Source organism: Corvus kubaryi, unplaced genomic scaffold (genome assembly GCF_017639235.1).
Source record: "Corvus kubaryi isolate FWS band 111438036 unplaced genomic scaffold, C.kubaryi_AGA036_p1.0 37398, whole genome shotgun sequence".
Lineage (NCBI taxonomy): Eukaryota > Metazoa > Chordata > Aves > Passeriformes > Corvidae > Corvus > Corvus kubaryi.
In genome coordinates, this window is record NW_024581137.1 from 4,404,366 (window position 1) to 4,548,544 (window position 144,179).

General features: G+C 39.2%; 2 protein-coding genes and 1 long non-coding RNA gene across 11 annotated transcripts in view; 1 reads left to right on the forward strand and 2 right to left on the reverse strand.

Moving 5' to 3' along the window:
• Nucleotides 1-1,005: 1,005 nt before the first annotated feature.
• On the reverse strand, nucleotides 1,006-7,092 carry LOC121671364. Its single transcript, XR_006018492.1, has 2 exons — nucleotides 6,917-7,092; nucleotides 1,006-3,492 (listed from the first exon to the last, which is right to left on the reverse strand). It is a non-coding gene; the product is annotated as an uncharacterized LOC121671364 (long non-coding RNA).
• Nucleotides 2,542-71,626, forward strand: LOC121671363 (solute carrier family 12 member 7-like). 4 transcript variants are annotated; one of them, XM_042042855.1, is made up of 25 exons: nucleotides 2,547-2,791; nucleotides 15,202-15,296; nucleotides 17,748-17,870; nucleotides 21,861-22,007; nucleotides 22,740-22,794; nucleotides 25,750-25,880; nucleotides 27,583-27,824; nucleotides 30,471-30,682; nucleotides 34,832-34,999; nucleotides 36,393-36,491; nucleotides 37,148-37,205; nucleotides 40,443-40,617; nucleotides 42,462-42,580; nucleotides 43,272-43,370; nucleotides 45,241-45,360; nucleotides 47,021-47,125; nucleotides 49,245-49,413; nucleotides 51,906-52,101; nucleotides 56,121-56,290; nucleotides 56,441-56,572; nucleotides 58,746-58,853; nucleotides 66,658-66,839; nucleotides 68,062-68,076; nucleotides 70,073-70,206; nucleotides 70,660-71,626. In XM_042042855.1, the coding sequence occupies exons 1-25, from the start codon at nucleotides 2,686-2,688 to the stop codon at nucleotides 70,749-70,751; spliced, it is 3,252 nt and encodes a 1,083-aa protein (XP_041898789.1). In that variant the 5' UTR covers nucleotides 2,547-2,685; the 3' UTR covers nucleotides 70,752-71,626. The 4 variants fall into 4 exon arrangements, with proteins under 4 accessions (XP_041898792.1, XP_041898789.1, XP_041898790.1 ...); XM_042042857.1 differs by lacking the exon at nucleotides 2,547-2,791 and adding an exon at nucleotides 7,159-7,267; XM_042042856.1 differs by lacking the exon at nucleotides 68,062-68,076 and having other exon boundaries at nucleotides 2,548-2,791.
• Nucleotides 71,627-104,660: 33,034 nt separating this feature from the next.
• AMPH (amphiphysin) overlaps nucleotides 104,661-144,179 on the reverse strand; it is a 142,760-nt gene continuing 103,241 nt past the window's right edge. The window contains exons 10-24 of one of the 6 annotated variants that reach the window (XM_042043151.1): nucleotides 143,645-143,653; nucleotides 142,630-142,768; nucleotides 140,989-141,117; nucleotides 134,184-134,291; nucleotides 131,485-131,508; nucleotides 130,182-130,205; nucleotides 129,393-129,893; nucleotides 127,508-127,540; nucleotides 126,039-126,089; nucleotides 123,835-123,960; nucleotides 117,730-117,786; nucleotides 112,358-112,492; nucleotides 110,801-111,067; nucleotides 108,399-108,500; nucleotides 104,661-105,823 (exon numbers count right to left, since the gene is read on the reverse strand). In XM_042043151.1, coding sequence (XP_041899085.1) covers nucleotides 105,716-105,823; nucleotides 108,399-108,500; nucleotides 110,801-111,067; nucleotides 112,358-112,492; nucleotides 117,730-117,786; nucleotides 123,835-123,960; nucleotides 126,039-126,089; nucleotides 127,508-127,540; nucleotides 129,393-129,893; nucleotides 130,182-130,205; nucleotides 131,485-131,508; nucleotides 134,184-134,291; nucleotides 140,989-141,117; nucleotides 142,630-142,768; nucleotides 143,645-143,653 — 1,813 coding nt within the window. In that variant the 3' untranslated portion in view covers nucleotides 104,661-105,715. The remainder of the gene's footprint in view (nucleotides 105,824-108,398; nucleotides 108,501-110,800; nucleotides 111,068-112,357; nucleotides 112,493-117,729; nucleotides 117,787-123,834; nucleotides 123,961-126,038; nucleotides 126,090-127,507; nucleotides 127,541-129,392; nucleotides 129,894-130,181; nucleotides 130,206-131,484; nucleotides 131,509-134,183; nucleotides 134,292-140,988; nucleotides 141,118-142,629; nucleotides 142,769-143,644; nucleotides 143,654-144,179) is intronic. The other 5 variants (XM_042043152.1, XM_042043153.1, XM_042043156.1 and 2 more) reach the window with 5 other exon arrangements.

Sequence of the window (144,179 nt, forward strand, 5' to 3'; positions counted from 1 at the left end):
AGAGCTGGAAGAGGAAGTGCTGCCTCTGATCATTAAAAAGTCGTTTAGCCCAAAACTCTTTCTTTGGCTCTTAGCTATTTTAAACAAAAAAATAATTGTATCAGGTTGGAGTAAAATGAAGGCTGCAGTCCTAATTTCTCTCCACTCAACCTTTTGTGCATGCAGTATGACAGTTTTCATTTTTACGGTACATGAGTTTCCTTCAATAGACTTGTCAAGGCACCAGGTGGATGTTCCTTTAAAAATGATCAGCTATTGAAAATTTTCTTCTCAATGCTCATGTATGATCCCATACCTAATACACTGCATGCTTGTCCTGGGGTGACGTTATGAAGCCGCTTTATTCCTTAACCGTCCGCTCAATGCCCAAGGCCGCTGTGCCTTTAAGATGGACCTGGGGACGGGCCCAGAGCCACGGACCAAGGGGCCAGTTGAACGGTTCGGCCCAAGGGCTCGGGAGGGAGTGCGCCGGGAGCGCTGTGCTGCTTTTTGGTTTCCTTTGTGTTCGAGCTAGCTGGGAAAAGGTTCTGTTGGGGTTTTTTTCTTGTTCTTTTTTTCCCTTTCCTTCCGCTTGCCGCACTGCCTCCCTTCCCTCCTCGCCAGTCCGGGGAGCCTGCAGGGGCGGCCCCAGCAGGCCCGCGGGGTAGCCCCGGCTGGTCCGAGCCCACATGTTTGTTCCCTCTCTGGGAATTTGTTGTGTTTTGAGGGTTTTCCCCTGTTCTACCTTGTTTTGTTTGGTGTTAACAAACAGTTTGGGTTTTTTTCCACTCTCGCTTGCTGTGACCCACTTGTCTTATTGGTGGAGGAAAAAGAGAGGCCCTTTTCCCTTAGGAGGAGACACTTATTCTGGAGTGTTTCCTCCTGAAGTTTTGTGTCCAAAACCAAGACAATGCTGTTGTCATGGTTTAGGAATGGTATTCCAAATTTAGTAGTCCCATTAGAAAGAAAACCACAAGCTGCTCCCCTCCCTCTTCGGTGGGAGATACAAAAGGCAGAGATTGCATGTTGAGGTAAGAGCAATTTACTGGAAACAGCAAGGAGATAAGAAAATGAAGAGTAACAGGAGCAATACTAATAACAAAAATGTACAAAGAAAGAGTGATTTACATGCAAATATGCTCACTAAACCTGGGACAATGAAAACTAGTGGTGGACAGACCCTCCAGACAAGAATCCCTTGTTTTTGCCCCGGTGATGACGGTGAAGGGATAGAATAACAACCTAGACAGGCACACATAGTTCAATGGTCTGCTCCCTCACAGTCACCATTAAAAAATTAGCTCTGTCCTGGACAAAAATCAGTTCTTGTTTTGAAGAAGAAATTATTATTTTGTGTATATATTTCAAAATTACATTTACTATTCTAATTTATCATTGTATCTGATTCCTTCACACTATTAATTTTGATAATAGTATGTACCATAACAAAATGAACTTTAAAAGTGCCCCAAAACATCCTTAACTCTGCAGATAACATCATTAACATTGGAGATCTGCTATCATTAGCAAAGAAACCATTCCAGTTGCTTTCTTAAGCTTGGAAGAAGGGTGAGGGAGGATGAAGAAACTTCTTTTTCATGCAAACCACTATTCTCGTTACCACAGTGACACCATGGTTTGAATGGGAAGCCCATTTACCAAGTATCAAAATGTTACCGTGCATCTCTCCCTGTCCTTTTCTTCCTGCCCCACCATCTCCACATCTGCCATCTCACTGCCACCTTTGGTGGCCAGAATCATTTTCCCCACCCCCTTCTCTGAAGGCCTCTATGCTGTGGGACAGACTGTAGTGTTACATAGACATCTTCCATCCCAATGAAGTATGGGACCCACAAAACAACCAGAGTCCTCTTCCAAAAGACACAGATACAGACTGACATGAATAGCATTTCTGCTTTATTCTAGCACTTTGATTGAGAAGATAGGAGAGCAGGAGACAAGAAAAATGCCCTTGGCTTCTAAATCTGTTTTCTCTACTTTTGGAGTGGAGATGCTACAACTTCCTTTGAGATAGAAGTTGGAGGTAAACAAGAGCTGTATCTCATCACTAGTGCTACATCATTAATATGTAATTTGATACACTACTCATCCACTGACTCTTTGAATCTGCTTCACTTCCAGTCAGAGTTTAAATGGTGACTCCAGCCTGAATCACAGGACCTTGACTTGTCCACTGCAAACCATGTCTGCTGCACAGGAGAGCAGATTTCTGGGAGCCATCTTAATCTACTGGTAGTCCAAATGTGTGCAGTGGACTTTCTCCTCCACTTGTCCAAAAGGTGATCATAAATCTCCTGCTTGGGCGTTCTGGATGCTGTCATCTGTTCAGTGATCCGGAGGATTAAGGTCCAGCAGCCTGGCTCTAGTTTCCTTTGGAAGGCAGTTTCTGTCTGGCGGGATCAGAGGAGCAGCAGCCTGGTGGTCTTAGCGCTGTAAGGATAACTGTAAGGCAAGGTTTGAGAAAGAGAGGATGCCCCAGGGCCCGGGCCCCTGCCCGAGCCCCTCCCTTCGGAGCTACGGCCGCAGCGCCATCAGTCAGGCGCTGAGGGGGAGGTGGCGCGGTGCCGGCCACCGCCCCCCCGCTGCGTGAGGAAATGGCTCTCACGTGAGGGAGGCGGCAGCGCCCGGCTCACCCTGCCCGCTGCCCTAGGAGGAGGCGCCAGCGGGTCTGGGGCCGTCTGCACCATGCCGACGAGCTTCACGGTGGTGCCGGTGGAGGCGCAGGGCGGGGAGCGGGATGGGCAGCAGCGAGAGGAGGAAGATGAAGGCGACGAGAGGGACCGGGGCACCGGTGAGAGAGTGGGGAAGCGCCGGGGGTCAACGCCTGAAGAGCGTCGGCTCTTTGTGTGCGGAGGAGCGGGTCTGCCGCATGTGGCGGGCCGGCCGACCGCCGGAGAGCCCCTGACTCCTGTGGAGGGGCCCCATCGCCTCTCTGCAGCGGGCGATGACGGGGCTACCTGTCCAGGTGGAGAAGTGTGCTTCGGGAGAGGGCGAAAGTCTGGCGCCTGGGGTGGCTGAGAGCTTGTTTCTCTTTGTTTCCTTTAGCCAGCGCCGCTGGCCGAAAGGAGGAAGTACTCATGGGCGGCTCCGGCCGGGGGAGCGGAGCACCCCGCGGTCGGGCGCGGCGCCTGCCTGGGGGCGGTGTGGGACGGTCAGACAGCCTCCCGCCTGCGACGGGGAGCGGGCGGGAGCAGCGCCGCCCACGGCGGTTTAACAGACGGAAAAGACGTAGAGACCTTTAGGATCAGATCATCAAGTCCAGCCATTAGGCTCTCTTAAAAGGTAGTTGCTGTTGGAGCTCACTAGAGAGAGGGCTAGGAGGAAAGATTCAGACTGTAGAGAAGAGTACAGTTTTACCTGCCTTGCTCCAGGTGTTTGTACAGCCATGTGCTTTTGCATCAGAGACCGTGTCTAGGGTTAAGTAGGTGTTTGCTACGAGATGCTGTCGCGTTCGGAGCCTTGTTTCTTGCTAGGCCTCGCTCCTGAAGCCTCCTGGGGGAGTAGAATCAAGTCTGAGGTGGAGCTCGGGCATCCTGAGTAAGGGTCTGCTCAGGACAGCCCCTTTTGCAGGGGCACTAGTATTTCTCTACCAGCGTTGCTGGGGAAATGAGTGATTTTTCACTTGGATGCCAAGACTCTGCTGGGAAATCAGTAATTCTTGTGGCTCTTAACACTTCCTTTTTCTGAAGCGTGTTGTAGCAGCAATACCAAGTATGGTGTGTGAATCACTGCTAGCGCTACGCGAGCTAGTTCATATCTTGCACGTTTGGACACTGTTAGAATGGATACTTCTGTAAAGGTGTGGGGGAGGGGTTAACTTTGTTAGATGACCACAGGTGAATAGATGGGGGTTTGTAAAAGGCAGTTCTTAATGTCATCTTATTTTTGTGGTACAGATGACAGATAAAAAAGGCTAATACCGTGTGATGTGGGATGTAAATGTAAAGAGATAAAAACAGATACTTGATAAACTAAATGTGTTTACATTATTTTAGGAAGCTAATATAGTAAAACACCAAGCTGACAAAGTTGGGTCATTTTCTTCCAAAGCTTTCTCCTCTTAAACCTTACTTACTCATAAAAGATATATACTACATATAGTTGCCGTTCTCTTAGTATATTTAATGATGAGTGTTTTAATAACTGCCTCTTCTTTTTCTAAACTAAATGAAATAGAAAAACAAAAACAATATAAACTGTGGCAACAGTTTGTTTCTTGTACTAGATGGATGACTGTAGTACAGCATTAATCTGGACAAATTTTCTTTTGGTAGAAGAGCTAGTCAGAGAGGCATGGTGTATGGTGTTTACTCAGATGGAATCTCAAAATACTGAATATACATACAGGCATAGTTAGACAGGATTTGTTAGACTATATGTATATATAAAGCATCTGAAAGGCTTGGAACACTTTTAAATCCTGGCAAGATGAGAGGAAGAGTGGAACTGCTGTTTTCATAGTGGTTTATCAATCAAGTGGATGAATTTATGTATGACTCTTCCCGTGTGTCTGTAAAATTGGAAGTAGAGAGGAAAACACTGAAAAGGGAAGGCATTAATTTGTATGTAAATTATAGGCGAAGAGCTCTGACTTCAGGAAGAGATTAAATGCTATACTTGACAGAGAGTTTTGGGAAGTGAAAGATGTTCTACTTACTGTTGCTTTGGGTATTGTATGGAATTGTTAGGTTAATGCTGTGTAATCAAATAATTGTTCTTGAGTTTTTCTTCTGAAAACTAAAGAATTCTGAAATACTAGTACAGCTAAAAGCTGCTGTAGTTAAGCCCATCTAAAAGCCTGCTGCTCAGAGAAGGGCTATTTGCCCTTCTCACTTCTCCAGCCTTGAGAAAAAGGCTAAGAAGTAAATAATTTCTTTCCCTGTCCTCCTCTGGGTCATTGGGTTTGCTTCCTTTTTCCTGCATTTCACCATCAGACGTTTCACTGGCCTGGTTCAGCATGCTAAACTGTGAATAAACTAAACTGCTGCAGAGGTAAAAATCACGCTTCCCATGTTTTTGAGTTGAGGTAAATGAGGGCTGCAAAAAGTGAGAATGGCTAGGGTTGTGCCAAGGTGAGTGGTGGGTAAAGCTGAGAGCAAAGAGGAAAATAAAAAAGAGGAGAATGGGAATTTCCCATTTGACTCAGCCTATATAGGTCAGCATGTTATTTTGTTCCAGCTGTTTAGAAATCTAGCATGTTAATCGGTTTTGATTGGATTGTCTGTCTTAAAAAACAAGTAGTTCTTCCTTGACTACACTAGTACCTTTTTTTAAAAAAAAAAAAAAACCCAACCTACCACACACACAAAAACCTGACAAACCTGCCCTATCAAACTCAATGCTGTTTTTTGGAGGGAATCAGCTGTATGCTGTCTTGTCATTAGATCAACAGTTTTGATTCTTATTAGCAAAGCACTTATCAATTAATGCACAGTTTTGTGCATTTATCCCCTTTCACACATTCTCACCTGATAATCATCTGTGTGGTAACGGAGTAGCCTGGGATGTTCTTACTCTATGATCTGCACTCCTTCATAATATGAAATTCCATAGCTTTGTATTTTCTGATTATATGATACTTTCATGTATGTGAAGGAGTGGAAGACATTTGTGAATTGCTATGGGATTATAGCACTAGTCACAGTAGTACTTCAGAAGAATAAGGAGGCAGAATGGAAACTAGTACTTCAAGTGAACAACGTAGTTAAGGGTGCAGCCTGCTGACTCAAATATTCACAAAGTAGCAGAAAGCATATGTGCCTGTGTCTTTTAATGTGTTTATAATATACTACAAAGAAAGGGTAGTCAGTAAATGGTTGAAGAAGAGAAGGAAATGTGAGTCTGTAGGCAGCAATGTATGAAGTTTTATAAGAAATTCTGGGTTTGATTTTTGTTGGGTATTTTGTTTTCTTCACACATATTTGTAGAGGCTGTCTAGATAGACCTGTCAAAACTTTGTAAAGTGGATCAGCTTTCTGTTCCTTAGCAGCTGTGTGTATCAGGTGTTTCAAGGCATACTAGTATTTTTAGCATCCCATAGTATTATTTATCTTGCCACAGCAGTTTCTTATTTAGAAACTAATGTGAGAACTAACTCCTGCAAAATCTTTTAAATTTGAAAACCCTCAAATACAAGGAATAGCAATGACAAACCTGATCATCTACGAAGAAGTAATCATATAACTAATGAGGCATGGATGCTGTGAATTTCTGTAAAATGTTATTTATTGGAAAACCAGGGAATAGTCGACACACGTATGTGTGTGTGTATATATATATGTGCAATGGAGGAAGATAGGTTAATCTCACTGAGATGTCTAGCATATTTTCAGTCAACCCTTCAACCTTTATAGCCTTTCCACAGCTGACCATGCTTGCGACATAGATGTTATGATCAGCGAAAGGCAGATTTTGGATGTCATTCAAATATTTGATCATAGGAACTAGTCTGTTCCTACTACTAACATCCACTTAACAGAATTGAAACACTTTGTATGAAGTTGTTTAAGGCTGGTATAGAGTGTGTAATAAATGAATGCATAAACTGGAAAACAGTGACATTTAATTTGAAAGAGAATGAACAAATTGTGCTGCCAATCTTAAAGAGAACCCTTTATAATTGAAAAATATTTATTTTTAAAAAGAGCTTACAGAGTTACTAGGATTGTATTTTAAAGTGTTTATCTGCTACACCTTAAGTAGAATAAATGACAACTATTTCTACATAAAATCAATGTTTAAAAACTAACTTGCTTAAGTACTAATATGTACTTGGTGCATAAAAGAGGGTTTTTTAATAGTACATAGGCCTTTGGAATAGGTTAATACTACTTGTTGCTAATCTCTGCTGATCTGTTTAGTGGAGATATTTTAAAGTGAATTTATTTGATAGAAATAAAACTTTAAATGTACTTACTATTAGATGAAGATGTGGGGGTATTTCAGTGACTTGACCTTCCCATTTCACTAAGGAGGGTGTTTATTGCTGACAAAAATCCTTCAGCTTAATTCTCTTCAGAGAATTCTGTGACTATCATGTAATTTGTGTCATCTGCATGCTTCATGCTGCCTGAAACCTTCATGACTAGTTTCAGGATTAATCCAATGCTAGTAAGAGACAGGATTTGAGGTCTTACACTAAGCTGAGAGGAAGGAACTGTCAGTTTCCTGTTTCAGTTCTTGATGGGTGAAGAATCAGCAGAGGAACTGACTTAATTTTCCTTAACCATGAGTGAACAACATTATGAAGAAAACGGGCCAAATCTAAGTGAGTCTCTTTAAAGACAATACTGTGGTTCTAATATCTCTCTTACTGAAATATCAGGTTCCCATACTTCCAGCCATATTATAAAGACTTTATAAAGAGCTTTTGCAGTGTTTTCATTAGAAGTTATGCTTGATTATAATAGTAGCCTAAGTAAAGAAAAGCTAAAATTTAGCTATGTTAATAACTTAGGTGATGTATGTAGTATTAGAATTATCCATTATGTAAAGGAGTTTATTTACAAGGGGCTTAAATGCACTTTGTTCTGCATATCAAGATAACATATAAATTGTGCTAATCATTAATAAAAATACTGCAAGAATTTTGTGATATAATAAATATATTTTACATTTAGACATTTAATTACTAAAAAGAGCCCAATAACATGAAACTTTGAGTTAGGTTGCACTGAATTCTTAAACCCATGTGGCAGAAAAAATGAGGTAAGATATGTTCAAACAAGTTTATTGATGCCTTTTCCATATTTGAATTTATAGCAAGATAGTGGCTTTTAAAAACTTGACTATATTTTAGAGCTCTAAGGAGTGCTTCAATATGTGGATTTAGATTGGAAGTGTTAAGGCATTTAATTTTTAAGATTCTATGACTTCTCTTCAGTTGCCTGCCAATCAAAAACTTGAACATACAGGATGTAAATATACAGGATAGAGAAGATGGAATTAAAGGTTTTGCCACAGGCAGCTTTCTTGGATGTGACACTCATATACATCAGTTTTACTGACTTTTAAACTTTATGTACTTTTACCTTAAAAAGTTTTGTTACATTAACATTAAGTGTTTGCTGTCTCTTGCGCAGAATCTTATTTTCATATTCTCAGTTTGCAGTGGTTTCTTCTTAATGTGACCAAATACTATCTGAATGAAAATGCTACCGTAGTTTTTATTTTAAATTGTTATGTTTCACCTGTATGTTGTTAACCAGAGCCAGTACACGGACTGTGATTAAGAGTTGCCCTTTGCAAACGATGAAAAGTTAGGACTTTTCTGTGAAGGATTATTCTCCAACTGCAGTTCTGCTTTAGATAACAGCATATAAAATTAACAATTTCTAGTGGGAATCAAAGCATTTCTAGTTTTCCACAAGTACGTGTTTGGAGAACAGTTATACATTGTCATAGCTGAGCTATCTTATTTGAAGTCATGTGGTTCAAAAGTTTTAGATAATTCTCACTCCTTTGAACAACACCTGTATTCTTTTATCATAAGAAAGCAACCTACTTTTGTTTTTCAGATAGATGTTAGACTCTTACCTCATGTCAGGAGAAAAAGGTGCTTGCTTTTTTGGACAAAATGTGTTTGAATACAAAAGTAAATAGGAGCATTAGGAGCATATACTTGAATATGAATAATGATGGCAGACATAGTGTGGGACAGTGAGAAAGCAGTGAATCTGGAAAGGATTTAGGGGTCAGACTGGAATAGAATAGCATGAGCTTGGTTTAATGCTGTGGTAAAGAAGGCTAACCTGATCCTTGGAGTGGAGAGGTGACGATTATACTTCTGTAAATAGCTTTGACTGAGACTGGTGTTAGAAGGCTGTTTTTGATTTTTAAAGTTTGAATTTTTTTTGTTTTGTGTAACTTAAAACCTGTACAGAATGTTTCCACAAAAATAATTTAAAAGTTAGAAAAAAGTTTTAGGAACTTAACTTTTTTGGTTTTTCAATAGAAAGGTTGAGATTGCTTGAATGAGTATAGTTACCTTCACAGAGAGAAAATACTATGAGTGGTTACATTTGGAAGCTGTTACTAGGATGTTATTGCTAGAAGTTTGAAAGAGCCAAATTTAAATAGAAATACGGAACAATCTGAGATTTTTTCAGTATTAAAAAAACCTTATTCTTTATATAAATTAATAGGGTTTTTATTCTTATTTCAGTTCTGGAAACATCAAGAGATACACCGCTTATTCTTTTTTCAGAGTTATAGAGCTTAATGCTCAAATGAAATTCTGCAGCCTGCGGAAAGATGGGAAATCAGATTAGATAGTCAAATATTTTTGTCCTTAATCTCTTGAACAGACATCATAGTGGAAATTTAGGATCACTTAAATGATCGTTTCCTTGTCTACCTCTAGCCTTCCTCTGCCACTTTCTCTATGACAAGACACCTATAACATTTTTTTTTCACACTCTACTACTTGTGATTCAGGGGTGGGGAAGGAAGCAGATGTGGGAATTTAGTGCTATTGTCATGAATGCTAAGGAAGTTGTTTCTCTTCGAGGAATTGCTCATTCCTATGCTGATTGTCTCTGGTGACAGCATAAGCATTTATAATAAATAGTTCAATTCGTGGGAGGAACAGTGTGATATGGGGATGCAGATGGGTGAGTAGTAAGTATAAGAGGGGAATTGCAAAGTTGTTAGGGCTTGAACGGACACCTGGAGATCATCTAGTCCAACCCCCAAATGAGAGGGCCACTTCTTTGGCAAAGGTGGCTTCTGCATGTTTAACCTATACTGTTGGGTTCTGTTTTGCACTATATAAAATGCGCCAGTTTGGATCAGCTTAGAAATTTTGAACTATTAACATACCTTAAAAGTAATCTACCTGTCGATGTTTTTTAGGATCACTACTCTGAAACTTCTGGAGAATATGAATTTGGACACATTGCTGTCTTTTGCCTCTGTGACCAACACTGAATTGTGATACGCAAAAATTTTTACCTAAGTTTTGTTTGGTGTGTGGAAGTGTTAATAAGGATGACATTGTCAGCAAATTTAAGACCAGCACAGCTCTGGGATGGTTTGTGGTAATTTGTGTGGGTTTGGGGGACTAGAGAGTATGGGAGTGTGCACATTGTGATGATCTGCATGAACACACTGACTATTACCTTGAGACAGATCTCCTACCTTCTCTTCCTGCAGCTGTATGTCTTGTCTGCAAAAGAAAATGTCATTGTTGCAGCTAATTTCCATGCAGATATAACTACCCACCACAGTGCTTGAGTATCTGTAGAAATCAAGAGTAGGGCTTTTTGCTTGTCCCATCAACACAGCAAACACCACACAGGCTTTTAGGAAAGGTACATTAGTTAGGGCTTCAGTTTGTCTACTGGTCCAGCAATAAGCACAGAGTTGTGCTAGGTTATATGAACATTCTGTATCAGATTAAAAATAGTAATAATTTTTAAAGCAGATATGGGGTAGAAACATAATTTTTAAAGCTTAGGCTTTGATGACTTATACTGGGTGACATGGAGTATGACATCAACCAACAAATTTTTTTTGTGTGCCAGAAGACAGATGAAGTATACCATAACCAAACCCAAAGAAGTTTTTTGTTGTTGTTGTTATTTTGTCTTTCTTGTGGTCCAAAATTAGATACTAGTCAAGATTTAAGATTTTTGCCTATAAATCCTCATAAATTGAGTTACTTTCAGAAATCAAGCAACAGGAAGTATAGATTTTTGGAATGCTTTAGTTGCAGACACTGGTTTTCAGAAGAAATGCAGCTTAAAGACATGTCTGAAACTACACTGGAAATTATAATTTTTATTTTATGTTTAACTCAGCTCCACACTTGAGAAGAGTTTGAACAGACTCAACTTCAAAGAAACCTAAGGGAAAGGTGATTTGTTTGTCAGGCATTGGAACAGGCTGCCCAAGGAAGTGGCTGAGTCACCATCCCTGGTGGTGTTTAAAATATGTGTAGGTGTGGTGCTTAGGGACATTGTTTAGTGTTGAATTTGGCAGTGTTAGGTGAGTAGTTTGACTCAATGGTTCTTTTCCAACCTAAGTTATTCTATGATTTGACCGTTTTAAAGCTTCCTCATAGAATTCAAGGGAATCAGGTTAAGATAAACTGTAGATGGCTTGAGACTTACTAGTGAAATGAAGTACTTATTCCTTTTGTGTTCCATGTTACCTCAGTAACTGAAATAGCTTTTTCTATTGTCCACCTGATGCATGAGGGGCAAGATTTACAGCATTTGTGAAAAGTGTTAATCCTGTTAGTTCTGGTTTTCTAGCAAATAATTTCTTTTCTGTTGAATCTTCTTTTGAAGAAGGGACAAGCTAAAGATTGAGATGGTTTGTTTGGTTAACTTCACCATGGATGTTGTCTGTGTGTTGAGATCCTGAAACTAGTTCTTTCTCCTGAATGATATAATACATGTCAATTTGATTTACATGTTTATAAGGCTCACTGAATATCTAAACATATTCAATAAGCATACTTCAAAAGGTGGTGTTTTTAAATTTGAAATAAAGGTGATTTTTTTTTGACAGCAGTGATGAAAACTCAAAGGTGTTCATAGGTGTTTTTATAAATATATTAACAACAAAGAGGACCAAGGAAAACCTATCCTTTATTGGATGTGAAGGGAAACATTGTAACCAAGGATGAGGAAGTCTGAGGTGCCTTCTTTGCCTCAGTCTTCAACAGAAAGATTGGTTTTCCTCACGAGAACCAGCCCCCTGAGCTGGTAGAGAGAGACGGGGAGCAGAACTGACCCCCTGTAATCTAGAAAAAAGTAGTCAGTGATCTGTTGAGCCACTTAGACACTCACAAGTTTATGGGGCTGGATGGGACCCACCAGAGTGTACTGTGTGAGCTGGCGGATGAGCTTGCTAAGCCATTCTCTATCATTATTGTTAGTCCTGATAAACTGGGGAGGTTCCAGACAACTGGAGGTTAGCCACTGTAGCACACGTATGAGGTTCAATAAGGCAAAGCACCATGTCATGCACAACAACCCCATGCAACTCTACCGGCTGGGAGAAGAGTTACTTGACAGTGGCCCATCAAAATAGGACCTTGGAGTGCAGGACCAGCAGCTGGATGAATATGGGCCAGCAGTGTGCCCAGGTGGACAAGAAGGCCAATGGCATCCTGCCCTGTATTGAAAATAGTGTGGCTAGCAGGACTAGGGAAGTGATTGTTGCTCTGTACTTGGCACTGTTAAGGCCACACCTCGAGTTTTGTGTCCACTTTTTGGCCCCTCTCTTCAAGAAAGAGGTTGAGTTGCAGAGTGTGTCCAGAGAAGAGCAATGAAATTGGTGAAGGGTCTGGAGCACAAGTCTGGTGAGGAGTGGCTGAGGGAGCTGGGCTTGTTCAGCATAAAGAAAAGGAGGCTCTGGGGATACCGTATCACTCTCTAACTACCTGAAAGGAGTTGTAGCAAGGTGGAGGTTGGCCTCTTCTCCCAGGCAACTAGCAATATGGCTAGAGGAAATGGCCTCAAGCTGCACCCAGGGAGGCTCAGGTTGGACATCAGGAAGAATTTTTGTACTGAAAAGGTGGTTAAACATTGGAATGGACTGCCCAGGGAGGTGGTAGAGCCACCATCCCTGGGGGTGTTCAAGAAATGACTGAATGTGGCACTTAGTGCTGTGGTTATGTTGGCATGGTAGTGTTCAGTCAAAATTTGAACCTGATCGTAGAGCTCTTTTCCAACCTTAATGCTTTTATGATTCTGTGATTCTAATGACTTTATGACAATTGTAGAATTAGTCAACAAACTGCAGATGACAGAGTACTTCTCAGTTTGCTTTTGTGGTCACTTTTTCAGCATTGATTCTTTTTCAAGTGAAGCTAAAATAATATTTGACATGATCAGCAATACCTATCAAAATGCTGTGCCAAATATCCACAAATACAAAAAGAGAGCTGTATTAGAGAAACAGGACTTTTTTGCACTCTGTCACTACCAGACTGTTTTGAAGACTATTGTTAGAAAGCTTTGAAATAGGCAGAATATTGGTTGGAAACACTGAAAAAGGTTTCCTATTCTTCAGATCCTAAGTTCTGCATTTTTCCATTTGATGACTGTTAGGTGCATTTAACAAGACACGTTTCTTAGAGATATTGTGCTCTGAGCTTTTTCCTATTGGAGCAAAGCCAAGTAACTCTGTTTAGAAATACGAACATATAAAGGACAGCTTCACTATTCTTCTACCTACAATTTAAAATATTGTGTAGTGCTGAGATACTGATTTTTATGTCCAGAACTGGTTAGACAAAACCATAGTATTTAACGTCAGAATTATGAATACTGATTCACGTTATTTTTTTTGCTACCCTTTTGGTGTTTTGATTAGTCTGGTGATACCCACTGAAGGAGTAACTCCAGTGACACTACATTCTGTATGAGTTCAAAACAATAATTGAAATTTCCCTGCTCACTTTTCGAAGAGTTATCCTTTCTGAAGGGATTGGAAGTACCCTGAGAGGAATACTAATATTTAGTTAATCATTACAGGTACCAGCTGTCAGTTGGTGAGAAAGTCGATAGAAGTGTGACCTCAGCAAGACTGACATAGAACAACCTTAGTTTTATTTTAACTTGGGAATGGACCTTTTAATGAATGGTTTATAAAGCTTCACCAAAAACAATGGGGTGATTTCAAGGAATGGAGATAAAAGAAAAACAATGTTCCAAAAATCTTGGAAAGGAAATGCAATGTCTTAAGCAAGAAGTCCTAGTGCTCACATGCTTTAGCAAAATGAAAAGAGGAATCAGGATGTATTTGTTTTAGGATGGAGTTGCTTTTTGTTGTCTGTAAAAAAGCTAACTGAACCTTTCTCTAAATACAATGGAGCCCATTAAAGGATAAATGTCAATTTCTCAGATAATCTTGTGCTAAACCAACATGTTCCATATACTGTGAAAAATTTCAAGGTGTTAGTTCATGAGGGAGATTCTTTTGCGTTCACAATGCTCCTTCTGCTGGCCTTGCATTAACCGTTGTTGGACGAGGGGCACCTAACCAGGCTGTAGGACTTGAAGCAGTGGGAGACTAAATATAACCTGTAGAGAAACAGAAAAATGAAAGTTGGAGGATAAGGATAGAAGGAGGTATATTGTACAGGTGAATTCATCACCATTTCTTCTCTGGACTGGGGAACTAATTTTAGAGTCCTAATGGACAATTGCTATCTTCTGTGTCTCTTATGACAGTATGTGGTTTCTATGTCATGATACCAACAAGTTAGTGATACTGTAGAGAGTGGTAGGAAATCAGTGGTGGGAAATCCACAGTGCCTCTTCTTTTTGAGGGACTGAGATCTATTTATGTCTGGTTTACAACCAAGGTAATATGTTGTGCTGAGACTAGTGTACATGTTTGCCAGAGCTTTCTTCTGGGACTTCATGTGGAGAGAAATGTCCTGTAGGGGCAGAGGGAGGAGACAGGGAAGAAGAGTACAACTTGTTCTTCAATTGTTCTTTAATTCTGTAGTGAAGAAACTGTCGTAGGTGCTATTGCTGTAATTTGTGAATATAAGAGCAAAAAGACAGGCAAAGTGGCACAGGCAAGGACTTGAGATTATTTGGAAATGCCAATATTGTGACAGTATCAGCATGTAATAGTTTATGTAGTTTGTGGGCTGGAAGGCAGTGAAAGTAATGCTGTATTTTTTGAGAGGAGTGCCAGAGCAGATCAGTAGAGCTACAGGTTAATGAAGTTTATATTTCAATAAGGAATAGATTAAGTAAAACATGTCATGGAAGGGTCCCCACAACCTTTACAAAGTAATTCCTTTTGCATTGTTTTTCATAAATTCCTGCCTCAACTACTGGAGATTTTTTGAGGGAGTTAGTAAAGTAATGAAAAGCCAGGCTGGGGGGTTATTTTATTGTATATCCAGAACATTTATGTGAAGTTTATTGCAATTATCAAGTGTTTTTAGGTAAACTAGAAAAGGTAGGGGAGAAATCAGTGTGTGTGTTAGAGAATAATAAGTAAGAGTTAAGAGATAGAATGCTATACAAAGATTAGACTGTTAAAATAAACTTAATTTCCTTAAATGTTTAACATCTGCATGTCTGAGATGAAGAGTGGGTTTTGCAGCCACCTATGGTGTTTTTTAGAACCATTTCTTAAACCAGAGTCTTGTAACTATTCCTTTTATGGTATAATGTATCATTTCATTTTATCTTTCTCTTGTTTTTAATTCTGTTACTTTTCCACTAGGGGATGGGACTGCCAGGGAAAGTAGTCCATTTATTAACAGAGCAGAATTTGACAGAGGAAATACGTATGAAGGAAAGAATATGGCTCTCTTTGAGGTGAGTTAAATACTCCAAAAACATATTTTACCTTTCATGGAGATGCGCAAGCACCTGCTTGCTTTCTGTCTTGAAATTTAGTGGGGGGAAAATGAGTTTTAATAACTTTTTCATAGTTTGGTTCCTGCTAACATTCCATTTCAGTGGATTTGAATGATATATAGGCAAGAACAGTAAATACTGGTGTGCATTAATGGGAAGAAATAATAAGACAAAATAATTCTTGCATTTAATTTTTTTGGGCTAGAATCTAGACATTGTTAGAGGAAGTTGCTGGAAGTTAAATCTATTTGTTTTAAGAAAGCAGTATTCAGTTTTTAAAGGATTAGCAAAAGATTTTGTTCAACAGGGGAATCACAGATTTCTCGTAAAGCAGCAAAGCTATAAAACAAACTTATAAGCCATGACTTAGTTGTATTGTCCAATTATAGTATAGAGCATACCATAGCAATTTCTAATGTAAACATCTGCTTTATAATGGATGTTTCATACCTCTATAATCGACTGAATGATTATAATCAATTAGTGAAAAAAGTATATTAATTTAGTACATTTAAGGGCCACTTTTGCAATTAAGTAGTATTTCTAGTAAAAACCTTAGTTGTTCTGCTCTAGCAGCATCAACTGGCCTGGCTCTGATGCTTGCTGTTAACAAAAGCAAGGTCCTTCCAATATTGTTTAGCCACCTTGCTGTTGCATTCTTGTAAATGTTTTCTTGTTCTCTTATGCTTCTCTCTTCTTCCTTTCAAATGTCTTTGCGCAGAGGACATGATCTTTCAGTTCATTTTGTGCATGAACCAAAAAATGTGTATGTACTATTTTTCGCTGTCTTAGAGAAAATTGTGCTAAGGATCAAAATAATGTCCATAATTAATTGTCTTTTTATCATGTATGCAATATCTTAGTATTTTTTGACAGGAACAATATTTAAGTTTTGTCACTGAATTTCTCTCCTTCAGGCTCTATTCCATAAAGCCATTCCCAAAACTTTATGTGGTTCAAATTAGTTGCTGTTTTCCTTAGTGATGATAACTTGGCCGTAGCTGCTTTTTGTCCCAAATCTGTTATTTTGAATCATGACCTACCTTAAATCCTCAGCTGATATAAAACCATTACTTTTACATATCTCAAGTTATAGACAGTGCTGTTAACAGTATCATGTTGAAAGCCTTCTAGTGACTTCATCACCAATGGTGATGTTGTTGTGAATCTTTTCTCATACTATGTATGTTTCAGAGTAAGTTTCCTACAATCTTGTTTTTCTGATGTTTTCAGATGTTGGAGTTGTTGTATAAATTGTTAAAAAGAAGTTTGACTATTATGATTGTTATCATTACCTAATCTCCCAGGCAGAGATACTTCTTGTCTGTGTTTGTCACCCCAATTGTAGAGGGATTCGTTGCGGAACAGGGGCATATGATACCCCTGGAAAGATTGGACAACCCAGGGTTGCTGAGGAAAAACCCCTGAACTGGCCCCTGGCTGCAGGCAACCCTGGAAAGCACCTGGCTGCAGGCAGCCCTGAAAGCCCCTGGCAATACACTGGTTCATTCTCCCACGGATTAGAGGCCGTCTAGAGGGACTGGGTGTGAATCTTTGCAAAAGTAGATATAAGCTTGTATAGGTAAACAATAAAGGAGAGAACGATGCTCAAATCGTATTGGTGTATGTGTCGTTACTCTGGCTAGCTCTCCAGCACTCAGACCTCCCCCAAAAACCCGATCTCGTCTTCTTTCCAGTGTTCAGTTTTTGTGTATTTAATTGAATTCCCTTGGATCCATTTTTCTTGGGATTCTTGTGTTGTATATTCTTCTGGATTTTGTTATTTGTTTTAGCATGTTTTTGTTTCGTGGCAGATAATTGGCTAAAGAAAGATGGGCTGACTTCTGTGTCAGGTGGTATTACATATGTGCAATAACATGTGATATGCATATGTGTGGGTATTTTCAACACATTAACACTTTGGAAGTAGTATGCCTGGTGTAAGATAAAATATGTAAGCCTGCAGTGGTAGACTTTAGAGAGATCCTTAAGTATTTTGGTGCTTGAGAAATCATTTGAAGTCACTCTTTAAACACAAGCAAGATGCTGGAAAAACACCCTAATGACTCAGCCCTACCAGTACAATTGCTAAAGACTGTATTGTGATAGAAATATATTTTTAAAATTAACAGTGGTCCTTCTCTAGGTTTTCCTTATATTCGAGCTGCATATTTTAAGATAGTGTAAAAATATGAAAGAAATGGTGCAACACAGCCATGTAGTGTTAAACTTCTAGAAAGAATAGAACTCTCCTGTTGGTTGAAAGCTTAGTGGTATTTTGTCATGCTAATTTTTTTATTTGGCTGAATCAGGGCTGACCTGTTGAGTATGTGTTTGAAGTAGTATCATAAAATGATGACTTTAAAAAAAATCTATTTAATAAATGCAGTGTTCTTCAAAATCCAACAGGAAGAAATGGATAGTAACCCCATGGTGTCGTCTCTTCTGAATAAACTAGCAAACTACACCAATCTGACTCAAGGAGTGGTGGAACATGAAGCAGATGAAGACAGCAAACGAAAGGAAGTCAAGGTATTTAGACTTCTAATAATTTATCGAGACAAAGCTAACTACAAAGAGGAGCATTTTTCAACCTGAAAATAGAATATGTGGATACCTAAAAACAGGAGTAAGATTTGTAATACCATGTTTAGAACTGAAGCATTTGCAGAAGGACTTGTGTTAACTTGATGTTCTTGTTAGCATATTTTAGCAAGACTTTGCTGTAGAACCCCTAGGAAAAACATGTGCTAATCTAGGATCTGAAATATGGATTATACCCAGTTTCTTCTTCCTTGTGAACTTGTTTGAGCATCAGTACCTGTTACCTACCTCTAGTGAGCATACAATAGGACTTTTTGCAGGTTTATTAATATATTTTAACTGCCTAGGTTTTTAGGTAGTTATGTTAAGGCAAGTTTGAGATGAAGCAGGTCACTCTTAAATCTATAAGCATATTTGTATCTCTTAACATGGTAGTAGTTTTTTTGAGTAACTGTCTTGGTTTTGTGTGTCAGAGTAAGTATTTTTAAAACTTAGTGGATGCGTTCCAAGAAAACATTTTGTTGCAAACATCAAAAATACTATACTTGGGGGAGGGGAAGGCATATATTCTGTTTGACACATTGCTAAACACACTTGCTAGAAGTGAACTGAATTCATCAAGGGTTGTCTGTCTACTGGATACCCAAAGTGTGTGTCTCTGCCTCTGTAGAAATGGAATGTATGCAACAGTTGGAGTCTGTAGTGGCATGTTAGATTGATCCCTCTGAGAGCAAGGACTGTTTTGGAAGGAGAAAGCTTGGATCAAAACCTGATAGAGTATAAGAACTTGTAGGCAAGGAGGGATGATGAGCTGCATGGTGACTGAAACGAAGATAATTAAGGTAGAGGTTGGGAAAGGGACAGTGCTGGGAGTCATCTCTCTTTTTGTAGGAGAAGGGGTGCTGCTACTGAATTTATATGCTGAGCTATGAAGAAAAGAGGAGAAGCACATGAGAATGAGTGAAAGGAAAATGAGCACAGAGCAGAAGAGACAGAGATGAAAATAAGCTAAGAAGGGCGACTCATTTGACCGGAAGGGAGATTTTGAGTGGAAGTTGGTACCAGGACAGTGGGCAAGAGTCAGGAATAAAGTCCAGCTGTTTGTTTAACTTTTTGCTTATCCTGCATTTGTTCATGAGTGTGCTTTCTTTCTGTTTGTCTAGTTGTGCTTGATCTATATTTGTTTCATCTCATCTGAAGGTAAACTTCAGACACGGGAAAACTAACACTGATCTACTCACACTTTCCTTAGTGTGATCCCTGTTGTCCATTCAGCCGCTGTGTAGAGGTTTTTTTCAATGCAGCACCATATTACTCCCTCTGGAGCTGACTATCCAAATAAACACTTAATCTTGTTTGTGCGCCATGTGGTGGCTTGATAACATGATTTTTATGTACGTGTCTGTTGGGGTTTTAGTTTAGTCCTAGTTTTTTTCCTGTTAAAGGAATTTTTTCCCATATGCATGTTGCTAGGGGACAAATGGCTGTTGTTGGGGTCTCTCCCCCTGCCATGGAGCCCTGGGAGAGGGGCCCTGGGGGGGAGACACGGGGTTTCCCTGCCCCTGGTCAGCTTCATTTCCCATTGGTTGGTTTGGGTTCCCTGGTGTGGCCAAGGACCCTCGGGTCCCGTGACTGGGGAGTTCCTGAGCTGAGCCCCAGCCATGCGGCTGGAGAAATAAACATCTCTGAAACATCTACCACGAATCTGTCCATATATACTTCGCTTCCACGGGACTCCTGGTTTGATATATGCGTGTTGCAGTAATCCCCGCTGTAACAGACTGTACTTAAGAAAGACAAAAGAGCTGCCCATTGGGGGTGGGGTGGGCCTGGCTACTCCTTTGTTTCACCTGGGTGTGGGGTCAGTTCGCTCTTGGCGTTCGGAGAGAGAAGATGCAGAGAAAGGAGCTGCTGGTTCTTTTTCTTCGACCGTTTTTCTTTCTGCTGGAAACAATGCCGGGATCCCAAAGCCGCTTTCCCTGCCCTGCTGGAGGCCGGGCTGTGGCCGCCCTGCCCCGCTGCTGCTTCGAGCTTTCGCTGCGTTGTAGCCGTCGACCTGCCTGACTGACCTCCGGGGGGTTCCCCATTTGGATACATCTCGTCTGGCCTCTGGGATTTGTGCTCGTCCCTGCCGCTCCAGCCTGCTGTTCCTGAGAGTCCAGCCGGACACCGGGGCCAGCTGTCCAGCGGTTTGTGAAGCCCTTGTTCCATCCCTTCCCGGGATCCCAGGCCACTGGTGCCACGTGCTCCCCGAGCTCGCTCCGGAGCGCCCCCTGCAGCCGCGGGGGAACCATCGCACCTGCCCTGCTCACCGGGAGCCGCCAGCGCCCCTGCCGGCTGCGAGCGGAACTGCACCCGAGGGGAAAGGGCCCGACAGCCGAGAAGGCTGGGACTGGGTTTGTGATTGTTTGCTGTTACTGCCATAGTTATTGTTGTTTTGTTTGACTGGTTATATATATAATAGTAAAGAACTGTTATTCCTATTTTCCCACATCTTTGCCTAAAGGCCCTTGATTTCAAAATTATAATAACTCGGAGGGAAAGGGGTTACATCTGCCACTTCAAGGGAGGCTTCTGCCTTCCTTAGCAGACACCTGTCTTTCAAAACCAAGATAGTGTCTTAATTTCATTTCTGAAATTGTGGTAGTTAAGTAGCAGCCTGTCAGAGCAGCATTTTTAATGGTGTGATTGAGACAGTAGTGTTGATGTTGCACATGGGTATTGCCCAAGATGCTAAAAATAAAAAAACATAGTCCAAATGACATTCTATGATTCCTTATAAGTACTTGGAAACTTAGTATTTTCTAAATAATTTTGATAACTTCTAAAGCATCAATGCTTGCTTATTTATTTAAATTGATTGCCATTTTTCACAGCCCAAGTTGTGATTTAAGACCACCTTGTGTATCTGGAAAGCTACTGTGTATAACTGTTGATTCTAACTAGAGTATTTCAAAGCCTGATTTCTCTTCATAAATGCTGAAGACCAAAACTTTAGTGATGAAGCCTGAATTCTTTTGTGTGTGTCTTCACCTATGATGATCACTAGCAAATAAAAGGTACACATATACTATGTTGTGGCAGGTTTTACAACTTTTGAAAAAAGAAATTGTAGTCAGCTCTGCATTATTACCGCAGGCCTGGGCCCTAGGGTATATCACTGTGTCCCGCAGCCATAGGGAGGAGGAGGAGAGAAGATCCAGCAGGCAGGAATTGTGCAGCAAGATTGATTTATTTATTTATTTTACAAACTCTTTTATAGACTTTTTTCTTCATAGTCTAATTGGACAAAGGATCAGCCACCCCTTGGGGTGATTGGCTAAAATCCTAAAACATCCATTGTCAAAATATTTTCCTACTATACCATAAACAAGACTTTTCAAGGTTGCAGGTGGCTTGGTTGTTTACATACCCTGCTACCTCTCCTGTGAGAGAGAGAAGTCTCTCATGGACTTAGAAAATAGCAAGAAAATCCTTGCTAGCAGCATTTTTGTATCTACACTGCATTACTTCTTCCTCTGTCTTAATACCTTGTCTGTCGTTTTTAAAAATTGAAAATACTTTTGAATATAACTTCTTGTGCCAGCTGTGTGGCAATTTTGCAGACTATAGATGATATTTTGATTATGGCAGTAGCTTATCTTCAACATGCAACTTTACCCTGTAACTGGTATTTCAGAAGAAAGTTTGTAAAGTGTTATAATCAACAGATAAAGGACTGCCCTATCCCTATCAAGTTTTCATCCTAATTCCTGTGGAACAAGAGAGTTCACTATCACAAATAGTTTTCTCTCTTTTCAGGAATTTTTCTGCATAAATAGCATGTGAATATTTGTGAAGCTGGACACTCTGAAGCTACCATTCAGTTTCACTTGGCATTTGTTCGTGGAGCATTTGTGATAAGGGTTTGTGCCATAAAGTTCTTATGGGTTTAAATTTTTTAGTACAAAGGAATTGATGTTCTCACTTTTTTTCCAGGGTCCACAAATGGGCACTTTTATTGGTGTGTATCTTCCCTGTTTGCAAAACATCTTGGGAGTCATCCTTTTCCTGCGTTTAACATGGATTGTGGGAACAGCTGGAGTTCTTCAGTCTTTCATCATTGTGTTCATGTGTTGTGCTTGTGTAAGTTAACCATATTTTACTTTTTTTTAAACTCTTGGCCAAATCCTCTGTTGCAAGAGTACTGATACCTTCTACTATATCAGTATCAGGGTAAAGTAACCATATTTAATCATATTGGTTAAATTGTACTGATATTTAACCAATAGGGTTAAATTGAGAGAGGTGGGTTGTATATTTAAGCAGTGACTGTCACATATCAGTCTAACCTGTATGGAGATTCTTTTGAGTTGATCAAAATAAGCTTTCGTTTGAAGTATTATATGAGTTTTATTAAGTTGGCCTTTAGCAAATGTTTCATTATTTACTTTGAGATCTGAACCGTTCTCCATTTTACTACTTCAGAACAAACTGAATAATAAACTACAAATCAAACCAGAGCATTAGGTCCATAAAGTAATATTTTAGAATGTGAGACCACTACTAGATGTCATCATAACAATGTTACAATCAGTTTTCGCTACTTTTTAATTGGAATAATGAAAATACTGTTTTAAGTGTATTCAATGGTCTGTATTCTTCCAGTTCTTTTTAAAGACTGTGTCAAATATCTAAGTAAACGAAATCTTCCGCTGAAAAGTTGAGTACTTGAGTTGCATGGATATCCCAAATTAAACATCTTAGTTTAAAAAAAAAAAAATCTAGTTTCATTTGATTACTGTTTTGCCCAGTCTTTAAAAAAAAAACTTCCAGAACTCTGGTATTTTAAATTTCCTCTATTTCATCTTTCCACAGACTATGCTAACTGCAATTTCAATGAGTGCTATAGCAACAAATGGTGTAGTTCCAGGTAATGAAGAATTTTATCTTAGATGGCAAATTGTCAAATGATGGAAGTTTAAATCTGGGACAAGAAGTTCTTACAGTTCTCAAATATCAGAAGTAATGATTTTGCGTCAAATGCATATTTTCTTTTAATTGATTTTATAAATAACTTTTTAATGTGAGATGCAATCTTTTATCTGTGCTTCTGGGGGTTATATTCTGCAGCACATCTTTGTCATCAATCATTTGATCCTGTTTTAATGAAAGATAAGATGTTATAATTTGAATTAGTGGAGACTGGTCTTCACACAAAATTTCTTTACAAATACGGCTAGTACTTTTTTCTCTCCTGAATTTGCCTACATTCCATCTAAACACTGGAGTTAGTTATCTTGTTTTCTGCAAGAGTAGTAACTGGTCTGATGGTAGAAATATTTTTCTATATAAGCATTCTAGGTTCTGCACATCTCCTTAAATTTTCAGGATAGATCGATAAATTGATTCGGCTTCATAAATTAAGAGGATTTTATTTTTAGATGCAAAATCAGTTAGCTCTTGAAGCTCTTACCCTTTTCAGTTTCTCAACATTTTACATGATAGTTCTCGTGTTCAGGCATGGGTATGAACTCTGAACAGTTTACCTAATGAACTTAAAATAGTTCCTCACTTGCAGAGCTTCTGCAGCTTAGTAAGGGTTGTTGAGCTTTTGACAGGGTACCCTTCCTTCTCGGACCAGGGTAAGAGAGCAGAGGAGGCTGCTGTTCTGCTAAGTTCTTTATTTCATAGTCTCATAGCTTTCTTGAAGGCAGAGTTCGAAGGGGGTTATATGATAAGGCCAAGCAGCAACAGCAGGCAAAACCAGCTGCTTCTTCTTCTATATGCTCTATATGCTCCATATATTTTTTTGTTACAGAAGTGTGGATTATATTTCTTAATTGACCAATAAGATTAACACACGATTCTAGTTTTTCTTTTCTTAACCTATCCTGGTCTAATTCTAACAACCGTAAGTCTTACACAAGTGTTACATAGGTATTACACAGATTTACATATACAGTTTCTGTCAGTTCTTATTGTCTATGTGAACATTCTAAAAAATGTGAACAGTATAATTCTATCTATATTTTGTCTAAAGAATTCTGTGAAAAGGTAACACTGCTGCAGCAAGAACTATGTTTAAGGTCTCTGCTACAGCTTTTTAATGTTTAAGGCACTTAGCATATATTTCTACTAAAAGTTAAAAATCTGTATTTCTATTTCACTTTAGTGTGACTTCATGTATCTCAGCTTATTCAAAGGTTTTAATTCAACCCCTGTGCTTTGGTTTCCCTCTGGGCCTGAGTCCAGAGGAGCTTTCACTCTAACAAGGGTTTTCAGAGCTGTTACTGAAGTTGTTGGGCAAAAGTAAAAGATACAATTTGTGTAGGATATAGAATAATTGTATTATAATTGTATTTCATGGATACAGTACCATATATTAAATAAAAATACAATAGATAATTTTGTTTTAAATACTTGTAGTTTATTATAAAGTTGAGTTATTCAATCAATTATTGATTTTATTCAAATTAGTGTGCAGATAACTAAAATGTTCTGCTATTTTTCGCCCTCATATTTTTAAAGTTCATTGTAAAGGTTTTGTTTAACATCTGTCACAGACTTTGAAGCCTGCAGTTCTTACACGAGACAGGTCTTAATTTTCGTTGTTTTGTTGGTGGTGCCAGTTTCTTAGAGAAATGATGCTTGTGCTGGCATATATGGAGAAGGCTGAAAGCACAGATAAGAACCTAGGATGCAAAGGAGACCTGAGCAGCAGGATCCTTTCTTTTGCCTTTATATGCAACAGCATTATATTCAGCAAAAGAATTGGTGATGCATCATAATATCTTTGTTAATTTCTCATTCATTCATACTGAAAACATTGAAGCCTGTGGAACAGGCTGCCCAGGCGAATAGTGGAATTGCCATCCTTGGAAGTGTTCAAAAAACAAGTAGATGTGGTGCTTAGGGACAGGGTATAGTGATGGACCTGGTAGTGTTAGGTTAATGATAGTACTTAATGATCTTGGAGGTCTTTTCCAACCTTAATGATTCTATGAAAAACAGCTTCAGACACTGCACATTGATGTATGTTTATTTAAAATCAAACCCTTCCTTTCTCTGTCTCCTTCTTTCTCAGTTGTCACAAGTGGGACAAATATGAATTTAAGAGTAGATGGAGAGGGAACCAGAGAGAAGAGTTTGCATCGAGGGAGTTGAGTGGCATTCTAAAAAAAGAGATGAAATTCTTGACACTTAGAGCCTTATTAAAAGGCAAATAGAGCAATGGAAATAGGGTATTGGTGGTGATGTAGTTTATGGCTTAAAGAAAGATGATGCATATGTATGGGAAGTAAGAGTGAGAAGAATTGAAAAACTCAGGGTCAAAGTAAATAGCATATAAGTGGACAAGAAAAAGCAATCCCTACCTAACACTTTTAAATAGTACTAAAAAAATGTGATCTGTAGTGAAAGTGGCAATGGTTTCATATACAGATGAAATAAAGAGTGTATATCAGTAGAAAATATTCTATTTTGTCCTTGTCTCATAAAGCAATTATTTTGGAAATTTACTGTTTGATGGGGAATAGCTTGAGGTTAGAAGCTAAAAATTCATTCACATCTATTTATACCTGTATATCCTTTTCTAATTTGTTTTTGTTTAGCTTGTGGAATTTTTCTTTTTCTTTCTTTGGTCTTCATTTTCTGTTCCATAGAAAACACACGTGGGGATATTAATTTTGAAACATACATTCTAACTGCCTAGTTAGTATAGACATTGACTACAGTCTTGGCATGAGCATGTCAATGGAGGCACATGCAGTGGTTCTCGTGATTATGTTGATTGAATTATTCAGATTTTTGTTCTCTATTGCCATCCTTAATCTGAAGGCCTGGAAGTGTTTTGTGTGTTGTTGTTTTTTTTTTGTTAAATTCACAGCTGGAGGCTCTTACTACATGATTTCAAGATCTTTAGGGCCAGAGTTTGGTGGTGCAGTGGGACTTTGTTTCTACTTGGGCACAACCTTTGCAGGAGCAATGTACATTCTTGGTACCATTGAAATTTTATTGGTAAGTACTAGTTTCTCTTAAGACTAAATGTATTTGAGCTGTTTTGGAATATTGCTGATGAATGTTCTAAATGGTCTAAAATGCATTCTAGTCTGGTGATTGTTAATGTTTTGATAGTACACTTTCAGGATGTTGATATTTATTCTTACTCTACTTGTGACTATTTGAGAAAGTTAAATTCTTATCAGTAATACAAAAATAAATTAAAGGCTATTTGATGTATATTTATTCTACTTAATTTAGGAACCAAGCATAAATCTTCTTTTTCCAAATGAGAGTCTGCAAGCCTAGATCAGGCAAGCATTACCGGGGTAACTCACTGCTGCCCAATGAAAAGTTCTGAAGAACACGAAGGTCATATCTCCAATGAGGCAATAATAATCTATCCCACTTCCTCATTTCAAACTACTGGCTTTGAGTTTTCATCTATTTGCAAAGATGCTGTGGCCCAGCTACTATGGCTTTGCTTCATCTGGGGGGGGCAATAATTGGTCATCATATCAGAAACTTAAGATATGTACAGGAGATACTTCAGAATTCTTTCTTGTTACTTACAATGATCCATGTCATCAAATCCAGGCTTTTTAAAATTTGAATTAGAGATAGTCTTCACTAATGCTTGCTCGTGTGATCTGATCTATAGTAGCAACATGAGCACATGTTAAATTGTGGATTGAATTTGGTGCAGTGTTCTCCCTATTAGATAGTCATGCTGGGTTTGTGTTGTTAATAAAAATGTACAGGTTTCAGCTACAGAATTTGAAGTAAAATGCCACCCAGGATATCTGACAAAGACCTCAGAATAGACCCCTGTCATAACCACAAGGCATGAGTATTGCTTTTTTTTTTCTCCACTGGGGCATGGATTATTTTGAGAAACAGAAATCAGTTGTCTGCCTGTGTTTTTCCCTGGCAAAGGCTGTGAACAGCAGGTCAACAAAATTCACAAGAACATCTTCAGGAGTACCTCCATATAGAGCCTGAAACTTCTGCAACATCACAATCTAGGGTTTTCTAACAATATATACTCTGTCAGTAATATTTTTTTCAATTTGCTTTCTTTTTCTTCCATGATGATGTGACAATTCTCATCTTTTTCAGCATTCTAGTAAATATTAATTTGCTAAACTTAAGTTTAATCTAAAAAAATTCTGGTAAATAATTGTCTATTTTTGGTTTTTGCTTATAAATGTATCATGGTAGCCTCCTGTTCAAAGTTTCTTCCTGCCTTTAGGAATTATATTATTGAAAAATAGTCATTTTAGCAGTTTTTTGGAAGGAGTGGAGTTGCCTCAAGCCCTAATGTTCAAGCCCTAGCTGAGCAGAGAGGGTTTTTTTCAGGGGTGCTAGAAGAAGGAATATAGATATTGTTATGTAGTGTAGTGTGCTACTTCCTTTTCCACCCAAATTCCTTAGCGGTTTTTCCCATTTGGCAGACACATGAATTTAAGGAGTGGAAACTCTTTAATGGGAGAGAAGAAGCTGGAGCAAAAGCTGTATCCTATTCTCAAAATTTGTTTTTCTTCACCCTTGCCTTTCCCTTCCTTTTATCTCTACACTTTCTAAATGCCCAAATTTTCTGGCTAAAATCATTTGTGAAAGCAAAACTGGTGTAGAAGGTTAGATTTTGTAGTTCAAGTAAATGATTTTTTAATAAAATGTTCATTATTACATGTATGATAATTTGCCATATCACTTGCAGACCTATATTTCTCCAAGTGCCGCTATATTTAAAGTGGAAGATGTTGGTGAAGAAACAGAGGCTATGCTCAACAACATGAGAGTCTATGGAACATGTATTATCATTCTGATGGCTGTAGTAGTTTTTGTGGGAGTGAAATATGTCAACAAACTTGCACTGGTCTTCCTTGCCTGTGTGATTCTTTCCATCATTGCCATATATGCTGGAGCTATTAAGACTGCTTTTGACCCACCTGACTTTCCGTAAGTGCAATATCCAAGTTGTGTGGGTTATTTAAAAAAAAAAAAAGAAGCGTGGGGAGGGAATAGGTACTGCAACCATTTCATGTTTTAAGCTAAGCTTCAAAATACAACCACATTGGCTTCAGTAGTAGGTTTATGTAGTTTAAATATTGATGTGCTCATTTATTATTCTGAGTTACATATCCGAATCTTTCTCTCATTTTTCGTAAGATATGATAACTCTAGAAAATGTTCTTTGGTGCTTAAAATTACTGGCTTTTATTCCATCCACACCTAAGGAACAAGAAGGTGGGTTTTGCTGACAGTAAATATAACTGCTTTATCTAAACATTTAAACTAAAAACCTATAGAATAAAATAAAAAGGTCAAATAAAGCATTGTAGCTATGAACCATAGTTCGAAAGAAACTTTTAAACTTCTGTGTTGCGAGGAAATTTTTGAAACTTCCATTTCTCCCTACTTAAAATTGAAACATTGCGGTGTTTACATTCACTTGTGTTTGTGAAGCCTTTCCCGTTAATAAAATAAAATTGTATTGTTGTTATGCATGAGACATTGCTTCTCAACATCCTCAATGTGCATAATTCCTAGCTCAATAAGAGTTATTTCTTTACTCCAGTTATTAGGTGCATTCCACTTTACCCAGTTGTGTGAGTTGCATTTTTGTGCATCTTTTTATCTTGAAAGAGAAAACAAAATTATATTGCTTAAGACATTATCAGAACAGGCTGATAACTTCAGTCTTGCATGGTACTTCATAATAAGAGTTATCCTTTGCTGTATGATTGTTACACATTCGATATTACTTTGAGGTGTTGGTAATTGCATTACAAATTAGCATTAGACCAGTACTTGTGGACGGTTTGTAACATAATGCCAAGTCTTCTGTTGAGAAGATAAGCATGATCAAAAATGTTGACATATTCCTGAATAAAACTTTTGTTTCTTACAGCAACTTTCAGTTGCTATTATCCTGTAGCTGACTGGAAGAGAAATAGAAGCAACACCGAAGCCTTTAAAAAAAAAATCATCGTAACATATGGCTAAATATTTCAAACTCTTATTTGTTTCTGTATGAGGAGCATACAGAAGTTCTCTACAGAGAGCATACAGTCTAAGCCAGTTCTCATAGATTAGTTATGTGAAAGCTAGCAAAAGAAATTTTATATATATATATATATATATATCTAAAGAGAAAGTTTTAGTAATTTAAATATTTAGAAGTATGTTAATGAGAAGGTGCCGCAAAGATTAGTAGAATTTATGTCAAAACTAATATCAAAGATATTTTATTCCAGAGGAACAAAACACATCAAATCAAAGGAAATATCTTTCTGTCACCTGTATAGGTAAAAGAGAGTTTATGTGGATATGTAGCATATAAAACTTATTACCAACTTATTCAAGTTCCTGGAAACCTTACATGAGCTGCTACTGTAATATTATTGTACTGGGGGAAAAAATATAAAAAGAGTTTATTTTCCAGGAAATATAATGGTTTAGAGTCTGCCTCAAAATGAGAAACTCAAGTGGGGTTCTATATAATGGTAAGACTGATCTGATAGTGGTTGTTAAAAAAAAACCCAAAAAACCAGCTTCCACTTAGCTGGTTGGTTAGGTTAATATCACTGACCTCCACTAAGTTTGTCCATTGTATAGGTGGTAAAATAGTTTACCTCAGGATCTCCCAGTTGAATCAAACTGAAGGAAGTTTCCATTGTTTGTATCATTTGACCCTGCTGCTATTGAGTCATCAAATCAGTAGCAATTGAAAAGAAAAATAAGCAAGGCAAGTGGCAAGATGATCTCTTTAGCAACAATTTTCTGTTAAATTTGCTCAACTTCCATGTGATGCTATACCTTGAAGCCGCACTGGTGTATCTGCCTAACCCACGTTTTATTTTATGTACCTTCTTTTGTTTTCATAGATAGCTATCATTCCATTATTAAACAAGCCTGGAATCCTAAACATCTTTTGTGTAGTTTAGCAAAGAGATAAACCTAGATCCTTAATATTCTGTGCTGGTAGGAATTTGCTTTTGACAACTGTTCTGACTTTTCTAATTTTCTTTCATTCCTGAAAAAAATAATTTGCTTCCCAATACATGATTCTTTAATGTGTACTCCCATCACTGTTGTTAAATTTTGTTGTTTAACCTTCCTGGCTTATTTCCTACCTTTTAGATTGTAATATTTTTGAGGATGATCTAAAGTTTTTATTTGCTACAAAAGAAAGGGCATGCTTTACTTGCTTAATCTTACTTTTATATTTTCTTCATCAGACTCATCTTTTAATTAAGTTTATAAAGTATTGCTTAATTTTACTTCTTTCTTGTAGGACTGAATGCGTCATGATTGCTGTTATTTCGTAGTCAAGCTGCTTAAATTGATTGTACTTTCTAAAGAATAAATCAGAAGGCAAAATAGCTGCTAATACCATAAAGTAGAAATATTTGATCCAAGTTCTAATGACTGTTGATAATAGTTTTAGATGTAGAAGCTATATACTATTTTAGTAGATGTAGTATAGGCCTTAAGGTAGGAAGTGTAAATAATAGGTTTCTGAAGAAGTCTAATGGACAAAAAATGGCTTAATTCACATCCCTGTATTGAAGGAACGCTGATTTTTGTTCTTCTTGTTTATAGTATCTGTCTCCTTGGAAACCGTACATTGTCAAAACGCAGCTTTGATGTCTGTGCCAAATTTACTGAAAGCAATAATAAAACAAAGACTACACCTTTGTGGCGCCTGTTCTGTGATAGCTCTTTGCTTAATGCTACATGTGATGACTACTTCAGTCTCAATAATGTAACAGAAATTCAAGGGATTCCAGGAATAATGAGTGGAGTTCTAACTGGTAAGTTGGAAAGCACAGTGATTTTAAAGCTTTTGGAAATTATTAATTTGGCCAATAGCTGGTCAGTAATATAGTGGTCTAGTCTGTCACTATTTCTTTACCTCTAATCTGTGTGAAAGATTGCTATCTTGAGCATGCTTCTTCCTATAAAATTTTCATCTGGTTTTAGAATCAAGAATCTTAGTATCAAGTGCTTTAATTTGGGGGTAATTGGAGTTTTATAAGTTCTCTTTCAATGAAAAAGGTAATAAAGTGTTTATCACAGCTATTTTTTTACATGTGTATGCCAAGCACACATTTCAATATGCTATTCATTAATATGTTTTCAAACTCTTCTGGGGGAGAACTTGTTACCAGTTTATAGGTGGTGCAATGAGAATGAAGTTCTGTGGCTTATTCAATGTGTACAACAAGTTAGTGATTGAATTCAAGAAAAGCAGTCTACTAAATGTATAGATTTTTTTCTCTTTACGGATCTGTACAGTTGTGTCAGCTTGGAATTCCAATTGCATCGAGTCATAGGATTCATCTTAAATGTGTAATAATTTGCATTGTACACACACAAATAATGTTTCTGGGAATGAAATGGATGCTCTGATATCTCTCCCTTGCTTTCACTTAAAGTTTGATTTATATAAATATGCTACATAGGGACGCTAGACAATCACTGCTGCCATAGTACCCCAGTTATATATATCAAATATAAAGTGTACATTAACAGCTACTAAATGAAACATAGGCTTCTCTGAATCTAAATTTCTGTTTTAAAAAAAAATAGTTTTCTCAATGAAAAATGGAATTATTTGCTTGTTACAAGAAATGTAACTTAGGGTTTGTTCTCTGAATTTTATAATTTACCATATGCATAGCTACAATTTTTCATTAATAATTTTGCATTTCCTGCGCCAGATCACAAGTCAGCTGTATGTTCTAATTTTTTGCTACCCTGTGAGATTTAAATTGTGCTTTTACTTTTTGGAGGTTTCAGGCTGACTACTAATTTTTTCTCCTTTTGGAAAGATGTGCTTTTGTTCCATTCACTGTTTTTTGAACTAGCAATCCTGTATAAAAGTATATTTTGCTAATTTATTCTCACATAATGCTAAGATCGCTAAAGACCAGGAATCTGCTGAAAGTTCAGTGTGAGCAACACACTTTCCAGTATTCATTGCTTTTTGCTTACCTATAGTGAATTTCATCAATTCCATTATGTTTACCCACTGAACCTGTTTTTTTGTTTTGGCTTTGTTTTTTTTTTTAAGTTCTTTGCAGTTGGGTTTCCTTCTACAAATTTCAATTAACTGAGTATTGCCAGCAGGCTCTCATCTTGGTCCTAGCTCCTTTTTTCGGGCTGTTTGAGTGTACTGGATAGCACTGGTTACATCCTGATGGTGTTCTTGTAAAAGCTTACTGGTAACTCCTCTGCATTACAAAGCTGTATTTCCATTTACTTTTACCTGTTACTTTCTGTCTTTGAACTGTTTTTTTTTTTATCCATGTGAGGACATTCCCTCTTATCCAATGTCTGCTATAAATTCCTTGGGTGAGCAATATTTTAAAAACACGGGAAATACGGATGGACTGATCTAAGTGGATTGCCTTAATTTATGTTTCCCTCAAGGAATTTGAATAGTTCTGACAATTTTCTTTTACAAAAGCTGAGTTGAGGCTTCCCCAGTTTTTCAAAACTCAAGAAAAACTGTGAATAACTACTAAGTTTTGTCAGAACCCGAAGATAATTCCTATCTTTATTGCCTCTATCAACTGCTATTGTTGCTGTTGACTGTTCCTGTGCAGATGCTACTCATGAGTCTTTAATTTCTATGTCTCCCTGAAACACTTTTAAATGAAAGAAATGGCCTTCTGTTTGTCCTTGGGTGTCAATATTATTTCACCTCAGCCTCAGGTCTTTCAGTGATCTTGGAGATTTTGGGCTGAGTGCTGCTTTCCCTACTTTTGGAAGTGCGTGCTCTGCTCCTGTTCACTGATTAACATTTCTCTGAACAAGAACTACTTTGTAACAATGCATTTCACTATCCTAATTACACCAAATGCTAAAACTAGGCGTTCTACTTGCTGAGTGTGAGCACACGTTCTGATACCTAGTGTTCGCTTGAGCTCAAGTGGCACAGATTTCTCAAGGAGAGTTTTCTTCCACTTGATATATGTTCTACATTGTGTGAAGACTTTGGAGCTGCAGGCTCTGCAAATTAAAGTTTCTTGAGTTGTGACTGGGAGTATTCAGATGCCATGACTGCATGTCTTAGGAAGTGTGATAAGTCCACACCATTTATTGGGCACTCATATACAGTAAGTATTCATCTCTTATATACCTTCTGTGAATGTTGTCCTAACAATAACAAATCATTCTGCAAGTGACTGACTAAATACGCCTGTAACTCTAACAAAAAAGATACAATTCTGCAACTAGGTTTAATCAACGTTGTTCTGCTTCATGGTAGCATGTTGGTCTGATACATTGTACCAGGTCTCATGTATGTATCCTCAATGTTGCTAGAGGAGCCTTAGCAATCAAGGAATGGTCCTAGAAGGGACAAATGTCTGGACTTTTCTGGAAAGCTATTCTTTTTTCTCACCCCAACTTTCAAGTCCACTTGGATTATCACTTTTGGGAAAATGAGCATAGGAAAGCTCTGTGTGACATGCTGTGAAATAGGAAAGTGATTTCTATTTAACAAAATATCTAAGCCAATTTTATCCACTTGTGCTGGCATGCACAGTTCCACAATTAAGTTTGTATGCATTGCAGTGCTCAAGTCATTGTCACTCCATATGTCATGCTGAATAAAGGACACAAGCTGTTGAGTGCTCATTAAGAGTTTAAGTGCTTTTGATTGGCAGTTACAAACTAATTTTGGACTTTCTTCTTATGTTTCACAGGGGGTAGGTAGATGCTAATTTGGAGATCTAGTCTTATTTTACGTCACTTCTCAAATTCCTGAAATTTAAAATTCTCTTGTTTCATTAACTCTTCTTAGGCTTCAGTTTTATCTCTAGATCAGTCTGTTACTCTTCTTCATTTGATTGAATACACATAGCATTCTTTACCATATAATACTTACTTTTAATCTTTGATCTGCTTTCTCTTCTGCTTCTCATGCACACTTCCATATATGCTTACCGATTGTAAGATTTTTGTTAAAAATCTGGGTATGAGTACCCTATCTTTGGCCACTTACGGTTTAAAGTCCATCTTCTATTTTACTCAAGGTTACTTTTTGCTATTATAAAACCTTAAAATATTGTACTTGAATTCCCTAAGGTTATTCAGGATGTCTGAAAATCGGCTATTTGATCATGCTGGCAGTCCATGGGAATTGTTTATTTCTTGTAAAATCCTTTGCCTTCTTGACGGGGCAGGAGAGTATCCACTTTGTTTCCTCACATATGATAGGACAACTTGTCTCATTTTCAAATAAGAATCAGTGTGGGCTGTTCTCACAATCTTACCAAGGTACAGAACCAGTGTTTCCACAAATGTAAGCTCTCAAAAGTTTCTGGCTTTTTGACCTATCAGTCTTCAAACAAATATGCTTCATTTGCTGGGGAATTTGAGCCATATTCTGCTGGGGGTTTTTTGCTTATAAGTGATCTTCTGAAGTCTGGTTACCCTGCTTTTGTCAACATGTGGAAATCTTTAGCCATGAACAGCTGAATCCTGAACTGTTATCCAGGATTATTCTGTACAGCAGATCTCAAAGAACTCAAGTTACTGTTAAGTAGCATTTCCTTTTCATATTGCTCCTCAAAATACAAGAACAAGAACTATTAGTATATACTGAGATTCCTTGAACCTGGAAGTAAGTTTCCTTATTTTTTCACAATAGTACATCTGTGTGCGTGCGCAATGGAAATGTATGTTCTACAAATATATTAGAATTTAATTCTATAACTATATTTTCCTTTAAAAGAGGAGAAAATTTTGCAGGACGCATCTCACACTACTGCATTTTTACTGGCATGGACTGGAATGCCCACCAGTTACAATTGGTATTAATCATACTGGGAAATGTAATTATTTTTCTGTAAGAAAAAGGCATCTGATTTCTAGGATTATTGCATTCTCACTAGTCGATATCCTGAAACAGAGAGATGACACTGACTTTTGTTTTTTCCCTGACCTTGTAGATAATCTCTGGAGTGCCTATTCAGAAAAAGGATCAATAGTTGAGAAAAAAGATCAGCCCTCAGTTGCTGGATCAGAAGAGTCAAAAATGGGTGGACTTCCTTATGTTTTTACAGACATCATGACCTACTTCACAATGCTTGTAGGGATTTATTTCCCATCTGTGACAGGTAGATACAATTATTTTTCTTGCCTGAGGATGTGTACTTATACCTGGAAAAAAAAATTTCATGTGAAAATTTTTCATTTTCACCAATCTTATTGGTGACTCATTCTGTTGCTAGTTTCTGTGTCCAAGTTTATATACCTAAAACCTTCTGGTGCTAGGGAGACATGGGTCATGGCTGATGACTTTTGGAGGTTATAGGACTTAAACAGGAAATCTGTTTAAGGGCCAAATCTATGTCTGAAAAGAAGGCAAAATCCTCATGGGTTACTAAATGCTTATTCAAAATAAGATGCATACCTTTATAATACTTTAATCTTCAAAGGCATGAGAACGGTTTAATATTCAGATGATTCTGCAGGTATTCAAGATGCCCGGTTAACTGCCTGGGCTTTGTTTAAATGTCCAATATTTTTTTGCCACACTAACTACGTAGACTTTTTTGTCAAGCTTAAACTAGTTGTATTTCATTTTCTTCAGCTCATGCTTGACTGAAACAACCAGACATGTTTTTCTTCTCAAGTCCCAGCTGAAGTAATATCAAGTAACAGAATAGAACTCCAGTAAGAAGCTGCAGCACTGTTTGCTAGTATTATCAAGTGGAAGTGTCCCTTTGTATTCACTGTTTGAACCCCACTGCTCCCATTTCTTTACTGCAGATGCTTACCAACATTTCATCATATCTGAAACCATGGTTAATGTTTCATTCCATGGAGTTTGACAATGTTTTTGCACTGGAGCATCTTGATGTTAGCTTCTATGTTTTTGCTTCCAGTGGTCAGGTCAGTTCTAGGAGAGATGGCAGAAATAGTTATTGTATGGGTTTCTTTCCCTCCTATGAGAGTATGTTCTACAAAGTACTTCTGTTCTCTTTTTAGATTCACATACATGTGTACATGTGATTTTTCTAACCATTCTTTTTCTTGCCTGCTCTTTTCTTTTTTGCTTCAAAGCTTTTTTTGTTAGTTTATTGATTTGCTTGCATATGTTATTATGATGGTCTGTTTAGTAGAAAGTTAGTGCCTTAGGTCACACTGGCTAAAATTGCTAAATCCCTATTAATTTATACCATCCACCCCCAGTATTTTGCTACTCCTTGTATTTCTTCATTTCAAGAATGATTCTGAGGTTATGCTTGAAAAATAATTTTTTTTAATCAGTCTTTTTACTGACCTTTATAGGATTTGCTTATTCAAGTGGGTAGTAACACAGATTTCTGAATAAAATGAAGGTATAAATTGACGATTTGTGAAGGATTATATTATACTTTTGTAGCCTGCTTCATTGGTAATCCCTCTGTTAAATTTGGCTTAAAATTAGATGTTCATATTCTATTAGTTATTAACATGGAATTATTGTTAATTGTTTTTATGACATAAATTTTGTCCCTTTTTAAGGTATTATGGCAGGTTCAAACAGATCTGGAGATCTAAAGGATGCTCAGAAATCTATTCCTACTGGAACGATTTTGGCTATTTCGACTACATCTTTTATTTGTATCCTTTATACTATGACTTTTTTCTAGTCTACATTTTGTAGGTGTAACAGAATTTTTACTGGAAAGTCATTAGAGTTCCCCGAGTATAAAATGAATGAAATATAAACTGAAAAGAAATATTTTATATTTGTCTAAAATATCAGTATTATTTATAAATATTATTAAAATATGTCAAAATTTATTAACAATTATATACTATATTCTACTAGTGCTTCAAATTCCAATATATAATTGATGGTTTTAGTCAAGCAATCCAAAGGTTTTTAGCATTGTTTCAGTTGGCAGGTTGTTGTTATACTCAGTATAATCAGATCTTAAACCAAACAACCAGCAATTGAAGTTGTCGGTCCTTCAAAACCTAGTGTACACAAGTACTTGCTTATTTGTATGAGAAAATACCTGCTCTGTTGCATGATATATGAACTGGCTATTTCCAATACTTCACAAATCGCTATGAATCAAATACAGTCAGGAAGAACATAAACTAAAAAATTGTAGCATGGAAGAACTAAAACAAACAAACAAAAAGCAACCAGGAAATGCACATACACTTCATTGTTGTGGATGTTTTCATTTCATACCTAGGTGAAAAGTGGTGGGGTTTTTTCTATGTGATTTTTTTAGAGAGTAATCTTCCTTCAGTCTCAGTAACAGATCTCTCCTGTATAGTGTTGTTTGGTGCCTGTATAGAAGGTGTGATATTAAGAGATAAGTAAGTCGTATTCAACTTCTAATATTACAGGGAGTATAATCATAAGTTATATTAATAGGACTTATTAATGGCTCTTCTGTGAAATATGCATATGGTATATATTTCTTTTGCTTAGGTTAAAACTGGAGGGAAAGCTTGTCTGTTAAACTGAGATGGCTGCAAAAACTGGTCAGGTTACCAGACTTTATGCCTTCAAGAAGCAGAAGCAGAACCTAAGATAAATGTTTGAAGTTGAACCAGCCTAATAAAATGTTCTTGACAAAGAAAGTCATAATTAGTATTTGCAGAACTGATGCATGGGGATAAGGGGATATTACTTTGGGAGAAGTAATAGGCTTTTGAAGAACAAATTTAAAAATTTGGGGGTTACGTGACAATGGGACTTTGTAAGACTGCAGTGCACCATTATGATTTCCTCTAGACATATGACTATTTTTTGTTTTAAAATCTCAGTTTTACATCAGGAGTCATCTCGATTTTCAAGCATGTAGTTGCCTGACAAATTTAAGGCCTAATACGAAGGATGAACGGAATAAATATGATGGATATGAGCATGAAGAAAATCTCCAGATTTTGATCAATTTCTCCGTTAGGAGAAGTTGGTTAAGATGAAATTTTTGTCAGGTTTCACATTTGTTTTCTTGCTGGTGTCTGGTTCTCTTTTCTACTGAGGCCCACGTTTGCTTTTGGTTGTGGCAGTGGGCTATTGTTTAAAAGGTGGTGAAGTTGATGCTGAGACTACTTATTTCATTAGTCTAGAAGGAAAACCGGAAGTTAAAAGCTGGTTTCTAATCAAACTAATACAAGAAGCAGCAGGCTTCTTCCATGAAAGGCTTTTGACATTGTCTCTCACAGCATCCTCATAGGCAAACTCAAGAAGTGTGGAGAGTAAGGTGGATTGAGAAGTGGCTGACTGGCAAATCCCAGAGGGTCATGGTCAGTGGCAGAGTCTAGTTGGAGGCCTGTGTCCCCCAGGGTTCTATACTGGACCAGTAGTATGCCCTTGTGGCCAGGAAGACCAGTGTAATCCTGGGTTGCACTAGGAGGAAGAGCATTGCCAGCAGGTTGAGGGAGGTGATCCTGCCCCTCTACTCAGCCCTGGTGAGGCAGTATTTGGATTGCTGTGTCCATTTCTGGGCTCCTCAGTACATGAGAGACATGGAGTCCCTGGAGGTCCAGTGGAGGGCTATGAAGATAATAAAGGAATTGGAGCATCTCTCTTACGAGAAAAGGCTGAGGGAACTGGGCCTGTTCAGCCTTATGAAGACATGACTGAGAGGGGACCTCATCAATGTATTTAAGTAAGTAAAGGAGGGGTGCCGAGAAGGTGGACCTGGGCTCTTGTCAGTGGTGCCAGCCAACAGGACAAGAAGCAATGGGCAGAAACTGATGCACAGGAAGTTCGACGTGAATATGAGGATGAAATTCTTTACTGTGCGGGTGACTGAGCACTGAAACAGATTGTCCAGAGAGGTTGTGGAGTCTCCCTCATTGGAGATATTACAGAACTATCTGGATGCAATCCCATGCAATGTGCTCTGGCATGACTCTGCTTGAGCAGAGAGGTTGGATCAGGTGACCCACTGTGGTCCCTTCCAACCTTACTTGTTCTTTGATTCTGTGATTTTTACTTTAAAATTATATTGCCGCATCAGTGAAAATACCTGGTAATTGTTTCTTCAAAGTAAATATAAAAGTCAAATCAAACTGCCTAGGAAATAGTAAGTGAATTCTGAAATAAGAAATTAATGCAGAACTAATATCTATAAACTCACATTTTTTAAATTTACAGGGCAGGGGGAAGGGAATTTTCCAAGATGTTATCTATCATTAGAGCAGGTTGCATAGCAGCAAGAGCCTTGAATCCATGAACTTTCATTTACATTGCTGCCAGGTTTTATGTGGCTGAAATCCAGCAGAATAGTAAAGTGTATGGATTTTTAGTCTGGTTTAAAAACTGGGTTTTGAGGCTTTTTTCATTATGATTGTTATATCTGCAATGGGAAAAAAGTAGGTTGTACATTTTTCTGTTTCTTGCATCTCTTCAAGTTATTCCTATCCTGTGTTTAATTTAAAAAACAGGCATTAGAATTTGAACAAAGAATAAATATGTAGTTATATAAATCTTGATATAGAAGCACAATATGGGTTTTGTCCTATAGTTTTGAGGAGTGTGATTTACCTTTTTTTTTCCCCTTTGCTGAAAATATATGTAGTCATGCATCCAAACTTGGGCATAAGCAAGAATTTGAACACTGACTTATTTTATTCACTTTATTGCTGTGTTTCTTGACCCTATTTTAATAGCAGGTCTGAAAAGATAAAAAGCACTTAATTTTTCTTAGTTTTTATCTTCTTTCATTTCTGTAGACTTTTCCTTTTATTTTGGAAAACCTGAACTCATTGGGAAAAAATAACAGTGGTATCACAGTAGAGATAGCCTTAAAATAAATTTTGGCTGCTTACTAACAGCGGTAAGATGAACTACAAGAACCTTACTTGCTTTTAAAACAAAACTGTCAATTCGAAGGAGGGGTGAGCGAGGAATAACATTTTTGTAGTTTATTCAAGTCATGCCTAAATTAACATAAAATTAAGTATCTAAAAACCATAGTGGAGGTAGTATTGGATGGGACACTCAGGTCTGTGATGAAAGCGCCTCTTCCTGACTTCTACCCACTTGTTTGCTGTAGTAAATTAAAAACTGCGTCAGGTAGCAAAACAGCCAGAAGATGTGGAAAACTCAAAATCATTGTGTCTAGTAATTTCTCTGTTTACTTGTTGTATGTCAGTGTCACACTTTTAAAAGGAAAGGCTAATAATTTTTGTGAATCTCCTGCTTATGCCCCAGAGTATACTTGTATTAGTAGTGGAACAGATTTCTGCAATCTAGTTCCTAGCTGTCACAAGAATCTGTAAGATACTTATGTACATACTCCTGCTATTGCTGTTAATTCTGAAAAGTTTGCCAAGATATTTGGTAATTGCTGCATAACTGCTTAGAGGCAGCACTTAATGTGAAGCAATTTTACTATCTTCTTTAAAACAGCACGGTAAAGAGAGAGTGCTTGGTTGGGAAATCCTATAGTGCGTACTGTAACATAGTGTTTATTGTTAAAAAGTGCTGTTGTCCAAAAACATTGAAATGTGGGTGTTGAAACTATAATAAAAGTTATTTTAACGCTTACTGATTCTTTTTTGTTTTAATTATTTTTGTTTCCCCTGTTCTTTCCTAAGGTTTGGAGAAGCAGTTAATGGAAATCTGGTGGTTGGTACACTGGCCTGGCCTTCTCCATGGGTTATTGTGATTGGTTCATTCTTTTCAACATGTGGTGCTGGTCTCCAGAGTCTCACTGGTGCACCCCGGCTGTTGCAGGCCATTGCAAGAGATGGCATTGTACCGTTTATTCAAGTGAGATTTTTCATGTTCTTGTTGTTACAGTACTTCCCATGTGACTTCTATTTTGACAAAATATATGAGGCATTATTTCTGCTGTTCCTGTAGAATGTGAAGAAAAGATTTGGAACTCAGTTCTATTTGTGTAGAATAATAGATCAGGCTATTGTAGGACAAAGTTTGAGCTTCAGTACTTTTGTGCAGTGCAATTTAATTATGTTTGTTCTTACACATGAAAGTTAGTGGTTCCAAACTGAGAATATAGTATTCTATAAACGGAAATAAATGAACTAAGAAGCAACTAATAACTGAAATTCTAGACTCCAGGCTGTGTTTACTGCTTGTATTTGTGAACAGAGTTACTTAATCTCACTATGGAAATGCATAATACTTCTCATATTATGGAGATATAAACCTAATTTTTATTCATTTTTGTAAGGTAAACAAAGTCAGCAAAGCTATAACAGTAGAATTCTATCCCATTACTCCAAACATGAAGATTTGTTCCAACACCTCTGTGCATGTTTTAAGAAGAAATAAATCAGATTTTTCTCAAAGTAAGGGAGCTGGCAAACAGAAGATGATGAGAGAATTCTTGCTGGCTGCTTCTGCAAAACCCAGACAACAACACTTGAATTAAAAATTAGTAAATAAGACTCTGAAAGATAATAGTGTCTGGAGAGTAAAGCTGTGATCTCTGTGGGGAAGTTTGGAGTTTGAAAGCTTACCTCAAGACTTGCAAGAGTATCAGTATCTGTAACGGGAAGTAAATACACTAAGTATGCTAGGGTGGAGGGACTGAGTAGTGGTGGAGTTCGACTTGTCAACAGAAAGGGGTTATAATGCAATAAGTTGTGAGTGCTGGGTAGTATAGAGAAAGAGAAACAAGAAAAATTTACTTTTGCCTGAAGCAAAAATTTGGTACAGAGAGGGTGACATTATGATTACATGTCTTCAGAGTTAGACTTGAAAGGAGTGAAGAATCAAAAGGAAAAGATTTGTGGTTTGGGAAGTGAGAGAAAGGGAATTGAAGAGAAGCAGTATATTTAAAGAGGGATTTGATACTTGAGGATGCACTTGCAGTTTTGGAGTGATATGGCTACTGAATGGACAATCAAGGAAATGAAAGGAGACTATTATAGAAGCAAGAGTATGATATATTTAAGAAAAAAAAACCAAAATACTTGAAACATGAGTAGAAAAAAGGGGGATTTTAATATAATGGTAGGAAAATTGATGGAGGACAGGAAGCTAAAGAAGACAGTATGGAGAATGAATAAGGACTTAATTTCTGTAATTGAATGGAGAAATACAGAGGAGAATAAATACCACTGGAACTTCAGGCAAAGCATTTTGCCATCTGTCACCAGTATAGCTGGATAGAATTCTCCACAAAGGAAATTACCACATGCAAAATGGTTTTGGGTAGGGCTCTGTGCAGGATCATAGTCTTATCCAAGTCCTCCTTATGTTATTATGTTGATAAGGACTGAATTGACACCTCATTTCTGTGTTACAAAAAATACTGGCCTAAACTATATTAGCTTTTTACTGGGCATAAATTTCTTATGCATATGGTTTTTAATTTATTTAAGAATATTTCAACAACAGCTGCAATAGTACTTTAATGTTATGTAGTCATTGCTTACATTAGTAAGCATATTTTATATTGGAAATATGTGTTCTGCAATTTTAGTTTTGGTTTTCCACAGTATAGATAGCATCATTTTCCTTTGTAACTAATGTCTACTTTTAGTTCCAGTTAGAACTAAGTAAGTTAGTTCATGATTTGTACCATAGTTCATAATTGTATAATGAACAGCTTTCCCTAATCTTACTTTTAACTTGAATTGAAATAGATATTTGGTCATGGAAAAGCAAATGGAGAACCAACTTGGGCTCTGCTCCTCACTGCTGGTATTTGTGAAATAGGAATTTTGATAGCCTCATTGGACAGTGTAGCACCAATTCTTTCAATGTAAGTATGAGTGTGGTGTTTTGTGTTCTTAAGTTAAATAGTATTTTATTTTTAAATTAAGTAGGTAATTATTTTTCTTTTTGAAATAATACATGTTAGACTTTGTTTTCTAGCAAATTATATTTCTGTTTGATCCTACAGATAATATAAAACAACAAAATGTTTTGGTTGAACTGATTTCTAGGCCCAAAAAATTTTTTCCATGACAGAGGTCGTGAATGCTAATAAAAATATGTTCCACTTTTAAAAAAACTTGGATTTTCAAATAGCAATTTCTGCTATTTAAGTAAAGTGCATCTAACAGAGACAGAAAAAACAATTCAACGTTTTAGAATATGAATAGAATTTTATTTTATTGACGATGTCCAGAACATGATACCATCTGAGCTACTATAGAAAGAGAAGAAAATCAACTCTGTCGCAGCCAAAAATGATACACCATGATTGTCAGTTATTTGCCACATTTGTTTCCAAAATACATGTTTGAGGTTCTATATTATGGTGATACCATATTTTGAGGCCTAATAGTCTATAAGTAATCTTAATGTATGTCTTGTGTTCTCTTGGCCACTGTAAACACAGTGCACAGGAAAATGGATACATTTCTTCCCTTTTTTGGATTCTGTTTACATTTTAAAGCACATTTGTCTAGTACATTTCTTATTAGAAAATGCTCTTCCTTTCTTAACAGGTTTTTCCTTATGTGCTATATGTTTGTAAATCTGGCTTGTGCAGTTCAGACACTTTTGCAAACTCCCAACTGGAGACCTCGTTTCAAGTATTACCACTGGTAGGGAATATTTCTTCATTCAAAAGGGTTAAAACTAACTATACACCCTAAATTGTTGATTTTATTGTAATAATAAAACAAAATCTCCTTTCTGACCTAAATGAGTTAGAGCATAATTTATTTTCATGTGTTTGGAATAGCACCGTAGTAATAACATTAGCCACATGTTTTCATGATCAGTGTAGTTGGTTTGGAAAGGGGTTACAGGATGACATTTTATTCTGCTTATAAGCCAAGAGATCTTCTGAGTGAAAATGGGGATGAAAACCCATAAAATCTGAATTGTATATATACTTAAGGAGAACTGGTAAAAGTGTTCAGGAAGGTTACGACAATTTTGATTTTGGTTATGCAAAAATATACACAAACCCAAAACTTCTACAGAAAAAAAACTCATTCAATATACACCAGTTGGCTCATTGATGATGTGATGACTGGTTTTAAAATATGCTTTGGACATAACATTTGGTAACTGAAGTCAACCTTTTAAAAAGTGAGTAAAGATCAATAACACAAAAGGTGAAAGTGTGGGGTTTTTGTTTAGTCTTTTTTAAGAGGTTAAGAGTTTAAACATTTCAAACTAAGATTGGGAAACGACTTTATTTTTTTTTTTAACTGTATGTTAAAAGTACATGATTTAATTTAAAGTAATTCTATTGAGAAATTTTACTGCTAATATAAACTTAAATACTAGAGCATTTAGTAGATAAGCTGCTGTGATTTTAGGATGTAAGAGTTGCTTATGATTTTTCCTTTCCAAGAGTTGAGTGAAAATGAAATGTTGCAGTTTTAGCTTTGAAAAAACTTGTTGAATCTGCTCCGTAGTTACATACTAGTTTGACACCTAACCCTCCAGAGACATGCATTTGGCAACAATTCATTTTTATATTTTTCTCAGAGACATCAGTGAGGCAGCTGATTCACTGTGTGACTACTAGCCAAAGCAGGTGTTGGAATGTTCAGCTGCAATTGGGATGGCATTTTGTTTTTTGAGTGAAAGTAGAGTCTTAGATTAATTCAGACATAAAAGAGCAGCTATTATTTATTTAGACAAACTACAAGACTGATGTGCTCAGAACTGGTAGAAAGCATTCCCTTAGTTTAAAATTGAACTCAATGTACTAAAGAAGAAAACTAAAGGTACCAAACCAAACTTGGGTCTATTGACACTCTGTCGATATAGTCAAAGCTAACTCTAATTTGGAAATTGGGTGAAAATGAATTTGGGAGGTTGTATGTGACTAAAAGTATACACAAAACTGTCCATTTTGACATTATTTACATCTATACTTGATAATAAGTGTGGGCAAACCAGGCATATAGACTTAAGTCTGGCAATACTTCTGTAATTTTTTCAGCTTAGTCATTCTTTATTTATAACTTTTAGAAGATTGTTTTCTGTATTCTACTGATTTGTGTTATTGCCAGAGAGACAGACCACAACAGAAGTGAGGAACAGAATTGATGAGTCAAACTGAATTTAAACTAATCAACTATTTTGGTGGCAGTAACAAAGTTGTTTATTACTGTTAGAATTTTTTTAGCATAAATTCAAATCAACAGTAATAAGTAATAATATGTTTTGAAACAGACCTTACTTGGAGGTATTGATGAACTTTCAACACTGACAAATGTAGTAAATCTATTATTATATCTAATTTAGATGTATTATTTATGTCACACAAAGGTTCAGAATGCAGTTTTTTCTTATAAGCTAAAATTGGGACAATGTATTTTTGCTTTTATAGTAGCTAAAAAATAGCCTTTGAAGGAAGAAAGGCCTTTCTGGAAGTTAACTTAAATAAGAAATTATTTTTGTAGAACATTTGCATGCCTATTTAAAAAAATGGAAAAAAATGGTTTCTTTTAGGACTCTTTCATTCCTGGGGATGAGTTTATGTCTTGCCTTGATGTTCATTTGCTCTTGGTACTATGCTTTGATTGCCATGCTAATCGCAGGATGTATATACAAATACATAGAATATAGAGGGTAAGACCATATATCTTATTTATTCTATATTTAATATCTTTACCATTCAGCAAAAAGCTGTTTTATATGAAAGAGATACAACTGAAGTAATAAAGTTCTGAGTATTCTTTGAAACAAGGTAAGATCCTATCTCTGTTAAGGCTTGTAAGTTTTTAGATTTGAATTTTTCTGGAAGCTCTGTTCCAAACTTTTCAACGGCCAGAACTGACAGAAGTAAGAACCAGTAAGTCTGGGAAACTCTCATTGGAGCAGAGATGATGGTGTAAACTTTTGGTACTTCACGAACATTACCTCTCAATATCAAGCAGCAACTATTACAGAACTGTAAATTATTATTACCTTGTGAAGAAGCTCAAACTCTACTTTTTTTTGGTGTGTGGACTTGATTACTTTCTAAAATTAAGCTTTAAATTGCAACATACTTTGCACTGTATGCATTTGTCAAGAGATACCTGTAGGACATGCTGAGCAACGATGAGTCTTAAAGAGCATGCTGTGTTCATAAAAAAAACTTCAAAAAACTAAACCAGCATACAACACAAAAAAACCCCCAACTAAACAACATATACAAACACTACAGGAAATTATGATCAGTAAATGTGCATGCTATCCCTTTCTAAGGAAAGATACCCTATGCTGAAAGAAAATAGTAAGATCTTGGAGCAGGAAATTGAAGCTAGGCCACTTGTTTTGATGAGTGATTAAGCACAGTTCTTAAGTGGATCAGCCGGTATAAACTGCTTCACCCTGTGGATTCTCCATCTTTTAATATCTCCATTTCCAGATTAGATGCTTTCCTGGATTTTAACGTCTCAATTTACTGGGGTAATGATAAGGAAATTGATTTCCCAATTTTAGTGAGGAAGTCAGATTAGATGGTAACAGTTCTGCTTGCCTGTATGTATATAGGCGCATACATAAAATTATGTGTAATTCCAAATTCGTATATAGGTTCTACAAATGTTGGCACATACCAGGACATCTACCTTGTTGAAGGAGATGCTTTGCTAGAGGTAGCAAAGTTCAGAGAGAATTCATGAGGGAAAATTGGAGGGAGGGTGGGCAAGGGAGATGGACCCCTTGCCATTGTAGAATCCATTCTCCTGACCACTTTCAATCACCAATATTCTAATATTGGAATTAAAAGGACTGGGAAATGTAGGGAGATTGAAAGTGGTCAGGAGAATGGATGGAGCTTCAGACTTTCTGGGAGAGAAGCTGGGAAGGAAAGAAAGTGGAAAAGGCTGTAGTGGTGGTGCTGAGGGCAAGATAGGTTACTAATCCATGTGAAGTCAAGTTTCACTTACTAATTTTGCTGCTTTAAAATAATTCCTTTTAACTATCCTTCATTTATTCATTCTAGTGCTAAAAGGCAACTTAAGTAGCTCTCACCATTACAAAAATGCTTTTGAAGTATGAATAAACTAGACCATAGTAAATATTTATAAATACAGAAAAAATTACCTTGAAATGACCTGAAACTGCTTCATCTTGGTTAGTCTTCAGTCTTGATTTAAATCTGCAAGACAAGGTTTTTTCATGCATTCATGCAAAAAAAAAGGATCATTTTTTTCCTCCATTATCCTCCACATGAGAAAAAGTATTTGATTCGTATAAATAAGTGGGACCCTGTTAACTGAATCTCTTTTGTATCCTGAAGAGCGGAAAAAGAATGGGGTGATGGAATCCGAGGATTGTCTCTGAATGCAGCTCGCTATGCTTTGCTTCGTGTTGAAGACGGTCCTCCTCACACCAAGAACTGGAGGTAGAGTCCTATGTTTTTCAGGATCGCATAATTCTTGAAATATGTAAATATATTGGGAATACTTCTGGTAAAGCAGTGAAGTAAAGATGGAGTGAAATTCACCATTAAAATAATGTTTTAACTTGGGCATGGCAATGATGTCATTGCAATACTACTATTTTACTGAAATGGAATGTGACTTGTGGTCAGCATCTAATCAGCTTTGCTGGAAGTATGGGCAAACTAACTAGAACTGAAATCCATATGGTGTTGACATGGTTTGCAAAAGTGCAGAAGATTTGAAATGTTTGATTATTTATAGACTTTTCATATTCAAAGAAAGCGTTATCTTTGAATCTCACTGTCTCTACAGAAGAAACACTGTACTTCCATAAGTGCAATTTTTTTTTTTTTGCTTCTGTATATGTTCCCTCTGAAATACATTGTACAAATCTACAGAGGACCCTTTATTTGTTTAAATTCATTTTTGTGGTATACTTTTTATATAGCTTCATTCAATAGTAGCACTTTCTAAATTGCTTGGATACCATTAAAACAAAATCTCACGTTTTACTGTAATGGCGTTAGATATTCACTACTATTTTTGCAATATATTTTTTTTACTTGTTAAACTCAATTCTCCTCAAAGCCAACATAAAAAATTACTAAACATTTAAAAACGAAAGACATGTGCACATTGTCATTTCTGATGAATGTAATGTGATACTTTAATTCTTGTCACTGCTCAGTGATAGTATCACAGAGTGCATGCACATGCAATGTTCTGTTGTCCATCAGTATAGTGGCATTGTTTTACCATTTGTCCTGTGACTGATGAACTTGGCATCTCAGAGACACCAATGTAATGTAGTGTTGACAAGCCTGTTAAGTATTTGACTGCTTCAGTTCCAAATGACTTACCTTTCTATTGTGTCAATGTAATTGCTAGAACTGAACCATCTTGTTACAACTTAAACTGTGCTAGTTTTGAGGTAGGAAGTATGATCCAACTCTTCATCAGTCTTTTGAATTCTTAGAAATGACAGGAAATGTATAAATGTTGGTTTGGGAAAAGTAAGTAGATTGAATATTGATTAAAGGAAATAGAATGCATTCTCATCTAGTGTGCAGTTGAAACTGAACTTCAGGTCCTCTTGGTATGATTAAGGGGTTGACTGTCCTTTTGGATGGATCTATGCAGGTAGAGGAATGGGTCGTTAAGAACATCATGAAAATCCAGAAGGATAACTGCAAGTTCAGTACCCGGCACAGGCATATTCAGAGCAGTGATACAAGACTGAGAAGCTGCTCTGGTAAAAAGGACCTGTGGTTCCCAGTAGATAGAAATCCAGGAGCGTGTCTTGGCAATGACATGCTGGACAGTATTGACAGCAGGATAGATAGTCCATTGAGAAGTAAATATACTGGGAGCACTCATTAGAATACATTTAGAATATTTCTTCCATGTTTAGGTGCTGTGGTGTAGGAATGACATAAACTCCAGTAGATATGACCACAGGTCGTGGTTGGAGCACAAGAGCATGTTTCCTCTGGGGAGAGGCTGAGGGGAGCTATGCTTATTCTGCTTGGAGGAGGCTGAAGAGGAGCCTAAAAGATGTTATAACTGACTTATAAACATGTAAAACCTAAAAGAAGGTTACTAAGAAGATGGAGTCAGATTCCCTACAACAGATTAGGGTAGGAGAGTGAGAGAACATGATAAAATAATTGAGCATTGAAGAGGTGACCCAGAGGAGATATGTCTGTTTCTAGAGGTTTTCCAAATCCAACTGAATGGAGCAGTAAACAATGTGGTGTGCATTCAGTGTTTAGTCATTTCGAGCAGCAGGTTTCACCAGATGACATTGGAAGGGTAAAATAACTGTGATTTTATAATTTTCTATGTAAAGCTGGTCTTTAAGAGAGCTTTTCAAAATGACATTATGGTGGCTTATGTAGTTATTCTGTACCTGAACTGTTGTTGCTATTGAAAATTATGGCTTACCTACTTAGTAGTTGACTGTTTTCCATTGAATTAAGCAATTAATCTGCATTTTATTAATTGTTAATTTTAATTTTCCAGTTCTTCCTGATGAATGTGTGTGTGTGCACTTAACTTTTTTTTTCCTTTGTTTGGCAGACCTCAACTTTTGGTCTTGTTAAACTTGGATAATGAGCAGTTAGTGAAACACCCTAGATTGCTTTCTTTTACTTCTCAGTTGAAGGCTGGTAAAGGACTGACTATTGTGGGTTCTGTGCTTCAGGGAATCTACTTAGATAAATGTACAGAAACTCAGAAAGCTGAAGAGGTATGTGAAAGAGAGCTTGCAAATACTTGTAATTTACCTTAGTATTTAAATGTTGAATCTGGATCTGGGTAACTCATACATTGAATTAGAACAGACTGTTATAAAATATTGAATAAAACATCTATTTTTGCTATCAGTGCAATCAATGATTGTAAAAAAAGAATGGATTGGTGTATGTAGCAAAATGTTTTATAAAATTTTCCAATAGGATGAGGCAATACTGATACTTCCTAACTTTTTCTTTAATATTGAGAGCCTACAATCAAATTACATAAAATAAAAAACAAACTACTCAAGTTTTAACAAATTGCCTTATAAAGAAAACAGCACATATTTAACAAAAAAATTAATGTTTAACTGATAAATGCAAATGCTTGGCATAATATCATTCTCATGATGTGATTTTCTACAGTCTTCTAGCAAAACATAAAAGAATTAGGATTAGGCACAGACTTTGCCAGAATACTGTGAACAAGATCCTTCTTGAGATCCTTTGTTTTATCTTTCTATCTATCCCATATCTCCAGAGGAAGTAGGATGGGTAGGAAAAAATAGTAAGTTGTCATAGAATTTAAAATTATATCCAACTGTGCTTACAAACACAATTGAATTTAATTTCAATGTTTCTTTAGTAATAATAATTGTATTTACTGGCCTATGCAAACTCACCTACTCCTATCTTTTTAGAGTGGGGAAACATTTGGAGAAAGTACCATGTTTCCTGTATTGTATTGAAATGTCCAAAAGTAGGTTTTGATTGCCATTATATCTTCCAAATTGGTTAATTTCTGCAGTGTTGTTCAAAAGAGTACCAGTTGATATGTCTACCATTTTGATCCAAATAGTCTTCAAAGCTGTGTAAAAACACCTGTGATTTTTTCAGACATGGTATCTCTTAAATAGATGGGCATTTAAAATCTTGAAATGGACTAGCTAACATAAAACTGGGGGGAAATGGGCAGTTGGCTCTTTTTTTCTCTTGGTATTCAGGTTTATCCATAGTGGTTTTTAAAATAACAAAGTAAAAAGACAGATGACCTATTTGACATCACATGAAAAAGTTCTAAGACACCATTTAACTTGAAAACAAGTTGAAAAGTCTAGCAATGCTATATTGTAAAAGTAGTTGTTACTAAGCTGTTGCTGTCATCATGTGTGAGTAGAAAACAAGACGAAGAATGCAAAATCAGGCCTATGAAGTAAAACAGAAAAAACCCTTTAAACAGAAATTGTGTACTCACAAGAATTTGAAATGTTATCTGTAGATGGCCTAACTTAGCTATTTTTCTGAGAGGTGGAAAATTAATGAGTTTAAGGAAGGCCTAATCCATGGGTTCTGTAGCAAGTCAGACCTGGTGTTAAGATTCAGGAAACTACTGCTTTTAAAATGGAAATGAAGATGAATTGTAAAAGTTTTAGCATCTGGAGGCCTCATTGATTCTGGAAAATTTAAACTGGAAAGTGTTTCTAGGGGACCTGTAGGAAATAAGGGATTCTTGTGTCTGTCTTTTAAAAAAAAAAGCATCTATTTACACTGATAAACCCTCACAGATATTTGCACAGACATACTTGTTAGCTTTGCTAGCAAATTCTCTGAAGACTCTTTTTTCTCTATTAAATGGAGTTTCTGATCTGAAGCCACACTGAGGCAGTGATCCAATCTGTTCCTGATGATTTTTGACAGATTTTGGTTTTTGTAAAATTCAAAATATTGATATATTAGTTCTTCCTTCTGAAACATGTTGATCTCCCACATGAGTCACTGATAATGATGGAGGGGTTAAAAGTTATTTAATCAGAAAATAATAAATGCCAAAGCTCATGTTCCCTAGTCAAGCTTGATATTGGTTTGAATACTTCTTTTAAATTACCTGGTTATGTGTCTTCATGTTTGTCAGTGTTTAAATGGAGGAGAGCCATGTTGAAATTAAAGGGGTGCGGTATATTTAATCTGGTCTGTTTATCTTGTCATTATTTGGACAGTGCCTCCAAGTGTCTCCTGCACATCTGTTTTTCCATGTTGGGAACTGATAAATAATCAGCCTCTTAATGTCAAAGGTGTTTAAGGAACTTTGGCAGCCTCTTCTTCTTAAGTACTTGGCATCACACTTCCAAACCCTTCCAATTCCAAAAGAAAGGACCGATCATTCCAAACATATGTTGTTTTGTCAGACAGTGGTTTTGACTTTACCTGAAGCAGTGTTGCTTTATTTATCTATGTGTTTTCACTCATGTCTTGTTCATTCTTCTTTGGAAATAAAAGGCTGAATAATTAAAATAATGAAAAAACTGTGTGATGTCTTTTGGGGAGGTAGCAATTTGGACTCTAGTTCTCATAGAATCATGTTTACTCTTTTGGAATTAGTGATTTCTTCATGTTGGTTATACATTGTTGATAAATTTTTTCTATTATTTAATGCTGTTATTCCTTCTGGTGTTAATTATCAGTGTTGATGATTTGTATTTCCCTGTGTGTAATTTTCCTATTGCAGAATGTTAAGGCCTTAATGGGAGTAGAAAAGACTAAAGGATTTTGCCAGATTGTGGTGTCTCCTAACTTCAGAGATGGAATATCCTATTTGATTCAGTCAGCTGGTCTAGGAGGGATGAAGCACAACACGGTCCTGATGGCATGGCCACAGTCGTGGAAGCAGACAGAAAATCGTTTCTCGTGGAAAAATTTTGTTGGTATGTGTTTATTGACCTTCTCATTTGCATTTTTAATTCAGCTGTGTAACTAGTGTAGTTGCTGTGTGGAGGAAATGTGCTACTGAACATGTGGTGGACAATTGAATACTTCTCCATATCTGATTTCATCTGGAGTGGGTTTTCTCAGCCCTCTTCAACCATGGCATTGCTTTTTCATCTTCTAACCAGGTTGGTTACTATAATCAGTGTCATGGTTTAGGAATGCTACTCAGCAATTCAGTGCTCCCACTGAGACTTTCCAAATCACACTGCTGCTTGCTTGCCCCTCTTCCTCTTTCCCACCCCCCTTGTGCTGGGTTGGAGAGAAAAATTGGAGGCACAAAAGGTAATGATCACAGGTTGAAATAAGAACAATTTACTGGAAAAAGCAATGATATAAGAAAATGAACAGTAAGAGCAACAGTGCTAATAACAAAAAGTATACAAAAGAGAGAGTGATTCACATGCAAAAATGTCCACCGTGGAGCTTGCCTCAACCACAGCCATGCCACCCCAACCACTCCCTCTGGCTCAGAACCATGCCAGCCAGCCATTCCTTCTGGCTTTTAACCGGTGCCATGCTTATTCAACCAGAAGAAGCCCCTTTTCCTTGGAAGAGACTCCCTTACCCTGATGCCCCTGGCAATGACCTGAGGTGGTATAGACTTACCTCTGGGTCCTAGCCATGCCCCCTCCTGACAGTTGCAAAAATTAACCCTGTCCTGGCCAGAATCAAAACATTATCCACCCCTTATTCTATATCATTTATGTCATGCCCAGATCCTACACCTTCCAACTAATATATCTATATATGTATATATACACATGAACAAGTACCACTTCCACGGTCAATATCCATTCCTCCAAGATGTCTCTTGAGTTCATTTAGTCCATGACTGTGGGTTCTATCTGTCCTAGGTGTCTTCCAGGGCAGGAGGGCTGGTTACAAGCTGCATCAGGAGCTCACAACTGGTGTATCTATAGTAGTCCATACTTATTGTCCATGGTTAAGTCCACTTCTCAATCACAAGCCCACCAGTATGTTGCATCTCATTCCTGATGACCTAAGATACCATGGGCCCACTGAGCCAGAAATAATTCAGCCTATGTTGCCAGTCCGCATCCACCTGAGAGACTTCATTCTTGGCTGCCCAATGCACTTGTCTGTTGTTGTGATGTTCTTCGATAGCCTGACTTTTGGGTATGTATGCATCTACACAGCATGCTTTTACAGCCACCTTCTCTACCCAGGCAGTGATGTCTTGCTACAATTCAGCAGACCAGGTGGCTTTGCCTCTGTGCTGCCAGAAGGTCATTTTCTATAGTTCTAGCCACTGCCACAGAGCATTTACTTAAAGCCAGCTGGATGGCATTCAGCTCCACAACCTGATTTGATCCACCTTGTCCCTCAATAGCTTCTGTGACTCACCACATAGGACTCCATAGAGCAGCTTTCCATTTTCCATGTATCCCTACAATATGACAGGGACTATCAGTAAAGAGAACATAACACCTTTCATTTTCCAGTAGCTGATTATATGGTGGGGCCTCCTCAACATGTGTCATCTTTTCCTTCTCTGATGTTAGTATGAAATTTTCAACTTTGGACTAGTTTGTGATGACTTCCAAGATCCCTGTGTAATCGGGGTTTCCTGTTCAAGCTTGCTGTGTGATCAGCGTGACCCACTTACTCCATGTAACGTCAGTGGCATGATGTATGGAAAGGATTCTCCCTTTGAATATCCAGTCCAGCACTGGCATTCAGGATGCCAGGAGGAGCTGTACTTTAGTGCCAATCACTTCTGAAGAAGCTTGAATCCCTTTATAATATCCAGTTATAATGCCAGTAGCCCTTTTTCAGATGATCTTCATGTTGTTGGAGTCAGATATCTGCCTGAAGCACTGTTTGTTCTCCTTCCATTGACATCAGTGCCAATGAGTTGGCATACAATGATGGCATACACTGTACAAATTTCTGCCATGTGGATTGTGTACAATGAGCCTCATCTGGATCTACAGGGGACTGTTTGTTATTTGAATCCCTATGGATTACCTTCAGCACAGCTAATTCTTTCAGGTACTGGATACCTTTCTCCATGGTGTTCCACCTGCTTGGGTGCAGTACTAGGTCATCCTTGCAAAAATACCTTTCCTTCATGCTTGACAGCAGTTGCCTCCAGAGGCTGAGTGTTTCTGCCTTCTTCCCAATCCCCTTGCCAGTGCTGGCATCCCAAGTCTGGGATCCCAGTTGCTTGGCTTCACTACCATCTAGTTGCATATCAGCAGCAATATGCCAGCATCAGAGCAGCTAAGTCACTAGGGGCTCACCCAATTGGTGGCTGAAATTTTTTTTGCATATATCACAGCTCACCTAGAGATAGGGATTATTGGGTGATTATCTCTGGCTCTGCCTGTTCCTCCTGTTGTGAGGGCCCTCCTTCCTCTTCATACCTCACTAAGTGAACTGATTTTGTCTTGGATTTCTTTTTCTATATAGGGGCAACTGCTACTGGCACAGGTTGTTCCTCTGGTTCAGCTGCAGTATGAGTGGTTACAGTGCCTGTCAGTCTGCTTTCCTCCTCTTCCCCCTGAGACTGCTTTCTAGTATCAAGGAATGTGCAGTAAATAGTAGCCAGGGCCCAGCACGCTGCAAAACTTCACACCTCCCTGGAATTGCCGCAGCATTTTTCTTTCAAGTATTCTGTCACTTTACCAGGGTCCTGTAGTTGTTCAGGAGTGAAGTTCCAAACCATTGGAGCAGAATAATCCTTCAAAAGCCCATTTTCTCCCACCTTCCATGTCACTCATGACCCTTGGGGCAGATCTCTGAATAACGTCCCTAGAAAACTCCTTCACTCTAAACATGGTGTAGACTGAGGACACATGGCAGGCTTATCACCAAAAATATTATTTCCTTAACATCTAAACGGAATTCAGAATTCTCAAAATGTAACAGGCTGAAGGGGGTGGTAAAGGCCATGAAAAGGGGGTGAAAAGCTGGGGAAAATCATCCTCCCCTGATCTTCCCACAGAGTGTGTATGATTAATAAACATGCAAAGGTAGTGCCCGAGGTTAAGAGTAGGAGAGCAACATTCAAGATACATCCCAAATGACCCTTGACGTTATTGTGTCATAAATTGACATCCCACGGTACATCAGCAGAGAAATCCTGATCCCTCTTGCTACTCTGAAAAATATCATGAGGAGTGCAGACAGGAATATATACAGGATTAGGTAAGACTCCCACATAAACAGACCATGCAACACTGTGACTAGTGGCTCTATACCTAAAATGAAAAATGCCTGGATCAAATTTGTTTCCAACCTGCTCTGGGCAGTCTGCTGTTACCTCAACCCATTGTGCCTTACCTCAGATACCAAATAAAGACTGCTGTGGTTTAGGAGTAGTACTCCCCAATTAAGTGTTCCCACTGACACACTCCAAACCATGCTGCCACTCGCTCACTTTTCCTCTTCCCCTGTGGCTGGTTGGAGAGGAGAATTGGAGGCACAAAAGGTAAAGATCACACGTTAAGAACAACATACTGGATACAGCAACAATGCTGATAACAAAAAGCGTACGAAAGAGAGAATAATGCACATGCAAAAATGCTCACCATGGAGCTCCACCTGATTGCAGCCATGCCACCACAACCACTCCCTTTGCCTTGGACCTGCTGCCACCCAACCACTCCCTCCACCTTGGAACCGGCACCATGTTTATTTGACCAGAAGGAACCCTTTGTCTTGGGAAAATACTCCCCCCTGCTTCCAGCAATGGCGTGAAGTGGTGTAGAATAACCTCTGGGTCCTAGCCACACCTGTCTTTGCTACTGCAACAATTAACCTTGTCTTGGCTGGAACCAAGGCACCCAGGTCTTTTGCCAAGATACCTAGGATATTCCTCTTTTGCCTCAGCAGAATCTGGGAGGGTTGAAACTTTTGAATTATAAACAAAAGCAAAATCTGTGAATGAAAACTAGGAGTTCTTGATTAAATGTCTTGTTTTCCCTTACAGATACTGTACGAGAAACAACTGCAGCTCAACAAGCACTTTTGGTGGCTAAAAACATTGACTTATTTCCAACAAATCAAGAACGTTTTACTGAAGGAAATATAGATGTGTGGTGGATTGTTCATGATGGTGGTATGCTGATGTTGCTGCCTTTTCTCCTTCGACAGCACAAGGCAAGGACAACAGAAAATGGCTGGGATTTAGTTTTCTAGCACTGAATGGTTCTAAGCATATCTAATTCAATATTCCTTCACGTTGTTCAAATTATGCGTGGTAGTAGCAATCACCATGTTACAAACTGTTATAATGTATCTTTTTGGTAGGTTTGGAGAAAATGTAAAATGCGTATCTTCACCGTCGCTCAAATGGATGATAATAGTATTCAAATGAAGAAGGATCTTCAGATGTTCTTATACCATCTTAGACTGAATGCTCAAGTGGAAGTTGTTGAAATGGTTTGTTACTACATATTTTTAAGGTGCTACTGGGACTAAACTTGGGAGAACAGATTTAGATTTTTTCAAATAAAGAGACTTTAGCCCAAATACAGAAATGGAAAGATTCCAGACCCACAAAGAACAAGAAGTTAAGCATCGTTGTCTTACCATATTACAATGCTAGTATACATGGCGGCGAGTTTAATGGGTTTGTCAAGCAGAGTTTGAGATGTTTGATGTGTTAATTCTTACTTTATTTATGAGGACCAGTCCATAGAGCTGGTTCATTCAGGAAGGAAAAAGCTTGAATTTTTAGCAAGCAGTGAAATGGAAGGCTGAATGTGCTTAATCTAATAAGCTATGACATATGGTATGAGACAGGATGAACTTGTCCATGTCTCCAACTGCTGGAAGAATACCTCTCTGGAATAAGGAATCCCTAGTCTCAAATGAGAGTTGTTTTTGGCATCACCAGCCTCAGCCAGCACTGAACAGCAAGACAGTATAGCTACAGTTTCACAAGTCAAGGTAGTGACAAAATGAATTTTGTAACTTTTTCCTTTTCTAAATATGGGTCATAAACTGTTTAAGAGGAAAGGACTAAAGCTATACTCTGTCTAGGTCCACTTTTTTTGGAAACTAAGGATGTAATTTCCAGCACTAAAAGGTGACTAGCATAACGCCCAAAGTAAGGCTTATGGAAAAAAAAAAAACAACCAAAACTACTCATTCTGAAGTGGGATGAAGATGAGTAAACTGGTTCAAAACTTCTACCACCACTAGTTTCTAGAATCACCAGAACTTATTAAAAAGATTCATCATGCTAATCAATCATAAAACAATTTTAAGAATTGTTTTAATTACTTAGGAAAAAATTACATGTGAAAGATTTACTGTTCTTTGCTTAGACTACTAAATATGAAAGTCTAAAAAGCTGTGGCATGTACAGTTGAAAGAACACAGAGTGCCATAAAAAGGCTCAGCCTTGGTTGGATTTTGAGCAGAAGACAGTATAGAAAGTTGTGCTGGTATCAGCTGGGGTAGAGTTAATTTTCTTCACGGTATGGGGCTGTGTTTTGGATTTGTTCTTGATTAAATGTCAGGGTTGATAATATAGAGATGTTTTTGTTATTGTTGAGCAGGGATTACATAGAGCCAAGATCTTTTCTTCTTTTCGTACTGCCACGCTGACAAGGAAGTTAGGGGAGGTTGGGAGGAGACACAGTTGGGACAGATGACCCAAACTGACTAAAGGGATATTCCAGACCATATGACATCATGCTCAATGTATAAGGTGGGGAGAAGAGGGAGGAAGGGGCGAATGTTTGCAGTGATGCCGTTGGTCTTCCCAAGTAACCATTATCCATGATGGGGACCTGCCCATGGGAAGCATTGAATTAATTCCTTGTTTTGCTTTGCTTGTGTGCACAGTTTTTGCTTTTCCTATTAAACTGTCTTTATCTCAACCAATGAGTTCTCTAGCTTTTATCCCTCTGATTCTCTCCCAAATCCACTTGTGGGGGAGTGAGTGAGAGTCTGCATGAGCCTTGGTTGCTGGCTAGTGTTAAACCACTACAGAAATACAATTTATTCTTTTCTGCTGTGGGTAATATTTAATTCTGGGAATCTTCCAGAGGATAAGAGATACCTTACAAGTCAGTGACAACACAGGTGACTGCTGTAGATGTTTATGTTGCATTTTAGTTTTGAGCCAATGTGAGAATATATTTCAGAATTTTTTCCTAATGGCTTCTGTTTATGAACATTTCTCACTGATGCAAGGATAATGTGTTATTTGTGCCTGTGGACAGTTTTTAAGGAAACAAGTGTACACACATGCTTAGGTGGCAGCAATGCAGGCCCAGTTTAAATAACTGCTTTCAACTCTCACTTTGGCAGCCTAGTTGGAACAGAATAGTGGAAAGTCTGTTCCAAGTACCTAAAATTTAGATAAAACAACAATAATATTGTTACACTAGGATAGTTCACTGTATGAAATTGCTGTTTGAAGATTAAGTTTTAAGAATGAGGACAGAAGTGATTGATAAATTATATGCTTAGGATTACTCTACTGCCATGAAAACATCCAGGACCACTGAATGAATACAGGTATGAGAGATACACTGTCTAAATGTTGTTCTTCCAAGTAGTACTTTTCTTCTGGTGTTTCTAATGCCAATTTCTTTTGCAGTTTGAAAATGATATTTCTGCGTTCACGTATGAGAAGACACTTATGATGGAACAGCGATCTCAGATGCTAAAACAGATGCAGCTATCAAAGAATGAGAGGGAAAGGGAGGTAGGAACTTTGACTTGACAAGATGTTCTGTGAAAAATCTGAAAGTACTACCTTTGGGCTGTGGCTTCTAATCGGTTTCTAACTAGTTAAGAACTTTCATAACTGCATTCTGTGTTTCTCTACAACCAGTTTTACTTGTTCGCCGGTTTGGACAAATTTGGAAATATATCCTCTGGGAGAAGGCAGGTTACCACCACCCCTCCCCCACCAGGTTCAGGAAAAAACTAATTTTCCTCGAAGAAAGTGAAAGAGATAAAAACTATTTATTTAACAAACACACCAGAAGAGGATAATAATGCTAAATAATAAAACCTCTCACTGTGGAGAGAAAAACCTGGGAAAATTTCAGAGTCCTTCCATAGGTAACCTCTCTCTTCCTCCTCGAAGCTGGGATGGGGTGGAGCCCCCTCCTCCAGGGCCTCCACTTTTGTGGAAAAAGTCCCGATGTGTTCTGATGTTGAAACAGTCCAAAAAAGAGGGGAAAAAACCCCCAAAGTCCCAGGAAAGCAAAGTTCAACTCTCTGTCTCTCTTTCTGGAGAAAAAGTAGCTGAAAACTGGGTGAGAAAGCAAGCAGAGTGCTTCCCTCCACTCTCCCTCTGCTGCCGCAGCTGAACGCAGAGAACTGTCTCTATCTCTGCATCCTTGAAACAAACTGTAAACTGCTTTGAAGAGTTTGCTCGTTTTTTTTTTCTCTCCCCCCTCTCAGGCTCAGTTTAAAGGCATAGAAAGGCACAAAATTAATTTCTGGGCATAGGGCAGAGATATGGGATACAACATCATAAAGTCACCCCAAGACAACTTTCAACGTTAAAGTTATGTGGGAAAAGAAATAATTTTTTATTTAAACAGATTTGAAGAGTTTTCCGGTTCTTGTTGAGTGCAAGTGTTAATTAGCAAAACATTTGAGCATCAGTGTCGAATATATTCAGAGCCTTTCCAAACTTGACATCAGTAGCTAAGATTCATGATTATACAACTGGACTGATTAGCTTTGATTGTGATTTGGTTTTAGGATTATAGAATAATTTAGATTGAAAAAGACCTTTAACCTAACACTGCCACATCCACCACTAAACCATGTCCCTAAGTGCCATATCATATTGTTTAAATACCTCCGGAACCTCAACTTCAGCCACCTCCCAGGACAGCCCACTCAAATGCTTGATAACCCTATCCGTGAAGAAATTTTTCATGATGTTCTATCTAAACTTCCTCTGGTACTACTTAAGGCCATTTCCTCTTGTCCTTTTACTTATTACTGGGGAAAAGAGACCAATCCCCACCTCACTGGAACTGTCTTCCAGGTAGTTGAATAGAATGAGAAAGTCCTTCCTGAGCCTCCTTTTCTCCATGTTAGAGAAGCCTACCTCCCTCAGCCACTCCTCATATAACTTACAAATACACCATATTACACAATATAATACAAATTTGTTCAAATCACACTGAATATTTTTTTTTAGTTTCTGCATTATTTTGAATGTTTTATGAATCAACTAATTTCTTTCTGGAAGCAAACTTAGGCCAACAATCTATAATCCTATAGTATCAAGATGGAAATGCTGTTTTTGCTGCTCCCCTATCCTTACTATTTTGCATATTTATTAACAAGCTTCGTTCAGCTGTAATTTTATGAATATTTGTAACTTGTAAGTCCTTTCCTTTTGGCTTGTGCTTCTACCCCCTCATATATTCTGCTAACTCTTTCAGTATTATCAAGACTTTTTAGCGATGTAGAAGATAGTGAATTCTCTGGCTTTGCCATCACAAAAATTATTTCCATCCCGCGGCAAATAAGAGAACTCTACTGTGTTTAATTGCTCATTTGTAAAACAGCTAGATTGTTTTTCTTGTGGCTTTTCTTTTTTGCTGTTAATCGTACAAGTCCAAGCAGTTTAGGGTTTTTATGTTTTTTTTCCTTTTATTTTTCCTCTTCTCTCTATTCATTTTTCCACCTCACAGGATTTTTTTAAGGTTCCTAAAGATGCCTGCTATTGTTACAATGATGTGATACTGTAAATCCTCTTTCTTATCCATGTCATGGTAGTTTTCTTTCAATTTAAGCCTGCCTAACATCTTTTCAGTAACAAACCAAACTTTTCTGTACATCCTATTCAGTCTTATTGTTTCTTTATTGAACAGTAGTATTTTTCAAGTGGAGTTTGAGTGATTTATCTATTGGAGATTTTGGAGGATTTAACTTCCACATGAATAATAGGACCTAGTGCTCTGTAGTCTATAGCACATCAATTGCAGAGGAGATGAAAGAATTTCTCCTCAGCTCTGAGCTGGTTGGAATCTGGACTATACTTCAGAGTTGTTTGCTTGGAAGTTTTTATTTCTTTCTATTCCTTCCATATAATTTTCTTTATTACTCACTTTTGTCTGAACTTTACCATCACCATTATAGCTTCAGTTTCTTCTTTCTTATCAAGCAGGGTAAAACCTGAGTGTATTAGTTTAAAAAAACAGTCTAGTTTTTTGTGGGCGGGAGAAAGCTGCTCAAAGCTTCTACTATGTCTGGCACAGAGCCAAGTGCTGAAGACTCTGACGATGAGCAGGTGCTGTGACCAGCACTGGGAATGCCCATGCGGCCGGGGTGGCACAGCCAAAAATGTGCGGCCAGAGCCCTCCTGGGGCCAGGGGAGGCTGCATGGCCGAGGCCCTCCCGAGGCCAAACCCCTCCTGAGGGCAGGAGCAGCGTGCTCAGGGCCACCCATGTGGTGCCAGCAGGGACCAAGTGGCCAACAACAAAAACATGGCAAACAATTCCCCGACATGGAACACAGTCGAGATCAACCTTTTTGGCATAGCGAAGCTCAATAAGAACTTTTCAACTGATAAAACTTGAGAACAATAATACCTACGGACAACAATTTTCTTCTGAGTCAGAGAAGAGGAAAAGTGAGGACATGTGAGGAGAACCAACATGGTGGCACCGAGGTCAGTGAAAGGAGGGAGGGGAAGGAAGTGCTTTGGGCATTGGAGCTGAGATTCTTCTGCAAGCTGTGGTGAGGACTATGATACAACAAATTATTTCCCTGTAATTCATGAAGTGCATGGGGGGGATGCAGAGATCCACGCTCAGCCCATGAGGAAAAGTGCTCATGCTGGAGCACGTGGATGCTGAAAAGCTGTAATCTAGTGAGGAACTCGAAGAGAGAGAGCAGACCCTTTCTTCCAGAGATAGAGAGCCCTTGCTTCCGAACTAGAACAGCTTCTCCTAAAAAGACTAAACCCCATGAACTAAAATGACCCACGATGTGCAGTATTGGGAAGACTGCACCGTTTGTGGGAGGGAGTCATGTTACAACAGGTCGGATGGGCTGCTATTTGTGAATGTGAAAACCGTGCTGGAAAAGTTCACAGAGAACTATCCCCATGGGAAGGATCCCACGGCACAGCAGAAGGAGGAAACTCCTTTCCTTAAGCGTACTGAAGGAAGATTTTTAGGAAGTGACAAAGACTGACCAAAACCCCATGTTTTTGTCTCCTTGCACAGTCAGTGTGAAAGAGGGAGGGATTGGGAAGGAAAGGTGTTCTAAAGGTTTATTTTAGTTCTCATTACCCTTTTTACTTTTAATTCTGTTAACAATAAATCATCTTTATACTGTTTGAGTTTTGAACCTGTTTTGCCTTAGAGTGGTTTTTCCCCTAATCCTTATCTCACTCATGAAGTTTTTGTTTTAATTTCCCCTCCTCTGCTCAGCTATAGCAGAGGAAAATAAGTGGATAGTTTTTTGTGGGTGCCTGGCTTCTAGTCAGTGTCAAAACCCCAACGATTGTGGTGGAGACATTCAAAATACCACTGAATTTATTTCAGCGTCTGAAGTAAAACCCTTGATATTTCCAAGAACCCCTAGTATTTACTGACTTGTCCAAGATTAAAAGTCATATCTATGTATTGTTTCTGATCAGGATATCTAAATCTACCTTGTTCTTTTGTATTTTCATAAGAAAATATGGATAATTTTTGTCCTCTGGAGCTACAAGATGAGTAGATGTACTCAGTGTGCCAGGCCCATTCTTACTCTGATCATCTTTTCTTAAATGAGCTGAGCCATTCTTTTCATGTTTTTGCTGACCTCCAAAACATTTCGTTTATTAGTATCTCTAGTTCAAATTAGCATTGCTTTTCTTTTATTGTCTGTCTCCAGGCATTCAAATATAACCTGGTATTCCAGCTTTGAATGGTGAGTGTAATTTGGTTTCCTGTTACCACCAAGATTAGTACTTTAACCTCACTTTAACCTGAAGTGGATGCCTTCAAATGAAGCTAAGACCTTCTCAAAGAGGTGCATTTGGTTTTGTACAGCGTTCTTTTGCTGTTTCAGTCATAGGCCTGCTTTTGTCCCTGAGCAATCACCCTCACCCTTCCTTCTTCTGTCACTTTTTAAAACTAGAACTGATTTGATCTTGCCCTCTGGGTTTTCTTGTAGAACAGGGCATCGAGGACTCATCAGATTTTTGTTTACTTTCTTGGAAAACTTGGTCAAATTGCTTCTGCTTGGGTGTAAATATAACATGTGCCTGCAAAGCTTAAGATAGGTAACTTAAGTGTAGCTGGCAAACATTTATTTATTTGACTTTGTCAATAGCACTACTGTTGGGGTTCCTCCCCCCTGCCATGGGGTCCTGGGAGAGGGGACCCTGGGGTAGAGGTATGGCCTAGGCATGGGATCTCCCTGCTCCCTGGTCACGTGTACCCTAATCCTGTTCCCCATTGGTTATTTTGTGTTCCCCTGCCCGGGAAGGACCCTGGTTGTCCTGTGATTGCTCAGTTCTTCAGCAGTCCCCTGGCCATGTGGCTGGAGAATAAAGATCTCTGAAACTTCTATCAAGAATCGCTCCCTATTTCTTTCCACGGGCCTCACTGTCTAATGCATGTTGCAGGAGACCCCACTGCAACATGCTACAAAGGGGAAGGAAAATGTAGAGCCTCGCTCACTTTCTTGCTTCCCTTTTTGGTGGTTGTTGGCTTTTTTCTCTGGTTAACCCTCAGTAATGACTCTTGTGCCAGGCAGTGATAATGGGACCTGTGAGAAGGTAATAATCCTTTCCCCACCAAATTGTGTTGGGTTGTGCTGTTAGGTAACATTGGCAGAAATTTGGGTGCATGCACGTGAGGAGCAAAATTATAGTTTGTGAATCATTAGATTTTTAAGGTTTTAGGTTTTTAGAGTTGGAAAGTAGCTTTCTCACATGCTTTAATTTTTTTCATGCTTTTGTTTGTAATTGAGTAAAAAAATTCACCTGAATATGTATGTATACAAAAGGATGTGACCCTCACAAACAAGTGAATATTTGAGCTTCCCATAGAGACTGAAAGATTCAACTGGCTTGATGTTTTCACAAATGTCTGTAAAGGGACTTCATAACTGACTACTAAACATTTTAAAAAGAGCCGTATAAGCTGATACCACATCTCATCTACTGAAATGAAGAAGAATATGATACCTGCTTTTTTCTGTAGACTTTTTTTTTGTCATTGGTAACATTTTTGTCCCAGATTCAGAGCATCACAGATGAATCTCGAGGCTCAATTAGAAGAAAAAGCTAATCCTGTCCATTGTCCAAGATGCTCAGGCACTGCTGACTAATGATTACCAAGCGGAAGAGGTAGTTGGACATAGTGCTGACTAGACATATTTTCCATTGCAACACTTGAAGTGCCACTACTGCAAACTGAACTACACATGAACAATTTAATCATTCATTGTTATGGAGGAATTTTTAATATTTTTTTCTACATTCATTATCTTAACCCGTATTTCTTGTCTCTAGATGATGCTTCTGCGACATGAACTATATTCTCTTTCTCAAACTTACTTTCCGTAAAAGAAACACATTTCTGAGATTTCCTGTTTTCTTAAGAGCCAGAAGCAGGGTGTTACATTAATAAACATATTTCATGCTTTCACAAACCATTGACTTCCTTTATAGTTTCTCTGTTGAAATACTGAAGATTCGCAGAGACTGTATTGATATACTAGGTCTTTTAAGGAGATTTCTATGCTTATTTGCAAGCCATTATTAACCTATATATGTCACTACTGCTTTCTGCGTGGTGACAGTGAAAGGAAATGGACTGATGTAATCAATGAGTTTAGAGTGCACTTGAAGCGTTGCTCATATCTAAAATGTGTAGCCTAGTTTGTAGAAGTGCTATATACCATTGTATTTCCCTTTCAGCATGGAGTGAGAGAGCAAAGTGTTGTGTTTCATGAATTGAATTTGGTATCAAAATAGCACTAACAAGAATGTGGTTTTGTTGTGTTTGCATTTTTATAAATGTGTATTATAGGTCCAGAATTTCTCTTGGTCTCATTGTCTTTCTAAACATGGCAAATTTTCCTCCATTGAAGTATAGTTGAACTGAACTCATCTTACGGTTGTTCCTTTGAAATTTTAGTCCATCAGATATTGTTCCATGGTATTTATAATATTGGCATGTATTTGTTAGCTTCTTTCATTCTCCTCATAGAATTGTATTCACAGGAATTTCTGATTTATGGCCTTGAATCATCATTTAATCATCTGTGAACATAGGAAGACCATCAAACTAAGAGATATTTATATGAACCTCAGAAATTAACTCTAGAATTTGGGAATCCTGAAGGATAAGGACTAGGAAATAATTTAGGGAATATACAGAAGCTCAAAGGCATTTAAAACCACCTGCAATTACAATTTGTCAACCACTAGAGGAATTGCTTTTCTGAGACGAAAGTAGTATTCTCATCTGCTTGGGTTTTATTCATGCTTTTTATTGACCTGCATGAAATTCTTAATCAACATATATGTGGAGGGATCATGATGATGTCTAACATGTGAATAATTGGGGTTCCCAAACAGAACAGGAGCTTCAACTCATGATTTAACAAGTCTCTGAATAGCTTTCATAACTGTTAAACGTAAAGCAAACAAACAAACAAACAAACAATCACAGGGAAAAAAAGAAATACCTCCTCCAAAACAGAAAACTCCAAAGCATAAAAAGAATCCTGCCCCCAAATACCAATTCATTTATAATTTTCAGAGTCTAAGTTACTGTATTTGTGTTGCATTTGATGGAAATAGAGAAGTCTATGGACAAACTATTATGAGGGAAAGTAAGTAAATAATGTGCTAAATATTTAATCTTTCTTTTCTCCAAAGAAGCAAGGGGAATGGAAAATAGAAAACACAATATTCTTCCAACATGCGCTTTTGTGTTCTTGAAGTTGATTTGAGTTTCTACTGTTAAAAGGGAAGAGAAGGCCCCTTCATGGCTAGATTGGTTGGATTTGTTATGTAATATACTCTTGCAGGCATAAATAATCTAATTTAATAATCTAAATCTACAGCTAGCCTTCAATTCAGCCAGTACCATACTGGCGTCATGAGAGTGATGTGGTAGTTCAGCTAAAGGCATGTGAAATGGACAATGTTTACAACAGTATCTGTGAAATAATGTAACTCATGAACAATGAGAGTACTGGCTTTCAAGTTTTTCATTGGCAAAATGCCCTGATGTTAATAAAGTACTCTCTGGTGAAATTCAACTTCACTTGAGTTCATTACAAAAGTAATGTTCCAGGTAAGATGTAGTCTTGCAAATATAAACAATTAAGTACATTTTTACAAGCAATTTCACTTCATGCTAAAGTCACAATAGTCTCATATTTGTTCACAAAGTAAGGTGCATTTTTCTTTAACCTCTTTGGTTCTCCTGCTGTGAAATTCCTTTTCAAAATTTTAATAATGTGTAATTTGAAAATGCTAGTTTTGACTGAATCTTGGGGTGATTATTTGTTTTGTGGCCAGGCCCAGCTGATCCATGATAGAAACACTGCCTCACACTCTGCTCCAGCAGTTGAAGCAAGTGTGGCTGCTGCTGTGCCAGAGAAAGTGCAAATGACCTGGACTAAAGAAAAGTTTGTAGCGGAAAAGCATAAAAACAAGGATTCAAATGTGTCTGGCTTTAAAGATATTTTCAACATGAAGCCGTAAGTATGCATGTGGTATTTGGAGCTTTTTATTTCATTGTGCGTATTTTAATGGGGGGAGGGGTTCTAGTTGGTTGTTTTATCTGGGTTTTGTTTTTGAAGTGATTCTGCTTTATTTAAACTTGAATACAAAAATAATCTTTTCATGCACTTCACTTAAATGGCATCCTTATAAAAATAGTATGTACTTGGGTAGAACGACTGTAAAGAGAATGTTTTGAGTGAAGTTTAAATATAGCAGACTTCAAGCTGTAAACTCAACATCTGGATTGTACCAGAAAGCATATATGTTAAAAAGCTTAATGATAACTTCTTCTTTCTCCCTCTGGGTGAAAAATTAGTGTATTTTTGTTGTGTTTGGTACTAGAGGGAGTACCAAAGAAGCAGATAGTCTTTCAAGACACTTAGGTTGTGTTTTTGATTTTGGGTGCATGTTTTTTGGGTGTGGGGGGTGTTTTATTGAACAAAGGAAGAGAGGGGGAGTTGGGGTTTTTTTTTGGTTGGTTGGCTTTTTAATGGACATTCAGTGCTCATCCTGTAAATTAAAGCAATATAAAACTTGTGTAAATATGTATGTCTTGCTATATTAAATATTTCCTGTTTTAAATATTCCCTAATGTCTTCTTCTTAGATAGATAAGAGCTACTCCTTGTGTCAAACCAATGTAGTAGACACAAAAACAATGACAGAAGGAAATCAGTTTGTTTGTTTCCTCATGTTGTGATTTTAGAAGAATAGCTTAAATTATTTTCTGCACATGACCAAACCAAAACTGTGGATGTCAAGGGAAATCTTAATATCTAAAGAAAATGTATCTTAAATCTAGGACTTTTGGGCAATGCGGTTAGAAAGCATATTTAAAATCAGTACCTAAAATCCTAAGTTGGTTTGTGGATTTGCTTTGAGCTCTTTAGAAACAGTTTGCGTTCTGCAGATTCCAAAAATTATTGTGGTCATGCTCTAAAGCATTGTCCTGGGCTCCATTATACTCTAATCGTTAAAGGCTTTTAAAATTAGTATCTTTGAAATAGTTCTTATCACTACTTTAGGATTGTGCAAGACACTGATTTCAGATATTATTATTTTAAAACTACAATGTGTGGTTGGGTAGAAATTACAGTTCAAACTTGGTATGCTTGTACAGTATATTAATATCGTTGACTTAATAATGTACCTGATGGCATAATTTTTTTTTCTATGCATTTGCTTCCCTTTCACATAGAGAATGGGGAAATCTGTAAGTCTAAATTTCACTTCACTTAAACAACATAGGCTGGGTTCTCTGGTTCTTGTGATCTTTTACATTTTATGCATGTTTTTAAATCATAATTTGCAATGCATTTTTTCTTTTGTTCCTTTTTTAATATAATGTGATATAGCACGTCACTGAAAAAATATTCATCATTGTGACTTGTTAATGTTCTCTTAAGTATTATCAGATTTCTATTCAAGCTAAGTCACAAAACATGTGTTTTAGTTTCTGTAAGAATATAAATATTGACAGTACTCCTCTGCACCAGCATAGTATTTAGTGTTCTAATTAACTACATTTAAAATGGAATATATTTTTATTCTGGAAGAATAGCCTCTCATTGTGGTATAACTACTTGCATAATAAGGAATATTTGTTCCCAAAGGGAACTTTCATGTTTCATCAAAAGTCAGTTCTTGCCTGCCTTCTAGCAACCCATGCATGTGTAGAAATAACGTAAGTTCAGACATATATGACAGCACACAAAAATGGGATACTACATCTCTTGAGCAAAATTCACTTGACTGCTCTGCTTTTTTTTAGAGTTCAGCATTTTCTTAATTTTATCTGCTTAACAAATTGAGCTTCTTTTGAAAATTTTGGAAGTTTACTTTGTCTACTATGTATGATTTCAGTTCTACCAGTGTTTGAAGGATAAGTGATGTTAGTAAGCCTCAGTTCATATTTTACACAACGCAAGCCTTTATTTCAGTGCTGAATTTTTGCCCACAGCCACAAAGTTACACCCTGCATTTTGTTTTTAGTTTAACAATGTTTCAGCTTCAATATTTATACATCTAAGTTATACAATCTTGCCTTTCTTCATAGTTCTTGTTTGGTCGTCTCAAATGCAGTTCTGCTTCTAAAAGACTGAGCTTCAAGCGTTCCTTTGTTCCATATATGGTTTTTGTACAGTTGGTTCTTAGGATAGATGGGCATCGTGATAGAAGATCCCCCAGGAGGGACTGATAAACTCAGTTTTAGAAATGTCATTCTCTTGTAGGGGGAAGATTGGGGGTGGCAGAGTATAGAGAATCAATTGAATTGATAGGGCTGGTTTTCACTGGCCACTAAATTTCAGGCCAAATGCCTTTTAACTATTTATTAAAAAAAAAAAAAAATCTATTTTTGGGCAGCAGATCTTTTGGATAAATGGACTAAGTTAGAGTTTGAATATTTTGGTCACATTGTAGCATATGACTCATTTCCAGCCATGGCTAACTTTACACAGATGGCTGTTTCTCAGGAACTGTAAGGAAACTGTTCTTTTATTTTGTTCTGAAAAACAACTAAACCATACAAGAGAAAGACTAAAATTAGGACATTTTTAAAATCCTAGCTGTTTTTTCTTCCTGTGCACAAATCTACAACAATTACATTTGTAGATGCATCAAGGAAAATACTAGGTAATGTTGATAATGTAAGGGAATAGGCTCAATTTCAGTTCACTGCTTACTGCCTTACTCTTACGGCGTGAGAAGCTAGTAATTTTTTCAAAATTCTGTGGTGTTTCTGAATTTTCTTCACTGGCTTATAGAATTTTGTAATGTTTCCAAAGGAGCATGAATAAAACCTTGTACTGTACAGCATAAATACTGTGATCTTTCCATTGCATACCTGTAATTTCATTGTCTGGGCATTCTTGTATAAATCCAGTTACTTTTTTATATAACTCAAACTGGATTCTTAGTGGTTCTTGTCTGAACTTTAATTTCTATTGAAACCAAAGTTTTGATTCATCTTGGTAAAAGATAATTGGCAACTGGAAGATTTGTGCATTCTGACAAATTACTTAGAACTGCTTGAATTTCAGACTTAAATGTTCTTGTCAAAGGTATTGAATTTTCTTATTTATTTTGAATATGTACAAATACTAGTGTCCATGAAAATAGCTTGTTTTACATACTTGTAATTTCAAATAAATATGATTCAATTACATAAGTATTATGACAGTGCTTAAAAATGTTTCTTTGCATGCTAGAAATCAGTCAAATGTGAGAAGAATGCACACTGCTGTGAAGCTCAACGGAGTAGTGCTTAATAAATCACAGCATGCTCAGCTAGTTCTCCTGAATATGCCTGGACCTCCTAAAAACAGAAAAGGGGATGAAAACTGTATCCTCTACTGTATTTATTCCATATTTCTTGAAATTGAGAGTTTCATTTTTGTCATTCTGCCATTACCTGTTGGGATAACCAATAGTAAGTATGGTAAGCATAAGTCTGCCTTTAAGAAAGTGACACAAAGAGAGTTAGAAAAAAATCTTGGTAGTGGTGAGGGAGGGGGGTTTTCTATTGATATAAAGCATTTCTTAAATTTGAACTAATTTTAAAATTTCCTACTTTTATCTTTTTTTGTAGGTGATTAGGGAAAAACTAGGAATTTCTCCCAAGTTAGGCCTCACTTCCACTTGAATAACCAGTAATGGGACAGTAAAGGGTGACACATAAAAACTCTTTGATGAAATTGTTGAACTTTATTTTCGCATTATATGTCAGACTTTTTGAGAGATTACTAGCTATTTTGTTTCTCTTCTGAATAAATTCCTTGACCAGATGGTATTTCAGACATGGAATTTCTGGAAGTTCTGACAGAAGGTCTGGATAGAGTTCTCCTAGTCCGAGGCAGTGGACGTGAAGTGATCACCATTTATTCTTAATCTGTTTGCATGTGGTTTTCACACACAACACACCACCACCATAAGAAAACAAAGTTTTTTGCCATAATTTGAGCAGCTTCATTGTGTTCTAGTGCGTTGAAAATTACCTGCAAGCTGAATCTTATGATGATGTATTCTTTTTTTCCTAATAAGATGTTATATTTAAATAATATTTTAAGCAAATTTAGGTAGAAAATATTTCTATGGGGAATTGATAAATGGTGGATGGGTTAGGATATTTATGTGTAGCATATTCTGACACTTCTTAAGCTGTGGTAAAACAAAAAAATTGGTAATGCAATCGTATTTTTAAAGATATAGAAATGTAAGCAACTTTTGATTATTTTAATCTTTGTTCTGCATCATAATAAAAGGGAAGGGTTGTAGGAAAGGTTGTCTTCTTTCTTTACCAAAATGCTGCTGTGTTGCTTCTGTTGGAATTAGTCCTGGTTCAGGAACCTTCCTTCAGAGATATATATATAGCCAGTCAAATTTGTCTATGACATGCATAGAGTGTTTCCCTGAAGTTCATGATTTGCCATACCTGTTAAAAATAATATTTCTGTATTTAAAATACTTAGGTAGCTGAAACCACCAGGTGACAGCAAATAGACAAGTTGTGTGGGTTCTTTTCTATGAGGTACTGGCAGTTACCATTGTCTTGCACCATTATACCAGTGATGAAACATGAGAGCATCCACCTCATAGGAAGGCGATGGTGCAGAAACTTCACCCGGTTCCAAATATAATTTAACAGTTGATAAACCACAGCAAGGTGGTTAATGAAATGCAGTCTCTTGTTTTCAGATATGTATATTTTGAAAATGTTGTATGTATGCTGCTGTTTGAAATAAAATCTGCTTTTCTCAACTGAACTAGCTCCTAAGTGTTTTTCACTTGAAATTTTTGAACAGTTTAGCTTAGGTGTTCAATAGAAACTCTTTGCTTCTTTTATAATTCTGTTCCTTTTCAGGCACTCTTTAGCTTTGTAAATGTTGTTTAAGACCTAAAGTGTATCAGAAGATTGTCCTGCTGTAAAAAGAATGGGTCTATTTAGACATATAGACACTTATTTTGGTTTTTCTTTTTCTTATTCCTTTGTAATAGAATCAAGACATCTGTTGCTCAGACTAGAACAGCAGTGATGCAGTGCCCAAGTACCTGGCTAGGCTCAAGGCCAGGGTTTTTATCATAACACTCTCAGCTGAACTAAGACAAAGCTATAAACAGCAAAAGCTGAAAACAGCCATTACCTGTCCCTATAGTTTGATGCACAGGAACAGAGGGAACAAAAAGGTAATCAGATGACCCAGTGAATTCCTGATGACTCAAAAACACTGCTGGGTTACATCAAAAGGCATTTGGAAAGGCATGCTGCACACCAGAATGCCCCCATATACCACTGAGTGTGACTGCAGCAGTATGCCTTGAGTTAGGAATAGGTTTTTGCATAGTCACTCAGAGGTACCTTGGGGGTGCACCAAAGACACTGCAGGGGCTCTTACGTGCAATGAAAGGCACATGGAGGCCCTGTGGACAGATGAGAAGGCATCTGAAGGTTCTAGATTTGCACAGCAGATCAATTGAATTAAAAAGCATTCTCAGACCAGTGAGGAGAAGAGAAACATCAGCAGATGCCCCTACTGCACTCCAGGTGGCTCTAGGCTTTTCATGGGACATATTAAAAGGCACTCCATGGGCTGTTGTGCAGGGCCATCAGCAGGCATTTATAGACAACTGTAGATGGCTTATAGTAAAAGTAATGATAAAAATTTAGAGATAAGCTTTCAGAGCCATCAGGGACCTACCAAAGGCTCTATGAGTGCCCTTAGGTGCAAGGTGAGACTGACAGAGGTTTCTGTGGGCATAACAGAAGGTATTTGATAAACTTACAGAAGCAGTAGAGAACAAACCTTCAAGCTGGAAAGTACAAAACATCAACTTAGAAAGGAAGCTTTCAATGATCCAACAGCAGATGGGCTTCTGAGACTTTTATACATCCTTTTGTGTTACAGGGACCACCCATGCTGTGATGGAGGAGGATGTACGAACACTTCCATGTCGGCTTCATTTTTTTGAGATTTGCTTGTAGGTGCAGAATATTAAGAATTATGGGCTATAAGTTATCAAACACTATGATTTAAAGTGGTGGATAGGTGAATTCACGTGCAAGACTAGTCAGGGCAAAATGTCATTGAGGCCTTATTTCTGATGATAGTTTGTTATATTTCTTTATGACCTCATAAGAAAAAGCTACAGGACAATTTTGCACCTATTCTCACCTGCAAATTGCTGTCTCCTACAGCCTTTAAATATGTTAGGAAGTGAGGTAAAAATCCATTAACTTATGGCAGTATACATAGACCGCAGATCCAACAGCTGCTGAACTCCTGAGGCATTCATGCTTTTTGGTGTCAGGTAGTAAATGCACCCATGATGCAGGAGGAAGTGTGAATGCACTTGTCTGTTGGGTATGTAATTCTTTTGGATTTTGGTCATAGGTGCACAATATTAAACCTTACGTGTTATAAGCTATGAAATACCATTACTTGAGTGGTGAATAGTTAAATTCACATGCTAGAATGGTCTGGAGAAAGAGATTGTGCCCATCTTTGTCATTTGCTTTTTGTGGTATTTCTTAATGAGTTTGTGAAGTTAAATCATAGAGTAGGTTGTCCTGTAAATTTGAGAGATGCAAAGGACAGTGGCATAAGATTTAGGTAGTAGAGCAAGCTCAGAGTTCCTGTGATGCTAGGATTCTAAATGGGCTGCCAAGAAGCTTTTGGATCTTCAAAAATTAGAGCTAGAAACACCTTTAACTCCTGCTCACTCCTGGAGCTGATCTCTCTCAAGAGTCAGGGTTAACTGCTGGTGAAGCTTAGGTGGTAGAGCAAGTGCCGAGTTGCAGTGTTTGGTCAGCAGCTGGACTAGGCAATTGATGTAGGTTTATTCCAAAACAGCTTCCCTCTCTCTTTACCTCAGAACTCAATGACATTGAGTAACAATGAGACCATTATTTGCCTGAAATACCAGGGGGTTTTCAGTTCTAAAAACTCTTCTAAGGACACAAATCAAAAAAGGTTGCAAATGGAAACAGGATTATATTTTATGGTGGGGGGTTTGTCTTTTTTTTTTCCTTTTTTCCTTCTATCTTTTTCCTTTTTTCCTTCTGTCTTTTTCAGAACCAATGCTCACAAGCATTAACACAATGCACACAAGTAGGCAGGATCAGGCTGATGTGTTCTTCAGTTTAGCTTGAAAAAATACCCTTGCAGTCTGGCAAAGAAAAGCCACCAAGACTAGCAGCAGGAGTACAGGCCAAGCAGTCCCTGTTTCCTGAAGAGTGAGGATGTGGAGAATGAGGATCAGTATTGACCAAACACAAATGTAGAAGAGGTATGTAGTACTGTAGAATATTTTCAAAAGTATGACACGAGTCAATGACAAGCACACTTTTTACTTTTCAAAACTTGCCCAGCTGTGCTTCTTGGCCAGGGATGTATGAGAAGTGCATGCAGGGACAGCTGAGAAGCAATAGATCCAGATAGTGCAGCAAGCCTGGAGTCCTTTTAAAGCACAGGCTCTTTTGCATAAGCAAGATCCCCTGAGGAAATGGAGCTAAGGGTAGTGCAGTGCTCACTCCCTCTCCAAACTTCCACTCAACAAGAGGAACAGGACATAAGTGGTGCCTTGATAGTGCAAGAGCAGCAGGCATGCACTTGCCTAGCCACAGTGGGATTGGTGCTGTTGAAAGCCTGCAAGAGCAAGGTGAGGTCTGCCCTGGCACTTTCTGTATGGGAGAAAGTGCTGGACTCTGGAGAGAGTGAGAGAATGCACTGGCACAGTTCATTGGTAAGACAAGCACGTAGCCCCAGGGTTGGTGGTTCTGTTGAAAGGCTGGCAGGAGAAGATAAGGGTCAGCTTTCTGTCCTGACTCCTTTTGTGTGAGAACAGTTGCTGGACGTTTTCAATTTTGGAGTTGCACTTGAAATGAGTTTGAGTGTGTGATGGTACCTTTAGCTGGCAAGGCAAGGACATAGCTCTATCTAGTGGTGCTGTTGAACAGTGACAGGGAGGAAGGAGGCAAAAGCCAGCAACAGCTTTTTGTCCTGGCTCCTTTTGTGTAGGGCCCATTGCTGGATATTTTCAATTTTGCAGCTGGGCACTGTGGAGACTGAGATAGTGATGGTGCCTTTAGTTTGCAAGAGAAGTGAATAGCAGTAGTGTTGGTTATGCTATGGAAAACCCTGCCAGAGGAACATCAACAGCTCTCTATCCTGGCACATTTTGTGTGGGAGGAGTTACTGGCCATTTTCAGTTTTGGAGCTGGACTCCCCCAAGAATGCAAGAATCTGATGGTACCTTTAGTTGACAAGGTAAGTGTACAGCACCAGTGTTGGTGGTGCTATTGAAAGGCTGCCAAGGGAAAGTGAATGCTCTTCAGAAAGCTCTTTTACGTTTTTTACAAAGGGTGTTTAAAAATTTGCTGGTGTCTACTAACATTTGTGTATGTCAAGTTTGGGGGTTTACCTGTGATACTACCACTGTTTATCCTGAATGACACACTTTTCTTATTGCTGCTTAATTTTGTGCTGTTAACAGATAAATAAAATGCTTGGATCCCAATTTGCTTTAAGATGCATGGAGTGGGTTTTCCTGGCAACACTCAAGCAAAATGACAAAATTGTTTAGATCAGTTGAAGAAAAACCAGCTCCATTAAATATCGCTGAAGGAAAGGGTAATGTATTGAGGGTAGAGATTGACAATAGATCACTCCAGCAAGTTTGTTTGCATCCTTGGAATGCCAAAGGCTTACTCTCTCCCGTAAGATTTATTTCTGGAATTATCTATGAGGGTGAAAGGGAAAACCACAGTTTGTTATTGGAGATATTGCTGTAGGCTGAAGTAGACAGCCCTGGCTGTGTTCCTCACTGAAATGAAGAAAATTTTATGTCTATCTGAATGAATTGTCTTTTTTGCCAAAACTATTATTCACATTAGACACAGCAGTACAAAACGCCACTACCTCTGTCCTCTGTTACTAAGTGAACATAATCACCTCTTAGAAACAACTGGGAAAAAATAATATGCACACATATCTATACCACTACCTATATGTATGCCTGTAGGCCTGTATTTATTCCTAGCTCTTTATGTATCTCTATACCCACCTCCTGGGTTAGTGCAAACAAACCTCACATCACAGCTGACAGATCCGTGCTGTAAATCAAATCTCTCCTGATGGGAGAGAGTTTTTAAAGTCCTTGCCAGGAGTTAGTTCGAGAGACAAACAGAGACTTTGAGCCTTCACTGCTGCTAGATAGTTGTTTATTAAGTCTTATCAGAGAAACAGAGTCACTAGCATGACCCAGATGTAGCACAGAGCAGAGAATGCAGGAGAAAGCCTAATTATCAAGATTTACACAGCCTTTTAAAGATAATTTAACCCATAGTTACTGAAAACATATATTATTTTCACTTTCCTACCAATTATTCAGTAACACAGCCAGGAACTGCGGAATTTTTTGTCCAATCATCCCAAATTACTTTTACTGCAGAATATGGAGAAGTAGAAAAGGAAGGTTTGGAGAACAACAACAATCCTCCATTTTGATGTTTTTTGCTCTTATCTATTTACTACAAAGAGAAGCCCAAAACCTCTAAGTTTTTCACCCTGTGACAATCTTACATAGTAGTCTATCACCTAATTCACACCACTGTATTTTCTAGTTCTTGTCCAATAGTTGGCAATTTTTTCCATGGTCGAAGGTCAAAACAGTGTTGTTCAGGGGGGTAAAAACCCTTCAAAACAGGCAGAGAAATATTCTCTGCACTCTGGGTTCCTACAACAGCAGTACTTTTAAGTCCAGTGGAGGGCCTGTACAGAAGGTAGCAGTTGGAAACAGCAGAGCTGCATCCAGGGCAAATGGACTCAAGCTGGAGGGAACTGCAGCACCAATGCTCTTGCAAGAGCTGCTCATAAGCTGAGGCAGGAAACTGTGAAGGGACAACTTGTTGCTGATTCATGGAATGACCTGAGTTGGTACTGAAAGGGAAGGATCCGTTCTAGAAGTAAAAGCTCAAGAAATAGTGTCCTCCTTACTCAGGAAAAGAGGCAGGTCATGAGGAAGAAGAGGCGTCTCTTTTCTGTGTTAGAGAAACTTGTGGTGTGTGGCATAGGCTGCCTTTCAGAGAACTTTTCAGGCATCATCTCTTTTCTTGACCATGTAAACCACCTCTCTTCTTGCTATGCCTCCCAACATCTCTGTTAACACTGATGCCACACACTGATATATGCTGATAATGCGTTGAATTGCTACAAATCATTCCCATTATGATTGACTGTAAATCACTGGTTTTACCTGTCAAGCTAGTGAGAAGTTTGGATACAAATATTTTCTCTGCCTATGTTCTTCCACCAAAAAACCTCTCCAGCAAGACCTGAACCATAAGCTTTAAGCATATAAATGCTGAAGGAAAATCACAAGCTTGTCAGTATTTGAGCATATTAAGAACAATCGGCTCTCTTGCTCCTTAATAGACTTCGTACTTGGAGAAATTCTGTGTACAGTGGCCAAACCCAATTCTGATGAGAGAGAAACTAATTTTCCTGCAAGATAATATGTCCTGTGAAGCATCTAAAAAGGATCAAATGAAGGAAAGTGAGCCTTGAAAGGTCTGCAATTTCAGCCTGAGAAAGCTTGCAGGAAGAAAAACTTTAGTTTTGAATCTGCTGAGTGTGAAAAATAGAGCTGTGACTCACAGAAGCGTGCTCCTGTGAGACTTCCCTTCCTTATTCTCCCCCCTTCAGGTAGAAATATTGTGAGAGAAAATTTCACAAGATAAGGTAGAGAAGCAGTGTTCCTATATGAAAAATACTCATTCAGCACATCAGTTTGTTTCAATAGACATGCTGTGGACTCTATCAACCTCATCACATAATCTCAGAGCACTGAAGAAAACTACAACAAAAGGATTACACTTCTACTAAGCATCCATGAAGCTTATAGTTCTGTTTCATTAGGAGCAGGTTAGCTGGTGCTCAAAATGAAAATGGAAATAATAAGGAGCATAACCAAGGTTGTCTTTCAGCCTGTGAAAATCCCAACAAAGAAAGAGCTCTAAGTAAAGCTGAGGCTGTGTGATGGATCTCAGGCTCAAGAGAAACCTTCAGTCCAATGAAGCAGAGGATGGAAAAAGACAAGTCAGTGGCTCTATGCATAATTTCCCACAATACACAGCAGAAACATTAGCAGAAAGCAGAAAGAAACCATTTCTGACTGAAAGCATTTATTCTAGAAATGATGGAGAAGGAAGAAAAAAGATCATCACCATCATCTTTTCATTACAACTTCACAGAACAGATGGGCCTTTAAAAGTGTAAACAAATATTCTCAGTTTTGGAATTGGGAAGAAGGTGGAGATTTGGTCATCTACAGAGAGGCATAATTCATCTTTCTAGGGTCAGTTCCATTTAATACTTTTAATCAATGATCTGGACTCTTTCCCAAGATTGCAAAATCAGGTGACTTCAGCAGCCACAGCCCAAAGGAAGGCTAAAGTGTAACCAGAGCCACAGACTAGGAAGGACAGTGACAATAGATCACTATGGAAATAACATCAGCTTTGAAAAACAAGGGGACATAGTTTACGCTGATGAAATGGAACGGCTAGTCATTTTCAGATCCGGTGTGGGATAGTAATGGGAGATTGATGTGGAGGATTATAGACATGCTCCAGTGACATGCAGCTGGGGTGTAGAAAAAGATGTGTATCATATAAATCTTTCTTTAGCTTCCTATATTTGACAAGTAGAACATCTCTGTTTAGATAACACAGGCCTTTGGTAGATTCAGTGGTGCCCTGCTGCACATGATTGAGATTACTGTATTACTGCAGGCCTAGGCCCTAGGGTATATCACCGTGTCCCGCAGCCATAGGGAGGAGGAGGAGAGAAGATCCAGCAGGCAGGAATTGTGCAGCAAGATTGATTTATTTAATTATTTTACAAACTCTTTTATAGACTTTTTTCTTCATAGTCTAATTGGACAAAGGATCAGCCACCCCTTGGGGTGATTGGCTAAAATCCTAAAACATCCATTGTCAAAATATTTTTCTACTATACCATAAACAAGACTTTTCAAGGTTGCAGATGGCTTGGTTGTTTACACAACTCTGCTACCTCTCCTGTGAGAGAGAAAAGTCTCTCACGGACTTAGAAAATAGCAAGAAAATCCTTGCTAGCAGCATTTTTGTATCTACATTACTGCTCCTGCACTTTCACTGCCCTCAAACTGCTTTCTTTATCATCAATGCAGGGATGTTTGACATTCTTAGAAAGAGAAAATAAACAAATTTCCTCAAAAAAAAAAAAAAAAATAGCCAGGTGAAACAAGTTGTTAATTGCATTAATTTATTCAGGTGGAGTTTTAGTTTTTATTCTATGAAGTGCTTGTTGCACCACTTTTGTTGTTTCCCACAGATTTGGAGTGGGATTTCCTCCAGTTGATTGTTCAGCAGAGGGAGTGAGACTGCCTTCAAAAGTTTTGCAAGAGTTGCATCTGTGAATCGGGCACGTGAGTTGCCTTTTTTTTTTCCCCAGATTTTTGTAGGCTTCTGTTTTTCTCCATGGATCAGTTCACCTTGGATCAGTTTGCTCTTTTTGTTCCAGTGATTTTTTTCTTTTGGACATGTGTCACGATCCATTAATACAAGTGAGGGTCGGGATGGTTTGTTTACAGATCTCAGAGTGCAAAAGGACACAAGGGATTTCAGTTTTAATCAAAACAGTGCACCTTTTTTAAGTACGCACAACATGGTAATGTGATAGAGGAGAGAAAGAGAGAGAGAGATAAAGAAAAACAAAGTGAAAGAGTAGAGAGGAAGAAAGGGGGGGGCAATAGCTACCAATGGATGAGACAAAGTCCTCGTGGTCTGCTGCCAATAGATTTGTCTTCTTTCCGTGGGGAGATCTCATCTCAGTTATTTCAGAAAGTCCCTTTACAGCCCTTTTTAGAAACGAGGGGCAACTGGCCAAGACCATATCTATGTTTCGTAATAACATTGCAAAACTAAAAGCTAGCACTAACATACCATAGCTAGGTATGTACCAAGCATGCCTTTCTCCTATGCTAACTATACTGCCTGCCATGGTTCACGGCCTAGCAGCGTTAGCGCATCTACTTCTGGCATGAGTTTAGCAGTGCTCTCGCTTCTGCTTTCTAGCTGTATCCCCACATCTCCCCCTTTTCCCCAAGAGGTGGGGCAAATCTACAGCCGTTGTTATGAGGCCCGTTGCTTTGGGAAACAGGAACAGGACAGGTCATTCCTTTCCACTTCAGCGCAGTCCTTCCCGCCTGGGCAGCAAGAACGGCACAGTCCACTGTGTCCTGCACAAATTTCCTCAGGAATGCGTACCAGTTCCCAGCGGGCACACCTTCAGGCAACAGTTGGCAGACATCCCACCTTAGGCAGGTCGGAACTCCTGTGTTCAATCTCTGTCCTTGGCGATGATCGTGAGGCAGATGAGGGATCTTTGGACCATCTCTTACACCACCCCGTGACTCACGATTGTCATCAAGAGAGCTCCATCAGCACGATTTCGTAGTGTTGTTGCGAAGTCTTCAGGACGCGTCAATGTTGGTAGCATATCCCAGAAAAGGGTAGAGAAAATAAGAAAAGAGAAAGAAAAGAAAAGGAAAAAGAAGGAATAAGTAATTTTTAATCAAAATACACATGTAATTTTTAATCATGTCTTATTTTAATACTCGTGTAGTTCGTCTTGTGTCAACAACCTTAGGGGTGTCCACAGTGGATGGGATATTGTCCAAATTGTGCACATCTATTACAGATGTCAATTGTGTTAACCGTTTCATCATTCTGCAATTCATGATGTGTAAGATTGCTGATAAAACAAAACCAATCAAAATTAAATCAAGAGAACAAGGATGGGACGACACAATTTGTTCAGGACACCTGTAGCAGTAGGTGACCACCCAAAAGAAGTATCCCACCAGCTGTGTCCAGCATCTTTCTTTCCTCTTTCTAGAACATGATGTATTTCTTTCACATTTTGATGAACAGTTACCAAGGCTTTCTGTCCGTTTTTCTTGATCTTTTCCAAAATTTCAATGAAATCTTGGTGAAGCAACAAGTGCTTTACCTAAGTAAGGTTCATCCCAGTGGGGGTAGGCAATAATTGGTGGATCAGTGTGTAATTGGACTGTAAAAGACAATAAGAAGTAAGTGGGGCTAAATAAGAGAAATCACATCCTGTGATTTTAGTAAAGTTACAAACTCAAAAATTTTAATGATTTTTAGTATCTACTACTAAATTTTCTCTAACTACCTTATCACATGCAGTTCTTAAGCATGCACATCCATTGCCAATATACACAAGCACTGTTTCAGGAATCTTGTTAGGATGAATTTCAAAATGACAGATATTTTGTTCTGTGTCCAAACAAATGTCTTGAGGTCTAATTGCATTACTTTCACAGATGAACCCTTGTTGTTCTCGGACAATACAAGTTTCCAAATTAACAGTTTGCCACTTCTTACCAATTTGACGGGCCCATTCTCTATGCTGGAAAGGGTAGAGAATAGCTGCATCATGGTTCAGCCCTAATGCAATGATAGGGAATATCGAATGCACTGAAGCATTACGAATGGTTAGTACAAAGGCTGTGGCTGTGTTTGTGATGGGATTGTAGGTAAAATTCACTAAGTTCCATCAGGATTGGAATTCTCTTTCAAAATCAGTGGCACCGTCCCAGATTATTTTCCGAATTTCAGTAGGAAAAGTGCCTTCTTTGCCTTCTCTTATAATTGAGGCAGCAACTGACTGCATCCACAATTGAGCCTGGACACAGCTGAGAGCCAAAGAAATGTTGTTTTGTGTAGCACCGAGCATGCCAATTATCAATTTGTGGTCATTCACATTTACCTTTTCTCAATTTGGTAATATGTTTGATAACAACCACTGATGGGTTGTTGTATTTTAGTCAAATCTGTAGTTGTGGCAGCCAATTTATTCATTAGTACTTCTGAATCACTACTATTTAAGATTCCCAATCCTGTTCCCACAACACCAGTTATGTCTCTTTGCGTTCGTTTCTTAGAAGGGTTCCACTTTCACAACCAGGTTGTCCACCCCTTGAAGGAAGTTTGCAGAAAAGGTGAACGAGCTGGCTGAATTTCTGAGATATTGTTTTGCATCAGCAACTTGACTTGTTTAAGGGACCATGCCGGATTGAACAATATTTGTTGTTGGCCTGTTTTTGTGATTATACATGGTCCAATTTCAAAAATTCTTGGGTTTAGCATAACCGGTGGTTGGGTGGTATGTATTGCAACATCGACTTTGAGTTCCCCCCCAGTATTTTGTATTGTTTTTACCACACATGACTTTATGGGGAAACTGTACAGCAATTAAGGTTTAGCCAACAATCTTGATTTGAATTTTGAAAACAAAACATGACCATGAGGTCCAATGCTATAACTGTGTATAGGTTCGGTAAAAAATTCAGCAATTAATCCACATCGTATTGTAACATCGTCACCTCGGGTTACCATAAAGGGTGGAAAAAAATTTATTCTTGTCATCTAACACAAGGAGGGTACTTATACCATGGTATGTGATTACTGCACTCAGTATGGGCTTTGCTACGGCATTTATTTTGAATTTATAAGTTAAACCTTTCAGACTTGGCTGATCTGCCGGGTTATTTTGCCAATTGCATGTTGCATAGGTTGGTTTGGTTAGAGGAAAGTTATACCAGCAGTCAGTTAGTTTGTTTCTGCAAAGCTTTGTGATTTCAACATTGTTGGTACTGGGGTCTAAAGGTGTAGTTACCGACATTCTTCTGACAACAACACAGGATGAAGGGGGTTTGTTTGTCACACACCCACTCTGTTGTAGGGCAGAGTTTGGCCGTAATGTTGGGGTGCAAATCACTTTTCCCATCTGGTTTTAGAAAATTTCCAGAGATTGCAATGGTGGAAGCTTTCTCGTAAAGAGATCCTTCTACTTTTCTGCATCCTACCTTAATTTTTTCACCTATTGTTCCTTTTAGGATTCTAGTCCAATCCTTCAAGTCCCATCCCCATTCACTTGGACGGTATACCTCAGAGTCGTGCAGTACTACAGTGGCTAGGTTCAGGCAATGATCTCTGGGATAGGATCCTAGAGCACTAGTGTACCTAATGGTAGCTTCAGACCATGGCCACTCAGCTGGCTTTTGGCCCTGGCGTTGTGGTAGGATGCAGAAAAGTATCACTAGTCTTATCATGGTTTATGTGGTCTTCTTCATGTCCCTCGGAGTTCTTCTGTGAAAAGTAAACACAACAGAGTCTGCCACCAAAAGGCAGAAAATTAGAATGATGGAATTATGTAGCGTGTATGTATCCGATGCTCTCTCCCTAGGGCATCAGAGGCTACCCATGCATATTTATTCAAAGGGTTTTTAGCACTAGTGGTACTTCTCCTACAGTAGGGAGGTCTACCAAAACAGGTTGTCCAGGGTAGTGTGCAAGATTCTCAGGATCATTTGGTCCCTGTAGTGAGAGAATTATGCTTGGAGCTGTTGGGCAAAAGGCAGTGATTTTGGGACACCCATTTACCCCCCCCCATCTATCATTCACACCTTTCATAGCTTCCCATAGCCAAACATCCCAATTTCTCTCCTGTGGTTTCAAAAGTCGTTTCAAGACACCATTGGTCCTTTCTACAATGCCGTTAGCTTGAGGGTAGTAAGGGGTGTGAAAAGTTCATTTAATCCCTTCACCTTTTGTCCAGTCCTGTACAACTTTGGCAGTAAAGTGAGACCCATTATCAGATTGAATTTCTTGTGGTTTTGGGAAAGTTCCAAACCATCCCTGCAATGCTTTAACAGTATTATCTCCTGTAGCTCTTTTAAAGGCATCGGCCTGGACTAACCCAGCTATTATCTCTACTCTTACCAGTGCAAAGTGTTTACCTCCTGACTTTTTAAAGGGGCCCATATAATCTACCTGCCACGCGTCCCGTAAACCTTTACCCTTTCTTAAATGCAGAGGGTCATCTTCCAAAGGGTGTCTTTCTAGCCATCTGTGGCATTGTTCACAGGCTGATATGCCTGTTTTACACATTTCTCTGGTAACAGACCAACCGCGAGCAAGGGCTTCTTTGTACAAATCTTTTGCACCTGTGTGTTGTCTTTTTACATGCAACCATTCTAAGAAGTGCTCCCAGTCCTCTGTAATTTGATCTTTTTTCACAGGACTTAGTCTTGCTAATTCGTCAGCTTTATTGTTCCACTCTCCTGCTGGATTTCCATCTGTCTGGTGAGAGGCTACCCACTCCATGGCAAAATTCCCTTGACTTGCATTACTTAGAATTTCTTGCTACTTTTCCTTTTGCCATACTGGGATTCTGTTAACTTCACAATCATTTTGCTGCCAAAAAGGAAGCCACTCAGTCCATCCTTTAAACAGCATAGGTATCGGTGTAGATACAGACAGGAGAAGTATTCTGTGCCTCACCTTGGAAAACACTCCAAACAGCTATCAGCTCGCCAACTTGGGCGCTGCCTTCCCCCTCTGTGATAATTCGTTCACCTGAGGAAGTGTGGAGGGCTACAGCCTTATATTTCCACACCTTTCCTTCTTGCTTGGCAGAAGCATCCGTAAACCAAGAATTTGCTGACCGTTTGGGAGAAAAAGGAGGGGCTACTTTAATGACTGAGGCAGGTTTGTCTTGGCTGCTATCCAAGTTTTCAGTTTCTTGGATTGCCAGATTTTTAACAGCTCCTTCAGTTATTGAGAAGACGCTACAATCATGTTCAATCTGAGCATACCACTTCCTTACTGAGGCCCTCTGGGCCACCCCGTCAGGTGGGGGTGGTGCCAGTAGAGACTGCCTTAATAACTTTGAAAAGGCCTCTCAAAACAATTGGTTGTTGTCATGCAATCTTCTCCACTTCTAGGAGAGCTAAGCTAACCACAAACAATCCTTTCTCCCAGGTAGTGTACCTTTTTTCAGCATCTTTAAAGCCATGGGAGTAAAAACCAACAGTCTTCGTCGGACCCTAAGGACTCCGCTGCCATATGTGTACTGACAACCCTGAGGAGACCTGAAAAGCATCTGTAGGATGAATAGGGCCCAGGGCTTGGTGAGCTGTTGCTTCAAAAACCAACAATTGCAATGCTTCTTCTTGAGAAGCAGTCCATTCTCATTTTGTCCCTTTTCTTAACAAGTTATGAAGAGGTCTGGCAATTATGGAAAATCTGGGATGTGTTTTCTCCAGAACACTAATAATCCTAAAGCATGTTGGAGATCTTTTTTGGATTCAGGCATTTTAATCTGATCTAAAGAGGTTAGGGTATCAGGTGGGATACATGTCATACCTTCTTTCCACCAAATTCCCAAAAATTTCACTTCATGTGAAGGGTTTTGGGTTTTTCTGAGGGAATTTGCAAATCAAGGCTTTCTAAGTGGGAGATTATTTTCTGTTGGGTATCTCTCACTTCTTCTATTTCATCTCCTCCCACAAGGATATCATCAATGTATTGACAAACAGCTAGATTGTCCGCTTTGGGAACTTTTTCTAACTCTTGGGCTAAAGCGTGATGAGCCAGGATAGGAGAATGTTTGTACCCTTGGGCAAGCTTAGTGAAAGTGTGTTGCTGTCCTTCCCATGTGAAAGCAAAATGGTCCATATCTTCTGGCTGTAAATGTGTCATAAAAAACATGTCTTTGACATCTATAGTTGCCATGATTGAATGAGCCTTTTCTTGAATCAATGTTATTAATTCTGCTAGATTTGGGACTGCTGCTGTAAGAGGGTCTGCGTTAGCATTTAGCCTACGAAAATCTATTGTCAGCCTCCACTGACATTAGGATCCATTAGGATTTCGCACTGGCCACACCGGAGAATTGAAAGGAGAATGGGTATTAAGTATTACTCCTTGTTCTTGTAGCTCCTGTATCACTGGCTTGATACCCTCTTTGGCACCCAGGGGAAGGAGGTATTGTTTCACATTAGTTACTTTGCTGAATGGTAGGGAGGCTGCAGCTTGGAGCAGTCTGATGTTAAAATATGGTGTGCCAAAAGACCACAGAAGACCCTCTGAGTCCTCCCACTGCCTCCTAGCAAGGGCATTCATCCCTAATAAATTGGTTGGAATATCTCCAATCACCACATTGATAGAGAGTTGATTTTCCTCTCCAGGCAAAGTGAGCTTGACTAAGGCCACATTCATAGATTCTGTTGTTCCCAAGGCACTTAAAACACAATATTGGTTCTTTGTTGGAACAATTCCACACCTCTGGGCATCTTTCTTTGTCAGAGCAGAAATTTGTGCCCCAGTGTCAATCAGAAAAGTTACAGGTGCCCGTTTAGAACTTGTAATAGCTCTGATCATTATATCTCCTGTTTTATTTTTAGCGAGCATTCTCAGGTATACCTATGCTCCGTTTCTTTGCCCACTGACAAGAAACAGAGGGTCTAGTTTCCCTGGTTTTGAGGAAGAATCTGTTTTGGCTCATTGGCCGGACTTTGAGGGAGAAGTGGCTTTGACTCACTGCCCAGATTCTGAGGGAGGAGGGGTGCACTGGGTTGAAGTGACGGATTCGGTAGAATGGGTTTTTGGCAGTGCCAGTTAGACACTACCTTACTCAATTGATCAAGGGGTAAGCCATCCATCACATCTCTGGGGACTCCCTTTTTGATACCTAATAACCACCAATGCTGACGGTTAGGGATCTGTTTTACATTCTCTGGTTTTTCACTATGAGGAGCCCTAATGTACCTGACACCTTTCGTTTTTTCTGATTTTTCCTCTGGGATTTTTATAGATCCATATTTCCTACTGTAATTAATCAGATCTTCTTCAACCTCACTCCATGTCCAAACTTTGCAATCACCGGCAGATGAATTTGATTGTGAACCTGGCGGCTGAGAGGGGGTTGAATATGGAGTAAACCCAGGATCGGTAGATGCAGTTTGGTCGCTCACGTTTCCAAGGAATCTATCCAACCTCTCTACAGGACCTACAGCAGCTATGGTTTTTTGAAGGACAATTGCTGTAGGTTTGAGTGATTCTGGAAGGCCTCGAATTAAAGGGGTCATCAGTTCAGGTTTAACAGGTAATTGCGTGGGGGATTCATATCCAGGAGTTAATTTCCTTTCATGGATCATTTGCAGACATGTGGCTTTGTGGACACTTTCTAGAAGTTGATCGGGGGTACCAACTATAGCGAAAGGGTCTCTCCTTTCTAAAGGATTAAGTCCCTCAGCCCAGAAAGCTGCATGCTGAGTCAGCGACCATGTGTTACGTTTGTCTTCTGTTGTTAAGAAAACTCCACATCCCCAGTATCCACTGGCCTCCTGTTCAGTTAATTGAATTTGGTCTCCTCCGGTGAGAGACACTTGGAAGACATATTCCGTCTCAGATTCATACTCCTTTTTTAACTTAGCCAATTCAGTAGCAGTGTATGGTATTTGTTTAGTGGTGATATGAGGTTCAAAATCTTCATCATTGATATATTTATATTCTGTTTTAATTAGAGGTCTCATAGGAGGGCAGCAGTCTTCCCCACAATTTTTCACTAGCACTAGTTCCTCCTGGGGGTATATTTGGTTAATGTTAGGAGTTTTCTTTTCCTCTTTCTCTTTTGGTGAGTCAGCATTCATTGAATTCTTAAAATATTCCTCCCTCAAAGCAGCCTGCAGCAAATGATTTTCATTCCTTTCTTCATCTGATTGTTCCTGTAAAATTTCCACAGGTTTTGAAGGGAATCTATGATTGCTTTCTCTTCACTACATCGCTTAAAGCGGTGATCTATAGCTGCTGTAAGGCATGCTCCTAAAATGGAGCAGATTATGGTTTTATTTTGGCCAAATTTAAAGTTTGTCTTATGTTGTAATGAACAGATTCTATCAGTCACACTCTCCAAATTAAACCAGTTATTTTGAGCCCATTCTTCCCCTCCTGGAGAGGGCCGGGCATTATGTTTTGCTAGCAGAGCATAAAATGCAGCTTTATCTTTTGCATTAGGGTTTTCAGTCATTTTATGAAGGGATCAAAACCACTACAGGGAGGTAAAACTTAATTACACACTGCGACACAAACAGCTTCGCCGTGTCTCCCTTCTCTTCCCTGGGTGGGTGAAGAGACCAAAATCTGCCTGGGAGGTACTCCTTAAGTTACTTATGGCTGTCTCTTCACTACACCAAGCAGTCCAAATACACACACGCCCACCAAAACAGTTCCCCCTTTTACACTAAGAGATCTTTTTGTGAAAAATCTGAAGACAGAGCCCTCAGCTGAGTATGGGGTGCTTTTCACCTAGGCGTGTGCAGTTTGCGGGAAATTTGAGTCACCCCCCTTGCTTTCTAGTCACCGCTCACCCTTTTCGGGGTGTCAGGCTAGGTGCAGCAGGAGTGAAACGTCCTTCCCCTATTACAGACTACAAACAACCTTGCAACCCCTTCTGTCTGTCAGAAATCCTGTCCGTGATGCCAGTTTAATGTCACGATCCATTAATACAAGTGAGGGTCGGGATGGTTTGTTTACAGATCTCAGAGTGCAAAAGGACACAAGGGATTTCAGTTTTAATCAAAACAGTGCACCTTTTTTAAGTACGCACAACATGGTAATGTGATAGAGGAGAGAAAGAGAGAGAGAGAGAGAGAGAGATAAAAAAAACAAAGTGAAAGAGTAGAGAGGAAGAAAGGGGGGGGGGGGTAATAGCTACCAATGGATGAGACGAAGTCCTCGTGGTCTGCTGCCAATAGATTTGTCTTCTTTCCGTGGGGAGATCTCATCTCAGTTATTTCAGAAAGTCCCTTTACAGCCCTTTTTAGAAACGAGGGGCAACTGGCCAAGACCATATCTATGTTTCATAATAACATTGCAAAACTAAAAGCTAGCACTAACTATCACAGGTACATACCAAGCATGCCTTTCTCCTATGCTAACTATGATTTACCAAAATATGAATATCAATCTAATATCGATATCCAACTGAGATGGACAAAAACTCTTAACAGTTTAGAGTTAGAAAGTGTATGTTTTATTTTTGCGTGGGATAGCTCCCTAAGTCGCAGGCCCCGATACAAGCAAACATGAGACCTTTTATTTCCACATATTATGAATATCCAAAATACAAAATGCATATTCATAGTGTTGACACCTCCCATTCTCCGCTTTGTATAGAAATGAGCTTACATGTCATTAAGCATGCATAGTGTGTGATCTGAATTGAGTCGGTGGTCTTGAATTGGGTCAGTGGTCCTAAGGAAGATGAAGTAACTCATCTTCCTCACTTTGACCTTTATGCCTTTCTGAGTTTTAACAATTCTAATTACTTTAGTGACCTCTAAGTTTCTTCTTGTGTGACTTTTGGATGGGCTCCCACAAAGGAAGAAATTGGTAATTGTCTTTATTCTATACATCAACTTATCAATGTTTCTGCTCATTATTCTAAGCACAGCTAAACAAACATGCAAATAACAGATCATCAGTTATTTGGTAATCAGTTACTAACATCTAAAACTCTATTTCAGGTCCAGCTCTCCTAACTATTTTAATTAACTCTCACTGGGCCCAAGCCTACAACTGAAATCCCAAGCCTATGACTAAAATCTTTATGTTTCCTCTAAATCTGTTTCATTCCCACCATGGGAGGAAATTGGTAATTGTCCTTGTTCCCTACACCAACTTATCAAAGTTTCTATTCCTCGTTCTAAGCACAGCTAAGCAAACATGCAAATGACAGATCATCAGTTATTTGGCAATCAGTTACTAACATCTTAAAACCCATTTCAGGTCCAGCTCTCCTAACTATTTTAATTAACTCTCACTGGGCCCAAGTTCTTCCTATTCCAACTAATCTCAACATAGCTAGCCTATAACTAAAATCTTTGTATTTCTTCTAAATCTATGTTTCATTCCCCACTTCTCTTTTAACAGTGAGTAAATTCTTCTACTCAGTACACAGATTTCCTCTTCATTTATCCAAGCGGCATGGTCCGCCTTTTTCTCATTCAAGACTAAACCATACGCTTTGGATAGTGATGTCAAGGCTGCTATTCTCCACAGCATCTTCCAATACCAAACAAGCATCACCACGGATAAAATCCAACTTGCACTAACTAAAATGAGCAATACAATAATAGGATGAATCAAGGCATTGAGTATACCAGTTGCTGTCGGTGACCATCCGAAAAGCACATCCCACCAATGATGAGACAAATGTCAGATTCATTCCCATAGGGACAGGCAAGACTTCTTGGACAGTAATCATGCTTGTCTTTATATACTGATGTGATTCTCCAATTTTCGTAAAATTCCAAATACACAAATTAAGTTGGGTTATCATTTACGATTAAATTGTCTATTGTTATGGTGGGACGTGCCATCCTGAGGCAGATGCAACCTCTTCCGTATACACTAGCCACGTTGTTTGGTTAATGGAATGCACCTCAAAGTGGCAAATGCTTTGGTCTGTGTCCAAACAAATGTCTTTACCTAAAATCCTTCCACATATGTACCCTAACTGCTCCCTCATAGAGCAGGGCTCTAGGTTAATGGTTTGCCACTGGCTTTTAATTTCTCGTGCCCACATTCTATGTTCAGAGGGGTATAATACAGTTCAATTCATGGTCTTGTTCTTCTGTATCTTCCCAATCTGGTAATATTTTGGACAGTTTCCAATGCTTATCACCCAGGACCAGCAAGGAGGATTGCAATGGTTGCTGCAATTTAATTAAGTCACTCCTTACTGCGGTCAATTTGTTCATCATATGCTTTTGTTGCGCACCCCTCTATTTTCAGTCTAAACTTAATTGCTCAAGCATTTGTCACAGCATTCAGGGCCAAACGGATAAGCCTCATGAAACCCATCCTGCACAAATGCATATTTACATCTTCAAACATCCCTTCCTTGCCACAGGCTTGCGTTTGTGACTTTGAGCATTTTGTTCAAAGCCTTCCGAAAGTGAGGATCATATGCCTTCCCCTGGCATGGGTATATTTCAGTTGCGTTAGACTGGAGTAGTACTACTTTAACTCTTGTTACGATTGTAAGAATAATTAGTAAAGTCCCAACTTTCCACATAATGTCCATCATAACTGAATTCATCTGTTGCCTTTTTGGGTCAGCTTCCGCTTCAGTTTGTTGTCGCCTGGCGTTACCTCCCAAACACCCTCAGGGGCTTTCTTCACCCAGGAGTGATGAATCCAGGCCTTCTGCTCTTTGATCTTGATTGCAGTGAAGGTGGTGAGGATCACCTGGAACAGTCATTCCCACTGCGGTTCCAGAATCTCCTCTGCAAGAGACTTAACATACACATAATCTCCAGGTTGTACATCATGTACTGGCCCATCTAATTCTCTGCTTTGGGCCCCAGCCACATATTTTTCAATTTCTCTCAGTTGTTTCCTCTATTCGAAGACATAGTGGCTGGAACTCCAAAGTGGGATATTATTTCTTGCAACAACGCTTTGGTCACCTCTCATGCTTTAGCCATCCTAGTGGGAAAGTTTAGCATGGTGGGGTCCCGGGTGCAGGGGAATCCAGCCAGAGACACGATACGGACACCGATACGATTTTAGCATTGTGCTCCAGTTTTATTGTTTACTTACACCAAGTCATACTTTGCCAAGTTCATGCCCCATTCCCACGAGAAAGCCTCTAAGCAGCGGGGGAGCTGACCAGTGTATACCTTTTCCCAAGGCTGTTCAAGGCTGCTGGCTAGCAGGTGCCTTGCAAGCCTATCTTCAGCCTGAGGCCCCGTCAGGGGTACTTCTGCAACAGCCCTGGGATGCCCAAGCTCTCCTGGGGTATCCTATGCCCCCGCTCCACAAGGAATTCCTCTACAGGAAAGGCCTCTGGCCATCCTGAAAAGGTATCTGTTAATACCAATAGGTATCGATACCCCCCTTTTCAGGGTAATTCAATTTGCCACTGTTGCCCAGGTCCGCAGCCTTTCCCAATTTGTCCAACTTTAGGTTTTGGAATATTCTTAGGATTAGTTCGGAGGCAAAGACCACACTGGTGAGTTACTTGTATCACTGCACCTTGCAATCTCCTAGCCATAATCCTATCTTTCAAATAATTGGACAAAGCATCCATTCCCCAGTGTGTTTTCTCATGTTATTTCTGCACCAGTGACCACAACAAATAAGAAGGTACTATGAGCTTGTTATTCTTAGTTAAAGCCCATCCCTCTGATTATAACTTGCATTTTCCTTTTTTTAATAAGTTTCTTATCTTTCTTCTTGAATTCTGGCCTACCTTCAAGGCAAATCTTTCCATCTGGTATTAATGTTGCCTCTACCTTTTCATTGGCTACTTCACCTTTGGCTGCATCTTTTGCCTCTCTGTCCACCAGCATATTTCCCTCTTCCAATTCAGAACTCACTTTTTGGTGCGCTTTAATGTGCACGATAGCTACCTTCTCAGGTAGCTGAACCGTGTCCAATAACTTCAGTATTTCTGGTGCATGCTTGATACTCTTCCCTTGTGAGTTTAACAGTCCCCTCTCCTTCCAAATGGCTCCGTGTGCATGAACCACCTCAAATGCATACCTTGAGTCTGTATAAATATTCTTTCTTTTTGCCAATTCTAAGGCTTGGGTTAGAGCAATTATTTCAGCCTTTTGTGCAGAGGTGTTTGTTGGCAATGGTCCAGACTCTATTACCACAGGCCTGGGCCCTAGGGTATATCACTGTGTCCTGCAGCCATAGGGAGGAGGAGGAGGAGAGAAGATACAGCAGGCAGGAATTGTGCAGCAAGATTTATTCATTTAATTATTTTACAAACTCTTTTATAGACTTTTTTCTTCGTAATCTATTTGGACAAAGGATCAGCCACCCCTTGGGGTGATTGGCTAAAATGCTAAAACATCCATTGTCAAAATATTTTTCTACTGTACCATAAACAAGACTTTTCAAGGTTGCAGGTGGCTTGGTTGTTTACACAACTCTGCTACCTCTTCTGTGAGAGAGAAAAGTCTCTCACGGACTTAGAAAATAGCAAGAAAATCCTCTCTAGCAGCATTTTTGTATCTACACTGGTCCTTCTCATTTCCTTTTTACTAGAAAACATTTCTCAGGCTTAGTGAGCAGATGTGCGTGCAAGAGGTTCAGTGTGTCCTTGTAATTCAAATAGTCAGGATCAGATGGGTTTCTGCAAGTGAAAGGATACAATGAAACGGGTATATAGCCTACAGTGGGAACTCATGTGATTTTGCTCCTCTCCAAACATTTCTCCTCTCAAAATGGATCTCTGTAGGAAACATGACACATTCTTCTACTCCTGAGAGTCATTAATAAAGAAACCTGGGGTGTTTATTAGGTGACAGTGCTGTTCCTGCTGTGCACCTTTGCACCTGGCTCACAGATCATTTTCACACAGCTGTGGTCCAGAATGCGGGCAGACAAAAACCCAGCAGTTTTCTCTTGCCTACTTGACTTTTCAAATTCTTATTATGTGATTATTGCATCATTTTGTCCATAATATCTGAAATAATTTGCCATGCAGTTTTGAATACAGTGCAAATACGTATTTTACTCTTAGAAATTTGAAAGTGAGTTACATTTAATAGTAGTTTGTGAGTTGTATGGCAATCAGGCCTTAAATACTCCAATCAGGCTTGTAAATAAACCCATATTATCAGTCAATCTCTTCAATCTATTCATGTGTTTATATGTGATTTTATTCCTATAGAATAGAAAACTCGGAGCAGTGGCAAAGAAGGGGGGGGTGGGGCAGCAGTGGCCCGGCTCTGAGCAGGGCAGGGAAAGGCAGGCTCGGGATCCTGGGGTTTCTCACCTGAGGCACCCGAGCAGATGGTGAAGAGTCCCTCTTTTAGTGAAGGTAGACTGTTTAAGAAGGTTCCAATGCAACGGCCGTTCTTACGGACAAAGCTGCACTCACGGTAGAAGAAGGGCAGCAGGAGACGGAATCCTGCAGTGGTGACAAATTCTCCCCACAGCCACCGCAGCCTCTCTCCCCTCCGAATGCTGAGAGCACAAGAGCTGGGGGCTGCACGCAACCCCGTTTTCCCAGTCCTAACTTTGCTGTATCTCTGCCCTCCGTGAGAAACCTCAGCTAAAGAGAGAGTAACCAGCTGCACCCCTCCCCTGAGCGGTGACAACTTCTTTTGTCTCTCTTAAGTGTCCAGTCATTATTGTCTCCTAGTGTATGGGGGAAAGCTCCTTAAGAGAAAAAAACCCCCAAAAAACCAAAAGGAGAACTACTAAAACCCCAACATACGGGTGCTTCTCACTTTCCTTCTGTTGTGTGGTGGTTGGCGATGGAATAGATGGGGCAGATGGCTCGGATGCAAGAAGCCGATTTTATTGATACAGAGCTGAGTATTTATACCTTTTCAGCAGTAACTAAAAATGGATTCTTATATAAGCAGCAATCACTATAACAACCATATCTATGTTTCTTAATAACATTGCAAAGCTACAAGCTAGCATTAACCGACACAGGTACATACCAAGCATGCCGTTCCCTTATACTAGCTATTTCCTGGTAGGCCGTACTGCCTGCCATGGTTTGCGGCCTAGCAGCGTTAGCGTGTCCACTTCTGACATGAGTTTAGCAGTGCTCTCACTTCTGCTTTCTAGTTGTATCTCCACACTTCTCAGCTACATGTAAAAGCACATGCTCTCAGTGTCGTAGAGTCCTTAGGGAAAGCAAACAGCGGTTCCGCTTCACACCGCTAAATATGCCAGGACAGAAAGCTTTCACTGACCTTGCCTTGCCTTTTCCTTGCAGCCTTTCCTCTTCAGAGTGAAACATAGATTTAGAAGAAATACAAAGATTTTAGTTATAGGCTAGCTGTGTTGAAATTACTTAGAATAGGAAGGAATTTGGGCCCAGCTAGAGTTAATTAAAATAGTTGAGAGAGCTGGACCTGAAATGGGTTTTAAGATGTTAGTAACTGATTACCAAATAACTGATGATCTGTCATTTGTATGTTTGCTTAGCTGTGCTTAGAATGAGGAATAGAAACTTTGATAAGTTGGTGTAGGGAACAAGGACAATTACCAATTTCCTCCCTTGGTGGGAACCCGTTCAAAAGTCACACAAGAGGAAACTTAGAGGTCACTAAAGTAATTAGGATTGTTCAAAAAGTCATAAAGGTCAAAATGAGGAAGATGAGTTACTTCATCTTTCTTGGGACCACTGACCCAATTCAAGACCACCAACTCCATTCAGGACACACACTATGCATGCTTAATGACATGTAAGCTCATTTCCATATGAAGCGGAGAATGGGAGGTGTTAATGTTATGAATATGCATTTGTATTTTGGATATTCATAATATTTGGAAATAAAAAGTGTCGTGTTTGCTTGGATCGGGGCCCTGCGTCTTAGGGAGCTATCCCACGCAGTACCTGGAGCCAAATAAAACATGCACTTTCTAACTCCAAACTGTTAGAGAGTTTTTGTCCGTCTCAGTTGAATATTGACATTAGATCGATATTCATATTTTGGTAAACCATTTTGGCGACTCTGGTGGGGCCCTGCTCTATCTGGCCGAGGGGCCAGGGGTCCAGGGACCCCCCTTAGGCGCTCGCCCCACATTTTTGGGGAGCGGGGGCTCCTTGATCCTCTGACAACCCAGGGAGAGACCAGGACCTGCTGGAACCACGGACAAAGAGGTATGTTTTAAAATTAAAGGGGTACCTTAAAGAAGGCAGCTTGTAAGACACAGCGGGACACCCTGTGTGAAGCAGAAGCCTGGGAGAGTTTGGTTGTAAGTGTCCGCAGAAAGCATAGTAATTTTTTAACGGAGCGGGTAACGGCTCCAAAGATTCATCTCCCGTAAGGGGAGTAGAGCTGCTTCTGTTTCCCAGGGAGGGGAACGAGGTACCTTGGTCTCTCATGGAGCAGAGACGGGTGCGCAGCGTGGGTGGCCGTGCGGCGTGTGTTGAGGGGCACTGCCTTTGGTGTCTCGTGGAGGAGAGCCGGGAGCACAGAGCGGGTGGCGGGGCGGTGCACGTGGCTGCGGAGTTTGAATGGCTGCAAGAACTCCAGCTTGGTTCGTTCTCGTAGAGGGGAGTGAGGACCGTGGGGTTGCACACCGGAGGAGTATGGGTGGCATCGGCGGGAGTGCCGTCGGCTCCGGTCCGGTCGGTGGCTTAAAAGCAGTATTGGCTTGTAGTTTGGGATACGAGTGGTGAACAGAGAGAGAGACTAACTTTATTTTGAGTGATGTGCACATGCATTAGGGACGCGCTGCAGGTCTACAGGGACCGCTTTGGGTTAAAGAGTACAGACCCCCTAGGCTGTGCAAGCGCTGTAAGGGTATGATGGCTGGGTTATGCCAAAAGGGCTTGTTGGAACTGTGAATTAGCAGTGTGTTGTGTATGTGTGTGTTTACTTTGTGAGAGTTTGTATTGTGGGTGTTTTGATTTGTGTGTATTTGGCACGGATCAGCCACGTATTTGTATGAAAAAGTTATAAAAGTTTGTGTTTAGTGGAGTTGAGGAAGGATTTTTGTGCTTGAGAGAGTGGAGAGATTTTTTTGTGTCTAGAGAGTGGCTTGCAAGAAAAGAGTTAAGTAGAGTGCGTGAGCTTTAAGTTGTGTGAATGGTGGTGGTGAAATTTGGTTAAGGTATTAGTGAGAAAGCGGTAATTGTGTGTTTAGAAATTGTTAAATTTGTGTTTAAAGGAGCAAGCGGAGCTAGTTTGAAACTATGTCTGGTGTCACTTTGGCGACCGGTGGGGTGATTTGAGTTTGTAGCTTCAGATTTTTGTTTTGTAAGTTTGTTGTATATTTTGAAAAGTTTGATTGTAAGTGAGTTTAAATTTGGTTGTTTGGTTCAGGGTGACATCCAGACCAAGGGCTAATAATTTTAACCTTAGTGGCGAGGCAGAGCAGCGTAGCATGTAGCTCGGTTTCAAGACTAAACCCCCCTCCCCACTCAGCAGTGCAAACGAAGCGGTAGGGGCTAACCCCCCCGCTCAGCAGAGTGAGTGAGGCGGCAGCACAAGCTGTAACTTGCTAGCTTACCAGATTTTAGCAGAGCCTTGCAAAACCCCAGCAAAATTTTTGCTCGGGGTTGCGAAAGGCTTGCTGTGGGTTTTATAAGTTTAAAATTGTTGGTAGAAGTGCTTTAAGTGAATTGTTTCAAGCATTTGAATGTGTGGAGTGAGTTTAATGTGCTGTGTGAATTTTTTTTAGATTTGAATAAAAAGGAGGGGGGGTTTTGAGTGGTGGAGTATGTGAGTGTGTTGTGAAACAAGCTTTTTTGTGAACTTTAAAAATGGTGGCAAACAAAAGCATAGAGGTTCCTAAGAGTATCCCTCTGGGATGTGTTTTGACACACTGGAAAAAGATGGTGAATCATAGTGGTGCAGAGACCAAGAGGGAGCTTATTAAATTATGCACCTAATGGTGGCCACTTTATAAACTGGAAGGGGATATGAAGTGGCCACCTTTTGGTACACTGGATTGTGAAACATTACTGCAACTAATGCTTTTTCTCAGACGTGAGCAAAAATGGCCAGAGATTGTTTATGCTGAATTATTTTTCACTCTTCAAAATCAACCTGAGTGACAAAAAGAGTTTGGGTCAGACCACCCTCTGATCCCTTAGTATTGGCTTTTGAAAAGGATAACAAAGTTAATAATGAAAAACCTAAGTGATGTTGCGGTGCATGTTCAATAAACCAGAGATGTACCCATCCTGACAAGGTATATCAGGTAGAAGCCCAAGAACAAGAAGTGGCAGATCTACTTAAGTCACCCCCTAAAAAGGGAGATGGGGGACGGGTAGCAAATGATACAGAATCAGAGTTACCATCATCTCCATCCCCAAACCCCGCTCCACTTTCTAGTTCATCTCCCTCTGGGAAATCAATAACAACTAACCTCTACCCACCTTTACCAAGCAGTGACAGCGAAGAGGATGAACCACCCTCCCCACAGGGTCCTATAACATTAAGGACCTGGGGGTGAACTAAAAGAAATATACAAGCACCTTTAAGGGAAGCAGTAAATCATGAAGGGATTCCTGTATTAGTTAAAATCCCCTTTTCTATTATAGACATAGAAGCCTGGGGAAAAGTGGCCAGAAATTACCAGAGTGACCCAATATTGGGGTTGCTAAGAAATTTAAATTTATGGTGAACAAACACAATCCTGATTGGGCTGATATTCAGTTACTGCTTGATGCTCTAACTGAATCAGAAAAGCAATTAGTTATAAAGACAGCTGTGAATATGGCTGAAGATGATTGCAGGATAACACAGGAGGATGTTAAAAAGGTACTTCCTCTTCAGGATCCAGAGTGGGGCCCTAATGAGCCAGATGAAATGGCACTGTTAAAAAGGTAGTGGGGATTCATAACAAAAGGGCTAGAAAGAGCAATCCCTAAAGCCATAGATTGGTCAGCCCTGTATGCTACTAAGCTGGGTCCCTCTCAAACACCTTCTGAATTTTTAGACAACTTGCGAGATGCGATGTGTCGCCATGCCACCTTGGATCCTGGATCAGAAGAAGGAGTGCAGCAATTGGTAAATTTATTTTTAGGACAATCCACAGGAGACATCCGGCAGAAGCTTCAGAAGATGCAAGGTCCAACAATCTGGAGAGAAATGCAAAAACCTTTCTCCACCTTTTGGCTTACATTGCACATATTTCTCAACCATCACACAGGGAAATCAAGGTATTTGTGCACAAGTTATCTGCTAAGTGTCATTTGAACTTCAGACTTGGGTAATAGGACATTGCAGATATTAAAATGTACAAGTAGGCTGGGTGACAATGGAAGTGTGATATAACCCCAAAAAGAAACATATTCTGACTAGCTAATAAAGAATAGCTAATAAATACCATATACTTACAAGGTGAGAGACAAGATTGGAAGGTTTTAAAGAAGCCCGTAATTTTATCTAGTTCTGCTGTGGCTCCTCAGCAAAGGAAGTTCAGAGATTCTGGGATCAGCATGTCTGGGTCAAACTCTAATGAGAAAAAAACCCCCCAGATACATACCTTGCCCCCTCAAAAAACGCAAATGAATTGGTGAAGAGATGTGATATTTTTTATCATGTTAGCTTAATTTCCTGTTAAAAAAGAGGCAGAGAGGCATGTGTTGATGTGAAACCTTGGTGATGTCATTCACAAGTGCTGCCTGTGCAGACTCTAACCAGACCAGGTCACTATGCTGTTGTTCTGCCTCGCTGCTTTGCCTCCCTGTGCCAGTGTATGGCTATTTCTGAGCCCCCTCATGACTCCTCTGGATAGTAACAGAGAAGTGACTGAGGGACAAGTTTTGAGAGCTGGGGAGCACCCACACAGGTCTTACTGGGCAGAGATGTACTTTACTCTCCTGGCATCCAGCCACCAAACCTTCCGAAAACCAAACCAGCTACACGTACTTTTGTTTGAGCACCACCCTCCTCCCTGTCCTCTGGCCTTTGCTCGTTGTACTGCCTGAGATTTTGAGTGCTTAGACATCTATGTGTTTAGACAGCTAGCCTAGCCATTTTCTAACACACTTAACATAGTTAACATGCTTGCAGGTTAGTCTGATATTGTGTGACAATGTAAGAGTGGTAAGGCATTCAGTGTACATATGACTGTAGTTCAGTCATAAATAAAAATAGGAACAATGTCCTTATACCCTGGGAGAAATATCTTGTGCCCAGGGTCTTCTCTTTTTCCACAATACCATTCCACTTCTTCCTGTGCATACTGCCTCTCATCATGGGCAGGGAGAACACAGCTCCAGGTGGCTAATATTCCTCCCATCTTATCATATAAAGCATAACACATTAAGCACACATACCTTCACCCCACCCCAAAAAAACTCCTGCACCACCCAGTGTCTGGGACATCAATCAGTGAAGACATCAGTCATGTTTTAGTGAGCAGTGATACAGTTTTGACAGGTCAGGGTTTTTTTACAATTTTACAGTAAAACAATGGTGGAGGAGGGTCATACACACTGTGTAGCTACGGTCTCATCAGTCCTTGTGTTGAGTAGAGATGTTTCTCCAGACATCTCCCTCCTCCTGAGGCAGGGCTTCATGATCTGTCTGTTTCCTCCTTGCTGGCACAGGAATGCCCATGAACAGCCTGGTGAAAGAGCACTGCTGGAGCCTGACCTCAGCCCCTTCTCCCTCTCTGCCTACTCTCAGGTCAGTCACAAAATCTCGGACTTGCAGCAGTGGAGAATGCTGCAGTGAGCTCAGCTGGGCTTGATGATGCCCAGCCAGAAACTTCTCTGTGTTGAAGTGACTGACTTGAAAAACAGAGTAATTCTCCACCCTTTCCCTAAGTCTTCATCTGTTTTGCTTATTGACTGGGAGCATAACTCCCCAGAGGATGGGATGGTTTCACAGAGATTACTTCTGAAGCACCAAACACAGCAATAGGTCACTCACAGACAGACGTAACAGTGACAGCAATCACAATAACTGAATTAATTTCCTGCCAAATGTTCCTTTTATGACATGGCGGATTTTGTTTAAGATAGTTGGTCCTCTGTTTTGTTTGGAGAACAGTGTGGTACCTACCTGGAGTACTACTAATGAGATTGTATCTAGTAGGCTAATGAGAAAGGGTCAGATTGAACATAAAGAAAACCCTATTTTCATTGAATGATAAAATCATTAGGAGAGCAACATTTGGACCGTTTCAGGACTAAAGCAAAATACCTGATGGGTGCAGGCACTCACTTTGATGTAGGAAAAATATTATTACACCTTAAAGCATATAAAAGGGTGTACCAAAAGCTTATGCACATATCTCCAGTCACACTCATAGTTACGGGGAAAGACAGCAGCATCCTGTGTTAACCTGGGCTCATTAACAGCATGAGCAATCACGACTATAACATCACTGCCAGCTTCTCCATCAGTACTGAAAGCAAATATTTAACTCTAGCCTCTTCAAAGTGAGCACAAACTTCTGCAGTCTTCAAGCATTCAAATTGCATGAAAGAAAATACTCAGTTTGGAAATCTGTCATGTTAATGAGAAACTACCACAGCATCAACTGGGTGTCAGCCCCTGAATCTACCTCTAGAGTCATTGCATATTGTGACCATTTGGTAATAGACTCAAAGCAACTGACTACACAAATAAATCTTTCAGTAGTTTCACAGAGTGTGAGGGTTTGCTCAAAAGAAGGTAATTTCTAAAGAGTAAAATCTTTGAGTAGATGAAGAAAAGTTATGTAAAACAGATGTTGTTTTCATCTGCTCATTCATGATGAAAACATAATTACACTAAACTTCAAACTCATTCCCCTGCCTTTTTTATTAGGGAGAGTTTTAAATCTGTCAAAAAATGGTATGAAGTTGCAAACCACTAAACCTGCTAAGCTCTGCCCAGAGTGTTTAACCCTGGAAACCAAGTTACTTAATCAGTCCATTCTTTCCTATGCTGGTAGAACTTGCTGCCCACTGTCTACCAATGTTTCCAGGGTTGATACAGAGCAAAGAAAGCTGCTGCCAGGCCTGACAACACTAAGGGAAGCCATCTGGAAATACGTTTTTAGAATTCCATCTTCCGACCAGTCTCAGCATCATTGCTTTTGTTAGCTTGGAGAGGCCAGGATGGCTGGGATGGCTGTCAGGACAGCAGCACTGAGGCTCCAGCATGGAGGTTGTGAGCTAGGAGGAAATGGGGGTACATGGCCGTGGAGCTGCCACAATGAGACTAAGGATGATGATAGGCTTTGCTGAGCAGGAGAAGACTTGCACAGGCGTCCAGAGAGGCATCCCTTTGCGAACCAGCCCGTAAGGAGATCTTTGGGGTGTCTCTCCTGGCTCATGTGCCCCTTCTTGGTCTCTCTGTCCTCTGTATAAAATGCTGAGTAATGCAGCCCTTGGGCACTTTATCATATTTTAAATATTCCTAGGACCTTTTGTAATGGCAGGGCATGTTACATAATCCTGAAGGATAACTTTTTTTGGTTGTTTTAAAATATTTTCCCACAGTTAACAATTTAGCTATTTACTTAACCACTAGACTATAAAATTATTTTAGGCAGAAGTAGCACATAAAAATATTTTTCCTCTTAAACCAACATTGTCACTTTGAATTGAATCAGCTGAATAACTTATTATTTGGTGCAGATTTACCATGTTTGGTATACAACGTAAGTTTTAACATGTATGAGATACAAGGATATGTTGCTCTAATGACTTGAGCTGCAGCTTGATAAAGTAGTTTTCTGTCTTTGCCTACAGACTGAAGTAGCTAGTTACTGTATGCATAAAACTGGTTTTGTTTCTGGTATTGCACTGAATTTGCTGTGTGTGGCTGCAGACATTAGCCAACTTCAGATAATGAGAGATATTAATGACACAAACTCATAGTTGAATATTGAGCCAAATGACCGTTAATTTGGCAAATGCAAATTCTAGCATCTATCACCCTCTGCTGGGTATAAAGGAGTAAAACTCTCAGAAGCCCTTTGTGAGCAGCTGTGTGATCCATAGGCATGGATGGATGCCAAGAATTCCTACTCTGAGATTTTTAAGCAAAACTGTTCAACATCTGTCTTTTAAATTTTCATGAGTTCTTTTAAGGTGGACAGTAGTGTGATAGTCTTTCTTGGGCTAGGAGATACCTGAAGATCCTCAGCATTTGCACAGCCTCTTGTGAAACATGAGACATCTTACAGGCTTAAAATGCAGGGTTCTGAATTCTATGGACAACTTCCACTTTAGTGGAATATCTCTATAATACCTTGGGAATTACAGAACCATGACAAGTCTGTCAGATTTTAGCCACTCAGAGAATTTTGCATGACCCTGTGTAGTGGCGGCTGGCTGGATGCCAGGCACCCACCAAAGCCACTCTCTCACTCCCCTCCACAAACTGGACAGGGGAGAGAAAATTTAACAAAAAAATTTAACAAAATTTAACAAATTTATCTCATATTGCGATAATGACCAGGGAGAGATCACTCACTAAATATGGCCATGGACAAAGCAGGTTCAACTTAGACATCTGAATTAAATTTATTACTAAATAAAATCAGAGCGTGATAATGAGAAGAAAAATAAAACCTTAACAATACCTTCCCCCTACCCTCCCTCGTTCTCCACTCTACGTCCTTCCCCAGTGGGGCAGGGAGACAGGGAATGGGGGTTATGGTCAGTTCATCACCTGTGGTTTCTCCTGCTACACAGGGAGTAGTTCCCCTGCTCCTCCATGGGATCCCTCCTACAGGAGACACTTCTCCATGAACTTCTCCAGTGAGAGTCCGTCTCATGAGCAGCAACTCCCTGAGAACTGCTGCCATGTGAGCCCATCCCACAGGGAGCAGTCCTCCCTGAACTGCTGCAGCATGCGTCACTCTTCCATGGGGTGCAGTCCTTTAAGGACAGGCTGCTCCAGGGTGGGCTCCTCTCTCCATGGGCAAAGAATTTTAAAGACAATAATTTTCCTCATCCTTTCTGTGAGATACTTGCTTTGTGGCTCTGGGGTGTGTGTGTGAAATGTGAAGACATACCTGATGTCAGAATGGTATGCCTTATACACATTAACCTGCAGCATTTAAATGACACATCATGAGCAATTGCATGGCTTTTGGGAAATTACCAGCACATCTTGTTGCCAACAAATAATAACAGTAACATGAAAGCTCTTTGCTGCAGACCAGAGACCTTTCCTATCTATGTACAACCTCAAGTGTACTTCAAAACCCTCTGCGAATCTGGCACATTGCACTGTACCAAGGAGATTAGAAGAATCAAGACCAAGGGTGTTTGACTTTGATGTGGATACTTCTAAAACCAAGAGGGCCGAATAATAGTAACTGCACACAATTGACACCTGGTGAAAGAATACTTTTGGCTGATCATAGTAATGCTTTGGGCTGATCATAGTGTCCTTAGGGTTAGGACTGTCACACATAATGGTCTCACTTAATAGCAGGTCCCTTTCAAAAAGGTGCCACAGGGAAACTGAAGTGCCATTGTCCAGTGCTGGGCTTTTCCAGTGATATGTAGAGCAGGTATTAGTGAAATGCAAGTGTTGAGATTCAGTTAAGCAAGAAACTGGCCTGAAGGTTATCACGAGTATCACTGTAAACCAAGTGTAATAGGTTATTATGATCACCTCAAAATGGTGTACTGGAGTCTGGAATTTATTGTAACAAGAAAACCAAACGCAAGTTTTGACCTTGGAGACATTCTTGGCCCTTAGATCAAACCTGTTGAAGGAATGAACAGAAAACCAGAGAGCTTTCCTGTAACCTGCTTAGACTCACTGGATATTTCAAATCCAAATTCCCAGTTATCACAGTTGAGCTTCTTCACAAAACATAGCTATCATTGGACTTGCCTTTGAAACCTACTGAGAGAGAGCCTGAAAAACAGAAAAATCAACTCTCCTCTTCTTCAAGAGGCATAAATCCCCTATTTCTTCAACTGAAATTTAGCAAAATAAAAATAGAGGGGAAACAGATATTGTTTGCATAGAAGGTGACCAACATATAATGAAAAATAACTGAATTCCTAGGAAAAGATAGATGTTCCTAAATATTTGCAGCTCCCATGCCTCAGCAAACACAATGGAGCAGATCTGTGGAGAACTTATTTTCTACACGAAATAAGTGTACAAGTGAAATATTACTAAGAGGTAGAGATCTTCAGCTGAGTGGTGCTTAAAGACAAACAAGCTCCCTTCCTCAGTGGACAGATATTAGCTGGAGGTCAGTCGGGAACAGGAAGAGCAGCAGAGAGACATGATGAGCTGGGGTTCAGACCTTTTGGAATTCTGGCCACAACTAGGGTTGAAAGCAAGAATTTAGATGTTGCACCTGGTTATGCTTTACTCCTTTGGAAAAAGAGGTATTAAATTAAGATTAGATTATATAATACAATGTATAAATTAAATGGACTTCTTACAAAACTTCAAAAGCACCACAGAAGAAACTTCTTTGGACCAAAGGTTTATTTTTAATGACACAGCACTGGAAAACATAAGTTACAGATGACTTTTTGATACAGGATACATTCTATATCTTACTTTAAAAGGTTCTGTGAAGGTATGCTGCATAAATACATATAGTGAAAATATATTGTGTTTATTTATTCTCAGAGATCAGTTCTGTTTCTTTTTGAAAATGTATTCAGCCAATTAAATAAAAAAGTGAAGATTAGCATCATAACAACTCTGCCTCCAGGTTATCTCATTGTAACTACTGCAGCTGGAAGAGGAGACCGAGCCATGCCTTCTCAAAGGTTAGCGGCTTTGAACATGATGTTATTCATAATCTAAGAATGAAAATTTCACATTACAAACACAGATACTGTATCATGTTTTGGCAATGGAGCAGCTAGTTTTGCTTTGAACAAAACTGTTTCCTGTAATGCCAGACAGTGAAAGAGCAATGCATGTACTGGATGATACTACACAGCCAAAGAACTACAATGAAGTTGTGAAAATGCATATATAGCCATATGCACTTATATATACACATATAAGTTCTTGTGTATATATATTATACGTGTCCAAAAATAACATTGGAAAACGTTGCAGAAGTTAACTATCTTTTAAACACATGAAACTTATAATAGTTTGACCTCATAACTACAGGATTATTAATTAAATCTTCTGCAGTGCAAAGGAATACAATACACTTAGTGCAGAGAAGTTAAGGTTTTGGTATTGAGGAAGCTAATTTCAGATTTCATGGGAAAGGATCAAATACAGGATCACCATAGCTCTGACAAAGCACAAACAAACCTGTTGTCACATACTCGTGAACAAATAAGGACATTTCATTTTTATCTGATTTTTTTCCCCATGTACTGCTCCAGAAATTACATTTTTACTGTTTGCATTCATGCTCATTTGATATGTTTCAACTAGCTTTGTCTGGCACCACTCTGTAAACCATTAAACTACAAAAAGATGGGCTCCTGTGTTTCAAAGAGGTTAAAAACCTACTGACTGAGCTTCATACTACATTTGTCTGCCTGGGAGAACTACTCCAGATGGCGTGTGAAGTTCTCTGGGAAAAGTCCTTTATAACTATTTGCATCTCTGTACTGAAGCCACTCAGATTCCTTAATGCCAGTCAACCAGCCAGCCTCCTGCAAAGAAAAAGACAGAGTCTCTTAAATTTCAGGTGTCCCCCTCTTCCTCACTATGATCTTCAGACCTGAAGATGTTTCAGAGTAACATGGCCAAAAGATTTGGTGATTTGGTTAAAGAGCAGCCTCTAATTTTGCACAGACCATTTTCTCTGTACTGCCAGACCACGATTATGTGAGACCAAGTGACTGCAAGCACACAATACAGCCTTTGGCCCATCTACCTCCTGGCTGAACTTAATACTATAGATGAGGGAAGAACAGTTCTGAATCTTAATTTTTTCCCCTATGATATTTTTTCTCTCATTCATGTATCAACAGTCAGAAGAAAGAACAGTTCTTGCAATTTCAGGAGTTACTATCTATAGAAAACATGCAATTATTTTTCAAAAAACTCCTGGAAACCTAAACCAGAACTTGACAAGCAAAATATTAACAAATCACCAGCAGTCCAAGCAACCAAAAGAGAAATTTCCTATTGGGAGGTACTGGGTTCTCTTAAGTGTGATAAATTCTACCTGTAATAAAATCATTTTGGTATTTTTAAAAATGACCAATCTACTCTCATCTCACTAACTAAGAAACTCCCTATCTTTTTCCTTTAAAGAAAAGGAACTGGAGCAAAGCCATGACAAACAGAACTACTAATGCTGCTATATTATTATTGCACAGACAGTACACATGGAGATAGAATAGCTTCAACAGATCATCACATACACCATCGAGTCATGATTACGGGGTGGCTGCATGTGCTGGTGGGGGCTGTCTGCCCCCAAATAACCATTGTTAAAGCAGATCCAGCTTATCTATGATAGTGGCTGGGTACGTTTAAGTGAGGACATGTTTTGAAGCATGTGGAATATCTGAGAGATAGAGGAACTGCAGCTCTCTAGCACAGGCAGCATAGACTGTAGAAAGGAATACACAGTTTTACTGGATAATAACTTCAACACAAGACTAATGGAAAAAGCCACTGGGTGGGACTGGTTTGCTTCAAATGGAGGTTGATGTTACCAGGTGTATTAGAATTACAGCTTTAGACAGGTCTCTTCTGAAGGAGAATAAAGTATAACAAAGATAAGTCGCTATATAAATCAACTAAGTACCTGGCAAAAGACTAAAGTATTGAGTTTTATGGTGACATTAAACATGAGGGGGAAATACATAATGTGCAATAAAGATATGAACAGAATGGCTTCAGAAACATGAATACATAAAGGTTTATTTTCTCCATCCCTGCACACAATTTACTTCAATTAATGCTAATGGGAATTTCAACGCACACCAGAAGAAGAATTATACTTCATGGACTCACCAATTATCATGTATTTAACACCTAATATCATAGCAAAACCAGACTAAAGTCAGAGAGCATATTTTGCTATCCTTAGAGCAGTGTGCTATTCTGCAAACATTGACAATAAAACCACTTGAACTGCCCATGAGGTAAGACGGCATAATTTGAGTAGGGGTAATAGACTTCATCCTTATAAAAAGAGCTATGTACCTGCTGTAGTATAAATATTTTGTTCTGAATTAAGTAAAAAAAAACCCACTCAGGAAAGCCAAGTATTCATATTTTGAATTAGAAGAAAGCTCAGCTGAGAGAACTGATAATTATCTACCCTTGAACAGCATCAATCAGCAAAACAATTTTGAACAGTTCTCAGGACTCATATGTGCTTAGAGCATTAGTATTTAGGCCTGTTTTAAGAGATATTCTTCATTCAGAGTAGTGCTCTCAGCTACCTGATCAGGCAGGATCCAGTCCCCCACCTCTCAACCTCCAAATGAATTGGGAGACTTCTTACCAACACTACAGGCACCAACAGATGCCCACGGGGTGGCTGGTGCTAATAGGCTACAGTACAGTCTTCTCTTTTAAAGCAGCGACAAAAATCAACACACTTCACTGCAATTCAGTTTAACATACGAAATATAATTGTTTAAAAAATCACCTGAAATGCAATGTTAGTACAAAATTAGATGCCTCAAATGAAATTAAACTGTTGTTTAATTCAGGTTCAGGCTTCCGAGGGGCAAAGTTATCTTTACCAGAAGCACCTAACACAAAGCAGCATTTCTATACCTTTAGGCTATAGAACACCACAATTTGTTTGCATTCTCAGTGCTCTCTGTAGGTGAATTTGCATTATTTCAACAAATCCACACATAAAAACTCTGAACATTAAGGGAGCACGTAATCAATTCTACTGTAATATTAAGACAAGATGATACAGAACAGTGTAACACAGAGTTTGTATGTCATCCGCTGCATGAAGTCTTTGTGTACCTGTGGGTCAGTATAAAATCCACTACAATGTAGCACAAAAAACCCCCTAAAAATATGCTGAGGTCATTAGATCCTGCTAATAACATCTATCTGTGACTTTAGGTGTAGTCAATGGTGTCATTTAGTCTCAAATGAAGCTAAGTACAAAGGCATAATTAAAATCTTTTGTGTTTTCTTACAGTAACGTCATTATCAATACATATTCCCATTAACTATAATCTGTGAGAAAAAAAGTTGAGACAAAGAAAAATGTCAACAAAAGCAAGAACCACATGTTTTTACCTGATCAGCTGTGGTCTCAGAAGGAATCACTAGTACAATATCCCCTCGTTTTAAATTAAGCTCATCGCTGTTAGCTGCCTCAAAATCATGTAGAACTTCAACCTAAAGAAAATAACACCACACATATAGATGTGTTCTAAATGAAGACATTTTATCAACAAAATTATCTGTTAAATCTTGACTGAAAAAAAGTTCACCTTTATAGATAGGTACATTCAAATTATTGTAGAATCATGGAATGCTAACAGGTTGTAATGGACCCTAAAGATCATCTATTCCCAACCTCCCCTGCCATGGGCAGGGACACTTTCCCCTACACCAGGCTGTTCAAGGCCTTATCCAACCTGGCTTTGAACACTGCCAGGGCTGGGGCATCCACAACCTCCCTGGGCAACCTGTTCCAGTGTCTCACCACACTCACAGTAAAAATTTCTTCCTAATACCTAACTCAAATTTCTCCTCTTTCAATTTGTACCCATTGCTCCTTGTCCTGTCACTACAGTTCCTGATGAAGAGTCCCTCTCGGGCTTCCCTGTAGGTCCCCTTCAGATACTGGAATTTTGTCATGAGGTCTCTATGCAACCTTCTCTTCTCCAGGCGGAACAGCCTCAGCTTTCTCAGCCTGTCTTAGTATGGGAACAGCTCCAGTCCTCTTATCAACCTTGTGGCCCTCCTCTGGATTTGCTCCAACAATTCCATGTCCTTCTTATGCTGGGGACACCCGAACTGTATGCAGCACTCCAGGTGGGATCTCACAAGAACAGAATCACCTCCTTAGATCTGGCATAAATTGATAAAAAAGGCATTGATTCATGTCAGGTTTTTATACATTTCCTTAGAAGCAGGGACAACTTAAGGATAGTTTCCTTTCCTGGGACTATCAAAGGAAACTTAAGATCCTTTCCCAAGATTACAAGATCTCAAGGACAGATGATACTGCAACATCCCACAAGTCCTGCCTCTTGGACAAGGATGGCCAACCATTATTCCTCCCATGTAAGGAACTTCCTTTCATTCCCCATTATCATTATGAGATCTGAGAGAGGGGTAGCAGGATTTTACAAATAAAATTGAGAAAGGAATTCAGGAACTTCAGGTTCTCTCATTCTCTTGTTGTGCCCACTGCTGTACTACTCTTCCTGTGAACATCCATAAAAATTTGAGTCAGTCATATAGCACCCATTGCAACAGGTGATCAAAGAGGTGAGTAATGGGAACCCTACTTAGTGGTTGCCCTGGAAGGAGCTCCCACTTACCAGCAGATGGGTATGCCAACATCATCTGCCTTTCAAATGAGTTATTATTAAAACATTGGCAAGATCAGCATGTCATTGTGAACAGACCATTTTAAGAAAATGGTTTAATCGCCTTAAAAGATAGCTAGTCTAATTTTCTCAAAGCACAGACAGTGCCACAATAACACTGCAATTATGAAAAAAAGAGGCATTGAGAACCAGATGGCAAGCATATATTCTGCTTCTCCTTCTCTATGTCTGACCCAAGAGAGTGTGATGAAAAACAAAAGATGAACTATGTCAGCATGTCTGAGTTGCATGATACCTTTACTGTTATCCACGGAGTTTGCAGAAAATACTGAGCAATGAGAATAGACCAAAAAGAATGGCATACTTAGAGAGTACTATGGGACTAATTAGTCTGAACTTTGCAAATTATAATACGAAGCATGTAAAGTTCATCCATCCTCAAGGAGCTTTTCTACTGCTAAGTGATTCTAAGTGAAAAGTATTTTCAAAGAACCTTGTAAACCAGGAAACCCTTGGGGTTTTGCCAGCCAAGGAAAGAATTTCTCTTATGCCTCATTAAACTTTTCTGTTTGATTACCCTAATAGTTTATATTATTACTAAAGTTACTGGATGACATTTTGGCTTCATTACCATGAATTGTAGCCATGGGTTTCAATAGAATCAGTACTTCCACTATAGATTTTCAGGCCAGAAAAATGCCATTTTTTTAATGATCATAGAATCACAGAATGGTTTGGGTTTGCAAGGGACCTTAGAGATCGAATATATTGTTAGCATATCAGGTATATCTTTAGCATATATCAACAATATTCCTGATTAACTATGTGGCAGTGCAGTCTTATTCAATATATTAATTTTCAGCAGTCATTTTGTGAGATTCAAGGGTTCTTGTACTTCAGTGAATCTTATGGCTACATAAGGATATGCACAGCAAGAAGCATGCAGAAAATGTATCTTCTCAGACTTCATTTATGAAGCAACAATATAACATTACAGTTGTAGTTGCATGTATTCGTGTGTGCATGTGGCTGATAAACTAAGAATCCTTTGGCCTCAAGAAATCATGACACTACTTGTGCAGACAAGACACACCCACAGAAGCCAGGGATATCTAAAAGAAGAATGGAGAAGCAGACCTTATAGAGAAAACCAGGTGGCACTGCTGAAGCTGCATCCTCTGCTAGTACAGGCTGATCCTGAGAAAGTACAGCCTGGATTTCTTCAGCAGGTTTCTGATCATTTCCAGCTTGGGAAGTTTCACTGAGAGAAGTGTCAGTGATCTGAGCGTCCATCTCTGTTGTGCCATCTTTGGGTTCATTCATGATGACTTCATGTTCTTCTCCCTCCCCCTCGTTGTTTGATGCTGGCTCTATTACTACTGAAGGGATGCTGCTGACCTTTTCCTGGGGGAAAAAAACCCAAAAAACAAACCAACAATCCCCCCACCCCCCGAAAAGAAATGCAAAACTATTTAGTACTTTATTTCAAGCAGGAAAACACTACTGTTTGTTTATTGCATATGGCATATATGGTGATTAGAATTTCTTTTTTCTCTACCATGAATTCTTAAGACAGAAAACAGTATTTGTGCAAGAATGTCAAGGAATAATCCCTTCCCTGTTATCAGTACTCCCCTTACTCGTCCTAAACCTACTTTACACATTATTACACTAAATAATGAAAATTCTCTGTAGGTAGCTTGGGCTTCATTCTCAGCGTTCCTGGAAATTAACCTTTTTCCTCTGCTCTTTAGTTTCAGCCGGTTTGAGTGAAGCCACTAGTTCCAGTAGTCACTGTACTGTTTTTATTTGGAAATTCAAGTCAGCAGGATAACAGCAATAGAAAGTGACGAAAGAAGGAAATATGACCTATTTCTTTGACTGAAGGGATTTCTTCTGATTTACAGCAATGTAACTGGGAGCAGAGAGAGCAAAAAAATCTAAGTAGCATCTGACCAGTAACGAAGCCCAGTAAAAAAAACATTTAACAAAACTGGTTGGAGCACCCAACCTGAAAAAAAACATGTTCATTGATCCTCTTCCAGGCCATCTTATCCTGGAGCACAGATGAAATAGAATATGCAGTGACAACAGGTGGTAACTGGCTGCCCAGCTACAGGGTCTGCTCTAGTAGGTGTTTACCAGCTCTCAGAGGTTGCAGAGGAAAAGGCAGCAGGCCAGATATGGATACATGCCTTGACCACCATGACTTACAGGAAACAAAGTAATGCTGTTGATAGGACATGGTGCCAAGATACAAGAAAAATCCAATTGTTTCTCTGCCTATTTCTCCAGAAAGCCCTGGTATGTTATGTGATAAATGTCATCTCCACAGAGGGGCACAGAGAGACAACAGTGGGGGACAACCCAAACAATATGCTGTCCATGCTGCTCACAGGGCCATCATAGGAGCCATCACAGGAGCCATCATAGGGCCATCAAGTCCCATCTCCACAAGCCTGGGGGAGTACAGAGACACAAAGGCAGGCACAACCCAAAGTAAGGACTTAAAAGAAAGGACACCCTGTGTGAGACCTTCCTAGGGCTGTCCCAAGAGAACATCAACCTTGCTATTGGTTGAACCTGTACTGGTTGAACCTAGGGGCACAGAGCTGCAGTAGTCTTGCCTCTCTCGGGCTGCTGAATCTGTCCTGCTTCCCCTAACACACTCTCCCATGCACTGACATGAGTTACCTGAGACACATCTGCCTCTTTTTCTTCTCCCTGAGGTTTGTCACCTTCAGCAACATCATCCTGCTCAGTGGTGGCAGCTCCTGCTGCCACAGCCGCACTGTCTTCTGATGCCACAGTCTCACCAATGGGTACCGCCTAGAAACAACAGAAGGGAGGGACCTTTCAGGATATGAGTTACAGATACTTGCTGGAGAGAACATGGACCAGCCTCTGCTCTGTGGCTTCCCTGTGTGATGCTGACCTATGGTCTTGAGTTCACTGGTGTTCCTCCTGATTTATGGAGAAGAGCAGTGCTGGGGACAAGCTTGTTCAGAGAAGCTGATTAACAGGCAGGAGAGAGACATTTATGAAACCTCACCAGACAACATTTAGCAGAGTCCTCAGGTGTTATGAGTGGAGTAACTGTTTTCCTTCCCTTGTCTTCCAGCTCTGTTGTGGAAGAAATTTACCACTCGTTTCTGCTGAGGAGGAGGAGCTTGCAAATTATGCAGGGGTCCACAGGACCCTGCTAATGGAATCTGTTCTTGGGAAGAGGCTTCAAGCTTTCTCTAGCTAGTCACCTACCTCTAGACCTTGCCTGGCTCCAAAAATCTTGTAATCTTAATTATACATTCCTTTCTAACAGAGAAACTTACACATCAGGCCATGTCACCAGAAGTAAATATATTCTACATCTGGATAAATATCAGAAAAAATATAACCACAAAGATCTATTGTTATGTCAGTATAAAAAGATACATAAAAACTAATTCAGTCTGGCTGTGACTGAATAATTTCTGATCAGTCTGTGATGAGAAGTTAATGCATGATTTATTCCAACTCTTGAAAGGTGGATAGAAAAGTACCTGCCTACTACTAGATCAATGTTTAATCCTTCATCCAGCTGAAACTGCTACTTCTTGTTGTGGGTAACTCAAAAGGTTATTGTATTCCCTATATATTGGTTTCCTAAATTGTTACTGTCTCTTTAAGACCCTGCAGCCAAGAAAAACTGGGGCGGGATGCTATCGTGGGCACTATTACAGTCTGCTCTAGCAGGCAGCTCACCCCTTTTTCCTGCTTGGTCTTTGCTTAAGCAGAGGCTTCTCCCTTTTTGGGTTCTCTTTCGTATTTTTGGGGTTTTTTTCTTCCTTGTCTTGGAGAGACTGCAGTTAGAGACTTTGAGCTGCCCTGGGACGAATTCTGCAGGTGCCTGTCCGCAGCCGAGGTACCGTGCCGACAGCAGCGGAGCAGCCGCGGCTCTGGCCCCGGCCGTTGTCAGCCATGAGTGGCCCCCGGCCGGCTGCTTTGCCTGGCCCTGCCTGCCCTGCTGTCTCCTGCTGTGAGGAGGGCACTGACTCCACATGGACCGTCGGGTCTTCGTCTGCCGCCGGAATTGCTCCATGAGCTCTTGCCTTCCCGGAAGGGATATGGCACCATCTTGTCCCTTTGTCTTTCCCACGCAGTCACCCCTGTTGGGCCCTACCTCGGGAAAGGGTGTTTGCCGGCATTTTGGGTCTCTTTTTGTTCTAATGAGTTCGTAAGATTTAGCCTTTTCTGTATCTAGCAGTTTATTTACTGTTAACTTTTGCTTGTTGCTGTTTCATTTGTTAGTAAACTGTTATTTTTTCACTTACATCTACTCGTATTCGTTCCTTAGTGGTGGAAAGGGATTGGTTGAACCTATAAAAAGGGAGGCAATTCATGCTAGAGTGTTCTTCTCTTAAACTGTCTTAAACCAAGACACTTGTGATTTATGCCTCACCCTAACATTTGTATTGCTATATAATGCTTACAGTAGGATATTGGGTATACACTTTAAGGTTTGTACTGTTGAAGGTAAATGACAAAACTCATTGTTTTAATCTAATTAACTTCAAGACAGCATTTTTACCTTACAGCAGATAGCTCCAGGATAAAGAAAAAACACTGAAGGAAAACTCTTTTCGAGGTACCAATGTCAAACCACAGTTAGCAGAGATCTCTCTAATGTCCAGTGAACAGTCTGATGCTCTGTTTCCTCAGCTTCATCTTTACCCCGTGGATGAGGCTCCACTACCTGAACTTAGCAACTGTTCAAAAGCACTCTTCAGGCATTGTTTTTTAGCAACATTAATATTCACCACTACTCCTATTTGCTGCTATTGATTGATGTGATAAAGAAGTCCTCCTGGAATCCTTAAAGTCAGAAAATATTATATGGATTTATAGAACTCACCAGGGAACTTTAATTTAAATTGAAACTGCTGCTGCTGAAGGATGCTCTTTTGTAAAAGGAAATAACATCAACAGATTAGGTCAGATGTTGACATTTTCTCCTATAAGGCGTGCAAGTCTGCCACTTATAGCATTACCAATTTCAGCAGTCTTGACCCAGGAAGATATACAAATAAATGATGAGTGTAAAAGTCCTGGAAGAGGCTAGTAGAAAAGAATGGAAATAGAGTACCCATCAGATTGATTTTACACCATGCATTTCTAAGAGCATGCTGCAGAAATTGATCTTGCTGTCTATTCTGATTAGGATCAACAACTTCTTTTCTATTTATTGGATTTGTATAGCCCATTTTATTTCACTAAGGAGGAGAATACTAATTTACATGAATCGGCTCACAAATGCCCCACAGTGAAAGTGTGACACTCTCACAGCCTGCAGTCATGAGTCACTAAATGTATACCACAGCTCACAATCACACAATCATTTGTTCTTGTGTCTTAGAGTACAAAGCCAATAAAAGCTAGAGAATTAAAAAAAGCTTTTATAAAAAGGCATGTGAGGTAGCACAGAAAAAACCTCACTATCAGCTTCAAATATTTGATAAGTACAGAAGAGAAAAAAAAAAGGCATCAGGTTGAATTCATACCCAGCTATGTTAAACCACATCCTTGCAGATACAGTTACTTTTATTACCTTACTTCATATTGAAAGCCAATCCTACAGATCTGTTTTATATAGGTAATTAATAACATCAGCCAGTCTAACAGTATTCCAAATTAGCTATTGTTGAAAATGGAAATGAAAAAAAGTCTGACAACTCCGGCAGGGGGAGAAATTGCAGTCCAAAACCAATGTGGTTGATAAAAGCAAGCTCCGTTTATTAGCAATCCAGAGGCACTTATATAGTATACCAGCTTGTTAACTCTTAAGTGGCTTAAAACTTATCAAAGTGAATTTCTGCTTCTACATAATTGGACTTACATTGGCAAGCTTCTACAGTTATGTTATGATTAAAAGAATTCAGAGTTTACCTCCCCTTCTCCGGGTCTTATCTACACAGCTGTAAATCTTCAAAACTCCCTTTTTGTTCCCAGCCCTGTTTTTTTCACACAGGGCTTTTCTCATGGAGAGTTTTTCTCACACATAGGCCTTTTGCTTGCAGGCCTATTGCTTGTATAGTTCTTTTATTGATCCCATAATTCTATCAATGATCCATGTCCCTGATCCTCTAACCAAATCCCAACAAGCTATCTCTAGCAGTATTATTGAAATTTGGATAGCTGTTCCATTACACCAAGCACACAGGGGAGAAAGAAAGGATCATCCAGTATAATGAAGGGTGTGATAGAACCACCCAACTGTTTTAATTGCACAGATGTGAATTCTCCTTTAGCCAGGATGCAGCTGATCCACACAGTTACTCTCTCATTAACATTGCTGTCAGCTCAACACAATGCCACAATTCAGTCGAGAGCGATAAAGAGCTCAGGAAGAGGAGAAGAGGTACCAAGCCTGCTGCTGGAGTCTGCCAGAGGAGCTCCCTAAGCTACACTGGTCTTACAGGGCTGAAGTTCTTGCCCCATGGCTGGATTTAGAACAGGAATGGGTAATTTTTATGACAGCTGGTTATAATCACAGCTAAGCTAGCTAATGTCAAGAGAGACCAATCATCATGCTTTATGGAATGCATCAGTTGCAAAGTCTTGGAAGATTGTGAAGTACTACTGGAGAATTTGTTATGCAACTTACAGAGTATCAAAGGGACCATGCTCCATTACCAGTCAAATACTGGCTTAGCAAATAACTTGATCTCCTATGGCAGCTCTTCTGCATACAGTAATTTAAAAAGTTTTAAACAGAACACAGGCAAACTCACTCTCAGTTAAGAGAGTGAACAAGTAGTATTAGAATAAAGGGGGAAGATTTCAAAGACTTAAGTCTTGGTGCTAGCACAGTGAGGCATTTCTTGCATATTTCTTCTTGAACTAGACTTGCTGGGAGTGACAAAGCAGTGCTAGAGGAACAACACAACACTCTCTTGGACTGTGTCTATACCAAGCTGGGCTTGATCTACCACTCCCACTCTGCACTTTCTTCCTATGCAATGCCACTGTTTTCCATGTGGATGTGGCAGCGCTGGTGAGGAATACAGAACTAGTGAGTCCCAAATTCACTTCCAAGTGACACTGGTATGCCCTACAGCCACAGATATATCCTTGGTTCTAGCAGGCCTAATGCTGTTTTACAGCAGGATAATGAACCTAAGATTGGACAGCTGAACTTAGCATGTTCTGAAACCAGTTTATTACCTTTTTGTATATATTGTGGCACCAAAATGGTAACAACAAAAAAGCACAAAAAAACCCCAAAAAAGCCAGCACCTTGAGATACAAATCCTGAGTGATTAATAACTAGGTTTTATTTCCCACTTTCTACTTCTATCCCTGAGGTTGATATGCAGCCATTCCTCTTGTGCTGCCCTCTGTGCACATTTGAACACATTGTAGTTTCACTTTAGTATACAAGGACTCAGAATAAGTACTTTTATCACCCCTAAAGAAATATAGCAATATGCAATCATTCAAGTCCACATATGCATAGCCTAAAGTATGTCACAGAGCTTTTAATTTGCTTTGTAATTTGATTTTAACTGTATCTAACTTGATGCCAGATTGCACTTTAGCAAACCAACTCATAATGTGATTATTTTCAAGTATCTGGGCATAGCTCAGGGCATATTGTGCTAGGAAAAAGAAATGATTAATCATAGGGTTTTTTTATAAAGAAGTTTACAGAAAGGCTACGCAAACAAATATACAGAAATTGTAAAAGCTGCTGGGAATCTACGCAGTGTATTTCCAAATGTCAATAGAAACAGCATTATACCTCCTTTAGCCATGGAGCTGTTTTGTTTGCTGCCCTGAAATATTTATCACTCTATACTGCTGCAACAGGCAGTTTCTAAGATAAATCCTGCATTGAATGAGAGACGATCTGTTAGAATATATGCCATGGGTGCAGATATATCTGTGCAGTGTTAGACCTAGATACCACAGCTTGGTCACAGTTGCATTGTATTGGCCTGCCTGTTGATGACATGCAAATGACAAATTTTTTGCAATGGTTCTCTTGAAGATATTTAAGCACAACCATACTCAAGTCTATTCATATGTACCTCACTTTCCTCCTCAGCAACTCCAGTTGTCTCCTTATCCCCTGCCTCGACACTCTCCTGTATAAAAAGGAAATATGGTCATCACCTTACTCATGCTGAGGCAATGGCTGCAGTGAAATTTGTATTAATCAAGCTAATGGAAGCATGCTGTGTATGGGATGCAATGAAATGAATGGCTAAATGAGCAAGTAATATACTATTAAATATCAAATATATATCAAATATCAAAGATACTGCCACATATAATCTGAAATAGAAGTATTTATATGCTAAACAAAAAACCTTTACATATGTCATCATCATCACACTGGAAGTGTTAAGGACAATTTTACTTACTTTTATTACCAGTATTCTTGTAACAGCACCAGCTTTGAAGAATTGTTTAGTAAGCAACCTGGCAGTTTCCACCAAGCTCAAATTTCTCCCACCTGTGACTCAAACTGTTTCCATTATCACCTGCTGCTGCTCCTGTAATTCACCAGGGCTTCAGTGTAAGCTTCAAAAAATACTTCTTCCACTCATGTTCAACTGCAGCTCATTTAAAGGGGCTGTTACAAAGATGTAGGTCACAAAGTTCTCTCTCTCTCTTTTTTTTTTTTTTTTGTTTTCCAGAATTACCTTACTTTGGGTCCATATCCAGTGGTACATGTAGCAGGTGCCTGACATTACAAAAATTAGACATCAGTGGTTTTCCAAATCTGACACCCATTTAGGTGTTCAAAGGATGGAATGCACTGAATGGTAACAAGCTCCTCCCAAACAGTACTTGTTACTTGTTACCAGCACCAGGTCCTTTTCTACAAAAGGTCAACAGTCAAAATCACTAAAATTCAGGCTTGGTTTGGAACAGTTGGAAGTGCCTTTCTTAGCTGTTCAGGTTTGACTCTCTGCAGACATAGCTATTTCTAAAGACACTCTGCTAAGCAAAAACAAATCAAAGCCCCATTATGAAAATAAATTTTGCTAATAAATTTTGACACAGCTAGGTCAGATTTTGGTCAGATTTTTCTGAAGACCTGTAGGGGTGAAGAGAAGTTATGCAAACATACTTGGAGGCATGGTATATTGAAATGTCTGCTTTGGCAGTCAGAAGCCAGGAAACTTCACATACTCAGGATCCAGCTACCTGCCTTCACACACACAGCTATCACACCAAAATTCCTTAAAGTTTCAGCTGAAATGGTTGCATGTTTCTTTTTTAATAAAAGGATGTTGACTTACATGCAAACTTCATATCACTCACTTTTTTTCTACTCTAACCTAGTGTTGCTTGCCGTCAGTCATAAGCCCCAAACATGCCCAGATGCCAGGACAAGGCAGATGCTGACAGTAGTGTTGCCATAGAAACCTCTTACAGCCGTATCCCTGTTAAAATTGCAGTGTTATATAACCATTTAAAAAATGATTAATTCCTTTTTTTTTTTTTAAGTTGCCAAGCCTCTGCTATGTGGTCTTCAATTTTATAGTAAGTTTGAGGAGACTGTAGAGGGTCTTAAATAGAAACAAATATCAACAGCAATTTGCAATATTTTTGCAATAGCAAAATATAAATATTTCACACTCTACTGATGCATGCATGCACAGAGCCACCCAGAGAAATCTTTTTTCTTTTTTGTAGAGCAGAGATATACTGTTGCCCATAAAAGCTTTATGTCCAACTGCAAGTCAGTACACAGATGACTTCCCTACTTGTACTAGCAAAAAGTGCTGAATTTCTGCCAGCAGGTGTCTTTACAATTTGCCTTGAGAAATTAGTATAATCTTGCACTTCAAAGTCAGGAATGTGTCAGCCTTTTCCATTTTCTTAGTAATTCCCTGGCAATATTCTCTGGTAAGAATCCCATCAGCCCAGGTTTGGGTATCTTTGCAGAAGGATCTAACATATGCATATTTTTAAATAAGAACTGTTTTCTAGGTTAACTGAAAGGACATTTTGGTTGGAAAGGTTAAAGTAAGGAGAGCTTCTCTTGCTCCCCAAAGCTTGGGCTTTCCTGAAGCTAATTTGACTATTGTGTACTAGTCAATTTAGTAGCATTTTGCTTTTCTGATTAGCTGGAAGTTGGGATTTTGTGGATAATGGAGTTTGAGAAGAGAGGCATGATAGCATAAACTGTATCATTTTTAGAGCATGCAACCCTAGTAAAAAGGACGACTGGAATAACATTAGTAAACTAACACCCTGGTTCCACAGAGGAAAATATGCTTCTGTGGACTTCAACAGAAGGATACTATTCTACATCAGTTCTCTCCTGTATATGAGAGCCATATATTTTTAATGGCCTTATGCTCCAATTTTGCACCCACACTCAGTTTCACACTCAGAATCTGGACACAGCTGACCGCTCTTCTGTATCTAACCATTGTATTGCTCTCCCAAACTACATGCTCCACCACTTGGGCACTGTGAATTGTACCTACAGTGGGATTGAACCCACTGTAATTAGATACTCTTGGTTGCACGCTGTTCCCCGGCCTCTGCTGTATTTGCTCAGTGTCTGCAAAGAGCTTATCAGGAGGTAGCTTCACATATGCTTATATACTGCTCTGAAAACCAAAGTATTTAGCTGAGTGTATGACTCCTTTAATGGGAGAACATCAGAATCCAGGCAGGCATCAAACCCAAAGCACTGAGAAGCTCTTTCCAAACTAGTAAATGCAGTGGAAGTAGAAAAGCTTACCTCCAAGTGCTATGTCTCACATATAGGAAAAGAAGAAAGGGAAATAAATACATTTCATAAGCATTCACTTTATTATGATGTCCTTATGCTATCTTTGCTTGAATGTGAAAAATTGATGTGGTGAGAGGGGTAGTATTATTTGAAAAAGAAATAAGCCAGTGGTTAATGCATTACATCCTGTAGACTATCCTTTGGATTTACAGCTGCCTTTGGGGATGCTATAGAAACAGGAAAACAACTCTTTCTGTGTGGAGAATTCCATGCACAAACTTTTTACCATGGTTAACTTTTCTTCTGTTGGCACATATGGTCATCCCGTCCCTTTAATTACCAGATATTTTATCCCCTCACCAAAAAGGACCAACTGTTGACAGCTACTAATAAAAACTTTATTTGTTCTATGGCACTGGAGACCAAGACAAAAATATGGAATGGGGTAGGCAGCAATTCTGACCAGGTCTTCTAATGAAGCTTTGGCAATCTTGATCAGGCAGACTATGAAACAGCAAGTAACTGAATCCAAAATGCCCAGACAGGCAAATGGTACCCTATCCCTTGGACCATTCTCTCCATAATTTAAATGATCACCCTACCAGAAAATTTACTCTGAAGTTCCTATAATGAGGAATCCATGCCATAAATTTTCTGTATTAACGGTATGTGACAGGAAACTTACCACAGAAAAACTGAACTGAGGACTGGCTGTTGCTCAAAACTGGAAACAACTAAACTCGGTAAGAGATTCCCAATGAAGCAGTATCTATTAATATTTTACAACTCTACTTTTAAAGGAAACTGTCACTCATAAAGCAAATGAATGTAGAACTGCTGCAGGGAAATGTCATGTTTTCATCTTTTGCAATTCAGTGTATTTTTCCTTAACTTTGAACATATTTGTCATTAATCCTAATCTTCAAAACTCTTCTTTGCAAGTCCTAGAAAACCCTCCCTGAAATAACAACCTTTCAGAACCAAATGCAGTGACTCAATTTCAGGAATTTTTAAAATCAACACTTTAGCTTTTTTTTCCCAAATTAGTAAGGACAACATCATTTTGAATTAGCAACAAAACACCAAGAACAAACCTAATTAAAACTGTTTAACTTCTATTTAATGCCTATATTCTTCCTCTTGGATTGCTCTTAAATAGTCTGTCTCTTGCATTGTTTCTCTGCCTCTCTCCCAATAGCTCTGCACTCCTGTGACTCAGCCAGAGCAGCTGACAACAGACCATGGACCCAGAACTACTCAGCAGCAAAATGGATCAGCTGAAAAGGTCATGCCAGCCAGGAAGCAAATGCACGGTGCTGCAGAGAGACTGCTTAATTAGTGCTTAAAATGTGCAACAGGCTTCAGAGCATTGCTTTGTCTTAGTGCAAGACAAAAATGTTTCCTTTTGGAAAAATGGGGAACTTAACATTTTTTTTTTTCTTCAAAATAAAACCACCTTTTTGGCTTCATTAGTATCTGTTCTTTCACATTATTCTCTGTCATGCACTCATAGGAAGAGAAGAGCTCCAGATCAATGACTGATTTCCCATCTCTTCTCTATCCACTTTCCCTCCCACTTTCTTTATTCCAAACCATCACATTTACATGAGGCATTTTTCCTCAACAGTTTGACAAAACAATGTGCCTCAGATAGGTAATTTCATTTTTTGCCTTCCTATAGAGTTAACAATATGAACTGAAAACACACAGAAGGGGAGAGCCTGGTCTACACAGACTATGAAGCTTTCTTCATCCAGTTATGTTAGTAGAAAGGAATGATCCTGAAATCATTTGCTCCAGTGTGTACTATGGAACCAATCAAAAGTGAATTAAAATATGAAACAAATACTCAAAGTTCATGCAAGCGTAATCAGAACTAAGCCTAAACGTAGTTCTGGGGAACCCACTGTGACTGCTTCCCTCCATAGGTCCAATGCTGCTAGGCATCCCCAGAGAATGGGTAAGGTTGGACAGAGACAGGTATTATCTGCCCTTTCCCCCAAAGTCCTGCAGAACAGCCCATCTAGCACTGCCCACCTTTCCTCACACAATAAATTATTTTTCCTCTGTTAGGAAGAGCTCACTAGCTTGATATCTGATAATTGGATATCTATCCATGCTCTCTGCTGTCACATTTATAGGTCTACAGATACTTCCACTTTCTTCAGCTAATTTGCATCTACATTAGCTTAATATTGATATCCATATGGCAGTGTATCAAATGCTTACTGAAAACCACCTGATTTTATGGTCACTTGGGTATCATCGTCCCTGCTTAGCAGCTAAAGACACACAGGGCCTCCCTCAAGGCCAAGTGGAGCTCAGCAAGCCTTAAACCTTCTCTTCTAAGAACACTTACGGCACCAAACTATGCTCGATAGACAAAGAGCACAGCTATATGTATCTTCCACCAGCTTCTGTGGCAGAGGAACTGACCTACAAAACAACCCCTTTTTTCCATCCAGTTTTTCAGTAGTAATCTTCATATTCTACCAGCAACTCATTTGAGCCTTTGAATATGTTATTGTCTTGAGGAAAACGTGAAAGATGTCGGACTACAAAAACAGATGCAGTTTTCCTCCAGGGTTTCTTAGCCCATGGGTATGATCAACCACCAAGACCTTCTGACAACAGTGTGTAGGAGAGGAACCTCAGTTGGATAAAAAGAATACGAACTGAGATACCTGTATAAAAAGGGATGCTAGTCAGCAGGAAAACCCCCATGCCTACTGTCTCAGACCTACTAATTTATAGTGATATTGGATGCCCTGCTTTATTCTTCATGCAGAGCTGTAATTTCTTCTCCTTTATTTCCTGAGTGCTGACATGTAAAAAGTCTTCAAACTGGTGTTCGGTGTTCTCTTGTTGGCTCACAAAGCTTCTAAAACTGTGAGCCTTGTAGACATATTACAATAACTTTTTTCTGTAATTTTCATGCTCTAGTAAGGACCATACAAGATGTACATTGGCTTAGTGCTTGAAATGAAATGAGAAAACTGCTAATAATGTCATTTAAAAATGGCATAAATTCTTTCCCCTTCTGAAGTTCATCTGGCACCAGACACTGGACCATAGTACTCATTCTAGTAATTTCTTAAATGCAATAAACTCTTGACTACACCTTTATAAAATGAACATACCTTACAATATTCTGGTTTTCTTTTCTTTTGCTCTGTGCTATCCTTGTGAAAGATTGCTTCAGTGAGTATGGATTTACAACTACAACCTGTGAAACCACAACCACTCAGCCAAACTTCAGTCTAAAATGCCAAATGTAAGAGGAATGACAGTTTAGGGCTGAAAGGAGGACATGTACTAGAGAGGCATGCTGTGACACAGCCAGGCACTGGGAAAACTAGCCATGGAGGATGACAGTGGAAAGGATGGCTGCTGAAATGCAGCAAGCACATTCACCATAACAAAAGGTGGCACTCACCACAGCCTGCTCTGCTGGCTTGGCAGGCTCAGCAGGGATGGCCTCCTTTTCCACAGCAGCAGCAGCAGCAACAGCAGGGGTTTCCTCAACCTTAGGTTCCCCAGGTGGAGCTTCTTCAGCCTCAGTCTTTTGTTATTCATTTTTAAGTAGATAGTGGAAAAATTGTTGAGGAGTATATGATGTTGGGGAGGAAGAGGGAGAAAGGGAACTGTGCCTGACACAGTGTTGCTTCAGACTCAGTCTTGCCAGGCTTTGTCCCCAGTAAAATACAGCATGTAAAGGGCATTTTCATCATCAATGTTCTATATGTAAGATGAGCCAGTCCTACATGCCTTCCTCACAAGGAAAGAAATCATAGCTTCCTGAGCTACACTGAAAGGTAATGGAAGCAGGGGGGAAAGCACTCAGTCTGCTCAAAAGTGCTCCAGAAACTGCTGGCAAGGCCAGAAATTGAAACTGGCACCCATGGGTACCAACACTGGTCTTCAAATACGAGTTTTAAAAATTACCTCCTCCTCCCTGGTTCTGTCTGTTTGCAGACAATAGAGTCCCTTCTCCAGTGAGGGTAAGAAGCAATGAGCAGAGAGTGAGATAAACAGTTTTTATATGAAAAAGACAAACTGACTGATTGAATTCTAGCAATGAATTCTAGCAATCATCCCTGGTTTCTTACTAAAATGCATTCTCTCTTGAGCTCTCTATCACCTACAAGGCATCCATTTATCAACTCACTATTGGGATTTTTTTAAAATCTGATTTTTTAAAATCTGAATTTTAAATTCTGGCCTCAGCTTGTTTTCCAACAAAAGGATCTATGAAATATCACCAGCCCTGCAACATGTTCAGTCTTGTGGCAAAATAGCTCACAGCAGAAGTGTGATCTCCAATGGAGACATTACTCTGCAAATACATGCACATAACAAGGGGAGAGCCCCAAGCTGTGCTCAGCATACTGAAGTTATAAAGATGGCTGACTCAACCAGATAGAATAACCCCAACAGATTAATTTGTCATGAACAAATTGCTCAGCATAATATGAAGCTCAAAAGCAATTGCTTTGCAGTTGATAACAGGCTGCTGGCTAGAATGTGGTATCTCCTTGATGAAGAGACAGCTTCTATGAAATTCTTTAAGATACTAAGACCTTCTCCTGATATTTTTCAGGAAAATAACCCCCATAGCCTCTCAATTCTTTGCTCATATATTCCTTAAACAGGCTGATTTTTAATGAGGTACAGAGAAGTTTGCCTATGCAAGACCTTCAGGATTTGGCACAGCATTAAGAAGCGCTCACTCACGGTATATTATACCATACTGTGCAAAAATCTCTCTGTGCAGTGTATTAATGACACCTCTAGAGAATTTCATAAGAAGAAATAGGACTGAAATGAGAAACACAAAGTAGATTTATCCCAGGTAAGAGGACTAATGAGTTTCCTGAGGTTTAAAGCTGGAAGATTCTTTCAGACTTAAAATCACAAGTAACATAAAGCAGATTGCTATGATGTGCTTCAAGTCACTTGTTGAAAAGCATACATCAGACAAGTTACCACATTGCAGCTACAAGTAAAAACACCCTCACAATATTCAGTAATGATCATGAACACAAACACCACATTAAATAACATTAAATATCACCTTGCTGCTATTAAGTAACTATAGCACTCATCCAGCAATGCTGTTATTCTCATCCTTGCCACAGGCTAAGCAAAGACTGTAAGAGGAGCTAAGAAACTGCCCAGGTAGGATCACTTCCAAAAAGATTGTCCCCTCCTTAAAAGTAGACTGTGCCTACTATTAATATGTGGTGGGTAGATAAAATTACAGCAATTTTGGAGATATGTAACAGCCATCACATACTATCATGTAAGTGCTGTACACTGGACCATAGTACTCATTCTAGTAATTTCTTAAATGCAATAAACGAACTCTTTGACTACACCTTTATAAAATGAACATACCTTACAATATTCTGGTTTTCTTTTCTTTTGCTCTGTGCTATCCTTGTGGAAGATTGTTTCAGTGAGTATGGATTTACAACTACAATGATATCACCCACCAGCTCTTCCAGGTGGAAGAATTGCATAAGGTGGTGTGATTTAAAGGATGGAAAACACAAAAAAAGTGAAAATATCTTTGCACAAAAGAAAAATTGTACCCTTTTTGGCAAGACATTTAAAAAGGAAGCAAAAGCCACCACTTACCAAAGAGTCTGTTATATTCTCATTTGATTGCACTGTAAATGCAGAGATATCCTAGATACAGAAACGAAAAACAATGCAAAAATATTTGGGACAGGATATTTGCAGGTATCCATCAAAGACCTGTTTTTTTAATGGTTTATTCAGGTAAAGTCACTAAGTACATTGACATAGAATAAGATGGCAAATACAACTTAACTAAAAATTATTTTTAATATTTATTTAGATTATCTGAGTACTATTAATATTAAAAACATTACTTTTCCAATTTTATATTCAATGTTTCTAGACCAAGAAAATTTTTCACTTCCCTAAAGGTAGTGAAAACGTATGATTCACACCCTTCATTAAATACATGTGATTCACAGGGACTTTGTTTAAGGTGCAATGGACTTCAAAGTTGTGGAACTCTGAATCCTTTTTGCAGACTGCACAAGGCTGTGCCTGGAGAGTATGCCCTCCTGGAGAGTAGCTCTAAGCTACTTTCTTCTTGATCATAGGCTTTTATTTGAATAATAACTACAGTAATTACAAATACAAAATTTTACCTGCATTAAGAAAGTAGAAAAATTGAGGTGTTTTCCAACATCTCACTCATTCAGAACCAATTAATTTGCAAGATATTGCTGGGCCAAATTATTTTCCTACCACAGAGGAGACAGCAAATATTTATTTTCCCCAGACAAACATTTTGCCTTAATTATTAGAGCCTTGTGCTTTTCCTCTTCCGTCTGGATCCTTTACTAAACTAAATGTCCTGGAGCAGAATTGTTAATCATTGGAAGACTCATTTCCATCCCTGTATAAGCTGAGCCTTTTGGGGCAGTTTTAAAATTTGGTGTACAGGCTGTGCTGTGGTTGAGCCAGTCTCTAAGAGAATGCTGGAAAATAACGAGGCCCCAGGTTATGCACCTGAAATTTGGGATCTTGACACAGCCCTGGAATTTGAAAGCATAAACATGGTGTCTTTATGTGCTGTATCTCTGTGATGCGTACCACAGACTCACCATCAGCACCACAGCAAATAAATAATTTTGGTTAAACTTTGAGAGTAAAATATATCTTAACTGAAAATAAAGATGAAGAAAAAAATAAAACTCACTATGTATTTACACACAGAGTTACTGAAACTGAAAACCTGCTTTATAGGATTTTGGGATTTTAAGAAAAATAATTCACAAAAGAGCACAATAAAAAAACTAGACCAGCCATTTTAGGAGGAAACAGCTGTCCCAGTAAGGTAGTCAGATTTTTTGCTATTAGACTCAGTCAGGCCAAGACTCCTAAGAGTATCAGAATATTTCTAGCAGCATCCAAGAATTTCTGACAACAGACAGGGTCTGGATTTGACACAGTATGATGTTGCTATGCAGCTTGCCTATAGAACAGATTTCCTGAATTTGTACAGCCAGTTCTAATGCCTTCCTAATAGCACAGAAAATAAATGATCTCAAAACCTGTTTATTTCTTACCTGTGCAAATCCATTAAATGCTATGGTGGATGCCTAAATAGAAGTGAAGATCAGAATAAATTATCATTTGTTTACTAAAACCGAACATGAGTCAAAACATTTTTATTTGCAAAATAAAAATGTAGGCCAGACATTAAAAAAAAAGGAAAATAAGAAAAAAAAAAGAGAGAGAAAAAAATAATAAAATGGAGGGTAAGGCAGCAAGAAATTTGACAACAGTGCTATTTGATAACAGACATCACAGGCTTAAAGAAAATGACAAAAAGAAAAAGCAGTGTACCTTAAATATTTTTAAAAACCAGTAATTAAAAAAAGACCGGGTGCATTTAAAGATCTACAGATAAAACACAAAAGCTGCCAGACACAGTGTGTCTTCACAGTTCAACACTTCATTCACCATTCTGAAATGCATTTTTGTCAGCCTGCTTGAAGGGCTGAAGGGCACCACACTATTAAGAGTTGAATGGCAATTTTTCAAAAAAAGAATAGAATGGGCTTAGGAAGGGCAATAGGAAACACACAAATGGAATGCTTTAAAACAACAAGGTTATGCATGGCCTAAGGAACTCTTTGTCTAGACTAGGCTACACACTGGGGTAGGTACCTCTTCTTTATCAGCCTCAATTTCCTGGTACAACAATCCATATCTCCGGTTAGCAATTTCATCTTCAGATAAATCTGAGTTGTTGGTCTCATTGTCTTTAGGACTAGTTGAACTCTCGGTGCTAGCATTTCTGGAATTTCCCATTTGAAACAGAGACAAGGGTCTAGCTATCTCCTTGCTCGGTCCAGGATTGCTAATGCCTGCCTGCTCCCCAGGCAAACCTTGTTTTACTGGTGTTTCCTGAATTATGTGGCTTGTGCTTGCACCTGCTTCTCCCCAGCTGTTATCAGTAGCTCCTAGGTCTTCTGTAGACCATTTATTACTAATGCCTAACCAAACATTTTCCATGTTACCTTCCTCTGAGTTTTGCTGCTTGGGGAAAAAGGGCCAATTATCCATTCCATTGGCTTGGCTATCTGACAGACTAGAAAAACCCCAGGAATCATTAGTAACTGTTGGATCCCAGTTTGCCAGCCAGGGCTCTGTTTCCAAGGCTGCAGGAACACCACTGCTAATCACTTCAGTGACTGCTGTTGCTGTCCTACCTGTCACTTCGTCATCTGCATTATCTAGGCAAGGATTATCACAGCTTTTGCTAGCAGAATTGGCTGCCTTGGGCGGCAATGTCCACTGTTTTTCAGCAGCAGCTTGACCTTTAGTACCAGTACTACCATTTGGGAGGTGGCTGATGCTACTATCTTCAGTTCCTTTACCAGACTCTTCTGCATTGAATAATTCAGCATCACACAGATCACTTCCAGTATCTGAAGGGTACTTTCCTGTGTGGTCAGTTATCTCTAGGTCAACATGTGCCCTCATATTTATACATTCCATGGAGGTACTCTGGCCAATACCACTGTCAGTTTGGTCCAAGGCACCCTCAGATGTATTTTCATGGTCCTCATCCCAGATACCAAGGACTGTCTCAGGTTCAGCACCAGTGCTTTCTACAGTCTTACAGTTGTACTCCACTATTTTGTCCCCACTTCCCAGCCCTGTGCTCAATGATGGTATTTCTCTATCTGTCTCCTCAATGACATCGACCCGTTTGAATTCTTCTTCTGTAGAGGTTTCTAGGTTAGCACCACTAGCTCTCCCAGTATCCCCATAATTATCTTCAAACTCATGTAAATTTTCTACCTCTGTGCTGACTAAAATTTCAAGATCTGATTTTGCTAAATCCTTATGAAATTCTGCCTCACTGTTTCCTTTGGTTTCACAACCTTGCTCTTCCAGTTCCTCTGTACCTTCTACCTCCTCGTAGTTAGCTCCAGTCTCTACCTTTTCACTTGGCTTGACACCTGCCCACTCGTCTTCCTCATGCTCTTCCTCTGCCTTTTGCACATCACATGGGAGGGGTTCATCCAACAAGCTATCAGTTCCCAGGATGGGTGTCTCAAAACTGGTTACGTTCTCTAAAGGCTGATTGGTCACCACATCTTCCCACACGACATTTTTGGCATCCAACTGGTCCTCCAGTGAAGTCCTCTGGTTTTCGCTTACAGAAGCTGACCCTGGTGCAGCATCCTCCTGCTCACTTACTGCAGGCCAAACACTAGCAGGCAGAGTACCCGTGGATTCGCTTGAGGTTTGCTCTGCCCTGGGGAAAAGCAAAGAACTGCCTGCAGTAATTTCCTGGCTGATACTGAGTGCGCTAACATCTAGGCCCCAGTTGAGTGAACCTAGATCAGTTTGAGATCTGTTAGTATCTTCTGATGACCCACTGTTTGGGGTTTCCTCCATGATCAGGTTACACAGGGAAAGACTTTTTGAAGAATCAGGCTTTAAGCAGACAGAAAAGCAAAGAAAAAACACAAGATGAAAAAGATAAAGGCGGACTTGATGAGAAAACACAAAATTTATATTTTGTAAGAGCAATTTTAATCTAAAGAATGAAGTGACTAAGTTAAGCCATTTAAGGAAAAGCTGTGTGGTTTGCAACATCTGAAAGCAATAAATTGTAATGCAAAAGAGCAGCACTGATACACAAAACCAGAAAACTATCTATTACACCACAGCGATTAAAGAAGTCCCTAGAGTGGTCTCAATTTTGGGGGTAGGTTTGCTTACCGGCTGCACCAATTCACTGCTTGTCTGTATAGAAGGAGGTCATACACATAAAACAGAAAAGAACAACATGATGTACTTTGATACAGCACCAGTTCATTAATTAGCAGTTCTCTAACCAGCTGCAGTTACCAGATCAGGGTGGGGAAGGAGTGGTGGGTCCTTTCCTGCCACTCCACCCAAGACTAATTCCAGGCCTGTGAATTTTAAGCCTCTGAATTACATTATAAAAAAAGTTCTTCATGTATGCTGACTATTTATCACCTCTTGCTTTCCCCTCTGAGTCACTGACATTTTTATTTCAAACATTTAGCTATGAAGTACACTAGCATTTAAAAAAAATAGAGCAAAGACAAAAATAATTATAATATAGAATACATACATAACATTAAAAAGCTATAAATAAAACTGTGCAAAAAGAAGGCATTGATAAAGCAATCTAATCTAAGTTTAGAGCAATACATTCTCAACATTTCTGGGTTATTTTACCTGGTTTAGATATTTGCAGCCTTGAAATTTTGGCTAGCCTACATACATGACTGTTTTTATCAAGCTTTATTTAACCTCACTCAATATAAAGAGATAAGCATTTAATATACATCCCATATGGAATGTGTTCACAAAACAGTGCTGCAAATCTGAATACATGGCAAGCATTCACAGATTTCTGTGCTGGCTGAAGCTAGAAAAAGTCAAACATGAACATACCAGGCTCCATGTTAAGTCAACCCAGCTAACTCCATTACATACAATCAAAAGAAAGCTCACAAAAATGGGTTGTTTTCTTCCTGCAGATCATTTTATCTGATTTGGCACCAGGAGGAAGAAGGAAGGATTCATGCAGTTTCCTACAGTGGCAGTTTCTTTTGTGAGTAATTCCAGTTCACTGTATGCCCACAAAGACAAGCTAAATTCTGTCTTTACTCATAATTTTGAGAAAATGGTTGTCCATTGGGTTAAAGTCCTAAGGAACTACACCTTCAGGTATTTAAAACAAGTGACTTACATCCATTATTACCTTCTAATAGCTGTACTTTGAGCATATTAAAAGCAACACACTTAGCTGTAGTGATTGTGAATCTTAGCCTAGATTTCTGACATCACTTAGATTTTCTAGGCTAAGATACAGAGATTATTTTTTGTTGTTGTTAGTTTTAAAAGACACCCAGTGGCTTCAAATACTTGAAAGAGTTTGTCATGATCTGTAAATCCTTTACCTTGGCTTTTGGTAAAAGAACTGTAAATCTGAATTTAAGTTGTTACAAAATCAAAGGCACAGAAATACAATTATGTATGTCAGGCTTACCGTCCATAGATCCCATGGCAATGTCTGAAAAAAGCAGTGGAAAAAATAGCTTGTCAGAAAAACACCATTCCTGTACTGTATGTCCAACATGCTACATAACAATGTCCATTAACTAAGAAGAGAGCACTTATTTATATGCATGTTTATAGTACATACGTATTTTATATATTAGCACGTGTGTGCGTGTGTGTGTCTGTGTATGTATCTGCATAATACTTTTGGTTATAAAGGATGGGCAGTATGCAATGCATTGTGATATTTCCCACTTCAAAGTAGTTGCTGCTTTCCAGCAAACTCACATTGCTGTGTGCATGAGTAATGGTCAGATTCTGAGCTGCTGACTGAGTGACTTTCAACGGGTGTCGGAGCCTCTGCAAAGTGTCAGCTTTAAAGAGCTTACAAAGGTGGGGTTTTCTAGCCAGTTAAAAATGATGCCGCTATTTGCTAAGTGGGTTCCCTTGCAATACTGACACTAGAAAGGAAAATGGCATACTTTTTGGGAAAGGAAATAACAAAGTTGACCAATATTTTCTTTTTCTTGTCCAGTCTGTTAATAAATGCTAGTGACCTCTCAACAGAAGAGCTTAACAGACAGATGAAAGAAAAGCAGCAGACTTCATGCCAAATATTTATAGCCCACCACGTGAGACAGAACTCTGCTGCTTCGTATCAAAAGAGAAGAGAACCAGGTGGGTTTAGAAAGGTCCCTTCTAATGCAGCCATAGAAACAGAAGAGCAGTTGAGGAAGGACAGACCAGGGCTCACTTACTGTGGTTGGATCACTGTGGCAAAGCAGTGAAGGGAGGTAATTAATTAAATTACCAATAGAGAAGTCATGCCAGGGCTCCCAAGGCATCATGCACAGATGACTGCTCCTGTTCAACTGTTTGCTGAATGGAAAATATCCGTGACTGAGGCAAAAACTATACACATATAGAAATACCACTTAAGGCTCTCTTCTTAATCTCCCTGCAAGCACAGGGCTCTCCAAAGACTGCAGCCACAGCCTCATACTCTCTATACTGCCATAGTAATGACCCTGTCAACTCCAGTGAGACCAAGACCCAGACTGCAGGGCTGTCTTCCCTTCTAAAAACATGGTGTTCTGACTCACCCACATGCTCTTGTACATGCGGACCATCCTTTCTCATATGCCTTTGTTGTGTGGAAAGATGAAAGGAGTGAGTAAAGGCGCTCAGTGAATGCTTCCTATGCTCCTAGATGAAAAGTTACAATGTACTTTTCTACACAGAATTATATTCTGTATTTCATGTTATAGTTGAATATAAAATAACTGTTTTTCACTGAAGTAATAAACTTTTCTACAACCTCTACAATATGATGTCAGAACAAATGTGTTCTGTCATAAAAATTAAGTATCTTTTGTTTAATTATCCCACTGCTCTAATCAGCATTATTACAAAACAAGCTGAACGTAGTTAGCAAAGTCACATTTAGTGTTTTCTGTCACTGCTGAATGCTATGGAATTTCATTTGCTTTCCCCTTCCTTTTCTCTGTTTAGAGGGGGGAAAAACATAACAAGTAAAATGCACAAAACTTCTGCTACAATGAAACACTTCTCGTAGCAAATCTCAATGAGAAATTTCAGCTAATGTTCAGAGTGCTGACAATGGATCGTTTTTCTGACAGCACATATCCTGTCAGAAATCACTACAGATCTCATTACGTAACTAAGACTTCACACCAAATAAGAAGTTAATTAACTGAGGATGAGATCAGCAGAAAATCAGGACCATCTCAGCCTTAAAGCTTCTTGTCTTCTCACTCCTTTCCCAGTGCTGCATTTCTAAACAACTGATTAGTCTTCTCATGTCTCACAGAACAAGCCAGATTAATAATAGCACAGGTAGATTAATGATAGCACAGGAATAATAGATCATGCTAATAGTGTATTAACACTGCTTCTTTGTGTACAAGACAGGGATACAGATATGCTGGCCAGGAGATGTTCCCTACTTGGCTACCTGCCCTCTGGGTAGTGAGGGTGAATTCTGGATTTTAAGATAGCATGTCCTGTCGGAAAAGTCAATGAATATCAGCAACTTAATATATCAGCCTTTTCTTTTTTAAAAAAAATTTCATCTTTCTTTTTTTCTCATATTGCTGCAAAAAACTACCATTACAAATATTACTACTGAATGTAGAATTTCAATAACACAATATTCTACAAGAAAACACCCTATTCCATACTCTAATTTTCCTTGAGGTTAGGTCTAAAGCAGATTAACAGCAAAACCACTCAGATCACTGCTTGGTACAGAAACTCCATCACATTAAAGCAATTGCATGCTGACTCCATGAGACCTAGGTCCCCTAAGGCATCTTTCCAGAATCAGTCAGGTCAGAAAAGTTGTCAGAAAAACAAGCACTGGAGAATAATATTGTTTACACTAAGAGTTATTCTAAAGATGGAAAGTAACAGCATGCTAAAGTCAAGGCCAAGGTACCAGCAACCATTCTCATCAGCAGACATCTCATTTTACCATGTGACAATTTCCTCTCCTTCTGTACATCATCAAGTACAGGGTTACTGAGGGGGAAGATAGAAGGCTGACTAGTGCTTCTCAGGAAGATAAAGTTTTTCAGACACTTCTCATTAATACATGAGGCAAACCTTTTCTACCAAACACAATACACTGCATTCAAATGCCTTGCCTATGTCAAGGCAAAGAGGTACCTGAGACATGGGTGAATGACTAACTCCTGTTGATACAGCTTCTGGCTTGAAAGGGTCGAAGTCCAAATCCAGTAAAGACTCTTCTTTCTTAGCTTCAGGTACTTCATTCTGTTAGAAGAGAAATATAACTCTTGCAAAACTTATCTTTTAAAAGCTGCCCCGGGTAGTAAAATATTAAAATGGTCAAGAAAAGAAAGCAAACCACAGATTTACTAGCTGTGGTGCACACAAGAAGGGTGGAAGCTCTGAAGATTTTCTTGAGCTTTAGTGTAAGTTTTACTTTTATGAGATTTGCTCTTATGATGTCTTTGGTTTCTCTGTAGTACAGCTTTGCCTTTTTAGGCCTAACAGTCACAGCCCTTTCAAAAAAGTGTCGAGTGTACACCACTTGACTGTGAAGGCCCTTTTAAAGTGCTTTGAGACAGACATGGGAGTTAAAAACTACTGTCATAGGTTAGCAAAGCATAGTCCCGGAAGTGATGTTCTTGCAAAGAGGTGCTTACAGCTTCCTCTGTGACCAGACAGAACCTATCAGCTGGCCAGTTTGAATATGGACAATTCTTTAAGCCACTTAAAGTTGTGACCGCCTCTGTGATGCACACTTAAGAATAGAAACCCTGAGGCAGAGGCTCTCTCTTGTTTCTGGTGCTGGGACAGGTGGCTGTGGACCCCGTGCGGGGGCCACTGGGCCCGGCCCAGGCCATGCTCAGGCCAGGCCGGGCCAGGCCATGGCCATCCTGGAGCCGATGGGCCCTGTTCCACCCACAGAACAGCCCCCCACAGCCCTGCTGTGGGCAGCCGGAGCGGCTCAGCTCCCCCCCCCCTCCACTTCGATAAGCCACATTCCAGCTGCAAGACCTAGGTGAGATTAACCCTTTTAGTGCTGGGAAGAGCTGAAAACCTGAGGGAAGAGAAAGAGGAGATACTTGAAGCTGAAATTCTGTTGTGAAGCTATGATATGTCAGAGTACCCATTGTAATTTCATGAAGATATGGGGGGTGGAGTGTTCAACTCATGCTTGTTAGCAAAAGCACCTGCGTGAGATAGGCAGACGCTGACGCAGCTGTAATTTCATGAGAAGTTTGGACAGGGAGAGATGGAAGAGATAAGGACTTTTGCTCCCAATGGGAAAGGAGAAAACCTCAGTTCCTACAGATGCTCCCAGAGATAGTCCTAAAGATGAAGATGAGGAAGACCCTTTGCTCCCAGGGAAGGAGAAGGGCCTCTGTTCTTAGAGATGAAATGCTCCCAGAGATGGGTGAAGAGAACTTTTGCTTCTGAACAGTTCAACCTTAAAATTGTACCCCATAAACCTTCAAGAGTGGACCCTTGAAAGCAGTTGTGGGAAAAGCTGCAAGTCGGGGGGAAGGGACTCACATGTGAGCAGAGAGATTCCTCTTCCTAAATGGACTGAACAAGGTTATTTGGAAGTGGGCGGCTGTCTCGTTGTGATAATGTGTTCATAGCATGAGCAAGAGAGACTCCTCTTCCTAAACGGACTGAACAAGGTTATTATGGAAGTGATAAACAGACTGAACATCTTAAGGGTTGTCTTTTTACATTGTCAGTGGGAGAAGGGAGGAAGGTGGGGGGAGGAGAAAAGTTCTGAAGGTGTGGTATTATTATTTTTTTTTCTTCTTTTAGGTCTGTTAATGAACTTCTTTATATTCTTTCAAGTTTGGTGCCTGCTTTGCGTTTCTCCTAATTCTTATCTCACAGAAGATAAACAGTAATGAGTATCTTGGACCAAACCACTACACTGAATTGGTGTTTCCACCCGGTTACAAATCCAACCCGCTACAACTACATAAACAGCACCCAATGTCCATACATTCTAACAAGTTAATCTCTCCCCATACACAAACATTATTAAAAAGCCAATACAGAAGGATACAAATGCATTTGACTTACGTTTTAATTCTGAACATGTATACCAATTTACAATTAATGTTGCCTTCAGCTCTAAACTTTAGGAAACATCTGATAGTAGGGCACTGGAACAGGCTGCCCAGAGAAGCTGTGAATGTTCCATCCGTAAAAGTGTTCAAGGCCAGATTGGATGGGGCTTTGAGCAACCTGGTCTAATGAGAGCTGTCCCTGTCCATGGCAGGCGGGGTGGAACTAGATGATTTTTAAGGTCTCTTTCAACCAAAGCCATTTTATGATTCTATGATATGCTCTTATTAAACTGGATTACATGGTAGAGCCTTCTTGGTTTTCAATCAATAAATTAGCCAAGGCCTCTGAGGTCACTCTAAAAATACATTCACATATATATGTTCAATGGGCTACAGGTCTTCTCTGCTGTAAAAGAACCTGAAAAAACAATTAGTGTGCTTCAACATAAAACAGTGTGAAACCGTAGCTGAGATTTAATTATCACTAACTGTAAATGTTCTAGGCAAGCACCTTAGTCTTGATAACAAGGCTAGTACTGCCTGCTGCTAGTTGTTCAGTGTTTGTTAAATAGTGAGAGAAGCTTGTACGACAGGGCAAGTCTACCACAATATGGCATGTACAAACCCAGCAAAACTATGAGATAATAATAATGATAATGACAGTAAAATAAATGAGCAAAGACCTTCTATTATTGAAACATTTAAGAGTATAAACTTTCCAAATTAGTGTTACTATTGGTAAACAGATGTTCAAAGTTAGCTAATTAATGGCTTCCGTTATGCCACAAAACACCTTAACTCTCTGTGTCACCTGCAAACATGGTAAAAAGAGCTCCTCAGCTCCCATGTTAGGAATGACAGAGTGACCTAGAACTCTTCAGTCTGTAAGAGGTGTGTTAGGGGTGATGTGAGAAGGGTCTATACCAGTGTGAGAGGGGTTTGGCTGCTCCCTGATTCTTCCAAAGCAGGAAGGCAGTTGGCAGCAAAGCTGGTGGGGACAAATGTAAAATAAAAGTGGTGGTGCTCCATGTGGCAGAGTCCAGCTGGGGACCTCCTTGGCTTCAGGTACTGTGACTGTGAAAAACGTACACATGCTGAAAGACTGAATAAATTTGTGGCAAAGTAGTCTGTTGAGGCTTACTTAATAGGTAGAAATCATGGTGAGGAAGTCCTAGAGCAGCAAAGCACTAGAGGCTAAGAGACTGTAGTACCAGGGGGTGTCAGGAGTACCAACTTTGCTTGCCTGGATTTACCTTCTTTCTTTGGCCTTCTGCATCACTGGTGATGACAGATATGTGGTCTGACACACTGAAGCCTGTATTATAGTCTCCCATTTTAAAAAGTCAAGCCCACCATTCCCACCAGTAACCAACATTACATTCATTCTCTCATGCCTTCCATCGAGTGTATTTAGATTTCATCACATATGCTCCTGAGGCACTAATACTCATATGGTCATACACCTTGAAGAAATAACAGCATTTGCTGGCATATAATCAGAATTGGATGGAGACATAAAAGATAATGATCTTTCACTGAGGTTTGAGAATGAAGTTGCTACCTATGAGGACTGAATCAAATGAACAGGAGTCTTACTTAGGCCATGGGTGATGACAGCTAAGGTATTGGAAGTGACAGGGTACTGATCACTGATAGCAAAAGTTATCATTACCCATGACCCTCAGACCAAAATGAAGAGAACACTCAACTTTAGTGACAAAGGCCCAAATAAACATACAGAGCACCTAAGATACCACATTACAGGGAGATGCAGGAAAAACAGGAACCTCAGGAAATCCCTCAGTAAGGGGCAAAGCTGTGACAGGAAGGCCTGCCAAACATCCTGTATTTATTCCACCATAGCACGATGAAGCATGAATAAATTAAACATTTGAAAGAGGAGGCTGTGGCAGAAGCAAGGCTGTACCTCTCAGAGGCATGTACAAGAGATGAAGAAGCCAAAATAAGCTTGCAAGGTTTGTTTTTGAGACAAAACTTCAGGAGGAAACGCTGGAATGAGTGTTCCTCCCCTTTTCCTCCGTCAATGAGACAAATGGGTCACAAGGAGTGAAAGTGGGAAAAAGAAACCAAACTGTTTATTAACACACGAACAAAACAGGGTAGAACAGGATTAAAAAAAACCCCAAACCTCAAAATACAACAAATTCCCGGAGAGAGAACAGACGCACGGGCTCGGACCAGCCGGGGTCACCCCGCGGGCCCGCTGGGGCCACCCCGCAGGCTCCCCGGACCGGCGAGGAGGGAAGGGAAGCAGTGAGGCAAGGGGAAGGAAAGGGAAAAAAGAACAAGAAAAAAACCCAACACAACCTTTTCCCAGCTAGCCGGAACACAAAGGAAACCAAAAAGCAGCACAGCGCTCCCGGCGCACTCCCTCCCGAGCCCCGCCGAGACCTCCCCGCCCCGGGTCCATCTTAAAGGCGCAGCGTCCTTGGGCATTGAGCGGATGGTTAAGGAATAAAGCGGCTTCATAACATCACCCCAGGACACAAGGACCACCAGAACTGTTACCCTCTCCCTGCACACAGTCTGTACAACCCTTAAAATAGCCTTAGCAGTTATGCTGTCAGACACACTCAGACACATTATGTATCGTAGGGGGCATATAAAGGCCTACAATGTCCAAGCTAGTAACTGGACACTAGGGAGAAACACATTTCCAATGTGAGGAAAAGGAGAAATAAAGCAAAGAATACTCATTTCTGAAATATCTGGAGCTGGTCACCCAGATATTTCATCTTTTCACCTCTTTCTTTTACTAGGCAGTAATTAAATCAATTTTTGACAATGAATAACCTGGATTTGTGAGATAGTTTGTTGAATCAGTGCAAAAATATTCAACAGCATCAAGCAGAACTGTCTTTCAGCATGTTGCACTAACGAAGCAAATGCATTAATACTGCTTGGTAAAGAAGGAGGAGCAACAACAATTTCAGGATATTTGTGTTTCAGGAAACGGAAGCGTTTGGCCTGTTTGTAATCCTCTCCAAAACACTGTATTAAAGCAGCAAAGCTCTACTCATCAGTCTGTTGGTTTTGTGCCTCTGCGTGAGCAGTGTCTGGGACACCAGTGGTGGTCCCCTGGGAAGTCCTGTACCATTGACAGGCTCTGCAGGCTGAATAGCTTTCTCCACAGTGCTCAACAAGGGCTTTGGGAGTATAGGAGAAGCCATAAACACCAAGAGGAATAAGTCCGTATTTCCTGTGGATTTCATGCTATGTATTTTCCTTAACTGGTTCACATACACAAGGATACAAAACCTAGACATCACATTATTTGGGTATGTCTGTACATACTCAGAGATCTCAGATACAGTAAGGATGCTTTAGTGATGGGGGTGGGTTTTGTGGAGGGAGAAGTGCAGATGATTGATGAGAAGGTAGCCAGGGAATAGCTTAGGACATTCACTGGCCATTGACTGTGGAGGAAGGAAGGACATAAATCACTCACTGAAGGGAGATCCATTTTCCTTGAGAGACAAAGGAAAACATTTCAGTTCTCAGAAGCATGCCCACTTTTATTATGCCTTTCCATTTCTATGCCAATCTCTCATAGAAAGGATATAAGGATTCTGGAAATGTGACTTACACTTAATTAAAGCCTTATTCCAGTGTCATCTCTTAATGGAAAAGCAAACCAGTTCTACTTCTGCTTCCCTGGATGGCCTGACATATGCAGATTAGTTGGATACAGTATTTAATGCAGGGGGACATATCTAGCACAGCTTACACCAACTCTTACCAGTGATTTCAAGGCTCATGCTGCTGGAGTAATTAATTCCTATGAAGTCAGGGTACAGTGATGCAACAGACCTGCCATCTCCCTTCAGAAAGAGGGCCTACCAGCAGCTGCATTCTGGGAGTAGCCTTTAATTCTTTAATTGCATGGAGACTTAACTATAAATAAGTCTTTTCCAAATAGATCCCTATACACAGCAACACCTCTTTCTCCCTACCACAAGAAAACAATGCATCACATGTTCAAATTGTATAAAATACATTTTTCATTGCTGTGCCTTCATTTTCCTGTGCTGTCAAATGAATTAGAACAAAACCAATGATTCAAATGAAAACAGACATTCCTAAACATTCTGCATAAGCTTCGCATCTACGTACTTCTCTTCGATCTATCAGACACAGGCTCAGATTTCAGACTTGTAATTACCATGAAAGAAAGGGTCCATTATTGAAAAAAACCAGCCATCACTATAACTGTGCAAAAGCTGAAGGGCTGAATACAAATTTTACAGACCTATTTTGCACAATTCTGGCTTTTCTGTTTATTATATGCAACTTTAAAAAATATCATAATAATGAGATAAAATGAATTTTGATCACTTCTCTGCTGTGCAGCTAATGTTTCTATGAGCAAAGCCAAGTGAATGAATACTAGCTGAAGCAGTCTTTTATACCTGTAAAAACCAGCCAAGTTCCATTTTTTAAGAATCACTCAATAGAAAGAAGGAATACTTTGAATGATTTTGATGAAGGAAACAGAAATAGTGAAGGATCTCTGTAAAATTCCACTTGAGATGCTTAGCATTAGAAGTAGCATCTTAGATCAACTCTCAGCACATAATGCAACCTGGATGTATTTAAATCTCAAACATGACCATATCACAGTATTTTTAGTCGGACCTCTCAGGAAATTGCTTTTTTTTTCAATATGTTAGCAGTGTTAGCCCTTTTGAGTGATTATGTGTGACCTATTCAAAGGCAAAACACCATATGTGTAACTCTTTCTAGGTAACAGAAAGTGGTCATTATACCTCTGCCTTCTACCTGCGCCCTCCTCCTCCCTCCCCATGAAGATCAGCCCCAGAGGCACTGTCTTGGAGAACTTAGGGTAATTACATGGCTGGAACTCTACACAATTCACTGAAGCTTACCTGTGATGGGGTTGTCACATTGATTTCTGGGACAAAGTTGTCGTCAAATAAGTTAATGATGTTCTCCTGTTGCAACTCCTTCGTAGGTGTGAGTTTAGGCAGTGGTGGGACTGGCGGACCTTTCCTCAGCTAGGCAGACAGCAAAAATGTCACAGACTAGTTCAGGGATAAAAGAAAATCTTTAAGCTAGACCTAAACAAATTGTCCTAGGCTTTTACTTCAGCTACTTCACCCTAAATAAGTCATGGGAATAAGCCATGTGTTGAAAGGAACTGTTAGGTGTTCACCAACAAATGCCTTGAAATAAACATTATGGGGAGCAAAACCACCCTATGTTTAAAAGTCATTAAAACTCAAAGTTTCAGATTTCATACAAAAGCAACTCTTAGCTGGTTTTCTTTCTGCTGCGACAGGCACACAGTGCAGGACACTTGCTCTTCTATACAGCCCATAGCTGAAAGGGCAGTATTGCACAGAAACAGTGCCTCTGCAGCTTTTTGGCTTCTTGAGTTCATTTGTGTTTAGCTTTGGGATTTTGCCCCTGCCCACCTGTTGCTAGTCTTAGAGTGTACTTAAAGCTAAGACCATATAATCTCTGGGAACTACAGCACTTCAAAGGTGCTTAGTTTACTATATTCCTCCTGCTCTCCAGAGATTCACATAACTATGACAAACTAATTGCTTGGAATAACACCAAATAGTATTGGATAATTTTTACATCTATCAAAACCCCAAGAAAATAAATCCACAAAAAATCCTCAGGTGGTATAGTGACATAACACTACCAGCACCAATGAGGCTGAGTCCAGGTGGATATTCAGGCAGTGAGGTGTCACATTTTGGGAGACCAGAGAAAATAAGCATGCTCACTAGATACAAAATTAATTTTCTTCTGATATGCAGACAGCATAGAAACAGCAATCAGCACAGAAGCTATCCCAATTCCAAAAAAACATCCATAACATCAACACAAGTCTTTGATATGCACACGAACACATACAACTCATGCTACAGATTGAACTGATGAATGAAACCGATTCTTATTTTACCAATACTAGTGAAAATAGAAATTACTCCATTGATTACAACAGAGTCAAACTTCCCAATCCAGTGTTAAAAACAACCAATGGGACTTTAATTATCAGTAATTAGCAGAGCAGTATTTCAGCTAGCTTTATTATTTATTGTTTTACAGACTGGCCAGACCAGTGATACTCACTGGCTAATTTTTCTCAGGGTAAGCATAAATTTGAAGATTGAAGCATAAAAATGAAGAGCAGAAATATATAATGTACAAAAACTCACAAGGTTTTAGAAGTAGGCTTTTCAAACTATCACTGCTGGTACATGGGTCCTTAGAGACAATGCAACTTTTTAAGAAGTGTTTTGCTTTGTCACTTGAAGTCCCAGCAATTCACCAGGCACCTAAAATTTTCTTCATTCCCCCTAATATAAAAATGCTTTTCTATTCATGTTGTGACACAGGGATGAACAACTGATGAACAGAACATACTGCAACAGAACCAGTGGCCTCCCTGCTGTTACTCAGTCACAGCCTAGATGAAAGATCCACCATGTACATCATCTCAGCAATCTTTCACTGCACAACAGGTCAGGTCCCTCTGCTAGGTATCTCCTTACCTGTGTGGGTGACTTAGGTCGGGCTGGTGCCGGAGACGTTGGTGCCAGCATATGATTGGGACTAGCAGTAGGGCTAGGTAGGGGAGAGACCTCCTCTGGTGGTGATGGTGTTTTTGCAAAGCGGAGTGGACCTGAATCACTAGACAGAAGCAAAGCAATGGCAAGGACACATATATCTTGCTGTCTTATTACCTTGAAAATCTGATGCAACAGTTGAACTGCACCCCTGATGTAACACCAGTGACCACAAAAGAGAGTACAAACTGGAGATGAACTAAGCCATTATATAATGACTAAAACTAAAACTGCAATTAAATGCAATTAAATTTCAGTGTCAAAGGAAGTTTTAATTTTGAATGATCTTGATTTTTGGAACATCTGTTCACCTGATCATTGTAACTTGAAGAAAAATGGGTACCTGCATTTTTGCAGATTCTGTACTTGAAATACCATTTCACTTACAAATTTAAAACTATTATAAAATGTGAAATGGATTTACTGTCATTTCACACACTTCTTGGAATAAAATATTCTAAAGAGAAAAAAATCCCCACAGGAAAGCATAACAATGAATAATGCAAATAATTTTAAAAGCTCAGCAACTTCAGAAAGGTTTCAATAAAATAAAACCAGCCAAGATTATTATAAAGATATCACTATTTAGAAGAACAAATAACCAAAATTATAAACAAGCAGCAGTCAAGTGACTTCAACAGAGCTCTGCTGATACTAAGAAAAGATCTGATGAAGTCCTAGAAAGCATCTGCCCTTCTCATGAAAGGATCTGGTGCAAACACTGAGAAAATATTCAGCTACCTAGAAATGCTGAAAGCTTACAATGAGGGGAGGCTATGAACTACAGTACTCAACGACCACAGTACTCAGTAAGAGCGACTCCTACACATCCTCAGGGAGAGCAGAAGCACTACCTGACTGAGACCATAGCATAAACATGATCCTAATGCGAACACAAGAAAAATTGTTCTTTGGAATGACAAACTTAGCTCACACTCACCACCTCTTTCTGTGGAAATATAAAAAGAGAAAAAATAAGCAGTTATTAAGAAATTTATGTCCCAGGTACAATATTTGCCTTCAGGACAGAGTATTCAGTAGCATACAAGTTTTTAAGATGTTTCTTTTTATGCAGTTCTTTAAAAGAAATATTAGATACTGTACTTGTCTAGTATTAACTTCTCATGCATCTAAAACAGAAAGCTGTTTTATCTCATGAAGACCCACTTGTGAATAGTCTTTTAGAGTATCATCACTAATAATGGAAGTCAAAATCTATCCAGATTTTCACACAGGGCTCTGCAAATAAAACAGCAAAAGAGAGTAACAAAGTAACTTTCAAAACGTATTTTTAGAAAGCTTTTTTTAAGTAAGTTAAGATCACACTACATTAAATGATGTCTAGTAATTGGCAGAAAAAATAATTTTTCTTTTTTCTCTCAATGGAATGAATAATTCAGTGGGAACAAGCATGTGCATGTTGGACATGGTCTAGGAGACAAGGATAAAATACCTGTTGTTTACAAAAAGTGCTT

Bases quoted from the DNA above. Each gene is read 5' to 3' on its own strand.
- LOC121671363 (XM_042042855.1), top strand. From the start codon at position 2,686: ATGCCGACGAGCTTCACGGTGGTGCCGGTGGAGGCGCAGGGCGGGGAG. The intron at 37,206-40,442 runs GTAAGTCGTATT...TTCTTTCCTAAG, and splicing joins GGTGTGATATTAAGAGATAA to GTTTGGAGAAGCAGTTAATG. The intron at 42,581-43,271 runs GTAAGTATGAGT...CTTTCTTAACAG, and splicing joins GTAGCACCAATTCTTTCAAT to GTTTTTCCTTATGTGCTATA.